At 42.5% G+C, this 144,179-nt stretch overlaps 5 protein-coding genes across 7 annotated transcripts; 2 read left to right on the top strand and 3 right to left on the bottom strand.

Annotated features, from left to right (window-relative positions):
* The first annotated feature begins 49,199 nt into the window (after positions 1–49,199).
* gzf1 (GDNF-inducible zinc finger protein 1) lies at positions 49,200–55,525 on the top strand. Its single transcript, XM_080791268.1, has 8 exons — positions 49,200–49,251; positions 50,602–51,627; positions 52,069–52,252; positions 52,417–52,586; positions 52,698–52,792; positions 53,543–53,710; positions 54,197–54,354; positions 54,474–55,525. Exons 2-8 carry the CDS (start codon positions 50,615–50,617, stop codon positions 55,215–55,217), a joined length of 2,532 nt encoding a protein of 843 aa, XP_080647394.1. The 5' UTR covers positions 49,200–49,251; positions 50,602–50,614; the 3' UTR covers positions 55,218–55,525.
* Positions 55,526–55,554: 29 nt separating this feature from the next.
* napbb (N-ethylmaleimide-sensitive factor attachment protein, beta b) lies at positions 55,555–68,404 on the bottom strand. Of its 2 annotated transcripts, XM_080791266.1 has the most exons (11): positions 68,210–68,404; positions 66,901–66,980; positions 65,406–65,522; positions 63,401–63,447; positions 62,964–63,041; positions 62,232–62,287; positions 60,951–61,035; positions 60,727–60,831; positions 59,686–59,754; positions 59,023–59,073; positions 55,555–57,270 (listed from the first exon to the last, which is right to left on the bottom strand). In XM_080791266.1, the coding sequence occupies exons 1-11, from the start codon at positions 68,308–68,310 to the stop codon at positions 57,169–57,171; spliced, it is 891 nt and encodes a 296-aa protein (XP_080647392.1). In that variant the 5' UTR covers positions 68,311–68,404; the 3' UTR covers positions 55,555–57,168. The 2 variants fall into 2 exon arrangements, with proteins under 2 accessions (XP_080647392.1, XP_080647393.1); XM_080791267.1 differs by lacking the exon at positions 63,401–63,447 and having other exon boundaries at positions 68,210–68,399.
* Positions 68,405–78,311: 9,907 nt separating this feature from the next.
* On the top strand, positions 78,312–82,980 carry LOC308333910 (uncharacterized protein). Its single transcript, XM_080790433.1, has 3 exons — positions 78,312–78,559; positions 79,661–79,744; positions 81,943–82,980. Exons 1-3 carry the CDS (start codon positions 78,316–78,318, stop codon positions 82,134–82,136), a joined length of 522 nt encoding a protein of 173 aa, XP_080646559.1. The 5' UTR covers positions 78,312–78,315; the 3' UTR covers positions 82,137–82,980.
* A 2,442-nt stretch (positions 82,981–85,422) lies between these two features.
* On the bottom strand, positions 85,423–110,425 carry gpcpd1 (glycerophosphocholine phosphodiesterase 1). 2 transcript variants are annotated; one of them, XM_080791255.1, is made up of 21 exons: positions 110,322–110,425; positions 109,572–109,703; positions 108,969–109,053; positions 108,472–108,562; positions 107,364–107,448; positions 104,341–104,416; positions 103,259–103,300; positions 102,841–102,964; positions 100,589–100,832; positions 99,871–100,033; positions 99,101–99,230; positions 98,910–98,964; positions 97,993–98,085; positions 97,241–97,318; positions 96,889–96,928; positions 96,036–96,094; positions 95,756–95,821; positions 94,886–95,022; positions 93,936–94,071; positions 93,398–93,558; positions 85,423–88,403 (listed from the first exon to the last, which is right to left on the bottom strand). In XM_080791255.1, the coding sequence occupies exons 3-21, from the start codon at positions 109,015–109,017 to the stop codon at positions 88,205–88,207; spliced, it is 2,028 nt and encodes a 675-aa protein (XP_080647381.1). In that variant the 5' UTR covers positions 109,018–109,053; positions 109,572–109,703; positions 110,322–110,425; the 3' UTR covers positions 85,423–88,204. The 2 variants fall into 2 exon arrangements, with proteins under 2 accessions (XP_080647381.1, XP_080647382.1); XM_080791256.1 differs by lacking the exon at positions 110,322–110,425 and adding an exon at positions 90,296–90,348 and having other exon boundaries at positions 88,263–88,403; positions 109,572–109,907.
* A 6,076-nt stretch (positions 110,426–116,501) lies between these two features.
* On the bottom strand, positions 116,502–140,301 carry LOC308334631 (solute carrier family 23 member 1-like; the record flags this gene model as incomplete). Its single annotated transcript, XM_080791435.1, has 15 exons — positions 116,502–116,752; positions 116,901–116,996; positions 117,399–117,507; positions 117,627–117,791; positions 120,532–120,785; positions 121,157–121,313; positions 123,014–123,134; positions 123,610–123,791; positions 124,877–125,036; positions 126,571–126,728; positions 127,230–127,361; positions 132,635–132,645; positions 134,479–134,722; positions 138,893–138,948; positions 140,178–140,301. The coding sequence occupies 15 exons, from the start codon at positions 140,299–140,301 to the stop codon at positions 116,502–116,504; spliced, it is 2,220 nt and encodes a 739-aa protein (XP_080647561.1).
* Positions 140,302–144,179: the final 3,878 nt, after the last annotated feature.

Raw genomic sequence — 144,179 nt, 5'->3', positions numbered from 1 at the left:
CAATGGATCGCAGATGTACGACATCAACCTAATATGACTTCCACTTTGTGTCGATTTACATGGATGAGATTATGAGATACCATCAGCGTCACAAGTACATAAATACAGTACAGCAGGGCACGCACGCACGCACGCACGCACGCACGCACACACACACACACACACACACACACACACACACACACACACACACACACACACACACACACACACACACACACACACACACACACACACACACACACACACACACACACACACACACACACACACACACACACACACACACACACACACACACACACACACACACACACACTCATTATAAATCCCAGACCCGGGCAATATCTACTCTCAAATCACGATATCGATATAATATCAATATATTGCCCAGCCAACACACAACTTTGTGCTCCACTGTAGTGTACATTATCTTTCTGGCTCTGAAATGGCCAGAGTTGACAAGTGTCAGCAGTTGTGGCAGGAAGGTAAGTTAACCAGCCTACATCCATACACACAACACAAACAGAAGATCACATGGACTTTCAGAATGAGTCGTCATCCTGAACTGATGCACTTACTATGCATCTGGCGTCCGTCACACCTCCATATATGGTTGCCAATCCATCACGCCTTGTGACATCGTGTGACATCATGGAGACCCTTAACGCCTCCATATGTGGTCACGCCTCGTGACATCACGCCTCTTGACACGTCACGCCACCATATATGGCCATCTCCATATATGAAGATCACAAGACTGTCCTCATCTAACCCTGGATATCTATACATGGAGAAGACCTATCATCACCTAGATCATGCATATATATGGAGCCAGCCAGCAACTCTACATCTGACCTCAAAGTTCAAACCCTTAGATCTCCATATATGAAGCTGACCTGTTCTGACATTCCATATGTTGATCCTACCCCACCCGTCCTTCCTGTTCTGACATTCCATATGTTGATCTGACCTCATCAAACCCTGTACACACAAGCCACGCTCTATATATGGCCAGTACAGAATTCATTCCATATGTTGATCTTACCCCCCATGCCAAAGCGCCATCGCTCGCCCAGCAGTCTGCCGTCACCCAGGCCGATGCGTGCACGCGAAGGTCGCTTCTCGCCCTCAGGGCGTCTTACTTACTGTACTACGTTGTACGATGAATAGTGAAAATAAGACCATTTACAAACTCCTTGCCACGCTACCCAGTTTTTAATCAAAAGTTTCCCTCTTTCCTTTTTCAAACACTACATAAATTAGGCTTTGGCAGAGTACAAATAAAGGCAACTCCTTGCAACATGCAACTATTTTCAACTACTTGCAACCATTATCCCCAATGACAGTTGCAAGGAGTTGCGTGGGTGTGGTCTGGCCTTTTAAGATGACTGAAGATGATTGATTGATTGATTGATTACAATGCTAAAAGGATTGAAACCAAGAAAGCACTATGGCCTGTTTCCATTGGGGTCCTGTGTATTCGATTCATTGAAACATTAACTGACATATATACAATACTAAGCAAAAACATCATATCAACAAGTACTAATCAAAAAAATAAAAATATGTACATGGGGGGGCGTGGAATTATGGTTATAGCCTTTTTACAGGGGACAGTTCCGAATTGCAGCCACCTCTAAGTGCTCTCTCTCTCTCTCTCTCTCTCTCCCCCCCCCCCCTCCCTCTCACTTTCTCTCTCTCGCATGCATGCTTCCACAGGAATGAATGGCTGCTTCCTTCTCACTCTGTGCTCCTCTCTCACATCATGGCTCACTGCCAGAGCGCTAATTTAAGCTCCGGGCCTTCTGCTGGGGCGAGGGGGAGTGTGGAAGAGGAAGCCCAGCCCAGGCTGAAGTGCTGTGGGTGGGGGAGAGCGCTGGGCCCCACTCCCTGGAGTGGAATTGATGGCTGTTAAGCTCATCAATGGAGATGAGTCATGTGAGGCAGCCAGCCGCTCCACTCCCCTTCGTTCAGCTCTCAGTCTGCCTGCCTGACGTGCCGGCCTGCGTGGACAGGTGCCAAGATGCTAGCTGTGACTGGCTGCTCTTACTGGTGGTTCCACATTCACAGACGCAAGGGATTATGCCTTATAGAGATAACAAAATATAAAGGAAAAAAGTGTGTGTGTGTGTGTGTGTGTGTGTGTGTTGTTGTGTGCACATGGAGGAGAAAATTAATTAATAATGAATTAAAATGTTTGTGTGCATAAAATGCATGTACACACACACACACACACACACACACACACACACACACACACACACACACACACACACACACACACACACACACACACACACACACACACACACACACACACACACACACACACACACAATACAACTAATACTAGATTATAGAAAGCAATTGCAAACACTATCTTCAGTGATCCAGTCAGCCACCAATACTTTAAGTTGCCCCAAAAGACACCAAGGTGTCTAGTTTCCTGATAATTGGTGGTGTGTATATACTTTAAAAGCAGTTCTTCCAATTCTGTTCTGAGTCATGATGTTTCCAATCTTGAGATCTTGTGCAATACATCGAGTTTCTCAAAGCTCAATGTCTGGTGAGATGAAAAGGAAGTTTTGCAAAGAATGCGAACAGGCCTGTGGCTGCGACACGATGCATATATAATGTATCTGTGTAGTCCAGAACTGGTAAGAGTTTGGCTTGCGCAATCCTTTAGCGGTTTGAAAAGAAAATCTATTTGTTCGATTTCTCAGTATTATTTTGGTATTGGTTTAAGGTTTGCCAGTGCATGCTGTAAGCATCCTGTAAACTGGGTAAGATTTGCTGAGGTTATGACTGAGGGACTCCATGCCTCTGCTTTTGAAATCCCTCCCTCTGGTCATTCCGTTTTATCGTTGGTGGGGATATGTTTTACTTTTTATCTCAAAATACCTGCATTTGGGAAATATAGACTGTCTACTATGTTTGATCATCAAAGTTAAATTGTATTTAAAAAAGGGAATCCCTATTTTGTGCATATTTTGATTTTAATAAAAAAATAGCAGATTTATATGTTACAACGCATCGTAGAGAACAATATGGGGCTTAAGCCATTAAGAATGTCCCAGTTGTAGGATATTGACAACACTGGCTCACTCCCCAAAAGGCATAAGAAGTCACATGTTTGACACAGACAGACTGATTGAGGGGGCAGAGCTAGAAGCATATCAGAGCCGTGTCATCAGCATAGAAATACACATTACAATTTGAGGGGGGGGGGGGGGGGGTACATTATGGTTCGGTTTAATGCAAAAATAGACAAACATATACAGAAAAAAATAAAAAATAGAACCTTGATAGATTTAAGTTTATTTTTAAATGGTAAGAATTGGGTCAGGACCAGATAAGCTTATCATACTCCTTTTCGAACAATTGTGCAATATCTGGTGTTTTGCTTATGTTTTGAAATGTTGTTGTGTTATTATTGTGTATTTAATAGTTAATATTCTTTTTTTCAAAATAAATATTCCTTCATTCATTCAATTAGCAATGTAATGCTAGTAATGCTCCAGGTATGGAGCCTTGCAGTACACCTTCATCTCTAGAGAGGCTGACTGTTCCTGTTTCGTCAGATAAGTAGTTAATAGTTATGCTAACAATTTTGTGCATTATTAATTTATTATCTATATTATCTATTCTAAGCAATGATTTCAAATCTATTCAGTAACAGTTGGTGGTCTACTGTGTCAAATGGCTTAGATAAATCAATAAATAATGCTACATCATTATTTTTCCCGCCAAGTGTCATTGATTACATACATACAACAAGAGAAGCAGCAGAGTCCACCGTTGACCTCTATAGTAGCTAAATGCCAAGTCTGCGGTGTGTGTGTGTGTGTGTGTGTGTGTGTGTGTGTGTGTGTGTGTGTGTGTGTGTGTGTGTGTGTGTGTGTGTGTGTGTGTGTGCGTGCGTGCGTGCGTGCGTGCGTGTGTGTGTCATTCTCAAGGGTCAAACACTGGTAGACAGTCAGTTGTAGGCAGAAAGCAGTTGGTTGAAAAAACATATATTCCATTTGCTCTGGTTTCAGTTTCAAAGCCTCCCACCTTCCTGTCTCATAATCACTCCCACAGCTTTTTTGATTAATTCCAGTTTTCGGTTTGGATGTATGTAGGCTACACAATCTTGACTTGCAGGCAATCTGGCGATGGTGAATCAAACACCAGAATCACTGTCTGTGTGATTATAGGAGCCAAGCTGGAGAACTGGAGCAATTCATTCACTTCAATCCACACAAACTCAGATGAATGCTCAAAATGGCCAGCGGAAAGCACAGAAAGCTGTTTTGGTCATAATGTTCCATTCCTCCAACATAGTTCAACATGCAGCTCTCCCTGCCAAACCAGGGAGCTGCAATATATCCGGGTGGTGACTGCTCTATAAATGCTATCTTTAAATCCTGTTGCAAGCGTGTTACCATGACGGCTAGCAGGCTGCCAAGCGCTGTGTGATAGCATCAGTAGGTGCCAAATCAAAGAGGATCGCAGCCAGGAGAGCAGGGGCACAATGTACAGTGGCTTATCGCGGACTGCTTTCACATGCATTTTTATGTAGGCATGCATCCTGCTTATCACGCCACTGAAACCACTAACACATCATAGCTCTCCCACAGGTCACTCTGCCCTCTGTGAACCCCGTTGTGTTTGTCTGTTTGTCTGTCTGTCTGTCTGTCTGTCTGTCTGTCCGTGCGTGCGTGTGCATGTGTGTGTGCGTAGTGGTACTACGTCAAAAGCCCTTGTTATCTAAATTTACATTTTAGGCATTTAGCTCTTATCAACAGTGACTTACAACGTGCAAGATCGGACTGAATGGCATGAACCTAGCCAACACACAACACAGGGAAAGTGGACAAGTAAAGAGTATAAAGACATCAAGTACTGGAAGTGCTGCAAAGTAACTAGGATCGGTAAACATCCATAAACTAGCATCTGTCTAAGCAACATGCACAATAGAATTCATAGAATTTCTGGGCAAGCAAATCATATATGCATCTAAATAACATAAGAACAAGTAGCCAACATGCAGTACAACGGAATAATAGCTATAGGCAACAATAAGTGATACAAGGAATCTCATAGTCAAGCCTGCAATGTGAACTCCAAGAGAAGAGTTCACAATAATCAGAGAAGATAGCAGTAAGGAGGATGAGACTAGCTGGCCACTGCCACCGACACCAAGAAAAAGCTTGTACTGTGGGAACCAACACACGGGCATCGATCGAGAGGACGTCCCACACCTACCTATGTGGACGTACTAAAGAAAGATACTGGTGCAGAAAGCACAAATGAGGAGAACCGAGATGACTGGAGACACCGATGGAGGGCTCGTCTGAGGACGACGTAGAGAGAGTTCACAATAAGATAAAGTTACTCCATTCATACATAGCATCTATGACTTATGAGACTTATGAGGCTATTGATATTGTGATATAAGGCTAGATATGATCTGGGGTTTTGGATATAATGTCATGATATTACAAGTATTCTCTTTTACTTAAGCCCTATATTATACTTTGAAAAAATAGTGAAAATAGAAGATCTACAGGGTCACGTGTCACATCGCGATTCATGTTGTCATCATATGTCGTCAGAATGTCGATAGATCATGTATTTGGTCAAAAATATTTTGATTTAGTTTGGTTTGTAATGCCCAGCCTTACTCCTTATACAGTATCACTGGTGTCTCCTCTCCTCTCCTCTCCTCTCCTCTCCTCTCCTCTCCTCTCCTCTCCTCTCCTCTCCTCTCCTCTCCTCTCCTCTCCTCTCCTCTCCTCTCCTCTCCTCTCCTCTCCTCTCCTCTCCTCTCCTCTAAACATCGCAACTGCAAAGACAGCAATTCCAACATGGCTGAAAGCAAAGACAGCGTTCTCTCTCTCTCACCGGGCTAGTGTCTATGTGCACACACTGTACTCAAAGGTGCATACTGAGTAAGCATGTAAACATATGTGCCAGTGCAAAACCAGCGGAGCGAGTGCATGCGCATACAACTGAATGGAAAATACCTGACACTGATGCTAAATCACACCACGGCATGTTCACATCCTCAAATATGCAAAGCCCTTTTGTGCACACGCACACGCAAAGCCCTTTTGTGCACACGCACACACACACACACACACACGCACACACACAGGAAGCCCTGTAGTGACTCAATGCTAAAGTGATTTAGGTTTAGAATGGCAGCGGAGAACACATGACTCAGAGTTTCCATTGTGGCCCCTCTTTCTTGTGTGTGCATGCTGCGCGCAAGAGAGTATTTTTCGGTCTAGCCATGCCTCCATGTTTTCGTGTGCAAGTGTAGAGTGTACATGTGTGCATGCATGTTTGAGGGTTTGTGGTAGTGTGTGTGTGGCATGCATGTGTGAACGTATGTTTGTGTGCATACATACATGTGTGTGTGTGTGTGTGTGTGTGTGTGTGTGTGTGTGTGTGTGTGTGTGTGTGTGTGTGTGTGTGTGTGTGTGTGTGTGTGTGTGTGTGTGTGTGTGTGTGTGCGTGCGTGCGTGCGTGCGTGCACTGCACACTAACCAGGTATAGGTTGTAGCTGCTCTCCTCGCTCTAGGGCTTTTCCAGGCCAAACGGATGAAAGCATGATCAATCTTTCTTCTCTTTCTTCCATTCTCTTTCCCTCCCTTTCTTTGTCTCTCTCTCTCCCCTCCCCTCTTCTCTCCATCTACTCTCTCTCTCTCCAACCCTCTCCACCAAAAGCACTGCTCTCTCCCTCTCTCTTTATGCACTGTGTGTACAGTATATGGAGATGGATGTGGCTGAGGGTGTCGTTTGATGCAGAGCCGACCAAAACATCACAGAGCATATAGCAGCAAGAAACACAAAGCTAGGAACCCTTCTGATCCTGCCTCATGAATGAAATCATCAGTGTTGATTTCACTCTGGGAGTCAAAATATATACATATAATATATCGACCCGTCACATGAGGCAGCAACCGATGATGTCATGGCACGCTGGAAAGGTGCAGGTTTGAGATGGGCACACCGCACCTGTTATATTAATTTAACCATTTTATACTCTGGCCATTTCACAATTAGGTGATCTACAAGCTTTGTACGTCAAGTCAAATATATGTCACAAAACATGTCCCAAAGGGCTGTACATACTATTTCTACGCATTTGATGTATTACCCTGTGTTGTCCTTTACTGTAAATCGCTCTAGATTATGACAACCACACGATGTAAGCAATTTAAAATAAAAATAAATTAGCTGGATGACTCTTTGACAAGTCTTGAAACATAGAGAAAAACCGGGTGCCAGACTTTTGCTTCCAATTTCAAGTGTGGTGCCATTGTGATGTTATTGCTGATGAAGCAATGAAGACTTTTCTCACTGAACATGTAATGAGAATGTCCCAATATAAAGCATTTGATATGGCTTGCTAGTAGATAGCCAAATGAGGAGGCAATAGGGAACATGCCGCAGCTTCCCATTACAGTCTTCATTTGTGTGTACAATATGCCAAGATGTTCACATGCCTTATATACAAGCTTCAATCAAAGACAGACACCGCTTACATCTTTATCGTCTCATTGCAACACTTGTAGCTTTGGGGTTTGAGCCAGGACAATGGCACAGCATGCTGTCAAGTTGCAGCAAGCCGTTTTACATCACTGTAATGTATGCTTGATGACTTTCATTCATTTTCCATGTTGAACTTGTTATGTTTAGAATTTAATTTGCAGAACGTCTAAATAACACAAAACATCCCTCAACTGTTGCTGTCAAAGTCGAAAATCAGTATTTAAGCTTCAAGTAATGCTGGGTCATAATAAAATTCAGCAATGTAGGGTGTAAGCCATTACTGAGTGGATGTTTCTGACAGCAGTAGAGTACATTACTGAAACTGTGGTCAGTTTCTATCGGTGTCTCTCTTTCTGCTTGTCTCTCTCCATCTCTGTCTTTCTATGTCTGTCTCTCTCCCTCGTTTTGTCTTTTTATCGAGATTGTTCTCTCACAGCAAACACGCAGCACCGATAAATCTCAACTTACTGACCGAGTAGTACACAAACACATGAATGCAGTCTGTAAATGGTCATCGTGCAATGTTCTGTAAAGCCAGATACCGCTCATAAAACATTGTCCTTCTGATAAAGCTTTGTGTGTGTGTGTGTGTGTTTGTGTGTGTGTGTGTGTGTGTGTGTGTGTGTGTGTGTGTACTCACACACCCCCTTCGCTCTGGTGGTCTGGACGTGTCACATGGCTTCCTTCTGGCCAGGTCACGGGGAATTGGACGCTTCTTACGGGAAGACAGGAAGTGTTGGGCTGTGGTGTTTCACATGCCTCACATGAAGATGCTGCAGGAATCATTCATAATGCATTAATGGACAGGAGAGTCCTGATGGAAGCAGTATACTGGAGCACTCCCATTCATCACAGGTTAACATACACAGACCCACGGCACACAGCGCTGGTCCGAGGAGGTTTGTCTCAGACCAAACCGCGATCGATATTCTCATAGGCCAAGGGTTCCCAAAAATATCTGTATTCACTGATTGCTCCGCCCCCAACCCTATTTCCAAATGGCTTTAAAAAAAAGAAGTAAAACTAAAATAGCAGCCAGGTTGAAAGGTGGTTATAGTGGCACAATATTTTATTTGAAATATATATGAATTCATAAAGCATTCATAAAACCAAAACCTAAAAAGTATATTTAGCATTAGTAGCCTATAGCATACAGTACATGCGACAACTCATGCAGTACATTCGGCTTAGAACGCTCTATTTTGAGACTTGTTCTTTGGGCTCTCTGGACCCAGACGTTCCTTTCAAGAAGTCCTGACGCAAAGTTTTGCAGATCTTTACCTCAGCCCCGACCACTGCAGCCTGCTGTCTCTCCACCATTTGCTGCTCAGTGTTGTGGCTGTAATCAGGCCATGATGCAAGGCAAGGCAGTGAGTGAGAAACATGTCGCTGGGTGGCTTGAGTTCGCCCGACGAGGGTGGGGTGGTTGGGTTGCGGGGGACTCACCTTGATTGCTGCTGATAAGGCTCGACTTCTCCCCTGCGGGCCACTGAGGCAACAAGCTGCGATTCAGCTCCAGTGAAGATGGACACACCTGATGAAATTTCTCTATTAAACCTCCATTTCTGAGGGAATGGAACAAGCTGGCAAAATGTCCACTGAACAGCAGGCCTGGCCTTGATTCAACTTAAATAAACAAGACAGTAAAATCTAAGTAGACGCCAAGATAGTAGCCCCACAATCGCAGAAAATATGGATTTGTAGACATCCTTTAGTAATGTGAACATTCACAGTGCTAGGCACTGCACTAACATTGCAATATAGTATTAATTTATTATCGTATTATTGTGTCTCGAGAAGACATGCAATTCCGATGCCACTTGCCTAAATCCGTGTGATAACTTGATTAGTATCAAATGTGGTTAGGATGTGTGCTCATGTGAGGAGACGTGTTCATTACCACTTTGTTTCCTTTCACAGTCCCTCTCTGTTAGAACAGGTCAACATTTGTGTCTGAATCAAACTTCCCTCTTCCAAACCTTAAATGGGTGAACTGGAATAGATGCCGTCTTTCAAGCCGTCATGATTCATTCAGAGAGGCACTGGCAGGATATGAAACGTTGCACTAGACTCTAGAGGCTAAATGGATTCCTCTTTGCTAATTCAATAGCAAGATACTGTGTGCGAGTGCATGTGCATATTTATATTATGGAAGTAACAGTATATGTGCATATACATACATGTGTGCGTGTGTGTGTGTGTTTGTATGTGTGTGCGTGTGTGTGTGTGTGTGTGTGTGTGTGTGTGTGTGTGTGTGTGTGTGTGTGTGTGTGTGCGTGCGTGTGTGCGTGTGACCGTGCATGCGTGTGTGTGTGTGTGTGTGTGTGTGCTGTGTGTAAGTTTTAGTGTGCAGCGTGGTTAGGGGGTGTGACCTTATCATATCAGCCGTGTACTTCTTCCCCCCTTCCCACCAGTGCAAATGCAGCCTCTTGTCTCCTCCACGAGACCAATTAACATCAAAACCGCAGTGCTTCCCGTCATAAAATGATTCACTCCCTTGATTTTATGTTCTACCAGGGTCAACCTCTGGGTCATTCTGAGAGGAAGAGGCCTGAGGAAAGAGGAACAACCAATCTAATTGCTTGTCTTCTTCGTCTTGCTGAATTGTTGACTCTCGCCATTTCGCGTTCATTTTTTTTTTTTTTACACACTTGCTCATTTGATTGCACATTTCTAAACTACTGTTGCAGATAACGGTAGTACTGTTACATTTAATAATAATGTATGTGGTGGTTGTTTATTTAGTAGGCTAAGTAGGAACTGTAAATATGTATTAAGGGCGCATATGCATGTGGTAGGGTTTTCAGGTAAATGTGTGTGCTGATAGGTGTGGGAATAGTGGGGAGGTACCTGGAGAATGGTATGGCCAGCCAGGTAATTGGAACTGACCAAGATATACTGTAAGAGAGTCAGTCGATGTATGTGAGATGAAATGAGGTTGCATGCACGCTGGGAAAGACCTGTCCTACGCTGTAGAGTGCTTAAACGGAAGTGTGGGATTTTGGCGGAAGTACAGCTCAAGCAAATGACGTTGAGGTTTTACAAATCTGTTTACATTCTCTGTGGATGAAATGTTGTGATTGGTCGGAAAATATCATATCCAGGGGATATACATCTGATGGATGTTCCGGTCCGACACTTCCGGCTATGCACTCTTTGCCTTAGATTGGGACCAGGCTTTAAAGGCTGGGACCAAGGCTAGTTTGCCTCTAGTCTTTTTAAAGTTTTTTTTCTTTTCTTTTTTTAAGTAATACAAATAAAACCTCATTATTGAAGGTCGCCACTGCACTGATTTACTGTCTAGTGTCTAGGCAGCTCGGGCATTCTTCCCGGTTAAAACAAAACTTGTATCAGATAGGCCTAGTTAATCATTGCTATAGAGTGTTTGTTAAGTAACAGCAGCCTCCACATCTTTCAGCTCTCTAATACACAGACAATTTCGGCGTGGGTATAGCCAGCCAATTTCCTTCAATCAGGAGAGTATACCCATTATCAGATTCAATTTGATAGTGTTCCAGTTTAAATTTGTCTGCTAATTCCTTTGTGACATCACTTCCAATTTGACTTGTTTATCCTGTATCCTATTATCAGTTGTTTCTCCTGTTTACTAAGAGCTGGGGAGCAGGAGAGGCCCATGTTACTGCACTTCACTATCATGTCTGTCTACCTCAAGGTCAATACTGTGTATTTCCCTAGTCTAGCCTGAGGTCCCAGTGATAGTTCTCCTCTTCAACGTCTGTTGCAATATTTCGAGACTAGTCTGTACATGCTCATCGTTTGCAGTCAATTCTGAATAGCCAGTCACTCTTCAGAGGAACATCTCTGACCAATTAGTTGTTGTTTATGAGTTTTAAATCTAATATGTGACACCTGGGGATTAATGCTTGGCAACGGCAAATTAGCCTGGGAGTGCACCATCGTGTGATGAGTACATTCAATGTGACATGATAAGTACTCACTAGCACGCACACAGCCTGGCAGGTAAACATACTGTACCTGCATAAATGCACATGTACCGTGCACACTCACACACACATGGACACAAGCGCACATGCACGCACACGCACACTGGTAGATTCTGACTGCATTTTAATGCAGTTTAAAGCATGGATAAATTGGAAAGTCTAGGCGAGGGACCAGGGGGTCCCTCTACTGTACTGTACCACCCCAAATCATCATATATACAGTTAATATGCGTGTGTTTTTTTAGGCTGCGCAACAGTTGGTTGTGAAAACTACCCAAACACTATTTCGTGCAGGGACAGACCCAGCCATCCAGCCAAAGACACACATAGCTGTCTATAGGAGTGATTGCACCACTAAAAAAATTAAAATAAATATATATACTGTATATATATATTTCAAATTATATTCAAAGATCTGTGATTTTAACAACACATTGGCTATTGTAAATGTTTAGCCAATGTTCACTCAATTGTTCAGGTAAGTTAGTTCTGCAACATATTAATGAATTTGGAGAAAATCTTAAAAGCGCAAAAACTAAAGTAAAGCCAATATACAGGAGGATGGTCTGTTTATTTACGATATATCCTCATGTATCCTCATGTATTAACTATGCAGGTAACTGTTAAATTAGTTCAGGAAGCATAGTTACTAGTGATAAAAGTCCTAACCATTGCTAGAATGACTAGTTTGCATCTGACCCCTCCATCCCCAGGGTTTCTTAAACTACGGCATTCATTATTCATAGTGAGAAGTTTTAATGTAGTCTTTGGATTATTCATCATCCATGTAAATTATCTTGTCTCAAGGTCAGTTCTCAGGGTAAGTGAATAAAATTTAGGGGGCTTGTAAATACAGTGTACAGGGCACAGATGCACTGAGCTATTAATAATAAAAAGACACATTTGTGTGGATATGAAATTCAAATTTCAACTGCTGATCTGCTTTGCATGTTTTAGAATAATTACAACACCTGTGAAAATGTCTAATTTGTACAGTTGAGAGAACAATTGCCAGAGAAAAGAACATTATTTCTGCAATGTCAAGGAGCTCTTGTTTACATACATTATGGGATGTAAAAAATGCAAAGAATCTTGAAAGAGAAAGAGATATCAACTTAGGGAGAAACAGAGCAGAAGAAACAACAACCAAGAAGTAAGAAGAGACAAAGGGTGTGAGATTATTACATGCCGTGTTGGTCTGATGACATCTACTCCAACTGAGCCCAACTACATAGATTGTGCTACCGGTTTTTACATCCCTTGAGCCTGGACGTCGTTCAATGGACAAAACTGATTAAACAATTCCACCATGGCTCCCTATTTTGGGCATGTCATTACAGTCAACAATTGGCAAAGAGTTTCAAACATAGTAAAAAATCACACAACTGTGAACTGAGTGGTGCAACTCCGCTCTCACCCCCCCCCCCTCCTCCTCCTCCTCCTCTCTCTCTCTCCCTCTCTTTAGCAGGCAACAGTACAGCACTATCTCTCTCTCTCTGTTTCTGGCACAACAGCACCCCTACTGGTACTAATAGTCATACTCATTAATGTCACATACATAGGTGAACAACACGGACATTGCTGTTCCTTGGAGTGGTTGCACCACTCAAAAAAAATAGGCCATCTACAAGCTCAGGTGTCGCATGAACTTGTGCCTTGTAGATAGGCTATACTTTCCCTGTGCGTGGTACAAAATAAGTATACAGGGATTAAGTGGTTAATAATAACACACCCAGGATGCCACTGTGGACGATTCACACGTCAAGCAGATGCCGATGCACTGCGGCGACGGCATCTTAAGATTTACCTAATCTCGGGGGCTCCACTTCAAAGATTTATAACACGTACGCCACGTTTAATGTTTGATACGTTGCAGAGGGGCGATTTACTGCAATGCAGGGAGGGACTGGCTGTGTGCACACAGCGAGTGACTGTACCGTAGAACTCATGCATCAAGTCATTTTCCTTCTCCCTCCTTTTTGTGTCAATTTCCGTGTCTCTCTTTGTCTCTGCATCTCTGTCTGCCAGTCTCTCTCTCTATCTCTCTCTCCCTCTCGCCCTCTCTCTCTCTTGTCGCTGCAAACTTGCCAAGCCTTATCTGAAGAAAAACAATGTGGAGTTATAACTGACGTGCACTGATTTCTCCCATTGCATCAGACACTGTACTACAGTGCTCCAGACAGAGGGCATTGGCGACTACAAGGCTCACAGGTGCTCTGGGCGTGCGTCACACCACCGGGATGAATTTGCACACCCTTTACATGCATTTACATCATTTGACATTGAGAGATGATGCACAAGGGCTGCTGCAGGGAGGAAGACTGACAGCTATGCAGACAGAACACCATATGGACAGTCCTTTCACTGTTTGGTTTTTGAGTGGTGCAACCACTCCAAGGAACAGCAATGTCCGTGTTCACCTATGTGTTGGTTCACCTACCTATGTGTTGGTTCACCTACCTATGTGTTGGTTCACCTACCTATGTGACGTTAATGAGCACCAGTATGACTATGAGTACCAGTAGGGGTGCTGTTGTGCCAGAAACAGAGAGACAGTGCACTGTTGCCTGCTAATGAGAGACAGAGAGAGAGAGAGAGAGAGGAGGGGGGGGGAGGGGAGAGGGGAGTTGCACCACTCAGTTCACACGGGTGTGATTTTCTCTATATGTGCGCGTGCTTGTCTGTATAGTGTTTGTAACTTTGGTGTGATGTGGTAAGTGAGGTAATGTGTTGAAATAATGTATCTGTGCACACTCACACACACACACGCACACACAGGTGAGTGCTTGCGTGTGCAGATTGTGCACTCTGTTATCACTGGCCAGATGTTAAAATGAGAGCCGTGGGTGGCTAATTGCTTTACCCAGGTTACCCAGGTTACCTTGACTGTGCACTGCAGCCCAGTGGAACAACATCATCGCTCGGTTGCTAAGAAAGCCGTTTCAAACTCACTGACTCACCTCAGCTCAAACCTATTGTTCTTTACCGTCTCTCTCTAGCTCTCTCTCTGTCACTCTTGTTCTACCTTTCTTCTCTTAGCGTCTGTCACCCCTCTACACCTCCCCAAACACCACCTTTTTCACTTTTTGCATTTCGCACCATTCGTCATCCTCCCGAGTACTTCACTTGATCATTATTTGCGTTGTTGTTGTTGTTACATGGAGGGGGGGGGGTGTTTGGGTCTGATCGCGGACAGAACAGAGTGTCACGGAACAGTCAGTCTGCCTATCAGCGTGGATGAGTCATCCGACTGCAATGGATATATAGAGAGAGACAGAGATGGAGGACAAGAGGGAAAGAGGGAGAACAACTTGAACAGGGAGGCATTGGAAAGGCAGTGGAAGACAGACAAAACGGCACACGGACCGACACGGACACGGACACGGACACGGACACACACACACACACACACACACACACAGAACAATGCTGAGACACCTTGTCACTGGGTTGGCGCAATGTTATAATAGCAGGCCAACAGATAACTATCCAAGCCCGCTAGCTGGTGATTTATGGGTGAATTATAAGAAGATTGAAATTACAAACCACGGCTTTCCTTCATCATCACCGTTGAGACACAACGGTTTTGCATAGACGGCCTGCAGCCTTTGCATGTCGACCATATTATTGTCACCTTGCTGAATTACATTATAGAAGAGAGAGTACAGGGACTCCAGAGAGAGAGAGAGCAAGTGAAGAAGACCAGAGAGAGAGAGAGAGAGAGAGAGAGAGAGAGAGAGAGAGAGATTGAGAGTCCTCTCCAGGCAGAAGTGAATTAAATTTGCTCTCACTAAAGGGTGACTTTTTGTTCATGCCTCCTGTGAATTAGCCTTCTGCCTTCCCTTCCCAACATGGCTGTGTGTGTGTCCTACAGCACGGATCATCAGCATGTGCAGCGCGGTGCACCATGGCACAGATTAATCATTGCCCAAATCAGAGTCTCAGTTAATAAAACCTTAGGGTGGAAATGCACCACTTCTTTAACTAATTAAGAGCAAAAGTTGCTGCCCCAGCCAAAAAAAATCAACAATTAAGATTCAGAGAAATCCACAGAGGACAGAGCGACATTGTGTGGTTTTCATTCACCTCAGATTTCTAAATTGGTGCTGGGATGGCCTAGTTGGGGCGAAAAGCTAGTCTGCCTCTCGTCCTCCACTTGCACAACCAGGTTATCGTCGGGATTCTTTTGCATACCATGCAGGCAAGTATGAATGTCTCTTCCGTCAGATCCACAGAACCGAGTCAAATCAGTGTGATTATGAATTCTCTGAATGTGCAGAAGCAGAGAACAGCTGACACATGTGAGTCAGACAGAAAGGCAGCATCAGCAGCTGTATCCATCCATCCAGCATCCGTCCATCTATCCATCCATCCATCCGGCCATCGATTTATCTATCTACACAGTTTAAAGCTGCTTCAGAAATCCTTCTTGCCTGTTCTTCACGGTTTGACAGGGAGAAAGAGACAGACACAGAGAGATAGAGAGCCACTGAGAGACACAGTGAGGCAGAGAGAGTCAGAGAGAGACAGAGAGAGACAGAGCACTGTAGGCAGTAAACAGACACAGAGAGATAGAGAGCCACTGAGAGACACAGTGAGGCAGAGAGACTCAGAGAGAGACAGAGAGAGACAGAGCACTGTAGGCAGAGAGGCAGTAAACAGACACAGAGAGATAGAGAGCCACTGAGAGACACAGTGAGGCAGAGATAGTCAGAGAGAGACAGAGCACTGTAGGCAGAGAGGCAGTAAACAGACACAGCTGGCGTTATTGATGTTTAATTGACGTTGGAACATCTGCGAGTCCATTTGGTCTTGTTAATTATACAGCACTAATTTAACTCAGAGACATTGGGTTGGATGCTTGGTGAACTGGCACGCGCGCGCACGCGCACACACACACACACACACACACACACACACACACACACACACACACACACACACACACACACACACACGCACGCACGCACACACACACACACACACACACACACACACACACACACACACACACACACACACACACACACACACACACGCACACTCTCTTTTTCTCCTTCAACCTATCCGACGGTGAGCCTGGGAAGTGTATTCCGTAATATAACCATGGTGACAGAACAGACTGAACTTGTTCCACTGTGAGAGCCTTGACATGTTATGTGTTATTCACTTTTCCTTTAGTTTCCCTCCATCGTATCCTCAACTTCAGTCAAAATGGCCTATTTCCCGCATGTTCCCCCATCCCTGTTGCTGCCAACCCACCAGCGAGTATAGAGCAGACAACGACGTGCCTCGCTCGATATCACATAACAGAGAACTTCCACTACACTACCTAGCCCTGCACAGGGAGAGGGAGAACTTCCACTACACTACCTAGCCCTGCACAGGGAGAGGGAGAACTTCCACTACACTACCTAGCCCTGCACAGGGAGAGGGAGAACTTCCACTACACTACCTAGCCCTGCACAGGGAGAGGGAGAACTTCCACTACACTACCTAGCCCTGCACAGGGAGAGGGAGGAGAATAGTTTGCATTTAGTTTTCGACAAACATTTTTCGTCATAGTATTAGTCGCCGAAATGAACACTGATCCCCTCCCCTCCCCGCAGCGACAAGGGCTTCCCACATGTTGGCGCGACTGATTGTGTGTTCGACGGAGCTCCCAGCCAAGCCGGAGGCCCTGCTGCCAGAATGGCACGGTTCACTGCAGTGGTGGCCGATTGTTTTACCTCCATGCCACCCGGATGTCCCCCAGTATGCAGCAAATAAAGGTTCTGGTGTTGACCTAGATAGATAGAAGAAGTGTTTTTTTTGTTGTAGGAGGTAATCAGAGAAAGACCTCGGACACTGGATTCACTAGAACGGGAATGGTAAATGGTGCATTTATATAGCGCCTTTATCCAAGGCGCTTTACAGAGAATGTAAGACATTATGCTGGACATTTTTACAAATTTAGATAATAAATCTTTTGTTATTACATAATTTGTGTTATTTGTTATTTTGTTGTTACGCTTCGTGACATCACGCCTAGTGACACAGCACTCATTGTGACATCACGCCTCATGACACATCACACCACCATATATGGCCGTCAGTCCATCACGCATCGTGACACGCTCCATATATGGCCATCTCCATATATGAAGATCACGACACTGACCTCATCAAACCCTGGATAGCCATACATGGAGAAGACTGGATCATCACCTACAGGCCCTACCTGGGCTCACATCAAATCCTGTACACTCAAGACACTGCCCCCGCTGTCACCCTTGGATCTCCATGGAGCTGACCTATTCTGACATTCCATATGTTGATCTGACCTCATCAAACCCTGTACACTCAAGACACGCTCCATATATGGCCAGACCTCATCAAACCCTGTACACTCAAGACACTGCCTTCACTGCCACCCTTAGATCTCTATATATGGAGCTGAGCTGTTCTAACATTCCATATGTTGATCTGACCTCATCAAACCCTGTACACTCAAGACACGCTCCATATATGGCCAGTACAGAATTCATTCCATATGTTGATCTGACTCCCCATGCCAAAGCGCCAGCGCTCGCCCAGCAGTCTGCCGTCACCCAGGCGGATGTGTGCACGCGACCTCACACTTTAAAGCGAGGTCGCTTCTCACCCTCAGTTTAGTCGGCAGAAACAGCACAACAGTGACATTTACAGATACATTAATCTGTCCCTTAGTCTCTACTGCATCCGCACACAGACACACAAACAGAGGAAACACAACCCATTCTTAATGTCAGTGCTGCTTAGCGTGATTACAATGTAGATTAACTGTAGCCCTGCAGTCACTAATCTGTAAATTGATTTAATTCATATTGCTTTTATATTCGTGTTTCTGACCACTGAAATGCACTTTTCAAATCACTGTTCTTCACATTCACCGATTCGCACTGGGAATAGCTCTGGTAGGCTACGCACTACACACTACATGTTGCCAGGCTGCACCAATGCAACTCCTTGCAAATACCTGCAACCATTATGGCAGTTGCAAGGTGTTGCAATGGTGTGGTGGACTTAAAACTGTTTTGTTGCAAGGAGTTGCGGCTAGGCCAGGACGAGCAAGGGATCAAACCGTGACTAGGGAACATTCTGGCTCCCAAATGGCCGGTCTACCCACGAACCACGGCCATCCCTGATATCAATGGATAGATGTTAGCCTAAAGTAATTATCTCCTTACACTCACTTGTCCTCAGACAGCGCTGCAACAGATAACTGAACTAATCATGAACAGATTATTAAAAACAGAGGGCCATGCACGTACTGTAGGCCCTGGTTCGATTCTTGGGCCAGCGTGGACCTTTGCTGCATTTCACTCAATTTCAATTCTCTCTCCCTGTTTCCTGTCTCTCTACAACTGTAACTATCAATAAAGGCAAGAAAAGCCAGAAAAAAAGATACTTCTGCACTTATTCTTTACAGTATAGCAAAAATACCAAACATCGCAGATGTACAAGCTCATAGACACAACATGACATGGGTTGTGGGCTTTTAGATTGCAATATTAGGAGCTTTTTGGCTCAAAACCAAAGTATAAAATAGGCGTTAAGTGGTTAATCAGACTAATACATTTAGTCAATTATAAAACAAAATCTGTTAAAAATGTTGATTTGTTAAAAATAAAAACGTCTTGCAGCAATAAAATGACTGCTGAGAAAATAATTGATAGTTGCAGCCCTACAGCTCAGATCATAACCTGCTCTGGCTAATACATGTATACTAACCGACATCTTTTCTTCTAACAGTAATATGTGGTATTAGACGCTTTCCACTGTTATGAAACAACTCACTTGCTGTGCGTCATTAACTCTGAGGGCCATTGTCTTATTGGAACACACTGCAGGAGAATCCAAGTGCTCTCATGTTACGCTGCTTGTTTCACTGGAGCTTTGCGGACACAAACTCCTAACACTGATTAGTACGTTTCTCGCCCTTCCTTTTTACCACAACAAAAGTCACTCCATAATGTAGCTTTAGTTTAAACACATAGGGTGGACATTTGGAGATCTACAAGATCACCGATTTTCGGCAAAGATATTTAGTGTGTAGCAAAAAACAGGAAGGGACCTAGCATAGACTCCTGTCAACTGAGTATACAGTATACTGTACAGTAGGGTTTAGGTGGATAATCAGATTAAAAATCATTATATGAGCTATTATGAGTACACAGTCAAAGTGTTAAATCACATGCAGGGAGTCCATTTGGTTACATTTGTGTTTAACTGAACACCAAGTATTTTTACCGTGTAACTCTCATCAACTATTTTCAAACGTAACGCTGTCTTTAAGCTATACTACCATGCATGTTATCAAAGATTGTATGGCATGACAGACACGTAAAAGGCTGCAGCGGACAGCACATCACGCACCTGTACGAACACACCTGAAACTGTGATGAATGATGAAACCTGAACCCATACGAAGCCACATCCATGTGTGGGCTGTGGGACATCCTGATTTGTTTTATAGAACGTACATATCGTCTCTCTAGTCTAGTGTACAAAACAGTTACTTCTCAGGATTCCATGTCAAAAACAGAAAAAGTAGCAGATCTGCTACTTTTGTGTAAACTGTAGTATGATAAAGTAGGGCATTCATTTCCAAAAAAAACACAAAAAGTTAAAATACGGAGATAAGAGGTATCTATCTGCCTGACACCAACAATATAATATGGAGCATGCAGGGAAAGCCAGCGCACAAACGCATGCACAATGCCACGCAGACAAACACGAGCACATACACAGACATGCACACACACACACACACACACACACACACACGTGCACACACACACACACACACACACACACACACACACACACACACACACACACACACACCCCCAGAGGCCTGTGTTTGCCTTTCCTGTAATCTGAGCTTCCGTTCTCTGAAGAGTGATGTAACTGAATGCCAGCTCTAAACCAAGAGGAGAGCCAGCCAGTCAGACACACAAATATGTGTGTGCGTGTGTGTGCGGGCACGCACGTGCGTCTCTGGGTATGCTCAAATCCTGTATATATTATGTGTGTATCTGCCAGTGTGCAATTTTGTCTGTGTTTTTGTGCATGTGTGTGTGTGTGTGTGTGTACGCGCGTCTGGGTATGCTTACATAGTACATACTGTATACAGTATGTGTGTGTCTGTGTGTATGCGTGCGCGCGCGTCTGGGTAATGGGTATGCTCACATACTGTATGTGTATGTGTGTGTCTGTGCGTATGCGTGCATGCATTACCAGCCCCTGCGCAGTCTTTACATGTCTTTACATCACTTATTACAGTTCACATGGCACTAATTGCTGCAGGGTTGTCAGGCGCTGGGAGTCCCCCCCCCCCCCTCACCGTCTCTCTCTCTCCTCTCCTCTCTCGCCCTGTCGTTTGTGACACCACAGATTTGTCTGCAGTAAACATGATCCCTCATTGCATCACGTTGGCCTGCAGATACTTTTACAAGGTCACAGGGACGTGGCACTAGACCAAGACACACACAGACGCGGCTGCTCTAAGCACTAAATCTCTGACTGCTTTGCGGAACGGACCATATACACAGATCAGGAGGTACGTACTACAGGACATATACTGATGGCTTGGGGCTGTCGTGTGCAGCAGGTATATGGGACATTAACATGACCGCAGCTCTCTCCCGTTTTGTCCTGATCACTTGCTTTGTGTCGCTTGACTTCACCTCTCTATATTTCCTTTCTTTATTCTGTTCTCTCTCCTCTCTGTGTGTGCCTGCCTGGGCAGGCAGTGAAACTACTCATGCACACGCTCGTGTTGGCGCTCGCGCACACTGCGCGCACACGCACACGCACACGCACACACACACACACACACACACACACACACACACACACACACACACACACAAACTCTGTCTCCCTCTCCTGTTGCCTGTGCAGTGGTTGTCTCCTGTGTGTATTCTCCTCTAGCCACTGATGAGTCACCAAAGCAGGGCTGCTCCGGAACAGGAGCGATAGGCGAGGGCCTGTGTCTCCCCTCCCTGACACTACCTCCCCCCCCATCCCCCACCTCCCCTCGCCATCTCCTCCTTCACTGCCGGCATCTGTCCATCTCGGGTGGAAGCGGGCAGTTGTTAATTTCGCTAAACGTTCTCCCAGATGATTCACTCTCATCCGCTTCACTGCAGACGGCTTTTCCATCCTCGGCCACGGTCATCAGCCCTCTTGACATGTCAATCATATGGATGTCTTAAGCGCAAAGCTCTTTGAGAGCTTGTAGCTTGTAGCTTGTAGCTATGTAAAAAGAAAAATGCTTAAAAGGTGGTTAAAGTGGTTTAAAGGAAGCTTAAAAATATGATAGTGTCACTGATTAAAAATAGAAGATCCATAGAGCTTCTACCTGCGAAAAACACAGCCGCATTACCAAGTATGAATCAAGCATCACGGACTTGACTTGAGATGATGAATTTAGCCAAAACAAAAGCATAATATGGTGTACAGTGCACCAACTACCGTGTGGCCAAGCCCAAACAGCTTAAACGCCATTGTTAAATGTGCCTACGAAGATGAAAGGGCTAATCTGGAGATACCAGTGGAGACTGTGGGCAGCTTCAAATGAATACCCTTTTACCAACTCGCACCATGGGCGTACAGCCGGCGGAACAGCTCAGCCTGGAATTACTAAAGTAACCTATAGGTAAATTGTGCTTAAACAGATAAACCTAACCTTATTCCTATATCTCAGTAAAACGGTGCCAAAACCTAACCCTATTCCTAAACTTAACCCCAGTAAAACTATGCATAACCTTAAACTTATTTCTAACCTTATTCTCAGTAAAACAAAATAAAGAATACAAGAACCGCCGTACTGAGCGGTCGTGTGAGGTCGGCGGGAAAAAAGTGGGCGATATGGATTATATAGGGTGACGGTACCTGTTACCCTTCAAGTACCTTCATGGGGTGCACATCAAAAAGAGGACCTGACTTTGAGAATGCACACAGAGACTGTGGCCCAAAATAGGCGAGGCAACGCCTCTTATCACCTCAGCCAGATGAGGAAATTCAAGGTCTCAGAGAAGGTCCTTTCTACTCGTCAACAACCCAGAACATCCTGTCAGGGGCCATCAAGGATTATATCTCTATATATCTCTGCTGTCAGGGAGAAACCACCATATATCTGCTGTCAGGGAGAAACCACCATATTAAACTCCAAAATGTTCATTTTTCAGGAAATAGAAAGATATCTTTTTTTCTGAAAATGAAGAAAAACGTATATATATTTTTTAAAGCAATGCAATACCGCCTCATCAAAGTTGTCATTATGATATATATTGTCAATTACTTGCTTGAGAGGGGAGAGGTGGTGGAGTTAGCTGTTTTACTTTAACAGACAGTTTTTTGATGGTCCAATGGAGTTAAGAGGTTTTACCATGAGAAGCACGTTTTAATACTTTTCATTGGTTCAATATATTTTAACCAACACACATAAAGGGTGTTGAATAGCATTGATTTATGAAAAATAATCCTCCAAAATGGAGTTAGGTGGTTTCCTATATGGCCATCTATATATGGCTATATGGTATGAAATGAGCTCTTCCCAGGTCCTACGCGTGCTGCGGAAGGTGGTGAGGTCGTCTGAGCACACCACAGGGAGCTCCCCTCTCTCCCTGCAGGACATACAGTATGACAGCAGGTGCTTGGGTAGGGCAAAGAGAACTAATATCAGTCCACACCAATGCAACTCCTTGCAACATGCAATATAATTGCAAGGAGTTGCGACTATGGTTGCATTGGTGCGGCCTGGCGGCCAGGGTGATTAACCTCCCTGAAGGTTAAACTCCCGGTGAATTATTTCCAGACAATGACCACCTAGCCAGATATTATCCCTTACTTAACTTATAAGTGGTTGTATTTTGTCTCCCTGCTCTTCTATTGAGACATTAAAGGTCATGTCTCACCTGGACAGTAGACACAGGATCTGACACAAATGTTGACCTGATGGTAAATGCCTAAATTGTAACACTTCCAGGGGTAACACTTGCTATGCATCCCATGTTCATAACGCATTATGAACACACTTATAAGACATTATAATCTTTTTTATTTATAATAAATTATAAATGTTAAAAGTTCATGATTATAAAAATAATCATGTATTACATATTATGTCTCAGTGCAGTGGAACAATATTTCACTGTATGACTAAGTGACGAATAAACCTCTCTTGATTCTGGAGGCTTCTACTCAGCTACTGTAGCTGAACTGTGGAGAATGCTGTAATATAAGCAATATGGAGCAGAATAATGAATCTCCTCTTTTCTCTGGTGGTGATTTGGGTCAGAAATGGGTAATTACTTTGTGGTGCTGCAGTCGACGCTCCAGGTTTTTGCCACTCACTGCTTCTGTCTGTGTACGTGGTTGATTGTGTGCATGTGCGCACGCATGTACGTGTGTGCGTTTGTGTGTGTTTGCTTCTCCATGTGACCCATTTGCTGATCGAACACAGTGTTCCCCGCTCTGCTGGGGTTTCCATGCCAACCAACGCAGGCAGTAGCAAGACAAAAGAGGAGAACTTACAGCGTCCCCATCAGAGAGAGAGACCACTGCTCGCACTGATCACTTGGACAGAAAATTGTGTTCGACATTTCTGTCTGTCACTTCATCTGGGTATGGGTATATCTATCTATAATATCTACAGTACATATATATTCAAACTGTATACAGTATTTACTGTCCATTATATGTAACACATTATATATCCTACATGTAACAATATCTGTGTGAATGTACATGCTCAAAGATTTATTTGTGCATGTGGACATTCGTGCATACATGTGAAACATATTCCATGCAATGCAAATTGCAAGCCACTACATCAATGAGAGTAAATTGACGTAATGTGTGTTGCAGAACATAATTGCCTGTGCTGCTTAAATGGTAGTATTTGATGTATCTTTCAGTTGATGAAGAGTGAAGACACTACCCCAAGTACATGGTTCATTTTATTACTATTCGATATAGCCGAAGATAAAATCACTAATTTAAATGAGTGAAGGCGACAGTGAGCAATAATGTTTAAAACAAAAAACGGTGCCATACATATAACTGCAGATTACAGATTGGTCAGAGAGGATCATAACGGGATTACGTTAGACTTTGTTCCTGCATACTTGTAACAAACTTAAAGGAATACTTTAACTACAAAATTACTTTTTCGATCAATTACTCACCCCCAGATGCATTGCATTCATGGATATATTTGATGAATTTAAGTGAAAGGCAGCCCAATATTACGAAAGCAAAACCATGTAAAAAATCTGTTCATAAACCTGCACTTGACTCTCACAGCCGTATCCGTGGTACATCCAAAATACTGTGTTTTCGCTCAAACCTTACCATTTAAAACACTTCTGGGATAAACAGTCTCTGTCCCCCAGGGCTCTATATACTAGGTCTACACCAAAGCTTTATTTTTGGAGAATGTTCGCCCCAGAATAGGGATGCTAGGGTTCATGTGGATAAAGAGCAGGGGAGGTGACATGGTGTTTCAACATAGAATGGAACCTGTGGACTTTGGGGGAGTACAAAGTCTTGAGGACCTTTCGGCCGTAGAGCGACAATTGAACAGGATCGCGCCCGCTTGCCACTACGCCCTTCAGATTGTCCACGCCTCTCAACTAGTCACCCACCACCTCTCATTGAAAATGAATTACCAGGCGCGTCAATAGCTCCCTGTCCGAAAAGCCCTTTAGGAGGAGCACACGATCGGTCAGGATAGATTTTGACAACTTCCCTTAATAAAAGGTGTTAAAAGACGTAGACTATAGTGCTGACAGTCAGATACACATGTTGGTTCAGCAGCCTTATGTGATGTCTCAATGAAACAGTCATAACAGAGTATATTTTCTAACCCGGCAATGATCAAAAGATGTCACACAATGCAGCTTCAAAAGGAAAATAAAATAAAATAAAAGAGAAACAGAACGTGTGACAAAAGTGTGAAGATAAAGGAGAAGAAGAGTCAGTAGTTTGGAGAGAGTCTAGAGGGAGAGGGGAGCTACACTGTCACTAATCTGCAGACACTGAGACAACAGCCTTTTAGGCCAAGGTGACCCTTGAGACTGCAAAGCTGCGTGCATGCTCCTCTTTTTCGCAAAGCCCTCATCAGCACCATTGTGATTCAGCTTGACAGTTCTAAACAAATAAATGTGTTGCATTCACTTATCAAGTAAATAAGGAGGAAACTAAAGCCACACACACACACACACAGGTGCGCGCACACACACACACACACACACACACACACACACACACACACACACACACACACACACACACACACACACACACACACACACACACACACACACACACACACACACACACACACTTTGCTGTCAGAACAGCAGACAACCTGACTGATCAATCACTAGCGACTACGGGTCTCTTCACACAGGCACATTTAGTTGCTCAGCCCTGAATACACCTTTGGTGACGATTTTACGTTGGCCATATTCCAGCGCATTAACCCACTGGTTCTCAAAGTGGGGTCCAGGACCCCCAGCGCTCTTCGAAGGGGGGGTCCCCAGAAAAATTAGACAACTAATTTCATTCTCTTCCCAAAGGACTCCTCCATAAGACAGGGCATTGACTCCGTAATAAAGAGGAACACAATAAATTCGAAAGCCAACCAGATTATCAATGTGTTCTCCTGTCTCTGTTACCAGATGCTAGTTAACCTCACGTCACCAGGCTTTCCACCTCGGAGGAAAGCCATCAGGCCGGAACCCTCAATCTGGACCTTCCAAACTGGAAGAATAAGAATAAAAGCGTGACTCATTCTCTCGTAGCCAGCAGATTTTATGGGACAAATCGGTTTGAGGGAAAGGAAGTTCCAGATTGAGGGTTCTGGCTATTTTCTAATACATTGGATGCTGGTTGCACGTAGATGCATGTGAGTTACTTTCACATTGTAATTTGGATAGACCTACTGTTATTTAGATAGCATGGACATAGACAGATGCTGATGTTTTCCTGGTATCCTAGTTACTTTATAGCCCTTAATTGTTTTCTTTGCACTCTATTTTCTTCTTCTTCTATCTACTTTCTTAGCTTACGCATGATTTCATGATAAATGTTTTTATGTGATGTATTCCCCATGCTTTTTGTTCTTGCTTAATGTAAGTCGCTCTGGATTAAGAGCGTCTGCTAAATGCCTAAATTGTAAATTGTATTTACATACTTGGCCATTTGCCCTGTCGTTTGTTGACATAATGGGTTCATGTCATTTACTCCGATCTTGAGCTTTAGTAAGTCGCTCTGGATAAGAGTGTCCGCCAAATGACCAAATTGTAACGGTAATTGTTGCAGAAAAAAGCCTCTCCATTGTACTCTGTCCTTTGAAGGTAAAGAGCTGGTTGACTGGGGAATAATGAGCCCTACAGTCACGGACGGTGGAGCAAAGTGATTGCAGCTGATTGTATCAGTTCTGTAGTCCGTCACTCAGTCATCATTGTCAAGGTTTGATTGGTGTCGGGTGGTGAGGGAGTAAAAACATGCCTCTGCTTTCGATATTGGTCATCGCTCAAGGTCATTCATTTTTGTTTAGTCCACTGCTTCTGGTCACACTAGTAAACTGCTGAAACACATGCATTTCCTTTTGGGAAACTATGTAGGACTTCCTCATATGTCTGATAACACAATTTATGTTAACCACATTAAAAGCCTGGTGTCCCCATTTTACAGTTTCAAAATGTATAATTGTATATGTCATACAATATGGTGTCTGAAAATAGACAATGTACACGGATGCGACGGGCGGTAAGCTTGTAGATAGGCTATTTACGCACGATGCCATAAATTAGGCTGATGCTGCTCGGCTTCCCTGCAGGAGTCCACTCACTATAGACACATTATGTATGCATACAGCACGCGTGCTCTCTCACACATGCATGCACGCACACACACACGCGCGCACACACACACACACACACACACACACACACACACACACACACACACACCATTACATTCATGTACATGTACACTCATTCATGTCCATACTCATTCATGAGAACACACACAGAGGAGGAGGATGCATACACACCCACACATTTTCGCAGGGTGAATCACCAGCCTTCACCAGTCTTCCTTCCTTAGGGTCTCTGACGGGATGAGTCATCCTCGTCAAACACTGGACCTCTAGGAAAGTTAACACACACACACACACACACACACACACACACGCACACATTTGTCTTGTGCATGCAAACACACGCAGAGACACCTTCTGGAGAGTTCATGCATGCACAGGTGCACTGCACATGCACACACATACTGTACTCACCAATACGACACGTGTAATACATTAAAAGAGCACAAACATGGCTTCCCTGTTCTGTATGCACGTCAGGGATATTCTTGTGCGTGATACTCCATTAGTGAGGGAAGCCCATGGTGCATGCGAGAGCGCACGCGCGCACGTGTGTGTGTCTGTGTGTGTGTGTGTGTGTGTGTGTGTGTGCGCGCGCATATAATAATAGAAGGATCACGTGGTGCGTAGGATGACTCACAGGCTGGTTGGACGGGGAACGTTGGTAGGAGCTCATCAGCCAAGCACCACCGAACACAACAATCCCAGGCGAGTCTCTTACTTTTTCTGTCTAACCCAGGTTCATTAAAATCGGTGCCCGCTCGGCCACAAAATGGCCGCCTCAGACATTCTATTCAGTGCTTTTAAAGTGCCCCCTTTTCTCCACACCTTGCTAGTTCATTGAATGCCTCCCAGATGGCATGGGGAAGTCACAGTGATGGAAATGTGCCCTAACTGTGCCCTTAACCACTTAAATTATACCCTATATATTTTTGTTGGACGCCAAATAGTGCAGACGATCTACAAGCTCACAACACAACTCTAGAAATGCGTATACTACGGGACGGACGCACAGACAGAGATTTTGTTCATTTATTAAGAAAGAGTTGCCCTTTAATGACACTAGAGTGGTGCCCGTTGGGCGCTACTTGGAACCTTAGCTTGGAACGATCGATGCAAGTTGGAAATGAATGCCCCACCCAGTTATTATGTCTGTGTCCCTTTTATGCCCAGTTCTTTGTCAGGCATGCCCAAATATGGAGTCTATGCAGATGTCAGAACAGGCCAGAAATGTCAGAACAGGCCAGCTCCATTATGGAGATCTAGGGTTGATGTCAGAACATCAGTGTGATGTCAGAACAGGCCAGCTCCATATATGGAGATCTAGGGGTGATCTGGATTTGGGCCCTGACCGGAGCCGGGGCAGAGGCCTTTTGTGCTGGTTCTGGACAACTATAGTGTGGAACTGTGCGTCAATCTGTCAAATTTGAAGTCGGTTGGGCGAACGGTTCTCGAGTCACGTGGATTACAGATTACAGAAATTCAGATACTGATAGACGCCCAAAATGGGGACGCGAGGTTGAAAGTGGTTAAAAAGATTGGTGTTCCATACCAAACGAAGCATTGGGCCATCATAAGGACCTTAGGACTGAAACATCTGGCGGCCTAGATAAGCAGGAACCGACAGCCGATCTGAGAGAGCAAAGGGCGACTTTGGAGCACGTAATCTACTTCACATCTAACGAGAGCAAACGGCACAGATTACAATGCTGGACAGATGCAAAGAATACACTGTACGTCTGCACTGATGTGAATCCGTCATCATCTGTCAGATTATTGAGGAGCGCTAGCCTCTCCTATAAACAGCTATAGTGTAGATTCTATCTTCACACACACACACACACACACACACACACACACACACACACACACACACACACACACACACACACACACACACACACACACACACACACACACACACACCAAATTAACACTTGATTAGGATTTTACTATGCATGTATTTGTATGTGTGTACACTACTGCACAGTAAGTCACCGTGCTCGTCTGCCTCTGGGGGCGCACCGTCCTTCCGTTCCTTATTCCAGGTAAATGATGTGCATGAGTCATCGGCCAGCGCTGCAGAGTATCACAGCGTTGCGAGTGTCCCCGCGCGGTGCGGCGCGGCGCGCTGCTGCGAGCACCCAGAGATCCAACGACACGACGCCACAACGAGAACAGGCTGCCACACAATGCCTCTTTGTTGCCATGACAACTCCGGCTCTCAGATAGGACTGCTGAGAAGTATGAGGGGGTTTTTTCTGCCCCTTAGACAAAATGTATATATTTTTATCTGTCTATACCTGCCAGTGGTGGAAAGTAACTAAGTAGATTTACTCAAGTCAAGTTTTAAGTACTTTTACTTTACTTGAGTATTTACATTTTTGAGAGGCGCCAGCTTTTAGTGTGTGTACTGTGCACAAACTTTGTTCTACACAAACATTAAAATCCCATTGACAATGAATGGAAAATGTCACGTCATAGTGTAAACACAAACATTGATATGTTGTATAGGAGGCTTTCTATACTCTCAACTGTCAGTAAGAAGTCGGCGATGATCATGCACGATGATAAGAGTGCCCCTCACTTCACACGGTGTGATCTTTTTATTTTCCGATCAACTTCTACTCCACTACAATTAGGCAACTTGAAAACGTACTTTGATTATTATTACAGAACTTACATTTAACCACTTATAGGGGCGGCAGTGGCTCAGGGGTAGAGTGGCCGGCAGAGCGGCCGAAACCTTGAGGACGACAGCCAGACGAATTTTACGGAAGTGCGTTATTTGTCAATGGGACCCGGCAACTACTGGCGATAGCAGGCGAACAGGCGATGGTCGAAAAGTGGGCGGAGGAACGTCTCCCGCTGTTAAAACGTACAGTGAGCCCGACGGCCTTTGCCGCGTGTCATTCCCCAGCTCTCTCCCCCTTTCCTGTTTGTCTATACTGTCACTATCAATAAAGGCATAGAAAGCCCCAAAACAAATCTTAAAAAAGAGCACATCATATGCACACAGTACTCTACAGTCTACACTACACGCACACAATGCAATACTCGCTCCAAGCCTAATGATGGCAATTTGACATCTGACTTCACTTAGATGACAAACTGTAACATACCGTGTTGTTCTTTGTTCTAACATGTAAAGGGCTGATAAGAATCAGCAGCACACTGACTTTATGGCAGCCAAGTGTGGATGATTGCACAAGGTCTTATGATATATAGTGGTCCGTCAGTCTGTCCATCTCCTGCTTTTAGCCAGACAACTCTTAGCTACATATATAGCCTGTAAATGCGGCTTGCGAAACCCACAACTGGAAGCAGTCATCCGTCACAAAAAATACATAATATCTTTAGTGGGACTTAATTATGCGACTGCAAAAGCAAAACAGAAGTGTGTGTGTGTGTGTGTGGGGGGGGGGGGACAGCCGCTTTATTTTCTTCTAATTCTTCAGAGCATTCTGACATACAGACTGTTAGGTGGAAACATTCCAAAATGGTGTGCCATCAGGAGTAAATAAGTGTTACAGTAAATAGCAAGAGCTATGTTCTCATAGTACTGGTACTCATTGCTCTAGAAAGTGTGTTCAGTAACAGCCAGGGGTATCCCCATATCTCCAGCAGAATATACACTTTAAGGCTGGGATACCAATTTCATTCAATCAGTAGAAAGAATTAAATTCACTTTAAGGTGAATTTTGCACAACTTGGGAAGAAAACGGTGGAGGTGGTGTGAGGTGCATAGGGGGCATATTGGGGCATATTGGGGCATATTGTGACAGGATAACGTGGCTCGGTGTGACATTTAGGCTTGGTGTACCAATGCTCGAATTGCATACCATTGTGGGGTGTATAATACAATGTCTCCTCCCAGTTAAAACCGATCATCACTGTACTGTCGCTGCGACCACCCTGACATCTATTTGACAACAGAGCCAACCTCCATATGTTGTGAACCCAACCTAAGTGGCGTGCAGGAATGCCCTTTCGCTGGGTCCATGCCCTCTTCAATGTCTCTGCATGCTTCGGCCATACTGTAATGCATCCTGACCAGCACCAAGAGCCCAGGTCTAATGAGGGGACATGATCTCACCACCATGCCCACGATGAATAACGGATTATTCAATTACAAGGGGAACACAATGAATCAGTCTTCTCTTGCCTGACAGTCTCCCCCACTCTCTCCACTCATCCGACACCGCCGGATCAGAGAAGATGGGCCCGTTATCTTCATAATGTGGATAAACAGTGACAGTTGCCTCGGCGAGGGGGCCTATTCGAAAGGCTCCGGATCAAACGAGAGAACTCGTTATGGAAAATGTGACACAACTGTGTCCACGGAGGGAGGCTTACCGGAATATAATATGCTCTTTATTTTATAAAGAGACAGCAGGCCCGGCAGGATGCCTGTGTCACTGCAGATTCCGGCCGGGCGATGAATGGAATGAAATTACTGAGGTGCAGCTTAAGTCCCGTGACTTCGCTCAGCAGACAGACACACGGTCTTGCTAACAAGTAGGCCCAGTACACGTGTGTCTGTGTGTCTGTGAAACACTCTCCTCTCTCTTTTCCTCATACATACCTTCTCGCTCTAACACACACACCACCACCACCAGTTGTCTTGTTTCCACAGAAAATGTGTCAATCACAGTTCTCACCGCAGGATCAGCCGGTGTGACCTCCACACCACCCTCTCTGCTCCATTTTTGGACATTTCTATAAAGTACATGTGGGGGGGGGGTTCACAAGACCAAAAAAAAGACGGAGAGAGAAAACGCTCAGACCTCTGAAAAACAAATCCTCGTTTCCCTGGATAATCAGGGCTTTGCAGTGATCCACAGAGTCATGAGGAATTCACCGAGGCTCAGTGTTCAGGTCTTTACCTCCTGCTTGGACAACCTGAAGCTGTGCAGCAAATAATGGCTTCCACTACAACCAGGTACAGTCAACCTGAAATCATTCACCGAAGGCTTTTGAAATACAGCACACAAGACAAACTAATTTCAAACACACACACACACACACACACACACACACACACACACACACACGCACGCACACACACAAACACACACTGCAAACGGAGTCAACAGAACTATAACAACATCATTTTGAACAAAATAATTAAATAGATAACACATCAATTATGTTTTCAGAGCCAGGCCAAAAATACCTGGCCAGGAGCACATATCTATCACATGCTTAAATGTTTTGCTGTCCTTGACTCCTGGGAGACTACCCAAGGAAAACAGATAAAATGGAAGTACCGAACAAAACAGATCCAGGGAAAGCAACACCAAAGCCCTTTCTGCAGTGTATATATTTGACAACCGGTGGAGTATTTGAAAAACAATCTGCCTTGAGCCGCTGTGTCAATAATCTGCAATGGAGCGCCGCGGTGTGGCATTTTCCACAGGACAATTTGTGGTTTGTTTAATCGCCTGGGCCTTTCTTCTATGTTGCTACAGACCCGATCAGTAATAACAATGTAGCTCTCCCAGTCAAAACAATCAATGCGACGCTACCGACTGACTGACCTCTGGACACAAGCACTGGCAGAAACGTACAATTCTTACAGCCATTGTACCATTGTATGGCAAAATTATGTTTTACTGTGTGACACAGGCATACATGTACAATTTAAGTAGGGCAGGTCTGGGCTATTTTTTTAATGGTACTTTTATATAGTGTCTTTTATCCAAAGCGCTTTACAATGTGCATTACATCCACCCATTCGTGCGCACGCACGCACGCACGCACGCACGCACGCACGCACGCGCACACACACACACACACACACACACACACACACACACACACACACACACACACACACACACACACACACACACACACACACACAAGGTACCAACCTACTCATCAGGAGCAGTTAGGGGTTCACTTCAGTGTCTTGCTCACACACACACACACAGGAAGAGCCCGGGATCCAACCGATTATTCCCAATGGGCCACTCTACCTCCTGAGCCACCGCCGCCACAATAGTAACGTGGTGTTAATCAACGCATTGTCAGTCATGATGCAATCTGACAGTTTCAAGTGAGCAGTGGTGGAGAAAGTACTGTTACTCAATGTTACTCAAATACTGCACTATAGAAATACTCTGTTACAAGTAAAAGTCTAGAATTAAAAAAGTACAAAAGTATTGGCATAAAAATTTACTTAAAGTAGCAAAAGTAAAAGCAGAATGTCTCATTTCAAGTTCTCAAATGTATAAATTGAAAATAAATTGAAAATATTGGAGATTGGAAATACTCAATACAAATACCGGTACCTCAAAATTGTACTTAAGTACAGTAAATGTACTTCCACCCACTGGAGCAAGCATAGCAGTGGTGCTCTCTGACCTCGTCTCCCTGCTGTCTCCTCAGTAGAATAATCTCCTGGCTCTTATCGGGACAGCAGAGTCACTTCCTGTGTACTAGCATAACCTGAAAACTAATTTCCTAGAGGGATAACCCTCCTCCTGTCCAATATGCAATTTGGTTAAATCCTTGACCTTTGTTCTACCTTCTCCACCCAGCAGCTTTAAGCAATGCATACCATATAATCGCTTTCTAGTAAATGACAGTATCTCTATCGTCCTATACTTGACCATTGTCCAGATGATGTTATCCTCTCACTCCACATAACTGTTTGCTTATAATGTTGCTCGTACAGAAATGTCAGCTTACTCCATTCTACTCCATTCTACTTCACTCGTCGCCAGTGGATAATGACACCAGTTAAATGCCAGCAATGTAAAACAAAAAGTGACCTTTGAACATTTTACGTACAAACCCATAACTGATCAATACACTCAAGATCATTTCCAGACTGGACCTGTAATTGGACCATCTTTTCCTCCATTAACTTGGGGGGCGGGGGCGGAGGGTTGCAAGGATGACCGAGAGGAGCTGGCATGCAGTCAGCCAAGAGCCTCTACCCCCCCCCCCCCCCCCCATTGTTACACAAGTGCTGGAGTCCTGCCATGTTACACAACTCCGGCAACGGGTGAACCAAAGGAGCCAGGGTTAACCACTGAAGGACTATTTTATGCTTCGTCGTACAATGGTGTCAAACAAGCGTTAAACAATCTCAATAATTGCAAATAATCAATCTACAAGCTCACGGTACATCGGTTGTGTTTGCTATTTAAAAAGAAAATCTATGATTACATGGCCAAAATAGGGACACCAGGTTGAAACGGGTTAACTTGGCCACCCTCGCCATGAAATAAATAAACCCCAACATTGCCTGTGGATCATCTGTGGGAAGAAGTTCCCACATCCGGATCAGTGTCGGCCCGGGTATATATTGTTACTGAGTACGTTGGATTTGAGAGAGATAAAGGTGTTCTAAGGTGCCCACGGGCCAAGTTCTACAGTACGGAGGAAGGTTTTATTTTTCTCGCTCCAGGAGACCACTACTGTACATGTACAGACGACCCGCTGAACCCTGCATGGGTAGGAGGGGGAGTGTGTGTGTGCGTGTGCGTAGTAGTAGTGCCAGACAGCCCCGCCTCGCCAATCCCAGCATGTGTTTCCTGTACGGGAAGGCTCAGGGCAGTATAGTTAAAGTGTGTGTGTGTGTGTGTGTGTGTGTGTGTGTGTGTGTGTGTGTGTGTGTGTGTGTGTGTGTGTGTGTGTGTGTGTGTGTGTGTGTGTGTGAGAGAGTGAGAGAGAGAGAGAGAGAGAGAGAGCGAGAGAGAGAAAGAAAGAAAGCAAACAGCTAGAGAAGATCAGAGTAACAAAGAGGGGGTCAAACAAGAGAGAGGGAGAGAGAGAGAGAAACAGAGAGCGAGAGGAGAGCGGGAGATGCAGACGTATATATATATATCTATTTATACAAGTGAGAAGTCGTACCCATACAGAAGAAAAAAACCCAAAGCCACAACCGCTACGTCGCTATTGCAACACCCACAACACCATCTTACACACTACACCCACACACACTCACACGCCAGTGACGTCACACACTTACCCTTCGTAGGCCTTCGCAGTGGTCCTGGCCTATCTCCTCAAAAACCGTCGTTCGACAAAACTCAGCACCAGCCCACAAAGAATAATCTCGGCATTGGCACTAATAATGCCTCACTTCCACACTCACGCCGCCAATGCATTTCTTTAATACACACATTCTCGGGACAAACACCCAAACACCCACATCCCCGAGCCTTTCCTACACGCAACACGGAATCAATGCTGCCTATGCTGTTGCCAAACACAGGGACACAAACAAGCCCAACACGCCCAGAAAACAACCACGCCACTTACATACATTACAACTCGCTTACAATCACACAGGATTGGGTCTTATATCACCCTGGGATTTTACAATAGCCTATACATTGCATTCCACATTTATTTCTGTCTCATGAAAAGCGTACATCACCTGAAAATTAACAACCATTTATTTTACTTCAATTGACGTTTGCTTTGGACCAATGCAATTACACACACTACAACTCGCTTACAATTCGCTAACCTGGCAACCTGGAGCCAGGCTTCCCTCTCTTCCCAGGCCCGCCCCCACAGAGAAACACATCTCGCGCAGCACAGAATCTGATCTCGCGCAGGACATTGATGAGAGAAAGAAGGAAGAGGACAGATTATACGATCGCTATTTTGCTTCTTCCATCTAAATCTCTTTATTTACAAAATAAATGACTCGACGATTCCCTTAGTTACATCAACATTGTTCTTTGCCATTCATTGGATTGGGCCGAAATATCCCCATTACACCGAGCACTTTGCCTATTTTCGCCAGACAGCCAACTGCCCAGACCCAGTACACATGTATACATACGCCTGCACGCACACGCACGCCTGACGTGCACACACACACACACACACACACACACACACACACACACACACCAACATGCGACTCATTAAATAACTCCATTTCTCCGCACGCGCGCACACAACATTATTCACGTGAAATGCGTCACGCCAATATTGAGATAGCCTACCAATATGTGGGTATAGCCTACAGGGAATTACCGACGGAGTGTATATATACACACACACACACACACACAGTCCCGGCTCCCCAAGAAACTGCTGTTTGCCACACAGGGACACAAACAAGCCCAACACGCCCAGAAAAAACCACGCCACTTACATACATTGCAACTCGCTTACAATCACACAGGACTGGGTATTATATCACCCTGGCATTTTACAATAGCCTATACATTGCATTTCACATTTATTTCTGTCTCATGAAAAGCGTACATGACCTGAAAATTAAAAACCTTTTATTTTACTTCAATTGACGTTTGCTTTGGACCAATGCAATTACACACACTACAACTCGCTTAGATTTCGCTAACCTGGCAACACCCTGCCTCTTACGTCACCAGCTCTGTTCTGTCCGTCGAGCTCACACTCTGTCGCATCTTTTTGATGGGCGAGTGGACATTTAATGCAAATAAATTAATTATAGGTCCAGCAAGCAAATCATGATGGTCTGTTTGTGCTCAATAGGTCACAATAACATTCCGAAATTAGGTGTTGTGTTTTGAATGACATTTTCCCCAGTAGTAGTTTCATATCTATCTCAGCTTTTGCCTGATAGCACACATGCTAACGTTAGCAGCATTTGATGACAGGCTGCCACTTGCCGTAGCAACGTACAGTGTGCATGGGAGAGTGGACATTTAATGCAAATAAATTAATTATAGGTCCAGCAAGCAAATCATGATGGTCTGTTTGTGCTCAATAGCTCACAATAACATTCCAAATTTAGGTGTTGCGTTTTGTATGACATTTTCCCCAGTAGTAGTTTCACATCTCTCAGCTTTTGCCTGATAGCACACATGCTAACGTTAGCACCATTTGATGACAGGCAGCCACTTGCCATAGCAACGTACAGTGTGCGCAGACCTAACATTCGTTGCTTACCACAGAAACACACGGCCTTTTAACCACGCGACTTACACACAACAGGTCGGGAGTTATTAAACCGAACGTGGACGCTGTTTCAGTGTTACATTTGCTGCGCATATCGGATTAATTGTAACGGCATGCATGATAAATGTAACAACGCTACAAAACACCATTAAACATATCGTTTTCAGCTTAAAGCAATTATATTTCATTGAAGCAACTCCTTAGCATTGTTTTCATACCATGGATGTGACAAGAAAATGTATCAAACATAAGGGAAATATTAAATAGTATCGGGTGTACCAGTTGGGCCATTTCTTTTTCTTCAATGGGGCAATACATTGATTAAACAAACGTTTGATTGATTGAGTTGTACCATGTTATACAACCCTAAACTAATTTTAGAATACACTACACAATACAATACAAATTTAGAACATATTTTGCACGTTTCATTTTTTTACTCAGAGATCCGTTTAGCTACACATGTAATATTTTCAGGCAACGGACCTACACATGTCAGCTACCATAAACCACTTCAAGTTATTAGGATGAAATAACTGACAGGAGTGACGGTGCTGTGCTGTGAGTAAACTAATAGGGGAGAGCCGCCAAGGATGTAACATTTTGCACATTTAATTTTTTAACTCAGAGATCCGTTTAGCTACACATGTGATATTTTCAGGCAACGGACCTACACATGTCAGCTACCATAAACCACTTCAAGTTATTTTTTTGATAAAACAGGTCGGGAGTTATTAAACCGAACGTGGACGCTGTTTCAGTGTTACATTTGCAATAGATAAACAAGTCCAAAGTAGCTTATAATGATCAGACTTGGCAACACTGTCTCTAGGTTGAACGTTCTACTTTACAAGCTCACACATATGAAATATGTTTTTTTGAATCTTCAAACTGAGACATATTTTATCATAATACTGTTAGCACAGTCATCATACTCCAAGAGCATACAAATGGAACCAAATGGACCCTGATTTTCCCAGAGAGCAAATGGTATCAAATGGGGGTCTGTGGCCTAATGCATTTCAAACTGGGGGTTCTTGGTATTATATTCTCTGCATATCTTATCAACTTGGGGTGAATATTTCACCACAATACTTTACTGAATATTTCACAAGAATATAACACAAGAGTCAAATGTACGGTCAAATGTAATCACAATATAGGCTACAGATGTAAATATTTATGACACAGTAAAATGTCGAAAATTAGTGCTATCCCCCCCCCCCCCCCCCCCCCCCCCCCCCCACACACACACACACGACAGGCAAGGCTGTTGTTTGCATCGTTAGCAGGCAGCAGCTACCTTGGCACTGCTCTCTGTGACTGTAGTTGTTTCACCATGTTTGCGTATTCATGAGAAATAAAAAACACTTTCTGTTATTATAATAATTTATAACCCATCCGTTACTACATGTGCAGGGCACACTACTGAGTTTAAAAACACAGCTGAAACATGAAGTGGACTCTGTCAACTCCCGCAGTTTCCTTCTTCCCATATTGCGCTGCAATGTAACTAGGATTCGCCGGCCGAAGGCCGGTGAAATTCTAGTATATATATATAGAGTGAATTTGCACTAACCCGTTACCTATCCTGAACGATAGCACATATCAGACCTTAGAACAGCGAGTTGGGGTGCAGGAGGACGTTGGAAAGGAGGGAGAAAACAAAGACAAATTAAGAATGAAAACTAGATAGCATGTCATGTAGCCAGATGCAAGGTTTCTTTGTAGAACTGTTTTCTTTGCACTCATATTTACTCGACCATGCGACAAAGGTTCATGCCACTTAATCCCATCTCCCACTTTGTACGTCACTCTGGATAAGAGTGTCTGCTAAATGACACTTTGTACGTCACTCTGGATAAGAGTGTCTGCTAAATGCCTAAATTGTAAATTGTAGAGAGAGAGGAAAAGAGAGGAGTGCAGTATTTAGAGGGTGGCTGGAAGGCCTCCAGAATCCTGTGCTCAAACCAACCATAAAATTCCAACTGAAGCCACAAATCCAGTATGAGCACTCGATTGGGAGCTGCTTGCCCACAATGGGGGAGGGTGTGTGTGTGTGTGTATGTTTATGCACGTGTGTGTGTGTGTGTGTGTGTGTGTGTGTGTGTGTGTGTGTGTGTGTGCAGTATCTGAGTGCGTTTTGATTGATAGATTATTTTATTCACAGTATGTAGAATGGATGCATTTCAAACGAAAGCACAAGTCAATACAAAAAATGCTACGAGGATGAAAACCGATAAGCACTAAGACTTGTTTACACCATACGTGCATGTGCATATGAATGTGTATTTTAGATGGGTGCATATTTGTGCACATACAGTAGGTGTGCATATGGGTGTAATGTGTATGTATACAGTATGCCTGTGTGTATGCATGTATGTATGTGTATGTGTGTGTGTGTGTGTGTGTGTGTGTGTGTGTGTGTGTGTGTGTGTGTGTGTGTGTGTGAGACGTCTGATTAAAGGGTCCAAGCAGAGGAGGCGAGTGATGCAACCAGCGGAAGCGTACAGCAGAGAGGACACGCAGGCGGGCAGGAAGGAAGGGTGGGATGAGAGGGAAGGAGGAATTGTTGCTTCTGGGGGATCCAGCTCTCCAGGAATGTGCTGACGGTCCAGGCCCACGCAGTCTGTCGGGGGATCGCAATGCATTCTGGGAAATGTGCGGAGGTGACACCACCTGTTTTTTTGAGGTGCAGTGTGTGATGAACATCGCTTTTCTGGCCCGATTCAGGTCAGGGTTTGAATATTCTCAAAGAAAGTAGCTAGATGATCAGATGGATATCTGAACATCTGGGGTATAACTATTGAAAAGTTGTTAAGAACCATCCCGACAGGGCCGACACACAAGAAATGTGTAACAGACGAACCATGGACTACTATAACAGCTCAGCCAGTCAAAGGTTTACCTGAGTTTTTCTCTTAAAAATATGTTTTTCTCTTTGGTTTGAATGTCTTGTGAGACCAAACAACAGTTTGAGTCATCCTGTTTCTCCAACAAGCACATTTAGTCTTTCTGGCTTGCTGTAGGCTGGAGTCCACCCTCACATGGTAGCAGTATACAGTACAGTCTATTTTGGTGCAAGCCACACAGTGTCCACAAGCTCTCCCACACGCGCTCGGTGGGTAAGGTTATTGGTAAGCCCGGACAAATAGTCTATTTATGAGCATCGCTAGAACGGGCAGTTGCCCTTGAGCTGGTTTTGTCTGCCGTCTGAAGTGCTAAGTGCTGTATACAGTTACAATAGGCAGAACATGCACAAGGACAGCTGAAGGTGGGGAAGGCAATGGAGGCAGTGGGAGGGAGAGTGATGGAGCACTGGGAATAGAGATGGTGAGTCAGAGGCCATTTGGAAAGTAATTTCATCTGTGAATGCTGTATATCTTTTCATCAATGAATGGGAAAATATTTTCCGAGCCAGGCAGGCCAAAGGAGAAAAACATCTCTGTTTGATGAAATTGAGTTTGCAGGAGGGAGAAGAGAAAAAAAAGACAGATCATTGGCTGATTATTTTTGTACTCTCTTGTAATCTCTAATAGGTAACGGTGTTTCAATGCACTTCAGGGAACTAAGGCCGAATCTGGAAGAATCGTGGCCCTAAGGCCTAGACAATCTCGGTCAGGCCCCCTCTCTCCAGACACTTACACCCCCTTTAAGTCGCACCATGGACAGGGCTGAACTGATGTGTGTGTACCCTGGCGCTGGCTTATCAGCACGTTTGAGCCTTGGCCTTGACGGTAACACACACACACACACACACACACACACACACACACACACACACACTGTGACTCATGTCATGTTTTCATTGTATAAATATGGGTGGATATAGTCTCGTCTATTACCAAAAAAACAAACCCAGTTACTCAACATTTGCACAAAATCAATAAAGAATATTCTAGTATCATGGAAAGGCAGGGTAGCAAACAGTGAGTAACGTAACCATTGGAGGACATGCACAAATGCTCAAAGCTGAAACCCCACATGACTCCTGTATCATTATCTCCAAATATGTTTTCCTTTAACGGAGTTCGCTCAATGAGAGAGACGGAAGCCACCATTGGCTAGAGAGAACCGCAGGATACTGAGCTGGACTGGTTTCGGAGGGGCCTGGCAGCAGTCGTGTGGTTGTATATGGGCCAGCATAAAGAAAATGCTGTGGTTTTATAGTTGCACCGCAATCCGCCTCGCTTCCATGTAATGTTCTTCTGCTGACCATCACTGGTTCAGTTCAATCTGAGTGGATTATGAGTCGACCGTGCTAAAGAACTGTGTGGAGAGAGGTTGTGCGAGGACACAGACACAGCCCTCACTGCATCCAAATCTACTGGGTTTGTGTGGCTGCAGTTCAGTCCCCGTGCAGTCAGAACACCCACCAGCCCCCATGACCAAGCTTCTGAATCCTCCACTGTTTGTGTGCATGTCTTCACAAACCTCAAAAAAGGAAAAAAAATGAATAAAAAAAGAATTCAGGGTAGTTGGCGTTTTTGTTTTTTTGGCCGTGCACACAGCAAACATTGTGTTGTTTGTGTACCGTGGTACGTCAGCGATGATATTTTAAGCGCTGTGGAGGAGTCTACCCGTCGTTTTGAGCAAACACGACCCGGTGTCGGAAGAATGTTGTGTTTGCTGAGCCCATCACCTTTCATCAAGTGCCTTCACCACATCCTCCAAAGAAACAACAGATTTGTCATGAATCTCTGAAATGGCATTTGCATGTGGGCGTCCCAGGGGGCAGAATAGGCTGAACATGCCTTAAACTGGATTTAAATAGAGCCCAACAGTGCTGCCGGAAGTAAAATGTATTAATTTTTTGCCATAGAATTTAACGTAATCTAACGTAGACTTACCATAAGCAGTGTGGTAAAACAATGCTACAGTATATGGTCCTGTAGAACTTAAGCCACACCTCTTTGTGCACCATTAAGAAATAGGTTTTCCATTGTCTCCACCAGGCCGAAGGCACGGGGAGAGAATATGTTTTGCACGCCGTCCGTGTGTGTGTCCGTCCATCCGTCCGTCCTTCTGTCTGTACGTTACCGGCAGATAATCATTGTTTTGCACTATGTGTGTGTGTGTGTGTGTGTCCGTGTCCGTCTGTTACCAGCTAATCTCCGGCAACGTGTTGGCCCGATCCATGCCAAACTGTGCACACACACATCCCTGGATGCCAACGACGAACCTCTGCCCCAAATATTCCACAACGGCCTGTTATAGCGCTATTTCTGCAGATTATGCGTACACATTTTATCCATACATCACACAATTTGGTATACACTATCTCCATAGTCATGTGATCATCACAGATCTGCACCATTTCCCATCTTCCATCCTGGTTGGCTAAGATTGGCTTCCAAAGCTCACATGATTGGTCCGTTTCGAACAAAATGCCACAAATCACAAACACAGTGTGCAATAGCAGCACAACTTAGTTGTGTTGGTCGTGGAGTGGATGGCAGAATAGTCAGATACTATACTGGACACAAAACAACGCTCTGTATCTAAAATAAATGTGTTCCAAGGCAGCACGCGTTGCTCTTCCATAAGGCAATGAATTATAATGAATTATGGATAATAAATCTCTAAAAGGGAATGGTACCTAGCACACTGATTGGTTTAAGTTGCGTAACTCCCAAACCACACCTATGCATAATGTAATGCAGGGTAGCGGAGGTGTTTTAAGGATTTAGGTGGTGGCACAAGATAGCATTTATTACAGGGGAACGCCTCTTACACAATACTAAATCCCCAAATTAAGGAAAAAGGGCCCCTGCTGCAAGATGGAGCCCATGATCTCTGTCATGTGATCAAGACGTGTCTGTTGGATTTCTCAGATTCTACACTGATTGGCTAAGATTGCCTTCCAAAGTTTTCAGGAGTGGCCTGGTTCGTACACAATGCTGCAAATGTCCTGCTCATCCAGAATTATATCCTCAGAGATGCTATGAGTGATCTGGCTCTGCATTTCCTCAACAAAATGAAGAAAATTGTTGCAAAACAAATGTTTATATTACATTTTGCCAAACATCACACACACTCCTATCCTTCTGGTGAAGACCTGTGCCCAGAAGGGCACTTTTTCTAGTTCACGATGTCATGGAGAAATACTTCACTACAAACAATCCTAAGTGTAGCACAAACGTGTCCGATTACTGGACCTTACGCTGCCATGGAAATGTTGCATGTGACACATGAGTTTATGTTACCCTAGTCAAAAGTCAAAAATAAACCTCACAAAGGTCTTAACATATGTACAGTACATAGTCGTGTACCTTTTACTTTTATTTGCTTTTAAAATTATTTTTATGAACATAATCAAATATTTTATGGTGATTCATCATGATCATCATGATGGCGTGATTCTAGGCTTAAAACTCAATGTCAGGATTTTCTGAAATGTCTATGCTGTCTAATTCACGAGAAATACTCTTCCCGTGCCAATCCAAAGCCATTCAAAAAGTGGGAGGTCACTGTTGAGCTCTGTCAGCTGAGACTTTAGATCAATTAAGTTCCCTGTAGAATAGAAAATAACCAGCACTTGGGGTTTATGATTGACATAACTTGTCACAGGTGGATGATTATATAGCCATCCACTTACAGGGCCCCTCAACATTTCATTCCAATTCGGAAATCAAATCACATTTTTGTAAGAGATAGGCCTCGCACACTACATTTCTAAAGGCAATTAAAGGCGACTGTATGAGATATCAAAGCCCAGTGACACTAATTGTCACATGACTCACAAGACCACAAGGCCTAATTTGGTCTGGGGGGAAATCCTGTATCTTCAACTGTGACATTTGTAGGCTTTGTGGCGCTCCCTATATGTGTATGACTGCTTCTAGCTCTACGTTGTTTAAAGAGCCCTAATAAAAGTGTGATTCAATTTTGTATGAGTGCGTGCAAAGTCCTGATCTCTCCTGTGGTGTCTATGTACCGGAACACATTGTATAACAATAATGCTAGGTTACACTAGCTATTTTCTTTTATTACACTTTTGGATAACTTTTTAAGTGAATCCTTCTGCTAATCTTGCAACCATGTTATACAAGAAATAATGCACTTTTAAGGTCGTGATTGGAGTAGCCTTCTTCCACGGATGGGGCAGTTCCAGAAGAGAACGCCAGACTTCCCTATCCCAGCCTGCATAGTGCATGGTCACATTAGGCATGGTCACATTAGCTCTGGCTGGAGGATTCCGATATCCGAGATATCATCTCCCACCTGGTCCTCAGTCTCTACCCCAGGGGTTCTCAACGTTTTTGGCTGGGGACCACCGGAAATGCTTTGGCCATGTCTCGCGACCCCCGCCCTGTTCCCCTTCCCCACCCCCAATACAAAAATAACTGACTGCTAAAATAACTGACTGCAAGAATAACCTTAATGATAGAGAAAATATATCATAAATTAATACTGAAACCAGATCTAATCATTAAGGAAAGTTTATGCTATCTATGTTAAACTCTTAATTTCCATGTCTTGAAAACCCCCTGAGTGGTCGCAACCCACGGGTTGAGAACCCCTGTTCTACCCCATAGCCTAGCTGGGATGTGACTCGAAATCTTCACTAGATCTCATAGACACAGATCACTAAATTTCTCACCCTATCGACAAAAGGGAGATAGATGCCAGTTACCCCCCCTGAGAAAAGGTTGATACCACTTGTATCAACGATCTTGTTCTTTCGGCCATGGCCCACATTTCATAGGTGGGTGATGAAGATTTACCGGTAGGCTACAATACATTGTAAGCTTTGCCTTCCGGCTCAGCTCTCTTTTCATCCCAATGATACAGCCAACAGAATAGCACTCATGCTGTTCAGATTCTCTGGCTCTCCTCACCTCACCTCACTTGAGAACTACACCCTAAGATCCTTGAACTCTTTGAAGAATGAAATTTTGCTCTTGCTCACCTTCTATGTGAAGAAATTAGGGACGTCCCCTGCTGCAAGTCCTACATCTTCTCCACCCTGGTGATGCGATGTTAGGGAATCCAATATGCAGATACGCATGGTTTGAAGTCCTATAATGCAAGACAAAGGCACTTAGATTTACAAGTGTTGGTATTATACTTTGGATTCGAATACTGATTGGTTTGTCACAAAGAAGAACTGAAACAACACAAAGATAACAGTGTGCCCATCGCAAACAAATGGAAACCATCAACAGCAAGCATTCCCCGGTATCCCAAATTGCTTTGTTTCCGTAGCAGCTGTTCAGTCAATCACTCTCTCTGTGTGGAGCCAGTAATCGTTCTTCCTCTACTCTACTTGTTGTCACTCATCATTTCTGCATTGAACCTTTTAACCCCTATATTTTTCTTAGGGGTCTATAATAGGTGGTCCTCTCCCATTCTTCATGAAACCTTCATCATGCCACTTTCACGTATCCACACTGCAAGGGGAAACTTATTTCTGTGTTTTTTGTTTGAGACATCAGTTTAAACAGAAAATAATTATAATTTTAGCAGTGGACACTGGGCTCACGTACCTCCTGGACCTCCCCCTATCCGCAAGGAGGAGCAGTGCACCAAAAGCATTATGGGAATTGTAGTACAGGTCAGGAAGGAAGTGAGACCATTGTCCATGACATCATGGACACTGAGGAAATCTAAAATATCTAAAACCACCTATTACAGTTACACGCATAAAGACCCCAGGAAAGTGTTCTAAATCTTCTAAACGTCATTAACATGTATTTTCCCCTTGTGTCCCTTTAACCACTTAAATGACCATGCTTGATCGGTTCATTATAATTTCTCTTCCCTTTGCCAAAAAAGATTGCCGATCTACAAGCTCAAACATTGCAAACGTAAAAGAGACGAATGTCCACTCTGCTCCAAGAGAATGACAAGATACCAGTGGATGTTTGGCCTACGGGTGGCGCTTGCTACAGGAAAGGCCAAAATCACCAAAATCACCCCTTCTTCTAATTTCTTTCTTCTAATTTCAGCCTTTGATTATGGTTCATACTGTAGGCATTCATGCTAACTGTATTTCCTTCCCTGGTCGCGTTGACATTAGCTATTAGTCACAAGACTTTTTAACAAGCAGCTGCGGATGTGCTGGCCTGTCCTTTCCTGTCCATATAATATCTATGCAAATACTCTTCATTCCCACGAGCAGATATGGTACTGTATACCTTAAGACAGACATTTAATATATGGTAGACATTTAATGGAAATTAATTAATTGCAGTTGCTGCATCAAATTAATGTCTGGCACCAGTGTGTGATGTGTGTGTGTGTGTGTGTGTGTGTGTGTGTGTGTGTGTGTATATGCAGGTGTGTACTGTTACTGTACTGTAGAGGTGCTTGAAGAGAGAATGTATGTGTGTGTTGTGTTACATGCAGGTGTGTACTGTCTGTACTACAATTTAGGCATTTATATGTGCATGAAGATAGAATGTGTGTGTGAGTGTGTGTGTGAGTGTGTGTGTGTGTGTGTGTGTGTGTGTGTGGGGGGGGGGGGACATGGGGGTGGGGGTCATGTGAACACAGTGTTCCAGGTCAATGCTGTAAAAAAGGCACAGCCTCCAGACCAGAGAGAGAGGTATGAGTCACCGGAACAGAGCAGATTGCTAGCTTGCAGAATTAATTAAGACACGTGTAAGGTATATGGATTTCCTCTGTCAAAAAAAAAGAAAAAAAGAAAACTGAATGAAAAAGAAACCTTGGCCGTTGTTGTACCACACAGCTCCCAGGTGAATCGTCAAGTAGCTTTCCATACATCCTTAGAATGACAGAGCACATTCTAGTGTGGCTGATTTATGTGGGCCTGGAATGGATATACAGGAGGAAGTTAACCTAAGGCACCTTGGCCCGACGTCTTTTCAAAAGCAGTCCTACTACAGCACCGGCGTTTATAAAAAATATATAGGTCCCAAAACTGGCGCGCGCACACACACACACACACACACACACACACACACACACACACACACACACACACACACACACACACACACACACACACACGCACACACACACACACACACACACACACACTTTTTGATCTCCTATTCATATAGAGGCTGAAGGTCGTGTTGCCTTGTTTTTCCCAATCTGACAATAATCAGGTCAAAAGAACTCAAAGGAGAAGAAGAAAATATATATTCTTCTTACAGTACTATGGGTTAATTCACCATGTAGGTGTTAGCAGTGCAAGTTTAAGCATAATTAAAAAATATATATAGATGTTTTAAATGTGAGCCAAATGTTTCACTTTCAGTCAGCATCTTCCTGTGGCTTTTATCAGTGTAGCCTCTTTATAGTGGTGCCACCCAGTGGACATGAGATAATAATACACACTTTATAGCTAATCAGGAAAGGAACTTATAAGAGGTAGCCTACTACCTTAGGGTACTACCTAAAGTTGTAAATATTAAAAAAGGCATTAAAGCAAAAGCATCTTGCGACTGCATTGCCGCTATATGTTGCTAAAAGAAAAATGTATCAGATATGCTGCATGGTTTCATCATATCGAAACACAACGTTGTTTATAAACGCCAGAATTTTGTCTTTATTTTATATTAAATATAAACTGATCCAGGGTAATTTTGTTACGGGGTCCCTCTCTAAGGGGTCCCTGCTGCGCGTGTAAAACCCAACCTTGAAACCGTGAACTGATCTGAGACCATAAAGTATTAAAAGGCGTAAGACGAAGCAAATCATATTAAATACCTTCCCCTGTCAAATCTGAATCCCCCCCACTGTATGTATCTTTTCCCTTTTTGCTTCCCTTATGATGAATTCCTGTTCTGTTCTTTGACTTTAAGTATATAGAAGTGTCTATTTGTATGTCTCTAAATGTTTTGATGAATTGAACAATGTGGACCCTGTTGTAAACAAGTGTAATGCTTAATTGGGTCGTCCACTCACAGTTAACAGTCTCTGTATTGAGTTTGTGCTTGAAATGTACTGTAATTCTACAAACTGTTAATAAATATTTCAATCAATCAATCCGCTGTAAAGAACGCACTAGGCGCAGTTGTGATGAGGCCACATCATCCCATAGCCCGGATGGACAGTCGGTAGCGCCGCTATTGGTTGTCAAGCAAGCAGACAACGTTGTCGAATTTGAAGTTGACATCAATTTCAACAAATTAATAATGATGACAGTTTTGTTGTTGTTCCATTTTATATGCTTAATTTATACACATTGTAGAGGTTGTCTCTTGTGGAGGATTAAAATTCTGCCTAGACCATGTGGGTTTTTGATTGATTGATTGATTGAAATATGTATTAACAGTTTGCAGAATTACAGTAGGCCTACATTTCAAGCACAAACTCAATACAAAGACTTCAACGACGTCAAGGACCCCGCGGCAGGAGGCAGAGGCTCAGAGAGCAGACCCCCATTTGAAAATAATACTAGCAGAAGCAGTGCTTCTCAATTTCAACTATTTAATTTCAAGCATCCCCGGGCAGGCCGGGCACCCGTTTGACATGCATTGCATAAGGCTACAGACAGTACAGACAGACGGTCCCCATTTAATGACATTTCTATCTCTGAGACCCCAATTTAAATGGTAATTTAACTCAGAGTGTACAAAAATACAAAATGTTACTATTTTGTACACACCCATATCATTTAGCTGGGGAACCCCTGGACTGCATACCTGTCAGGCCGAGGCCGCAGAACAGCTTCCAAGCAAGCAGAGCAGATATCTTCCTCTTCCATGAGTTTGTTTGTACAAAAGCTGGATTAATGTTATTATAGAAAATTAGAAATTCTAGAATTTCTTTGGACAAAAAAAATCACAAACGTTTCTCAACAGCCAACAGTGGTCAACAGCTGACCACTTTTCCAGACAACCACCCGACCAATCACAGAGCGCTCGTTCCCCCGGGCTATGGGATGTAGACTCTACCTTTGTGGGGGGCCTCCATTTTAGCGAGCTTACGGTAAGAAAGGTTGTTTCATGACTTTGTAACGTTATCAAACCGTGGACGTTCACCGTGTGTTGTTGTCCGTTAAAGCTGGATTTACTTAAAAGTGACCAATTCTTTTCACAGAATAGATCATTTTAACAGGTCACTATTGTTGTGTCTGCAGGGGCTAACGTTAGCTAATCTTAGGGCTAGCAGATAGCATTGTTTATATAAAATCCAAGTGAACGTCTGTGTTTGTAATGGCAGGGACGGGTATCTATGATTAAAGTCGATGTACAGATCATCATTATTATTACAACAACTCATTACTAGGAGAGGGTGGGTAATTAAAAATGCTAATGATTTAGTAGAGCATTAGCCTATATAATAAATGTAGCCTACTGTGCCTTTGAGCAGGGCAGTGAATATTGAGGCGTTTTACCAGTGCAACATTCCCATTGTGTCTTTGTGTGCACCAATTGTGACAACAGGATAAAATAATGATACAATTGAGAATGTTCCAATTGTTGTTCCAATGTTACATGTATTCATAAACACAGCCAACAATTGGGACATTTCCGTGGATGGATACATGATAGCCTACATCTCGGCGGAATTCTTAGTGTGTAGTGTACTCACCACCAATACATTGCTGCGACTTGTCATCTATAGTTGAAATAGTTCCATATCCATTTGAACGTTTTGGAAGAAAATGTGTCAGTCAAATGAAATATCTCTACTTTTCTACGAGATAATTTCCACATTTCTCTGTACAACATGACAGGAGGAGGACATTCACACCAATCTGAACACGTACATTTCCTTTCAAGAGCACGTGTGTACCGTAATTGACGTGTGTTGCTGTTGGTGCACAGGTGCAGGGAAATTGTAATCTGTCAATTAGTGTCCCCCCACATAGATACATACATGCATACCAGTGCAACAGAGCATGCTTTTGCCTTTTTAAAACCTTACCCATTTTAACCAAATACATACATATTGATGCTGTTGAGTGCTGCTGTTCATGTCATCCTGCCATATAGATTATAGAGATTAGAGAATGTGGTCTGCATGGATCTGGCGGAAAAGTGGTGATATTTAACCAATTACACCTTTTCTGCCAGATGTATTATGAAATTCTCTGCAGTTAATTATTGGACTACACACAGCACTTCAAATTACAGTAGAATGCCATTGAGATTGATCCTTCCACGACAATGTGTTCTGTGTATAACATACCGGTATGCAATACATGCACTCACTGTAGGGAATATCAGACATAATATTCTAGGGCTACAGGAGGATCAAGGATCAATAGGCCTTCGTTCACAATTCAGCTAGACACTAATTAAGTTCATGCCCTTTGTTTTTTTTCCTCTGTAGCTCTGATAAAAGCATGGATGACGAAGTAGTAAGGCTGTCTTCTAAGAGTCATCATGAGAACATCCTGGGCTCCCTTCATCAGCTGAGGCTGCAAGGGAAGCTGAGTGATGTAACTGTGCTGGTAGATTACCAGGGACAGACGGAGGAGTTTCCGGCACACCAAGTGATGCTCGCTGCATCCAGTGGCTACTTCAAGAGGATTCTCCTCTCCCAAGATGCTGCCCCTAGCAAGCTATTCCTCTCAAACATGCACACTGCAGACTTTTCCACGTTTTTGGAGTTTGTGTATACAGGCAAAGTGGAGGTGGCCAGAGACAAGATCGGCGACGTCCGAGAAGTGGCGGCGATGTTGGACTGCACTGATCTTTCGGAGGTTTGCAGCGAGGCCCTGGACGCCGGACAATTGGAGCCCGCAGCAGAAACCTTATCTATGGATGAGGACAAATCTGAGCTGGAGGGTACAGACTCTGAGGCGACACAGAAGACTAGGACAAAGAGACCACCTAGACAGGCCACCCGGAAGCGGTACCTCTCACCGAAGAGCTCGAAGAGAGGGGAGGGCACTTCTAAAAGGTCTAAGGTGAAAAACACGGTCAAGGGTAAAGATGAATCCACACGTGGCGAGGAGGGAGGAGGACCGCGGCTCAGCAGCAGACTGGCTGGTCGTAAGGTCCTTGTGAAGGTCTTAAAGCGTGAAAGAGACAAGGCAGCCAAAGAGGGTTTGGAGAAGAATGCCGACATGGACACTGCTGTTGAAAATACAGCTGAGGTCGAGGACAAAGCTCCACTCCAGGAGAATGACGAGGTTTCACAGGACGTTGTGCATGCCTCTGACGATGAAGATGATGAGCCAGAGGAGATGCCAGAGGAAGACCCTGGAGATCCTCAAGACCCTCTGTACCTGACCTTGAAGGAAGAGGAAGGGGACGCACAGAGGATGCTCAAAAGAGTTTCCAAGGCCCAGTTTGAGTGTGAGAAATGCCAGCGGACATTCCACTACGAGAGAAGCTACCTGAAACACATCAGGTGCGACATACTCATCGGTTGCTGAAGAGTTTTATTCTGAATGTTTAAGTCATTGTCCTAACAGTTTGAGACTGCTATTGAGACTGACATAACATACAGTAGCAGCATATACTGTACATTCTATATGGCATGTTTACCCTTTTATAATGCTCAACATCAAATATATATTTTCATTTATAATTATATAAAGCATGGAATCATGTTCCAAGTCCAATTTCATCCCAATGAATCTATAGATGGTTAAATAATTATTTATCTTAAGCATACAATCATGTCAAATAAACTGTGTCTATAAAGCACATTTTCACATACTTAAAGCACATTTCACTTTGAGTCACATTCTATGTAATAGAGCACAATTATACAATACATAATTTCTATCGCTATGTGACACATTCAGATGACTGACAGCTGTTTCCCTGTCACTGTGGTTCCCACCAGCACGTACCATGGAGTGAAAGCAGAAGTTGTATATCGCTGCGAGACCTGCCAGCAGACCTTTCGCAACCGCGGCAATCTGAAGATCCACGAGAAACACGTGCACAGTGACGAGCGGCTGTTCAACTGCCAAGTCTGCACCAAGACCTTCAAACGCAAGAAGGACGTCATCCGCCATCAGCGGCAGGTGAGGAGGATTATGCTGCGATTGGCCAAAATCAGTCCAGTAACAGTTTTTCCTTATACACTTGATTGACAATCAGTGTTCTGTGACTTCTTCATGAGACCAGTTTCTACCCGCACGCTTTTCACTTTTTCCTGGTTCTTCTTTGTGTCATTTGGAACGAACAGGTGCACGAAGGGGGCAGTCAGCGTCACATGTGTCCTCTCTGTGGGAAGGCGCTCAGCTCAAAAACTGCCCTGCTGTTGCACGAGAGAACGCACACCGGCGCCAAACCCTTTGAGTGCGCCCTGTGCAATGCCAAATTCACACAGAGCTCTGCCCTCAAAATGCACCACAGGTAAGAGCTACTGGCCAGTTCTGCACTTGGTGATGAATGATGAGCCACTCAGGACTGAAATTCACTCTCTTCCCCACCTTTCTTTTTGTTTTGTCTTTTTTTTATATTCAGGACTCACACAGGAGAGAAGCCATTTGCCTGTGACCAATGTAACTCCAGGTTTACCCAGAAGCACATGCTGTCTTATCATAAGAGATCCCACACTGGTGAGAGATGTCGCAATAACTTTCTGTTTGTGTAGTACCTCTGGCCAGTTGTGAAGTAAATGTGGGCTGCTGACATTTTTAATCTTAAGGGTTTTTTATATTGATTTACAAACCTGACTTAACTGGTAACACAAGCACAGCTATTGAGTGTTTACATTGGTTTCATCTTTCATCAGCTTCAAATTTATAATGTCGCCATATTGGCACAGTATTTATTTTCTTTTACAATAAATCTGGGCTTACACTACAGGATAATCGGGGAAACGTCCACAGGGCATCACAGGGGCGTTCCCTGTTTGAGGCTGGTCGGAACCGATTATCTGCATCTTAAGCCTTCCAATTTGCTCACAAACCCATCAGGGCCACTCTGATAATTATAAAATATGTTTGATATTTATCTTGGAGGGGAGAGCTGCTTCTGGGATGTGTTTTAAACACATCTGGTGGAATCACAAGCATTGTCTAGAGCAGACCATATGAGTGGAGTGTGAGTAAATACCATTGCACGCTGTTTTCCTCCAGTCCACCACACAGCATAACCGATTACCGGTACACTGGATTAGTCAAAGTATACAGATGTCAAATATCCCCACCACACCTCTGATGGGGAGGAGTCCTCTTTTGAACTGGTCCTTATCAACAGACAACTGGCCCCATGGGTGCTCATGAAGACAAAGCTATCTTACGCACACAGCACCATACTAGACGTCATCGCATTGTTCTTGTTTGTGTTTTTGTCTGGTGTCCTAGGAGAGAAGCCCTTCATGTGTGAGGCCTGTGGGAAAAGCTTTGCGTCCAAGGAGTACCTGAGGCACCACTCCAACATCCACACTGGCTCCAGGCCATACAAGTGTGAACAGTGTGGTCGAGGCTTTGCTCAGAGAAACTCTCTCCATCAGCATCTAAAGATACACACAGGTAATAACCGTGGCTCTGCAAGAGGCTAGCTGTCTATGATGGTCTGTGTGTGTGTCTCTGTCCGGAGCTAATCTCGTGAATCGCTGATTGATTAGACCACATTTGTGTAGATACTGCCAGTAGGCTACAGAAGCACCTCCACTAATCTTTTTCACAAATGTTTTATACTGTGAAATATTTCACTTTAAATGTATGATAGAAAAAGGGTCTGGGATCGTGCAGCATTCAAAATAATTGAATCATGTCATAGATAAGTCTTGTTACTGATGAACACACAAAGTCCAAGATACACATTTTTGTGTGGATCTCAAGACATACTGTAAATACAGACAAACCATGTCCTAAAACCATCTGCACATGCAAAAACAATTAGTATACATGTTGTAATTTGCACTGAGGCATGTCTGTTTCCTGACTGGGAAATCAGGATTTATTTTGTCATTAGTTTCTTCACTGTTGTCTCTATATCTCATCTGGCATTGGTAGGCGAGCGTCCATACAGCTGTAAGGAATGTGACAAGCAGTTCACCCAACTCAATGCCCTCCAGAGGCACCAGCGCATCCATACAGGGGAGAAACCCTACATGTGTGGCCTTTGTAACCGCACCTTCACAGACAAGTCCACAGTTCGCAGGCACACCATGGTGAGATACTGTATATTCTTTCTATATTTTGGGGCCATTATTGCCCTTTAAGAAACGAGCAGTTCTCCATTGATAATGTTTGACAAGATAAAATATAACATCAGTGCATTCAAATCCAGACGCATGACACAGACGCCCCCTGGAAGAATTACCTGGTGGTGCTGGATGGAAATATCGAGGACAGGAAACCCCAAGATTCCGCCAAGGTGAAAGCAGAAAACACAGCAGCAGGGGAGAATGTGAGCAGTGCTGGAAGCGATGGCGCCGGAGGCAGCAGCGTCAGTGGTGGTGGCGTTAGTGGTGCGTCTTCGGCCCAGAACACTGTGATGCCAGCTGAGCCGCTAGAGCCGGTCACTTTGTCAGCCAACTGGGCCAGTCACGGTGGCCTGGGTGGCATCATTGTCATCCACGGCGAGGTCCCACCAGGGACACAGTTCCAGCCCATCATGACCACCGACGGCACAGGGGCTAGTGTCATTTCCATAGACGGTTCGACCATCTCCGTCCCTTTCTCTATACCCGTCTGCATGGCCCACCCTCTCCCTGTGTCCTCTGCTGCCGTCATGTCTTCTTCCTCTCCCTGTGTACCCGTCTCAGAATCCATGCTGGCCTCGGTTTCAGTGCTCCCAGCTGTGTCGAGCACTTCGGTCCTGGAAGCCGTTGTCTCGCAGACCATTTTGGCCCCGGCTCCCGAGGCGGACGTTTTGAACGACATTCAGACTTTGATCATCGGCGAGGAGGAGTGTGATGTGGAACAGCCAGCCACCACAGACGAGCAACAAAGGACAGTAGAGCAAATTAATTCTGAGAAAATACCAGAGGAAGTCCCCACTGACAATACTGAGATTTGTGTAAAATCTTAAATCGGGGTGTCAAACTAAATCCACTTCACCTTATCAGTAACTTTAATGTATTTTGTACCTGGTTGATTGTGACTGAAGCAATGCTTGAAGGTATCATTTCAGTGCAATGTTCTGACAACGGGCAGAAATGCACCTACTTTGTTTTAATCAGCCTTGAGTGAAACTCATATTTAATTTATGTCTCAGACTGTGGCCACACAATCTAGAGTCTAGACTGCCAGGAGTAGTCTCTATGTACTGCACTTACTATGAAATATCTGAGCTGCACATGGCATGGAATTGCCGTTTGATGTACAATAAAAGTTATTTAAAGCAAATCGATATCCAGTAGATGTCATAATTGCCTTTGTAATGAGCCGTAATGAACAGCAAAAAGACAAGGGGTTGTTTGGGAGATAAATGTCTTTAATTTTGTCCATTCGAACAAGCATACAGCTCAAGTCATAACAAGTACACTGTTATTCTTTCTGGAAGAAGCTTGATAAGTAGGATGACTGACTCTTTAGTAAAAACTTTGGTGCGGCTCACTAGTACACAAAGTACAACACTAAACTATACACAATGGCATGCTTAGTAACTGGCCATTTGGAAGGTGCACTACATTAGCAAACCTTCAATGATACAGCTAAGTTCACAATACAATACAGCACAATGAGTGGTGGGTGATGGTGTATTTTCTTTTTCTTACGTAAAAGAGTAGGGGGAGAATTCTTCATTCAAAAATACAGCTTTTCCACAGAAACTATAAATCATGGCTTATAGATTCACACATTCAAAATTAATATTACACTGGTCGATCCACTCACAAATAAGGAATGGTACGTTCAGAAAAAGCATTGGTGTGAGATACTTGAGTAATGGGTGTTCTAACAGTCTACATTACTTTGCATTAACCTTTTGTGAAGTCAAGTCTCTTCCTGTTGGAAAGAGTATTCTATTTTTATGACTGAAATAACTTTAGTTAAAAGAACAATTCTGATATTAAGGATGTCATTTAGTTAAAGAACAATTATGATATTAAGGATGTCATTCTGTCTACCTTGGACCTCAAAAATACACTTACTGATAATACTTTTGTCAAATGGAAGCCATGCACAATAGGCATTGGATTGACAATTAAACAATAGCTTGTAAAGAAAATATTTTTTTTAACAAAAACTACATAGAAAATTATATTTGACTAACAAAGAACTGATTGTACAAATCATGTCAATACTAACATCAGATGCGCCTCTCCAATGCCACATGAGGTAAGCCCCTGGGGTCACTCCTTATTAACGAAGGGGAAATGCAGCTAACCTTTAACCACTTAAACCCTGATATTATGCTTTGTTTGGGATTCCCCAGGGGTCTATGCTGTACTTGGTCCCCTTTTTTTCTCGCTCTACAAATCACTACAACAGAAATAGCAGATCTACAAGCTCAAAACGCATCACAAGTTCACAACACGTGAGCTTGTAGATCTCCTATTTTCACCGAACGTTTGTGTAATTTTGAAGAATGTTCAACTATTATGATAAACAACAACTGAGGGTTTGTGTCCAGACTGGCTTTCAAGGCGTTGCAATAGGGAGCCCTCACAGAATCAAAATACATGTGTAAATGAACAGAAAATACTTCTCCTGAAATTATATATGGATTGCAGCAGTTAATAATTCTGATGTACTCTGTAAGAGGGGGACCTGGGTTGGCTAGTTCACAAAAAAAAGAAAATGTAATGAGTGAAGGGGTGAGTGAGGGTTATGCCTGATTCATACTTTGATGCACATTGTGTCGCACACTGCAAATAGCCAATTTACATGCTTGTAGATCTGCTTTTGTAGGTGCGTGACACCAGTATGCAAAGAAATATAACTCAGACTTTAGTGTTAGTGTGTAGGTGATGGGGTAGCATGCCGTTATGGAGTCCACCCTCCATGCTGCGTTTGCACCCTGTGGTGTCTCTCCCTCGTCACTTGAGGTCCCCTTCGTCACCCTGGATGGACTTTTTGATGCGCAACAGCAGGGTGGTGTGCCACTGGTCCAGACGAGAGATGGAGTCATACTCCTTCACCTACACACAGATGGAGAAGGGCTCGATATACAGGGCCATCTCAATGAATTAGAATATTTTGTAAAAGTTCATTTTCTTCCGTAATATAATTTAAAAAGTGAAACTTTCATATAACAGTACATGTAGTGCTGTGTCGCACACCAATGCACATATTAACATATTCATGTAAACTGTCAAGACATGTTTGATGGATTTTTGCTTTAAGATGACATGAAATTAATACAATTAATTATATATAATTCTGGCTAGGCGTATTAATTTAAATTCTTGAATGTATCTCCATTTTATAAACCGTATATATTATCATATTCTTGTTAATCCATGACACAGCAGAATCCAACTATATCACGATGCGGTGAGCTTTTAGCCTGGTAGAACCACTCCCCTTGCTGGACAACATTTGCATTCTGCCAGCTGGGTGAGTCTGGGATCTCTCAGGCAGAGACGATGTACTCCGGTTGAATTCTGGCCGGAGCGATATGCAGCTGTATGAGGCCGCTAGAGGCGGGATCAACGCGAGACTTATGACATATTGAAGCGCTGCCACAGCGCAATGTAAACACAAGTTACACAACCTAACAAGACTACAACTCGAAATTGGGAACTTGTGAACTCAGTACTGCCGCAATCTGGCGGAGTCAGGTTAGTGAGCTTTACCAGATCCATCCATATATCCAGTTTGGTACTAGGGTGGAATCAATATGTTGATGATTTGGGGGCCCTGTCATGTTTTAATACGGTAAGACAGCAGTAAGAGTGATGAGATTTGATCACTCACTAGAAGACAAATACACAATGGCTACGTTTACATGAAGGGTGATCATTCCGAATAAATACTTCCGAATAAAATACATCCGATGTAATGTTTTTTGCCGCGAGTTTACATGGGAAATGGTCATTCCGAATGAGTGTTTATATGGAGAAGTGATAGAAGACATGATACATGTTAATTCACGTGAAACTACGCCATCTGTTGGACACATAAAATATAGGCAGTTCATTCATTGTGACTGTCTCAACAATACGTTACCTGTCTCAAGGTGATCATCTCGTTTTTATTTGTAGGCCTACTACTATACTTTGTATCTACAGCACGGCCAGGGCACGCAACGCAACACTGATGATTATTATTGTATCGGGTCGCTCGTTATTTTTGAGAGAGAGAGAGAGAGACCGTTGAACACACACACACACACACACACACACACACACACACACACACACACACACTGTGACACACACACACACACACACACACACACACACACACACAGATCACACACACACACAGATCAGGGGTATCTCATCTGCTGCTGCTCCACGTTTTTTTTTGTGGATTTCGGATCTGAAAAAAGGAACGAAATAACGCGCTCTATGTGCAAACTCCTCGGCGCCGACGGCGCGCCTTGGATATGAGCGCCTTAGCATGCTCAGAAAGACCAGAATGAATTTACATCCGAAGCAGTGTATACATGAGTCAAATTTCTTTCAATCGCATTGAAAATCGGAGTAATCCAGCCAGTGACATCGGAATGGTTTTTAGATCGCATCGAGCGTTTTCATTCGGATGTAAGTTTTTGTAGGTGTTTACATAACAACGTTTAATAGGATTGAACTTCTATTCAGAATGAAAAGGGGATTTAACTGCTCATGTAAACGTAGCCAATGACTCATGGTCAGGAGTGTTATTATGAGTGATGTAAACGAGACCTAGTTTTAGGTTGGAAAACTGCACAACTCTCACAGACTTACCGCGTCCGTGAATGCCTCCGCATTCTGTTCCTCATGGGCATCCAGGAGTTTCTGCAAAACAGGAAATGTAGATTAGCCGACCAACCTGCTCTCATTAGTAGGGCTAAAAATAAATGTGTTATGTTGTTGTGTGTATGTTTGTGTACATTGTGTACACTTGAAATGTAATACCATAGTTTAAAAGCATGAGTGTTCATGAAATGTGCCAGAACAACGCTGGCAGTTTTATTTCAGGACAATACATTGTGGGTTCAGATCATTCATGTCTGGATAGCTCAGTCAGTAGAGTTCTCGTCTTTGGACCGCAAGTTCATGGGTTCGATACTGGTCACCGCCAACTCAGTGTATGAGTAGTAGCACAGCTTGGGTGCAACATGTTGTGCGGGAAGTACTGGCAGCTGATGGCAGGTGCGGCCCTCCACCACCTCAGCAATCCACCTCCCAGAGGTCTAGCGCATTGTTACGGGGACAGACTCCTGTGTGTTACCGGCTGATACCTACAATAAGCCACTCCCAACCCACCTACCTCAGATGATTCCACTATATGGTATAATAATTATAACTATTAATTCGGACACCACTACAAACAGACGAACAGACATCGTCATAGAGTTAAAGTACAAAACAAACACACCCTTATGTTAAGTATGAACAGCTAGGTACCTTCAACAGCTTGCATTCCCTCGAGTCTGAGAAGGCTGGAAACATCTCCTCATACTTCTCAACGGCGATCTGTGGAGACAGAGATTTCTTTATGGAGTGTTTCCTGTGTTACTGGAACAGGACATCGAAGAGTGACGGGAAAGATAGACACGACAGCAAACACAGGAATCATATCCTTGCCGCAACGTGGTCGAATAACGGAAATATCTACAACCTCATAACATGTCTCAATGTGAAATGTTGTGAATCTGGTATTTTTGAAGAATGCTTAAAGCAGTGTCAGAGAATTTGGATTATAGATTTTTTAGTAGTAACCATTGAGTTACATCATGGCAAGACAACTACACAAACCAAAATTCTTCTTTTATTCTTTACTCAGAGCTCCATTAGCTGCCATAAAAGCAAGCAGCTACTCTTCCTGGGGTCCACAACAAATGAATAAAAAAATCTTCACTCACATATAACAAAACATATTAAAACATGAAACAGTCTTAATAAAAACAGTAAGTACCGTAAAAAGAAAACTAAGCATCACAACCCATCAAATAAATAACATTTACTTCGAAGCTTGATTGTTTACTATGAAAAGAATACCTAAAGAAACACTAATTGTATGCCAACCTCTCCTCTACTGAGCCATGAGAGACTGACATGCAATTCCTCAGTATTCTGCCTCGCTCACACCCAATGGACAGTGCAGTCAAGGGCAAGCTTGCAGCTTTATTCTGAGCTAATTGAAGCTTACACAGATGTTTTTTGTCTGCACTCGGCCATACTGCAGAGCAGTAATCAAAGTGCACTGTCAAGGCTGGGGTAAAAAAAAAGATAAACACAATGTATGCATGATAATGCATGATATTCCTCTACCTATTTCTTGGTCACTTCTCATCATACTGGGAGTGAGTTACGTACTCTAATTCCGTTCTGTTTCACATGGGTTCTGCCCTCTATCACTCAATCGCTCTATGGTTGCTTAACTATGTCCACAATTTAATAAATCACAGAATCATTTAACAAGTCATACTGGTGGCAAGAACTTGCCTTAGCGTTCAGTTCGTCCACAATAAAATGACACAGGGAGGCTTTGAAGAAGTACTCTTTTGCGCTGTATTTCAGTAGTGGGTTGTCCATAGTGTTGGCTCCGACCTGCACAAACGCAAAACAAAGACGTCACGCAAGCAGAAAGAATACGCATTATTAGCTCTTGCAAGCTGTGCCGATCGGCTCACAAAGTACAAAAATAATACTAGAGTGGTCAGACCTACCTGCTCATAAATCTCAATGGCCTTCTGGTACTGTTCCAACTGAGCGCTGTAGGCACCCACCTTCAGCAGACACTTGTTGGCAGAGCTAAGACAAAAGACAGGGCACATTGAGAAACTGGACTCAAAGCATATAGTTGCCGTCAGGCAGAAACCTTGTATGCCCATATTTAATCTATTTACGGTATGTATATTTCTCGATTGACAGTGTCACAGGAAAAAAATCTACAAGCTCACGAGGCACTGCATCACAATGTGTTGTGAATTTGTGGATTGGCTGTTTTACTCTTTAAAATAATCGATGTTGAAAATGTTTTCAAGATAATTGCAAGACCAAAATAGGGAGATCAGGTTGAAAGTTGAATGTCTGACTGTGGGCTTTTATAAATATTTAACCAATGAAAAGTATTAACAAGAGCTTGTGACTAAATAATAACTACATTGGATCCATTGGAACACAGGTTCTTTTTTCCATTTCCTGAAATGTTTTGGACAAACAAGGTTATGTGACCTGCTGTGTTGCAAACAAAAGAAAGTCATGTCTTGGTATCATCAATGCATCACATTGTTCAGCTGAAAGTCACATTATTCCTGACCACATGATCCTAGGATTAAGTAAACATTAGGCATGACTCCTCTGTCCTCCATCGTGTTTTCAGGTTTAGTATAAAGACTGTACAACAACTTCTACTACAGCATGCCTCGTCCCAGGACTCCTTGGTACCTCGCTCCGTTTTTGACGTGAAGACAACAGCCCAATTTGCGCATAAATCGCTGTTGCTGTATGTTCATCTGTGTCATAACGCTACAGTACAAGCACATTATGCCTAATTTATACTCCGTTGTAGGACACAGTATGAATCAGGCTTTAGAGTGGCTGGCAGAGGAATAATGAGTGCTGACACTAATGACATAAAGAGGAAGCTCAATGATACTGTAGTGACAACTGGAAAAGATCCTTAAGATAGCCAGTCCCATGCCTCGCCACTTAGTACGAAACCTATTCAACATTCATCTGGACAGGACAGAGGAGCGCACAGCGAGCAGTCAGAGAATGAGAAGCATCGCTTATGTTTCAGTGCAATTCTATATTTAGACTTTAGAATTGTATGCATTTAATACAATATTGAAAACATGTAAAGAGATCAATATAATTTGTCTATTCTGTATATCCATCCCTTATTGTACATTATTATTATTATTATTGTAGTACAATATGTAGTACAGTATTTCCTATTGCTTTAACGCTATAATGATTTCTGTGGTGTGGAGCAGAAATGGTACCTGTTTGACTCCTCTCCTTTGTAATAATCTGCTGCCTGCTCATAATGTGCAATGGCCTGTAAAAAAAAAAAGGAAGATGAACTTTAAAGAGATCCTTCAGATTAACAAGTTTAACCACTCCCATATTAATCACTCACCATGACTGATTAAGACTAATTTCATGATTACAGTACAAACACCATACTGTGCATGTGCAGTAAGCATGACACAGGGTGGCATCATGCATACAAACAACTCGTGCATTTGATTGTCAATGTACACCAGTGGTTCTCAACCAGTGGTCTGGGGACCACCAGTGGTCCTTGAGGGGGTTCCAGGTGGTGCCGAAATGATGGTAAGTTGGTAAACAAATGGGCCCTTATAGATCTTTAACTCTTGAGTGTAAAATTAAACCAAATTGGTTACATTTCATCTGCATTACTTAAATTACAAGAAGTCTACACAATTAGAGAATGTAAAATAATTGTTATTTTGATCAACGTTTGCCTGTTATCTCTCCTATGGTACCACATCAACACAGCATGGAATTGTGGAGAAAATCATATCAAAAGATGACAAAATTCTTTAGTCTTGGGTCTATGAGGCTAAATCTCATCAAATGGTGGTCTGTGGCTCAAATGCAGAATAAATAATGGGCATTGATATGAAAATGGTTGAAAACCACTGTTGTACACGCGCAGTCACATAAAGGAGGTACACTCCTACGTAACACATCCACCCACAAACACCCACCTTTTCGATATCCACCAGTTCGGACTCGTAGATCTCTGCGATGCTGATGTGGTGCTTGGCTGCGATGGTGAACCTTCCCTGGAGATGGAGGGAAAAATCTTTACTAACCCAGAGGCGCCACGCAACCCTCAAGTAGTACTGCTGCTGCAGTGTGACTGACAGGTGACATAATGGCATGCTACACTACACACATCTCTAGAGATGACTCAAATCTGTAAAACATGTTCACAATAATGCAGGTGGCCTAATATTGACATTTCTTTATTAGAATATTTAGATTTTGCGAGAGGATTCTGGTCATAGGGAAAGGTATCTTGTCAGCACAACAATAAACAGATGTGCACACCATTCAAGAAAAGCGAAGGCTAAATGAACAAGAATGAAGATATGCAACATAGGCAGAATGGCTAGTTTGTGTCTGTCTGCATGCATCTTACCATGTCTGTGTATATATCGATGGCTGCATTTAAACACTTGATTGCCTCTATTGGCCGCATTAAGAGAAGAGGAGGGCACAGTTAAAGACATGCTGCATTGGTTAGCTTTGTTCAAATCAGACCCATTGGACCGATTGGTTAACCCAGTGAGGCGTATGTACGGACCGACAAGAGTTTTGTATGGGGTTTACCTATAATGACATGCCCAAAATAGGGACGTCGGGTGCAGCACAGCACTTAATGCCACGCTGAAAGTGTGACTTAAAACACAGAAATGGAACTATAATTTTAAACCAAAGGACTGTTCATCTCTTCACTGGACATAAAGGCAGAATATACTGGATAAACTTGTAATACAGTGTTACGAAAGAGCCCTGTGATCTAGTAGGGACAAACAGAGGTTATAGAATAAAAGCCCCACAGCATCTTCCTTCAATCTCCTATGACAAAACTTGATCTGCTGCCGATGGAGGTGGGGGGTGGGTATTAAAGGCCACATATGCATTCTGCATAGCAGACGCACACTTCAGAGACAGAGCAATAAACAAAGCAGCACAGGGGACAAACAGTACAGGGATCAATTGAAAACAAGATCCAAATGAAGAGCAACATCTTCAACACATTCATCACTTGCTCTCCACCAGTAAGGTGAGATGGACTGAAAAACGGAAGACAACGTTTTTGCCTGATAACGAGGTCACAGGCTGGTATCTGCAGTCTGTGGCTGAATGTCCTAATTTAACAATTATGTTACGTTGCTGCAATATGCTCAGACCACCAGGGGACCTCCTCTGAATCTCTGAGCTCCTCTCACCTACTCTCTCCCTCTCCATTTGTCCACAATCACAATTCTTTTGTGTTTTCTCGCACCATCCCTTGCCTACAGTTTCCATAGACAATGGCTTATTATTAGTCATTGTTTGGTTTGCGAGAGGGAGGACGGGACACAAAGATGCTAGTAAGCAATCTGTCAGGGAAGAGGGAAGATGACCGCCCACAGAGACAGGTTCTGTTTGAGATTTCCTCCCATTGAAGGGGAGTTTTTCCTTGCTCATGGGGGAATTGTTGGGTTTTTGTAAATTTGCTTCTCTTCAGCAGTGCCACTGTCATTGTCCTCCCTGTCAAGTGACAGAGGGCCCAAGCCAACGGTGGAGGTTAGCAGTGACAAGAACCATAGTACACATGGGGGGAATTGAGAATAGTTTGAAGTTGGGAGAAAATGAAAACCATCCGAAATTGTTTCAGGAGAGAGAAAGAGTAATGTCAAAAAGATATCTAAAAAAATCAAACCTGTGTTGTTTGCACCGTTTGTTTTACATCACCATTACATCACCTAATCAACATGAGTTAGACTTTAATATATTAGCGCCCCTCACTTCACACGGGTGTGATTTTTAATGTTTGTCTATGGAAAGATAAACCTGTATATAGGTCCAGGCACTCTGGGTGGACAGAGATTCTGCCAATGTAGCTGAGAAAGGTGAGCAAGGCTGTCCTTGTGACCTGGCATTTTCTTAAACTTGTTTTGGCCACATCATGTGTTTACATAGACCGAGTAACAGCCAATAATAACTATCCCCTTTATGAAATGATCATTATGACACGTCTAGCACTTTATTTGAACATTACAATGCTGATTTTATAATGATTTAAGGCTGTATTATGTTGTAACTTATTTTATTTTATTTCTCTCTACTATGTATGTTTTATACGCTGTTGGTCATGTTATGTTTAACCCAACAATGATTTTATTGCACTGAAATGCACTACTTTCTAATGCCTATGAATGAACACAAACCATGTACAACAAAAGTAACTGCAGCACAACTGAAAAATGTCCTACTCTATATATTTTTGTATTCTAGGATTTATACGACATATATATACTGTACAACAAATACATTTTAGAATGTCAGTATCGTACACAAATCTATTCAATTAAAAACCTATGTGATGTGAGGAGGTGGTCTAGACATAAATGTAATGAGGAAACTTCTCATCTCACCATTGGGGTCTGCCTTTTTGAAAGCGTTTCCTGCATCGATGTAACTGACGGCACAGTCATGTTTGTTCTGGAGTTGCAAGTGCAGGCGAGCCGCCTTGCAAAAAGCATTTCCAGCACCTGGACACAGAACACACAGAAGAGGTTATGAAGCTGGTGATAAAAACAAAACAAATGATTCCTTGTAAATCATGTAAATGTAATAAGATGATAATGATCCCACAGAACAGTTTACTGCTGTACACATCGACCGATTACTTTTTGACGGTTTGTCAAACAGCATTTTCAAGGTTACAAGGGACCAAAGTGTAAAAGTAAAACCATAATGTGAAAGTTGTATAGTAGCTACACATAGTAGATTACAATCTATAAGCATAATAATAATAGTGATAATAATAATGCTGCAAAGTAGTTTGTTTTGCACTTAAAGTTTAAGAATTTCTTTTTCATTTCCAGTATTTCCATTTGGCCAAAAAATGCTAGTCGACATGACAGAAGCCAGTTTGCTGATGCAGGGTATTTTACCTGTATAGTCGGTACTATTCACCACTGATCACCAAACTGTGATTTATGCAGCATTGTTCACAAACTGCTAACTTTCCATTAATACGATTTGAATTCCACTTACTGCTGGTCAGAAATTGCTTATCGCAGCTTCATACGATATGTACATGCATGTACGGAGATAGCTTACATTGGACATAATGCATGTCCAATGCCTTGTGTGCCTTGAGGAAGTTGAGGCATGTTCAAAATTGCTCAAACAGTGACAGTACATTTTAACAGCGGGAGACCAACGGCGAGCGTCGCTTGAATTTCATTGGCTATCGCCCAATCGCCCACTATCGCCGGGCGACGTCGCCCAAAAGATGAATTATTTTTATCTTTTCGGCTGACATCCCTCCACCCACTTTTCAACCATCGCCTGTTCGCCTGCTATCGCCTCTATCACCAGTAGTTGCCGGGTCCCATTGACAAATAATGCACTTCCGGAAATTCGTCTGGCTGTCGCCGTATTGTAACTCTTCCCATGAAATGAACTACTGCAACTAGGGATGCACCGAAAGGGAAATTCTTGGCCGAAACCGAATATCCGAATATGATTAATATTATACATCTTTTTTCCTACCATTGCTGTCATGGCCGTACCTTAAAGCTACCTGATTTATGGCAAAATAAATGGTTGTGGCAAAACTTAACTTAAATAATAATCACTATTATGGGTCCATAAAACATTTATTCAGCTCTTTTGAATGCATTAATTGCATACACTATTCGGTGATATATTTTCTGCCTATTCGGGCCGAAACCGAATAGGCCGAAAATGCGTTTTTAGCCATTTTCTGCCGAATATTTTCTGCGGTCGAATATTCGGTGCATCACTAACTGCAACGATCTCTCTGGTACTGTATTTTGGAACTTACTATTTTGATTAAATGTACTGATAATTACAACTTGATGTGTTTGTGACAACAATACAGGCGTCATCATATCATACCGGTCCAGTTCTTGGCCATCTTGAACATGTTGGCTGCTCTGCAGTACATCTCACAGGCCTCTTCGACTTTGTGCGGTCCGCTACTCAAAAAGAAAACAGAGAAAGGAAACACACTCAAACACATATTTTAACAATAGCTTATTTCTCGGCCCACAACAATTCACACTAACGTCAAGCTTGTTTGCCTGTCAATATTCATCACTGTAAATCTCACTGTGGCTTTATCATCAAACAGGGAACCCCCTGGGAGCCCTCTGAAGCTGTCATCCAATCAGGATAGTAGACATCACTGCTGCAGCTGCCTGGCCACTGTGCACAGTCTGTCTAAAGGTCCTCCAGAGTCCAGAGTGAATAAGCACAATACCCCATGACAACAGCATCATCTGGGTCACCTACCACTGAGGGTTGGAAAACTAAACACTGAGTCACGGAGCCACTGGCTGTTTTAGGTTTTGTCCTTGGATGCATCTTACTCACTGCGGTTCAATTCTTGCATGCATTCATTATTTTACCTTTACTCTTCATGAATACAGTCATTATTAATACTGTATCTATATTATTATTATTATTATAAATTGCATGTTATCATGAAATGTTTGCAAATCAAATAAAACCTGGATATATTGGGGTATTTACCTACAATTTTGAAAGGGAACCATGTAGGTTAACATCAGATCATGTATTTGCTACTTCACCAAAAATTACTTACTGACTTCAACACGTAAAACCATGCAAATAGTGATTAAAGGCTCAATCTAAAGATTGCTTTAAACATTCTTAAAGGGTTTGATTTGTAGATAGAACATATGGGATTTCTTAACCCAGTCATAAATCAATGTAGTAGGTCTGTTTTACGCATGTGTTTACAAACCTTACACACATAAACAAAGCCATTGCACCCCCATTTGTATTAGTCCTTCAAGAGATGTGTCAAGCCTGTTTTTCCACTGCCATTTTATAATTGTGGCGGTGCAGGCTACTAATGTAGGTTCGCATCAGTTACAGCTTCATAGTCATCTCAAATATGGCCGAGTCTGACATGCATAAACCATTTTGTTTACATGACCATGATGCAGCTGCTGCCTACCCAGGCTCATTCATTGATCTCATAAAACGTCTCCCTGTAATCATATAATGCAATATACAGCTCAGCCACCTATTTGTACATACACCTATTTGTCAAATCTCACAAGTGCACAGAAAACAACACTGAAAATTTGTCTGTGTAGCTTGTCATGATCGAGCGTATTATGCTAACATTTGACCAGAGAGCTACAGTAGCTGCTTGTTTGGTGCAATGATCCCTTACCCTCCAAACATCCCTCCCATGAGAGAGCCAGATGACTTGATTTTCTTATCGGCATCAGCCATTAGTTGAATCGCTTCCTTTTCCTTCCCGGAGTTGTCCATTTTTGCTGTATTCAATGCAAAACACCAGCTAACAAACAGTAAGGTTTAAACGGCACAGGATTCAGCTTTAGCTACTAGTGCGGATTACAGTCAGTCACTCGATGGATGGGTTTATGATGCGTAGGCGTGCACCCATAGAGGGCGTGCACCCACCTGGCTTTGGAGATCGCGAAGCATTATGGGATTTGACGTTTAGCATTGCAAATAAATAAACCAGGTTTTAATTTAAATAACATAAATTATCCTTAGTATTTCACATGAACTGAAAGTGTGTTTTCTGCAAGACGGATAATGTTTAACTGACTTTATGTTTATTACGTTTGGTTTGTTTTCACACCTCCACATTACAGCAAATTAGTACCAACCAAGCCGCATAAGGAAAGGAAAGTAGACCCACATCCATTTATTGGACAGCAGATGGCAGTAAAATTCCAGTTTCCCATTCAGTGTGCGGGCGCGTTCGGAAATAGCGCACTGAGCGCACTGTGCAATGCAAACTAGGCGAGTGCGCTCCCGGTGCGCATTTCCGCACCCGTAATGTACACAGATGGCTGTCACTCAAACAAACAAACAAACAAAAACTAAAAGGCATTCACCTAGTTCTCTCTAAAATGAAATGAAATGAAATAGTCAGACTCAATAAAATACATAGCAACTGGCCAACTGCCCTACCCCAGAACGTGCTCGGCTATGGCATTGATGACGCACGTCTGTTCCGAGAAAACGAAACTTATTTTATAGACGAAATGAAAGCCTGAGTATCGAGGCTAGTGTGAGTACACAGAGTGATGTGATTAGTAAATCAAAATGGCGCAACAACAGCAAGGAGTTACTCTGGACCGAGATCAGTTCTGCTGTTCTATTTGCCTAGACCTTTTAAAGGAACCAGTGACTCTACCTTGTGGTCACAGCTACTGTAGAAGTTGTGTTGAGGGTTACTGGGACCAGAACAGAGACTGCATCTGTCCTGAGTGCAGGGAGAGTTTCAGCCCCAGGCCTAATCTGAAGAAGAACAATATGATGGCTGAGGTGAGGGAATTAAAATGAGCAAATATTTTGGTGGTGGTGAAGGGTAATTGCAGTAAGTGGTGGTATTGTGTGTGTGTGTGTGTGTGTGTGTGTGTGTGTGTGTGTGTGTGTGTGTGTGTGTGTGTGTGTGTGTATTTGTATTTTGCTCACCACGACCAGATTGTTGACCTAGTGTCTGATGCATATAGACCACTGTCTATAATGACCTAATTCTGGATTTGAAAATGTACTAGTCTGTAAGATTGAGGTTAGCCTCGGAAACCCAGACGTTTTAATTCCAGGGAGGAAAAAAAAGGTTGAGGTAGTCCTAGTCGTTCAGGGCCCGGCCTTAGGAATCTGGAGGCCCGTTTCAAGACCAAATATGAGGCCCCCCCACCTATGACATAATTATTCTGTTGATAGATACAGGCCTATTGATTATACAAATAGTTTTGTGTAACTTAACATCATGGGAGAGAGAGAGAGAGAGTAGCCTCGGTCCGAGGCTTACTTATCTGCGAAAAGAAAAGCCTGGTCACAACACTTCCTGCAACATCCGCCCAAACAAATTATAGTCTTTTCAGCGTAGGTCTTGCCCAGGGTGGAGAGAGAGAGGGGGGGGGCCCGTTTCAATTGAAACTGGTGAGCAAGTAAGTTTTCAGTGTGAATCATTAATCTCAAGCTGCCTGTTATGTCTTTGTCATCGTCAGTGAGTCCAATACTTTTGACTTCCAGATTGTGGAAAAAGTGAGGAATCCTCCAGAAGGTCAGAAGTGTTCTCCCTCTGCTGCTCTGGTCCACGCCGACCCAGCAGATGTGGCCTGTGATTTCTGCTCTGGAACCACATGCCACAAAGCCCTTATGTCTTGTCTGGTGTGTCTGGTTTCTTACTGTGAGACTCACATCCAGCCTCACTACAATGTTCCTGCTCTGAAGAAGCACAAGCTGGTCCCAGCCACGGCCCGACTGCAGGAGAAAATGTGCTCCAGTCATGACAGGCTGCTGGAGGTGTACTGTCGCACAGACCAGCAGTCTATCTGCTATCTGTGCATCATGGATGAACATAAGGGTCACGACACCGTGTCAGCTGCAGCAGAGATGACTGAGAAACAGGTAGGACCGCAATCACTTGTTCGACAAGATATTAGTTAATGTTTCAAAGATTATTATCATGAGGAAGCATTAATTCAAAGCAGAAATCAGGTTGTCTTTTATTGGGGTTAATTCATTATTTGATTGCCTTCTGTATAAACCCAAATAAATAAATCTGAACCTGACTTAGGCATTGATCTACAACAAGTAATAAAAAGTACCACAGAAGTACAGGCATTTTGGACCCAATGAAAAACAAAGAAGAATGATGTGACATTTCACTAATTATATTTCTTGTCATATTTTGGAGTTCTAGTTGACACTGTTGACTTCATATTATTTGTGGAAACTCTTCCAATTCAAACTTCTCACAGAAACAGCTGGTGTTGAGTCAGCAAAATGTCCACCTGAAGATACAGGAGAGAAATAAAGAACTTATAGACGTGAGACAGGCCATAGAGATCCTGAAGGTGAGCTTATAGTTCCTGATATTGTGTTATTCACTGTGGATAGAGATAAGGTGGTGATGCTATATTAATATTAATGAGACTACCAATTATTGGGTATTTATTGACAGAATTTTGTCCCTGCAAACTTCTGCACGTAAACTAATAATACAGAGACATTCATAATACTATTATTATTATTACCACCAGTAAGACGCCATACTGGCCATATATGGAGAGTGTCTTGAGTGTACAGGGTTTGATGAGGTCAGATCAACATAATGGAATGTCAGAACAGGAAGGATGGGTGTGGTAGGATCAACATATGGAATGTCAGAACAGGTCAGCTCCATATATGGAGATCTACGGGTTTGAGGTTTGAGGTCAGATGTAGATTTGCTGGCCGAATTATGCAGATCTAGGTGATGATCCAGTCGTCTCCATGTATGGTTATCCATGGTTATTCCTACACAAAGGTTAAATTCCCATTGACAATGAATGGATAATTTACGTCATATGTGTTCCTAGCAAATTTGTATTTTTGTTAAATTCCCATTGACAATGAATGGATAATTTACGTCATATGTGTTTCTAGCAAATTTGTATTTTTGTTAAATTCCCATTGACAATGAATGGAGAATGTACGTCATATGTGTCTGAGCAAATCGACATGTTACGTCATGATGATGTACGATGATAAGAGCGCCCCTCACTTCACTTTAAAATATTTGTAAAATATAATTAACAGTGTGTGTGTGTGTGTGTGTGTGTGTGTGTGTGTGTGTGTGTGTGTGTGTGTGTGTGTGTGTCATTGTGTCTCGTTGTGTTAACTAGACTTCTGCAAGAGAAGCCGTGGAGGCCAGTGACAATATCTTCTCTGAGATGATTGTCTCCATTATGAGGAGTCGCAGTGAGGTTAAAAAACTGATTTGGAACCAGGAGAAGAGTACTGTGGCTCAGGCTGAGGAACTCCTGAAGCAGCTGGAGGAGGAGATAGCTAAGCTGGAGAGGAGACATGCTGAGCTGGAGGAGCTGTCCAACACAGATGACATGATCTATTTCATTCAGGTTCCACAGACAACTTTCACTTTTCCAACATCATCAAATTTTATGATAAATTGAAACTAATTATGAAGGTTTGTTTTGAAAAATGTATGAGATAGATTATTATTGTTAGAATTATTATTGTTATTAGTGCTGGGTTTAGTAACTTTTCAACCTACCTTCATAAAACTGGTCCTCACTAATGTTCATTATTGAATACCACGATTTCTTTCTACTCAGTCTGTGTCTCATAGGAGGGCTGTGGGCAGTTCAGAAACCTGTCCACCAGTGACATCATCGAATGGGGATCCAAGCTAATAGAAACTGCAGGCTTTCTATTCCTGAAAAGTTGCAATGCGAAAATGGATACAAATCTAAATATCTTTCCGATTTCTTTTTGCCTATATGATGATGTCACGATGTCATGAACATTAGTGAGGACCAATATGAAGATAGGTTGAAAAGTGGTGAAGTGGTCCAATGAAACAAAAGGTCATAAGACACATTCAGACCCATATTATTGACATTCAACACGCACACATTTTAATCATTTATTTATGTCCACATAAGAGATACAAATACAAGGACACAAATATTTACAAGGTGCCGTACAGAATGCAATCAGCAAATCCCGAACAAATACCCACACACCCTTCAGGGGTACAAATAACAGCGTCTTCGCCATATTTGGCGGCTACCGATAGTGAAAGATATTGCACAGAATTTCGCAAGCACACACACACACACAGAAGGCGTTTTTAGAATCGGCCTCGGCTTGAAATGTGTTAACTAGCTGAGAAAACAAGAATACCAGTTTTAATCAAAGTACTAATCTATTGATTTGGATTTTGTTCTTCCATCCCTGTCTACTGGTCTGTGTCTCTGCTTTTCTTTGTCCAGAGTTACCAGTCTCTCAACAATTCCAGTGGGTCTCCAGTCTTACCCAGTGTTGTTGTACATCCGCCACGTTCCTTCACGTATGTGCAGGGTGCTGTGTCTGGTCTGAGAGACAAACTAGACAACATCCTGAAGACAACTTGCCAAGAGATAGAGAGAGGTGAGATTAATATTTTCCATGTATGTTTGGTCAACGAGCCATCGTAGTAAACAGTAGATTGGGAAAGTCAGAAGACAATTTCTTTGCTGCCAAAGCGATATTTGAAATAGAGTAGATTAATGGAACACACATGGGCACGTTGGTGGTTAAACCAAATGTTTTTAACACTTTGACTTCTATTCAGGAGTTGCTCGAGTTAATTAATTATAGAACACTTTCCCTGCGATTAGCGAGTTGCCCGAGTTATGTTTTCATTGTTTAATCCACGTTTTAATCAGTTTTAAGTCATACGGGCAATCCACCGGACAGAATGGGATATGAGATGACGTCAATGTTCTCCGCCCTATCATTTAGGTGATTTTAGCTGACGAGATTGAAAATCTTAAAACGTGAATAACTCTTGGTCTAAATCATTCCATCCAATTCAGCCACATCCGGGATAACATCCGGTCCGTCGCTAAAAGTGCTCCACTGCTATAAATCGCTGGGCGCTATGATTTAATGGATTAAATAACCCCAGGCGTTTGGGGTGTTAACCAAACTACCTTAGCGTAAACTCTAAATGTCATTTCACATATGGATGAGTGGACAATAAGCTGTAGGAGAAATATGTATTATTTATGCTGTTCGTGAACTACAGCTCAGCATTCAACACCGTTGTCCCAGCAACGCTTGACACAAAGCTCTGAGATATAGCTACACCCACGCATGTGCGACTGGATACAATACTCAATGTCAAACCGTCAGGTGGTGGGACAAGAGAAAGCGATCGATTAGGTTGTGTTATGGCCTGATACGGAAACTGTGCTGCCAGAGAAAAGAAAAACCTACATTGAGTGGTGCGGTTGGTGGCAGGGCACATAATGGGAGGCAAGCTCCCCATGGTCCATGAACTATACAGTACAAGAAGTGGTGTGTAGTCAAAGCCCAGTGCATCATCAAGGACAGGCACCACCCCAGCCACAAACTGTTCAAACCCCTACAACGACCACGGCTGGGAAAGGAATCCTACCGCTGCAGTATCAAGGCCAACACCACCAGGTTCATGAACATCTTCCACCCGGCTACCGTCAGGCTGCTGAACAAGGCATGATCACGGCCTGTCATCACAGGCTGGTCTTGGACTTTTTCTCTTTCTCTTAGACCCACCTGTAGATTATACCATGCAGGGACAGTGACTTTTTTTGTTCTCCCTAAATGTACCTGCATCTTAATCCCATGTAAACGTGCTGATTTTTTTCTCGCACCTTAACTAACGTCCATAGCATAACATGTAGGCTACAGCTACAGTAGATATCTGCTCTCACCCTCTATCCCCCCTTCTTCTTCATACCATGTAAATGTAATGTAAATAACAAAAATGATGGAGCTTACACAGAAACTTAATTTCACTCACTGTTTTACGTAATGTGACAAAGTGCCAGTGGTTACTGTGCACCAGTTGTGTAGTATTGTGTACTATTACGGGCAGCATTGGCTCAGGGTAGAGTAGCCGGTAGAACAGCAGGATGGGAAAACCGTGAGGTTCCCAGGCTCCCTCAAAGTTATTGTCAAAGTGTCCTTGAGCAAGACAGCAGGTTGGTGCCTCGCATGTTTTCCACCGCCATCGGTGTGTGAATTGGTGAATGTAATGCACAATCTATGCACCATTTAACATTTTACATACCAGTAGTGTAATATTATGTGTTATTGTATATTTTCAGTCTTTGGTACCAATGCCAGAAGTGGAGGTCTGTTTGGAAACACCAACACCACCTCCAGCCTGTTTGGTGGAACCTGCATTTCTCTTTTTAGCGTGTCTGGTTTATCCTCCACCCAACAACCTGGCACCACCCTCAAATTCAACGTAAGTAGCCCCTCCACTCTCACCCTTCATGTATTGTATATGTGATTGTGTAGTTTTTGACCTAGCTGTGGCCGTGATATTAGATGGGGTTGCTATTTTTTCATTCGAAAGTATTTTATCTTGTATGGGAATGCTGTAATTGACAAAGCAGAGGAAGCCTGTGCTTCCTAAAGCATATTGTTTGTATTTTATTTGTAAATGGCAGATTGTGAGAGATTATGTTTTTGCCCCTATTTGAGGAGAGCACATTTCAGAGATTTAGGTATGGTTTTAGGTGGTGTACCTGGTCACTGACTGACTGACTATAGCATTATATAGATATTATTGAAGGACTCCCATCTTAACAAAAAGTATTTGTGATGAGACAAGCTATTTGTAAAAGTCACAGGGTTACATTATATGGACATGCACCCCTCTAGCCTCCTACAGCTAGTCAAATGTATCTGTTATGTTAACAAATGATCTATTTCAGTAAAATAAGCAATTTTGAGGTACAAAATTACACAATGAGTAAATTAGATTGAATTACTTTCCAATTCCAAACAAAATGTAATTTGTATGATCAATAATTAAAGCCTCTCTTGGCTGCTCTAACAATACATGCCTAGGCTGTGTCAGGAGTCAGGACGTCTTGATTATGCTATTTTTAACAAACACATCACAAACACGCATTTACGTTTGTTTAAACACTGCCAAAACATATTGAATCTGGTCAAAATATAAGATTACATACAAGATTTATTTTATTAATTAGCTGATAATGATGCAATCTGCACGATGCCGCACTTATTCTGCCTACGGTATATTATGGAATTGCCATGCCAATGCCACAGAAAATACCCATCTAATCTAATTTATCTATCAAGGAGTTGCGTCTTGATGACTACCAGGCTGGCAGAAAAGGCCTGTCAAAACCTCCTGGTAAGTCTGTTTTTGTTTGTACTGTATGTCCAGACATGTTTTTCCATGTACATGACTACACACTTTGCAGAAATGTACTGGACAGTGACGTCAGAGTCAGAGTCCCAAATATATTATTGTGTTGTTCAAAATATAACAACATGAAAACACTTCTATTGTGTCAGGTTGTGGTTCACATCAACTACTTGAAGTTAGGTTTATATTTATATACATGTGATATGTAGATAAGTTACAAACTGAACCCCCCTTCTTCTTCATACCTTTCTCTTATGTAAATAATAAAAACGATGGGGCTTAATTTCACTCACTGTTTTACACCTGTAAACCTGTAATGTGACAATAAATTGCCAGTGGTGTATTACTTTTGTTACTGTGCACCAGTTGTATAGTATTGTGTACCAGTAGTGTAATATTATGTATTATTGTATATTTTCAGTCTTTGGTACCAACGCCAGTAGTGGAAGTCTGTTTGGAAACACCACCACCCCCAGTAGTGGAAGTCTGTTTGGAAACACCACCACCATCAGTAGTGGAAGTCTGTTTGGATTTGGAAACACCACCACCACCAGTAGTGGAAGTCTATTTGGAAACACCACCACCACCAGTAGTGGAGGTCTGTTTGGAAACACCACCACCACCAGTAGTGGAGGTCTGTTTGGAAACACCACCACCACCAGTAGTGGAGGTCTGTTTGGAAACACCACCACCACCAGTAGTGGAAGTCTGTTTGGAAACACCACCACCCCCAGTAGTGGAGGTCTGTTTGGAAACACTACCACCCCCAGTAGTGGAAGTCTGTTTGGAAACACCACCACCCCCAGTAGTGGAAGTCTGTTTGGAAACACCACCACCACCAGTAGTGGAAGTCTGTTTGGAAACACCACCACCCCCAATAGTGGAAGTCTGTTTGGAAACACCACCACCCCCAATAGTGGAAGTCTGTTTGGAAACACCACCACCACCAGTAGTGGAGGTCTGTTTGGAAACACCACCACCACCAGTAGTGGAAGTCTGTTTGGAAACACCACCACCACCACCAGTAGTGGAAGTCTGTTTGGAAACACCACCACCCCCAGTAGTGGAAGTCTGTTTGGAAACACCACCACCCCCAGTAGTGGAAGTCTGTTTGGAAACACCACCACCCCCAGTAGTGGAAGTCTGTTTGGAAACACCACCACCCCCAATAGTGGAAGTCTGTTTGGAAACACCACCACCACCACCAGTAGTGGAAGTCTGTTTGGAAACACCACCACCCCCAATAGTGGAAGTCTGTTTGGAAACACCACCACCCCCAGTAGTGGAAGTCTGTTTGGAATCACCACCACCACCCCCAGTAGTGGAAGTCTGTTTGGAAACACCACCACCCCCAATAGTGGAAGTCTGTTTGGAAACACCACCACCCCCAATAGTGGAAGTCTGTTTGGAAACACCACCACCCCCAGTAGTGGAAGTCTGTTTGGATTTGGAAACACCACCACCACCAGTAGTGGAAGTCTGTTTGGAAACACCACCACCACCACCAGTAGTGGAAGTCTGTTTGGAAACACCACCACCACCACCAGTAGTGGAAGTCTGTTTGGAAACACCACCACCCCCAGTAGTGGAAGTCTGTTTGGATTTGGAAACACCACCACCACCAGTAGTGGAAGTCTGTTTGGAAACACCACCACCACCACCAGTAGTGGAAGTCTGTTTGGAAACACCACCACCACCACCAGTAGTGGAAGTCTGTTTGGAAACACCAACACCACCACCAGTAGTGGAAGTCTGTTTGGATTTGGAAACACCACCACCACCAGTAGTGGAAGTCTGTTTGGAAACACCACCACCCCCAGTAGTGGAAGTCTGTTTGGAAACACCAACACCACCAGTAGTGGAAGTCTGTTTGGAAACACCAACACCACCACCCCCAGTAGTGGAAGTCTGTTTGGAAACACCAACACCACCACCAGTAGTGGAGGTCTGTTTGGAAACACCACCAGCAGTAGTGGAGGTCTGTTTGGTCTGTTTGAGTGGAAGGAGGTGGGGAACCTCAAATTCCTGAAAAAAATAAAACTAAAAACTAATGTGGACACTGAAGATAGATCTCACGAGCTTGCGTTTGGCACAAATAGCCACCAGAAGATATTTGGATCACCTAAATCTTCCTTTGAGACAGAGGCATCTTCCAAATCCAAAGACTACGGGAATATTACCCATGCTTCGCAAGCAACACCTGCATTCAGAACCTCAGAGAAAGGTATCACTATCTATTCATGTTTGCCATGTTTTTTTGTTTTGCTTCTGAAGGTTGTTTACTTCTTGATTTGTGGGGGTATGTATTTGTACATCAAGTCACCTCACTACAGAAACAGGAGAAGAGGAGATAGACTCTACTTATGGAGAGCTCGTAGTGCAGAAGACATAAGACATCACTCTCCCCTCATGATTGAAATAATAATAAAATATTTTTGTATGCTTTGCTCAATAGTTTGACAGTAGGACAAAATTAGAGAGTTTCTATAACTAACTAACACTTGGTCCTGGATATACACAGAGAGTTGTTACACAACATGGTACTAGCACCTTAATTTATCCTATGTTATGGCCTAATGGCCCCTCCTACAGGCTCATCCCAAAGTTTGTTTTGCCCTTCATGTTTTTGTTGTTGTGTAGTGCCCCTACAGACCGAAGGAGGTAATGCTGGCTGTGAGTCAGACAGAGATGTGGAGGTGGTGTATGTAAAGAGCCCCACTGCTGAGCAGGCTTCCTTGGCCAGGAAGCTGCTGTTGCCCCACACCTTCTTCTGCTACAAGAACCAACCAGGCTACACCAGTGACTCCTGGACAGATGACGGTGAGACTGCAGCTACAAGTGAAACCTGCCACCTCTCTTTTTCCTTTTGGGGTTCTGGTTGCCATCTACAGTATAATCATACTATAATTCAGTCAATGTCTGTGTGTGTGTCTGTCTGTGTGTGTGTCAGAAACAGCGCGTTCTCTCATCATTGCCTGCACCAATCACTCCCACTTTTCACACAGGCATTGACCATATGAATATGGAGGTCTTAACAGAGCCCTTTTTTCGATTTGACACATTGATTAATAATGAAACGTATTAGTGAATTAAAACGCACCCGGGCGCAGTACCCCCCGTGACCACAAGAGGGGGGCAAATATCTCACAAAGGGTAAGGGCTAGTATACTAAATTTAGGACTGAGGCCGATTTTTGATATATTATATTAAAAAAAAATCGGCCTCAGTCCTAAATTTAAGCTGGGCTCACACTACAGTTTTTAAATATTAAATTATTTATGAAATCTGGTTGCATCACACACTACAGGATAATCTTATAAGATATCAATTATTATTGGAATATCTTAAACACGCAACATCGCTTCACGCCGTGTTTTGAACTTGTAGATCGGCTATTTTCACTACTTCACTGTAAATTAGATTTTTATTTTATTTATTCAAGACATTTCTTGGGAAAATCATTTCATTTGGTATTAATTAATGCAAACTTTTTGGGAATGTTTTTGGAAAATGTTTTCAATTAATAATTAAAAACAAAATGTAGGAAACAAAAAGATAAAGGGACCCATATAAATGTGTCCGTGACCCACAAATGGGTCCTGACAGTGTTTGTGAACCAGCTGTGCACTCCAGGCTTTCATTAAGATCATCATCTAATCTCACGTGATCAAATACAGAAGCAGTAGCAGACTGTCACATAACTCATAAAAGTTTATGATATACCAACAGGATATTCGAAAGGGTTCTCTGAGTCCTAGCAACAATAGAATTTAAATGTGCCTTTAAGCGGCCTAGTACCAAATGTCTCTAGAGAGAGGAGTTTGTTGATTGATACATTATTGATCCTCGAGGGGAAATTAAGCAAGGAAAACATTGTTTTCTGCACACAGAAGGGAAGCAGAACTTGTTGTGTATTTTCAGATGACTATGAGTCAGCAGTGACAGCCTTGAATGGAAAACTCTATGCTGATCCAACAGAGAAAAGGCCTGCAGCCTCTCAGAATGGTACTGTACATTATATCCTACTTTATCATCATGTATATTATTAGTGTTACTAATAGATATTGTATATCTGCTGTATTAATAGATAATAGATATTGTATATCTGCTGTATTTCTCAGATACAAGTGTCTCTATGACAAGGAATTTATATTCCAGAGCCTCCGCCAACATAGTGGGGGACATGGGGAGAGCAACGGACTTGAACTCATGCTTCCTTCATGCCCAAGTTGCTCCTTTACACCTGACAGGGGGGAGTTTCCCTGGTTGGACGTAGCGCGTGGAAGCATAAACATTTTCAGGTTTATGATCCGTTCGGGAGCGACTGATACCCAAGTCATGTTGTAGTCAAGTTTGTAGTATAGGCACCAGAGTGGGGGTCATTTGGGTCTGAATGTCCCCACACTATTGGGGGATGACTGGTCTAGTTATTTATTTGAGTGCCTGGTTTGTAGTCACTGGGCCGGAAACATCAAATCAGAATCTGAATTACCGCAAATTTCACCAAATTACCAGCGATAATTTTAGGGTGTATGAATCCAAGTACTTCTTGGGTATATCCATCTTTTATTCCAACTCATAGTGACTGACGAGACTAAAAACAAACAGGGGGTTTTGTGGTATGGTTAGGGTGACCAGATGTCCCCCTTTGCGTGGGACAGTCTCTCATTGCCAGGACTTTTCAGGCGTCTCACAAATTGAGACCATGTCCCACATTGTGACTAGCAGTGTTCAAATGCCCTATAGTCCCCTAATAGTTGGCTTTCTGTTGTAAAGCTCTCATTGCCCTTTTCCTGCAAAATGTAGCCCATTATTAAGTCTGTTAAAATAACATGAGAAATATCCCCTAGACTACGGTACCAAGTCAGCCATACTACCCATGACCAAAATTTGCATTTAAAACCAAATGTGAGATCAGAGGGGTTTAATAATAAAATGATAGGCATCATTAAGTCTATGGTCGAATATGATATCAACGCATTTGAGTAATAAGTTGCTAACGCCGCCCCGTCCCCCTGGTTCCACACAAATACTTCTGTCCCTCAAATTAACAGTTTGGATTTGATTCTGGTCATCCTAAAAGGGCATCAGCAGCTACAGAACAACAACAGGAAAGTGCTTGTCTTTGAAGTCTATGTAATAGTGGCTCTGCATTTGAGCTTGAAACAGAACCTGTATTCTCAGTTGAGATTCTGGTTGGTTTACATTACTGGTCAGTAGTCAGGCTGCATTCAGGTGTTAATGGAAATACCAAAATAAGTAAAGTCCAACAGGAAAGTGCTTGTCTTTGAAGTCTATGTAATAGTGGCTCTGCATTTGAGCTTGAAACAGAACCTGTATTCTCAGTTGAGATTCTGGTTGGTTTACATTACTGGTCAGTAGTCAGGCTGCATTCAGGTGTTAATGGAAATACCAAAATAAGTAAAGTCCATGAGCCAGAGCTCAAAAATTGGGCTCGTAATCTGAGCATTATATGAAAATATGCCAGAATCAAAAGTTTACATCAAAGGTTTTAAGTAATAAGTTGCTACTCCGCCCCTGTACGGTGTACCGTCCCGTCCCACACAAGTGATACTTCTGTCCCTCAAATGAACACTTTGGATCTAGTCACCCTAGGTATGGTGTAAGGGGCTAGTAAAAGAGTTGTCATTCTGCGGCAGTAGGCATAGTAGATATGTTTCGCAACTGTGTGTAATTGGGTTGAGTCTGCGCCATTTCTAATGATTTTTGTCTTCTGATATAACAATGTCCGGGGCCATTTCACATTTTCACTGCAACATAACGATCGGCTCTCCACCAAACAGACTACTTCAGACTAATACACACTGGCATTTGAATGAAGCCGGAACGACTCAGATCAGATCAGTCGGTTGGAAGGTGTAGAATAGAAGTAGCTTTCTGTGCACCAGAGAGCGGACGCCAACAGACGGCTACTATGGTGCTAAAAACAGCCCATGGCTAAGCTGATGTATTTTTCAACAACAAACATATGAACACATAGATGCTTAAATCATATGTAAGAAATTATAAACATAACTACTGCACTGCATGGTGCTTAGCACAAGGTTCTCTGTATTTAGACTATTTTGGTGTAGTATATATTTAGTGTTTAATGTTAATTAAAACAATAAACAATCCAGCTGATGATGGACAGTGAAACTGGACAATCTAAAGGATATGGCTTCATATCGTTTCGTTTGCAGACACAGAGTGTGCGAAGAAGGCCCTGGAACAGCTGAACGGCTTCGAGCTGGCCGGGCGGCCCATGAAGGTGGGCAACGTGACGGAGCATAGTGACGCCTCCACCGCCAGCTCCTTCCTGGACAACGACGAGCTGGAGAGGACTGGCACCACGGGCCCGGCTGACAGAGCAGAGGGAAGTAGGGAACAGGATTGAAGGTCCCCGCAGCGGCCCAACAGGCCTATCAGATGAGTGGCTCCATGCCATTTGGAGCCATGCCAGCTCAAGCAGCTGCTCCAAACTATGTCCAAGCCATGAATCTGCCAGCCTCTGGCCACGCACTGTCTGCAGCTGTTCAGCCTACAGTCAGAGGATCTACCTGGCTGGGATACTGACATCAAAGATGATTTATGTGGACAGGAACTCTGCCCAAGGGAATGTATATGTGAAATGTCCTTCAATACCAACAGCGATGGCCACTGTAAATGCACTTCATGGCCGCTGGTTTGCAGGGAAAATGATTACTGCTGCCTAAGTTCCCCTTACCACAACCTTTTCCGACTCTTAACGGCAAAGCAGCATTTAATGCCGTCAAGCCGATAAGTCATACTGTACTTACCTGTGCCAGGTATACCAGATCTAGTAGATTAATGTACATACATTTGTTTTCATACATTGAACTCTTTGAACAGTGGCTGTTGATCCTGTTGATCCTGTTGTGCTACAGAGACTTTAGGCAGGTTCTAAATTATATTTCAGTTTCAGTTTCATTTTTGGGGGATTTTGCAAGGCAGTTGCATTGAGTGAAAAGGAAGGCCCTGAAATGTGCCAAAAGCATTTGTTTTTTAATGGAATCTGTTCATAAAAAAGATCAAGATGCAAATAAAGCAAAAATATAAAATATTGTTCAATAAAGAACACTTTAAAACAAACTCCTGCCATCTGTTCTCTCCTATGAAACCTTGTACAGTATCCTACATCTCCACATGGTGTCACGGTAGCAGAATGACTAAACCCAAAATGCAGAGCTACAAGCAAAGTAGTGTCAAAAACTGTTATATTCAGGCAGAAGGCAGCTTAGCTTACAATCAAAAGCAAGCATTAACTCAGGGAAGCCCAAACTTTTCAAAAGTACAAATCCAAAAGGCAAAACTAAATCCAAAACTAAACTAAACTAAACACCAGGCAAAACACAGGAAGTCCAGAAAATGCAAAACCTTACAGAAACGAGAACGAGGATTTCCAGGTACAGCGGAACACCAAGATGAGCACCGGACAATGATTTATGTACTGACAGTTTGTGTGTGCAATGAGTCCAGTATTTATAGGAAGCAGGTTAATGGCAAAGGGTTCACACTCACAGGTGTGTAACGGGAAGCACTGCAGGGCTGATGAGAGAGTTGGAGACAGGTGTGCAGTGTGATGGAATGGAATGAGGGAATGTCCAGGGAGGAGACATGGTCTGTGGAGTGACAGACCATGACACATGGTCCATTGCAATTAGACATCAGCAACATTACAGAAAATATAATTGTCCTGGTGAAATTCACCTGTGTTTAGTGTCAGGGTTAAATTTAATCTGCTATGTAGGTTCAGTAGTAGATCATCAATACAGCATGGATTTGTGGACAAAATCGTATCCAATGACAACAAAATATTCTTTAGTTTTGGGTCTAAGATGCTAAATGTCATCAAATGGTGGTCCGTGGCTCAAATGCACAATACATAGCCTGTACAGTTAATGGATTGTCATGCTTTTATTGTATTAATTTCTTTGTTTTTTATTGTCCTGAAATGTTTTAGCAAGATTGTACATGTTTGTATAGTGTTATATGTGATATTTATTGTGGGCCCCAGGAGGAGTAGCTAGCTACGTGGTGGCAGCAAAGGGGGGGATCTGAATGAATAAAGACAAAGCTGGAGGCCAGATGGTGGCCAGACCTTATTGTAAGGCTGCAAGGTATTTAAAGTCGCTGACCTGCTCTACTTCCTGACCCCTCATGATGACAGGCACCTGGTCAAGAAAGGTCCTTAGGTCAAGAAAGGTCAAGAAAGCTGCCATCAAGCAAGCTGCTGAGAGCAGCAGGCTAGTCATGATGCACTCTCAGAATGTCTGATAGGCAGGTGCTGCAATGCAACATAACGAGTAAGACGCGCAAACGCGGGAAGCGAACGCAGCTCGTACATATTTGGCCCAGCAGTCTGCCGTCACCCAGGCAGATGCGTGTGGCTTCTCTTATTAGTAAGCCAAAAATGTAATATGAAATGTGAATCTAATCTGGCTTTTTAATAACTGTAAGCCTATCTAGAGCAATTTTGTACCTTTACACTTTACAGTGATAGTGAATAAACAGTTCAGGGTTCACTCTGATATGGTTTAGATCAGGGATACTCAAATAGATTTACCTGTGGGCCACATTACAAAAATGGCAAGGGGCCAGGGGCCAGTAGATAAAATTACGACATTAATGATACTTGATAGCTGTCTGCCTGCCTGCCAGCCAGCAAGTTGGTTAACAGAAAATAAATTGTTATGGCTGAGTAAAATAAAATACAATAAACACAATTTGCCTGAAAATAGATTAGATATGTCTTTCATTTGCATTGCATCTCCCCCCCCCCCCCCCCAAGCTTTTATTTTCGTTCGAGTAATAGTACAACTCTAATAGTATTACTTATAATAATGTAATTAAAGATAACTTCATTCAGATTTATTTATTTTTATTTCATTTTCCAGATTTTATTTTCTTCTTTTTTTTAGATTTTCATTGGTGGGCCAGTCATAATGGTCCCGCGGGCCTGATGTGGCCCGCGGGCCTGAGGTTGAGTATCACTGGTTTAGATGAGCACTTAGAGATAACAGTGAGAGACCCATTGTTACGAATTGGGCTATTATCTTTATCTGCATGACGTGGTGAATCACTCATCTACGTGGATGATCTATGTAAGCATAATTGATAGGCTACCCTTGATACCATGACCATCAACTACTTTATCAGATGCACAGTGCACAATGATGGTACAAATTTCATTGTACCAAAGTGCTGTACAGAAAATATCAACACGACAAATACAGACAGTAGGAGCGCAAAATAACTAACAACTTAGAAAACCACAAGCTCCATCAGTGGTTTCCCACCTTTTCTGGATCAGACCCCACTTAAAAACCTTTAAAAGCATTGGCGCCCCAGTGGTCCCTAGATGGGTGCGCTGCATTTCCAGAGCATTGTTTATTTTAATAATTTATTTGGTTCCGACTTCCGACTTGGATCAATGGAATTAACGTATTATGGTAGGTTATAAGGTTTTAAATAAAATACCACAAACTTTTTATATTAATGTTATCGATTATTTGAGAGCCCACTTGCAATAACCTCACAGCTTACAGGTTGGGGATCACAATAGATAGTACTGTAGTTAATAACCACACAAAATCTAGCATCCCTATTTTAGGGGAAACATTCATCAAAATAATCTACAAATCTACAAAAAAAGAAACCCATTTATTTTTTTGTAAAGGTGTTTATTTTCGTTTATTTAATTTCTTGTGTTCAGAACAGTAATATTACTGATACACTGGTTTTATACATTCTCGCTATTCATCCATATCTGAGAAGCATGCATACAAATGTTTTTACAGCTCTCAAGTGGAACACAGGCAGTATACATACATCTACAGATGTCTTTGTATGATCTACAGATGCACCATTGTAATATATATATCATGTATATGTGCATATTCCCAGATGTATATTTGACCAAAATATGATTTTGACGTACAGCAAATGGAAGTCAAATGATGGGTGTGGTGATTCTGAAAGTGCAAAGCGAGCAAAGGGTTTGTTTCAGAGAAAAGAAAACTTTTGGTCTGGTGAAATAAATTGATCGAGGTATTGTTGAAGAATAAAGCAGCAGCAGCAAGAGAAATAAATGGAAAGAGTACATATAGTTCCTCATTTAAGGCTGTGAGGTACCCCATTTACCAACCCTGTTGCAGAGAAAACATTCTTCACCCACTCGCACCCACCCGTCAGATAAATGTACACGATAACAATTATTATAAAGGATTGAGTGAGTTTCTCAATGTAGGACACATTCAATCATCTGAATGACCTAATTATACATTCCCAGTGTGGTGCATGAGCATGCATTTATAGGCTGTTTTGAACAGTCCATTTGAGTCAAGTCAAGCGGTGAGACAGAATCCCTGCCTCAGATTGTAGGTCAGGTGCCTTAGAAGTGCTGTATATCAAGCCACTGAAAGGTGAGCTTTCATTAATGGCAAAATACGATGTGTCATTGTACTGGGAATCATATGATCAAGTCCCTTAAATCCATGCTATTAAGCAGGATATTGTCATGAACGGTTTAGTGACTTTAGTCAATTTGTTTTGCCATTAGCCGATGCTATTCGAATACAATAAATATTACTCTTAAAAGTATTGGTTATATGCAGGAAGGAAATTACAATCCTGATGGAAACAGAAAGCAAAAATAATATTGCAGCATTAGACATCATGACATCAAGGGTCAATTAACATTAACATAAAATAAAATGGCTAAATGATTATCTTTATTATGAATTCCTTGAGTAGATTTTTTTGTATGTATGATAATATGATGTGTGATCCTGATTCCTGAAACAGGCCCTCTGTTGGTCAAACTGACACATGAAAAATAAATAAAACAAATGGCACAAATATTCATGTGGCTGCCACGATGTTGACTTGGTAATTAAATTACTTGTAACAGACTACTTGTGAGAACTGAAGCTGTAGATACGTTTTGCTGCAGTGGACAATACCGGCTTATACAGAAAACACAAGTAAGTCACGGTTCAAAATATACAAAAATAAAATTGATATTTGAGAGACGATACATTATGAATGGTCAAAATACATCTATAAAAATTACAAACTTTCCCCAATTTGGGGGAGTGGAGTGAACGCCGGCTCAAGTTAAGAGTCCTTGCTCTTTGGCCATGCACGGTAGAATAGGAAAAAGTCGAAATATTTACTAGCTCCAGCCTTAACCCATGTACTGTACACACAGTTACACACTGGCATTCCGAAGCCCGCTGTTCTGATGCATCGCCATTCTGACTCGCTGCATTACTAACCCAATCCCTAACCGCCTAAGCCACGTAGTCGGAATGGCGTGCGTCGGAATGCCACTCTGTCCCCTGTACACACACATATTCGTCCTGAATTGCTTATCTTTTCACCTGAACCTCAGTGCCCTGGCCTCCAGCATGGACGTGAGGCAGTAGTTGAGTAATTAACTGAAAAAGTGTAGCTCTACAGATTATTTTTCCAGGCAGTTCTTGCGCTTGGTTAGTTGAGCTGTGCAGTGATTGCAAAATTGTAACGACACTGTCCGTGTGTACTGTACAGTGTACAGTACGTACATGCAAATGTCACTACACTACTCGCATCCTCAAATCACAACAGGAGGCCATGGAACTTTCTATGACTCAATATTTTTCATAATGTTTCAATTTGGTGGTGAATAACACATTGCTATACGGAACTTCTGAACTAAACTATTCATCGTAGACGGATGAGACTGATTGCATTCGAAAGCTTGTCTCAAGCCATTTCACTTCCCTGCATAATACATTTCGCAGATGCCACGAGAAAATTATGTAAATCAGAAGTTTGGCTGAATGAACGGGCACCAGTAGGTTGCCCGTGTTTAAACTGTAGAGAAACAGAATGCTGATGGTACATAGGGAACAACATGCAACACAGCTACGCTGCTGGAATCATATCCCAGGGACCCTGCAATTATGTGGGCGTTGCTAGAGATGTTCCAATACCGCTAGCCGTTCTGATGTCAGTGTGTGTGTGTGTATGTGTGTGTGTGTAACCCTGCATGGTCGTGATTTGAATTACAAATCATGGTTGTACTGTATGGCTTGGCTCAGGTACATTTGTACAACATGAACCCTTTGTACAACATGCAATAATACATACAGAGAAGGAATGCCTGTGACATTACACTCTCTGCTAGCACCACATGTGTTGTTTGCCTGTGTAGTATAATAAGCTATCATCCCGTTAAATGACGTGACGTCTGACCGGTGCATAGACTTGCGTACTCCTGATCCGGCATTTTATGCCGCATCATTTCTGGCATCGGCATCGGAGCAACTCTATTCAACGCCAACATCCAGTCTACCATCTACTGCTATGCGCATAAAATAATAAAAATACACAAAATAATGCATTGTCAACTGGAAAAAAAAAGTGAGCGTGAAAAGGTGATGGCAGTGAGCAGAAGATTTAAGAGGAGCTGAGGCCGGAATCGGACTCTGCGCTGCCCGCGCGAGCCTTGGAGGTAGGGCAGGGGGTGGAGGAGCAGGGGATGGTGTAGCAGGAGCAGGTGCAAAGCTTCATGGTCTCCTCTGTTATCACCTCCCGTAGAGAGTGCTGCTCCTCTACTTTGAAGATGTTGGGCTGCTCTCCCAGGTCTTCACAAATCCTTGAATAACAGGAGAGACAGAGTCAAACTTTTGTCATGGCTTTCAATCATTCTCCCTTTCCGACTGTGTCAAAGCATAGAACGTTAACTGATCCCTCCTATTGCAGGGATATCGCCTTTGGTACAGTACAAAAATAAGCAAACACAACTAAGCTGACAAAATGAAGTTTAGGCTAGAAAAATGACAATAACCATAATTCAGTATCGATGCAAGATGCAGCAGTACAACATCCGATAATGAATGAGTAGGCAGAAAAATGTTATGTCATCCAACTGGTTAAATTGGTTTTGTTCCAACCGATTAAGAATCTTATCACTCGGATAAGATCCCCAATACAAATAGATAATCTACATTATCATTAGGCTGCTCAAACATGAACACTACTCCAAACGATCACAGAGGCTACAGTTGAAAAGGGCACAAACCACATTCCTTCATGCACCCAAGGTTTATTAAAGAGACACTATCACACGTCTGATGTGCATTTCATGTAATGATTGAAGCTTATATTTAATAGAAACCACAGTATTTATGTACTGTGTATATACAACGCATTTTGAAAATGCCTTTGTTGTCTGTCTATTTCAGTAGTTCTTAGTCTTCCTACATTTCTCCTGATGCATTTGCATGCCCATACACTACAGTCTATGACCGCATTACACTAAAGTGATTTATATTTTCTTACATGAAAATCGTCATTTTACCATAAACACAATGAACAAAGTCAATGTCACAGGTCAGCCACCAAGGCTAAAGCAGTTAAAAGCCTGGAATTATTAGTTTCTGTAGTTTTCATATTCATGGATTTTTACTCTTGCTACAATAATGGAGTAAACCTTCCAGCTCAACCAGAAACAACCAGAAGACTGCTCCGTGTTATGATTGCTAATGGAACATTATCACTATAAGAACGAAGAACAAATAGAGATAATGCAGAAAATTATGATAGTGTCCCTTTAACAACTGCAGTATGTCCAATAGCTGCAACTAGCTTTCACATTACACTAAAATAAATTCAAATGGGAGATGAGACCAATCAGATCCTCCCCAAACAAACAAAAAAGAGAAAAAAGATAAAGAACAAGTAGAACAGGTACGTGGCATGTTGGCATCCTGTTCCGAGATGCAGACAAATAGCTAGAAATATGAGGCCAAAATGCAGCTTTCTATAAGATACGGGGGGTTATTCGAGACCATCCACCCACTTAAATTAAGCAGTTAAAAGATTACACGTCGTGGTTAAGTGTCACCTCGTTGGTTAAACCACGGTGTCACACTATCCAGTTTCCTCACTAAAACAAAAGAGGTGCTACTGCTAGCCTTCAGGGAAAGTGCTTCAACCCTGAGGTCAACAGGCGACCTTTTAAAAAGCAGGTCTAGTCTGACCTGTTTCCTGTTCTACTCAAGCCATTCACTCTGTACTTCTGCAAGCAGTCATCATCGCATGCATAACAAGCAGGGATAAAGAGCTTAACACATCAGTCATAGGCATGATGGCATCAACCAGCAGGAGGGGAGGGGACATGTATCGTCTTAAGAGTGTCCAAAATGATAGACAGGGCAGTTGACCAATCAAATCGCTGTTTGACATCCAACCACTGTGAGAATCTCATCAAAGAACCAACAGGGAAGCAAGCCGTCTTGACAGCAGAGTCAAAGTTTGAGACCAGCGAGAAGTCAACCATTGTGCATCATTGTCAAGGAACACTTCTCTGTTCCAGCTGAATGTTAAGCGCTGAGCTGTGGTGCTTTCAGGCAGTGGTTTTGCAGAAGGCATCAAAAGCAAAAACAAACAACCAAACAAAACACAGAAAAACAACAAAATCAACCGTAAGGCGGTGGTGAGTAAGCAAATCAATAAAGACACAACCAGGAACCAGAGAGACATTACAGGCATCTGGAGTTGAGTCAAAATATGGCAGTGGCACCACGCACTCACAAATTCTGAAAGAAAGAGGCACAGTTATAACAGCGTGAGGACGGTGCAACAACCTCATCTGAGACGTAGAATGTAGGTCAAACGGACAATCGGTGGCCTGACTCCCTAATCCCCATGGCCAATTTTCTGTGAGAGGGGTAGAAAAATGTAGGTCGCAGCTCACACATAAACACCGTCTCATGGTATGGGGAAGAGAGAGAGCTGAGGTGGCTGAATGAACAGCTCCGGTCACACGGTCAGAGAGCAGACAAACGGCTCCTTTGAGGAAGCATCCGTTTTGCTGAGCTAGCTATAGAACTTTACCCATCGTCCAGTGACATGCTCGGACATTAGGTAATGAATAACCCAGCTATGGACCAACTGCGGTGGCCCATGCCAAACGCCTGTCAGTTCAGAGTTATGTAACATTACAGTTTCATTATCTACCCTCCCTGACAAGAACAGTGTTGTCGCTGTGAAACACCATTGTTGGTATAGAGAGAAGTATTTATGGAGACCTCTATTTTAGCTAAATGAGGTGTTAACTGTATACTGCCATGACACCAGTCCACATGTCAGCCTGTGTAGCGCGGCTTCACGGTGGCTTGTGTGGCTTCATTCACAAACTGCACACACAGTAACTCTGGCTATTGTTGTTTCAAGGTCGGATATGGAGGCCACATCATTGTACAGGGAGGCCACATCATTATGTTGCGTTCACACTGACAGATGGAAAAGATACAAAGATACAAAGCTACACAGCGTATTTGTAAGAAAATGAATGGTAGACTGTATCTTTGCATCTGCCCGTGTGAACGCAGCATAATAGACTACAAGGGCTCTAGTTTGAGGGTGGTGAACTGAAGCCAGTTGCACCACCAGTTCAAACTTAGCCTAGTTATAGCTTAAAATGGCTTTTAGTAATGCACAAAAAACATTTAAGGCATTTAAGGCATAACTAGGCTAAGTTTGAATTTAGTGTGAGGTAGAACAAACCTGAGATGAACTAACAAAATTTCCAGTCAAGCAAGATTCCTATATTTTGTAAAACACCTCTACAGATTGCACACATGATGTGCGCAGTGCTTGCGGCTTGGCACAGTGGTAGCTTGAGACATTTAAGACATTTATGGCATTTAAGGCATAACTAGGCTAAGTTTGAACTTAGTGTGAGGTAGAACAAACCTGAGATGAACTAACAAAATTTCCAGTCAAGCAAGATTCCTATATTTTGTAAAACACCTCTACAGATTGCACACATTGGGCTGTATTTTGCGTGTCTTAAGTACCAGGTCTTATTCCCTAACTTGAGTAAACTAAAGACCTGGAGGTGTGATCAATGCCATTTGGCTATTCTGAGTGGCCAAAGAGCATTGATCACGCCTCCAGGTCTTTAGTTTACTCAAGTTAGGGAATAAGACCTGGTACTTAAGACACGCAAAATACAGCCCATGATGTGCGCAGTGCTTGTGGCATGGCATTTAAGGCATAACTAGGTCAAGGACATTCTGGGTATGCTGCTAGGCAACCAAAATAAACAGGGTCTTCTGTAACCGCCGAAGTAGCATATTATACAAACAATGGCCGACAAGTTTCCAAGTAAGAAATATGTCAAAATGCTTAAATTGTAAGTAGAGTAGGGGACGACGACATCAACTTCTATAGGTTGTATGTTTCCCTCATATAATATTTATTGGATAAATAAAGTAGCCATTTTAATCACATCACTAACCTCTACAGAAAACAACTGAACTGGTATCCTCACAGCCTGTTTACACACTTCACCATAGAGCACCATGCAACAGTTCAACCATGGCGAGCTGACATCCCAGGTGTGGTGTTATGCTGAGCTTCGCATGACTAAACAGCCTGAACACATAATGTGTGCCGCCAATAAACATTAAAATACTGCTAGCGCTGTCACGATCATGAAATTGTAATTGACGATTAATTGTAATTTGAATAATTAAGATTAACAATTCAATTGTTCTTGGCACATTGAACATTGGAACGAACATTTCTGTATGCCACAGCCCTGTGTCAAACGTCTGACCACGTAATGTGTACTGCAAATAAACATTAACATACCGCCTTCAAACTAGTGCATTATCACACCTTGCTATCTATCTATACATCTAGCTGACCTGACACTGGCAATGGTGTTGGCAAGATATGGAATGTCTTTTTTGGCAGGCAGACAGTCCTAACAGCACACTGTGTTACTTAGGTTACTGCTTTTTGTTGTCCTAACAGGTGCGGCTTTACATACAACCAAAAGGGAGAATGCACAAATGGCTTTGTTCCAACAAACGATATTCGGTTACTGTTAAAACAGCAGTTAAGCACAATGCTTCACCTTTGACTGTCTATAACTCTAACACAATCTAACAAATAGCATTCATCTGACCTCCAAACCTCAGCTGTAAAGGGCACCTAATAATATAAGGTTACATAATAAGGCGACCAGCTCAGTGGCCTTGTGGTTAGAGTGTCTGCCCAGAGACTGGGAAGTCGGGGTTCAATCCCCGGCCGGGTCATACCAAAGACTCTGAAAAATGGGACCCAGTGCCTCCTTGTTTAGCATCAAGGGTTGGATTGGGGGTAAGTCCCTGTCCTTGATGTACTTGTACATCAAGCTGCCTCACGCTACAGAAACAGGAGATAGGCTCCTGCCCTATGGCCCTCATGGCTACAGAAACAGGAGATAGGCTCCTGCCCTATGGCCCTCATGGCTACAGAAACAGGAGATAGGCTCCTGCCCTATAGGCCTCATGGCTACAGAAACAGGAGATAGGTTCCTGCCCTATGGGCCTCATGGCTACAGAAACAGGAGATAGGCTCATGCCCCTATGGGTCTCGTGGCTCTACAGAAACAGGAGATAGGCTCCTGCCCCTATGGGCCTCATGGATCGGCAAGGCTACTTACATAATAAAATCCATAATAAGGCACCATAACTAAGGCACTAATAACACTGTGCTCATGTCTCCGTTAGAAATCCGTCTAATCCGACGACTTAAGGTCTTACAGGCCTTGTACAAAATGTACTCGTTTCTGCTTGACCTGCTTTGACCCACCTGTCATAGATCAGCCCGTCAATCCCCTGCTCTCTCAGCATGGTCCTGGTGTCGTGGTCGTTGTTGTGCTCCCCCCAGCTGAACACCACCAGTCCTTTGGACTGGGCCTCGCGGATGTAGCTCAGGTTCTGCAAAAGCTCATCGGAGTGTGCGCTGATGCCCTGGAGGGACAGGAAAAGAAGAAGAATGAATCATAAATAATACAGCATGATGGATGAGTAGCAGCAATTTGGGCGGATGGGAGAGGAGCAGAGCAGCGGAATGATCAATAAGGACAGATGGGCAGCACCCATCCAATCTATATCCTGATTGATTGTGCTTCGATACGTCATGGATAAACTGCAGGTCAGGAGTCCGTTTGCTTTATCTGTGAACTCTCTGTCACCCCCATAGAATCAATACAAACGGGTTGGAATTCTAAACTGGTGGTATTCGCTTGTCAGGCAGCAGATTTCAGTATGCTGCCAATGGGTGTAAAATTGCACACGGACTGTCAAAAAGAGAGACAAATTGCTCCGTTAGCACCAGTACCGCTTACCAAGATGTCCTCGCTCTGTGCAAAGCTCATGGCGATCTGGGTAGTTTGGCAGCGGATGTCCATCATCTCGGGATAGAGGTCTGTGATACCCTGGGTCAGGAAGAGGATGGGGTATTTGTTCTGCTTCTGACGCACCCTAAGGGAGAAGAGGACAGGACCTCAATTATCATAACAGAGTTGACCCAAGGCTGGGCACACAGTCAAATGACTAAATTAATTATCATAACAGAGTTGACCCAAGGCTGGGCACACAGTCAAATGACTGAATGAACGTACAAAGGACAACAACAAAACATCTTAGATGTTCATTGGTTCTTAGATTTGGAGAAGCCATGCCAACCGGTAACCAACAGGAAGGTGTATCTCAGCTGTGTGCTGGGGACTGGAGAGTTGTTAACACCTAAGGTGGTCACCAAATACTAAACCCTAAAGTGCACTACAGGTTTTTCTCTCCCACAAAGGGTCTGCAGAGTCAGCAAAACCTTCCTTCTGGGAAGTGATGATCACAGTGAGCAGCAGCACCGTGAAAAAGAACATCCGTGTAAACTGAACTGAGCATGAACATGCTCTGTTCTAGGCATGTAACGATATATCGTATACAAATCCTCATATCGTGACACGCATTGTACCTACGCATCGTAGCGTGAGGTTTTGTAAGGTTTTGCTGACTCTGCAGACCCTTTGTGGCAGATATCATCATATCATCATATAATCTTACATGGTGCAGATATCATCATCATATCATATCATCTTACATGGTGCAGATATCATTATCATATCATCTTACATGGTGCAGATATCACATTCATATCATCATATCATCTTACATGGTGCAGATATCAAATTCATATCATCATATCATCTTACATGGTGCAGATATCACATTCATATCATCATATCATCTTACATGGTACAGATATCATCATCATCATATCATCATATCATCTTACATGGTGCAGATGTCCGGGTCGAAGCAAGAGAAAACAATGCGTCTCTTGCCCGCTTTCTGCAGGACGCATGACAAGATGACATCCAGGAAACTGTTCATGTTGAAGTAGGATGACAGATTGCCGTCCCACGACTCATCCTGTCAATAAACAAAAAGGTAACACCTAGTAAGGACAATGCAGAGTAAGCATAGCTTAAATTTGAGGACCCCTTGAAAACGAGATGATGCATCTGGAGGAGTTCATCCTCTAATTACATTTTGAAATAAAAATGAAAGGACACAAGTAAAAATAATATATATTATATAGTATATAGTGGGTTTTGTAATGGGAATTTTAGAATGCTAACTACAGTGCCAGATATATGCATTATTGTGTATTTATCTTCCTTCCATTAAGTCTCTTTGCTCACCAATGTGCTCAGTCTAATTCATGCAGCTGTCAATCTAACAGCTGACTTGACTCCTCCACGCTGTCAGCAAAGGTATACTTATTTATGTGTCGCCCTTATGTTTAGCGCAGATCCGTATATGGACAGTTAGTATTTGCATCTCTGTTAAGACAAGACTGTCTGAGAATGGGGTTGGGGGGGCTTGCGCCCGGAGGGGCTGGTGGAACAGGCAAGGAGGCCTGTTCCTCACTCTCTGTATGTTGTTACTCTGCTCAATCTTCTTAATAAATTCTCAATACTCCACCCTGAAGAACTTTGTCATTCCTTTATCTTTGGAAGATTATTTAATCTACAACAGTTTCTAGATAATGCAGTACTGGGACTATCAAATACTTGATCGCAACACATTTAAATCCATTCTACAATAGTGAAATAGTGGTAAAACACACTAATCGTCATTGAATTGACTCTCAAGAACTGACCTTCAGTTGGCAGATCCACTTGAGTTCAATGTTGAAGCCAACATGCTCAGGAACAGCTTCGAAGATCTAGAGAACAGAAATGTAATAATAATACGGTGTTTATTACCGGGAATAGAACCAGTCTGCAGCCTCAATGACCAGCTGAGGAATTATTACATTATGAATGTACACGTCTCTCAGATCATTTAATGGTCGTTGTGAGAGCAAAAGCAAAGCGTGATGCATAACTAATTTACTTAAGTAGCGTGCAGCCACCTGTCGCCATGAAGCAGTTATTTACCTGAGAGAGCGAGGGGAAGGGCTGATGTTCATCAACTTCTTCTTCGTCATCCATCAAATCTGAAGGACAAACAGTTGGTTCCCAGAGACTTTAAGTCAGGGGTGCCCGCTCTTTTTTATACATGAGAGCTACTTTCAAAATGAACAGCTCAACAAGATCTACTCACTGAAAACATTATAATACAATTATTACAATACAATACAATTGCTGAAAATGGCTTTGGAATAGCGCGGCGCTGGCATTATATTTAAGACAAAAGCACTTGGAATGGGAAAGGGGAGAAATGGAATAGGTCGAGTTTTTTTTGCATTTCATTTGTAATATAGGCCTACCGACATCTGTGCGCAGCAACACTCTTGAAAACAAAGTATTGCATTATGGGTTTGAGCTGTCAGTCAATCAATCAAGTCAACTTAATTCAAATTTAAATACATTTAAATAAATGTAATATTCTTTAGGGGCATGTCATGTGATCTACCTGCACAGCCTTTGTGATCTACTGGTAGATCACGATCTACCTTTTGGGCACCCCTGCTTTAAGTCAACACACGTGATGAATTCCATGCTGCTTTATTGTGATGTAAGCAATGGCTGAAGATTGCCATCTTTCATCAGAACAAAAGGCCTGGATTCGAGCCATTCTTTTGATCCTACACGGCTCCTACACGGCTCGAAAGCATATGCATCAAGCCCAGAGGTAAATCAAAGACCCTGCTGCAACAGCGGTGCAATGGCTTATTACAATGCTTAATTCATACTCCGTTGTATGACGGTGGCGATCAGAAAAGTGCCACAGTCATACAATTATGTATAAATCAGAAATGAGAATCTAATCTAATTAACAGTTGTGTACCTTTGGGATCGTTCACTTTGATGGCAGTGGCATGGACCAGCTGGAAAACAAATCAACAAATCATCAATCAATACCGTAGAGCTAATGTTTTGTACACATTTATTTTCTTAAGCCGAAAGGTAAATCATCAATCAATACCTTGGAGCTAATGTTTTGTATACATTTATTTTCTTAAGCCGAAAGGTGTGCCCTGCCTGGAATTCGAACCCAGGTCTCAAATGCATAAAACAACATTTCTACCAGTGAAGTACTAGATAGAGGATCTAGACTAGATTGGGTAGAGAATATATTTCTCCTTAATGTATGTTAAGTAGAAAACGTGTTATCACAATACAATTATTCATTCAATCACCTTCAAAAGTTGCAGCTGGTCAAAGGTCAGGTCTCTCACTGGCACCTCAATCAGCTCCAGAGAAGTCTTGGAGTTTTTCTGTCACATAAATGGAAACAATAACGCTGGGGTTTGCCACAAGTTACACAACACAAGTAAAACAAGTAATACTATCTTGTGGTTTCATGGGAAATATTTCTAGCTCTTTATCCAGACATCAGTCATGTCAAAACTTGACTATTGTAACTCCCTCCTTGAGCCATGTAAGCCTCTCCAATTGATCCAAAATGCCTCAGCTCGCTTGGTCTTCAACCAGCCAAACTCCATTTTAATGTTTATCTTAGAGCCTGGCAGATGGAGAGCTGGGATGTACATGGTTCTGGATAAATTAAATTGTGTGTACTGGTGCAGAGTCAAGGGTGGTGTCATCGATAAACCTCTCGATGCCTTGACATTCAATTAATCTTCTTAGGGGAGACTGTTCCCAGGCCCATTTCTGAGGCTATGTTCCTAGAGGCAGCCCAAATCTGATTTCTGGTGTGACATTACCCCTGCCAATGTTTATGCTGTTAACACGGCAACCAATGTAGACAGGTCTACGACATCCGATTGCACAAATGTAATCTGATCGCTTGAAAATAACAGTGTGCACAGTCTATCTGTTAAGGATGACGTAACGTTGAACTAACCATTACGTCCCTTCTTTATGGTGCGTACAAAAAAAGATCAGATTTCAGATTTGCAGTACTCTGAACAAAGTCCATGAATGTTACCTTTCTGGTGGAGATACAGCAGGTCAGATCATGGTAAACGATGGGGACGGAATCCTTGGAGAGGTGAACGTCAAACTCCACATAGGCAGCACCCTGCAGGAACACAAATACAACATCACAACCACAGAAACAAAGGAATGGCACGGGGTGGGTTGATTGATTGATTGATTGATGACCATGTGGGCACAGATTAAAGTAAAACTTGGACCCATTCTTCACAAGCCACATATTGTGTTCCGAGCATGGTATGTTTCAGACAGACATATTGTCTTTGTTCGAGACCTGGCTGTGTGACCGTACCCACTTGGGCGATTTGGTACGATTGATAAGGCAAAGCATCCAAGACCACATTCAACCTGGTGTCCCTATTTTAGGCAAATATCCTTAAATTATTACTTTTTCTCTTTTAACTGGTGGACACAAGAGCCAACTGCCGACCCGGATCTACTTCGTATTAGTGTGTTGCACGCTGGGCGCCCATCTTATACTTGCTCTAGAAAATGCCAATGTTCCAATCGAGATCACCGGATAATGAGAAAGGACCTCCAAACATCGCACGCTTTGAAAATAATAATAATAATCAGCGATCCGTTTTGATATCCATAATAAAGCTTATGTGACGTAACGTTCCACCAATAGCGGTTGCCAGTTGGATTCTAATTGGCGGAACGTTCCGTCACGAGCAGTTAATTTGTTAAGGGCGGCTAGCCCCTCCAACGTCTGGCTTTCACATTGCCAACATGTGGCAGCCAAGTCTATGGACTTTTAATATTTGTCTTATTCATGCCCCCTGTGACGTCATGTGGCAGCCACAGTGAGTGCCCCTCACTTCACACAAGCCGATTTACAAGCTTGCTATGTGCATAGATCGGCTATTTTCACTGCGCGACAAAATCATCCACAAGCGGTTAACTTACATGGTTGGCAGCGCTTTGGAATGAGGATATGGTGTTCTCCCTGACTTTGTGGTGCCTGTAAAAAACAGAAATCGAACAATACACGTACATGAATATAACAACATACTGTATATCAGGTAATAAGCACGGTGTGTGTGTGTGTGTGTGTGTGTGTGTGTGTGTGTGTGTGCCTTTGTGTGTTCATGCTTTACTTGGCTGCGTGTGTGCTGCCAGCTCCTCTGTGGCCAACATCCAGGGCACTCCTCTTTTTCCAGTATTTAGTGAAGGAGGCACTCATGTCACACTGAAGGCGCTGGATGGGCCTTATCACCAGATAGTCCACTGGAAGGAAAACAAGAAGTGAGCACGTTATCCCCCGCTTTGAATGCTATCAACCCATAATCACCAGTAGGTTACTCATCAAGAACATGCAATGGAGCAAGTAGGCTCTACTGGAGTTTATGGATGTGATTAAGACTCATGGAAGTGAAATTGCTGCCGCCGAAGCGAAAACATTAAGTTAGAGGTTAGGGTACTTATGTAGACGGTTAAGACAGAGGTTAGCTTTAGGGTTAGATTTAGGGTTAGTAATAGTCGGACAATGGCTGACAACAACAACAACAACGTCTCTGCTCCAGTAGAGCCTACTGGCTCCTTTAAATGAGCTTGATAAGTAACCTTAATGGTTGATATGGGTTGATAACACTCAAATCCGCTAATGTTATTCGATTGATTGCTTCATACAAAGGCATCCTTTTAATACAAGCTGGGTGGGTCACTTTTTTTTCACCTGCAGCCAGATAATAGCAGTCAATGTGTCTGAACTGTACCTCACCAATTGTTAGTGGTGATCACTGGTCAGTATTAAATCATGTCTCTAAACTGTCCAACATTGATAGTTAGTGATCAATACACCTGAACTGTCCTACTGTACATTGATCGTTAGTGATCAATGCATCTGAACTGTCCTGCAAAACGTCACCTCTGACTTTCCCGATGGTCTGTCTGGAATTTCGGCCCATGATGGGAAGCGTGGCTACTCCAATGTCCTTGCCACTCTCTAGGAAGGTGGAGGAGAGGAGAATGGCTATACCCACATGACCTGGGTGGGTGTCCCCCTGGACGACATGTTCACCCATGTCCTCCTGAAGACAGACATCAGATTAGCGCAATGTTGAACATACATCTGCCCAGATAAATTAGATGAAGTCTTATAATTGGTCTAGGATGCATGTATTTGGGGCTCTTCAGCATTAGACTGGAAACTGTAGACAATTTAACCCATTCTGACCTGAGATCAGATTCTAAAAATGTCTTCTACATCCTGACAGTTTTCTGAAAAAGCTATGTTTCTATGTCAGTCGTTCCTCGATCTTTCAAAAATAGCAGACCTACAAGCTCGTAGTGCGCCACTCGGTGGCGCGCTATGAGCTTGTAGATCTGCTATTTTAAAATAGCTAAAGCATAACATAATGCTAACACCAAAAGGGGTTCACGCTTAAAATGGGTTAAGAGAGAGATACAACATAGATCTCCAGCTGGAATTGAACCGGGGGCATTGTTATGTTTTTGGGGGCAAGCTACCAGCTTGCCCACAAAATCATTTTTAACCATTTCAATGATCCCTGACTTCAACCCAGTTCTATTGATTCAGGTTGTAGGTTAATTACGGACACTTGTAAATCAGATAAAGTCATTACCTCAAAGAACTCGAAAGTGAGCTCCAGGTTGTCTGGGTTCATGGTGTGAATGCTGTACTCCATCCACTGGAAAGGCTCTAGGGCATATCCGCACTCAGGCTGGAAGTGCCGCGACTTGTAGCCATCCTTACTGATCATGCTGGTCTGTAGAGTGGTGGACATTTTGTGCCAGGACGGAGGGTGGATCAGCTCCTCTTCATCATCTTCCCCTTCCTCCTCGAAGCCCTCCCACTGTAGCCTAATCCTGGGAAGGAAAAGCAAATAAAAACAACTTTAAGGTCACTCCACACCAAGAAGACTAGTCAAAGATTGCTAAAACTGTCAGATTGCAACAGACTGGCATTTTTTTATCAGCACAAAAAAGTCTGCCGACAAAACATTATTTTCCCCGATGCAAATTGCAGAAAGCAGCCACCAGCACTGGTTTTCACTGATGCCAGTTCTGTTAATTATAAGCGACTTTGGGCTAGTTTTCCTGTAACATAGCTTAATATTCATAGTTGCCCGTTGCATTATAGTTTGAGCTTATTTCTGAAGTGTAGTTGCTTATTTTGGCTTGCTTTCATGATTTGCTCAAGTAGTGAAACTAGTTGCTTCTTTTGGATTTGTTATCATAGACCTAGTCGCTTGTTTCACTCACAGATTCTGGCAACACGGAGCAAAGACATGTTTGAGCGCACTCCACACACAGGCACAGGCTTGCGCAGCTGCGTGCAGCACCTCTCTCTCTCTGTCCGTGACACAATATAAATATAATATAATATATAGCATAATAGGCCTACCTATAATATATGACCAGTCGCTTCCCATCTATCTGTGACTGTGTGCAACTCTTGTGCACGCCTGCTCAATCTCAGCAGCTGGTTGGGTGAATGTCTTATTTTTGTGATCTCAATGCAAATATTGCTGGTTTAGCGGGACTAAACGAGAAAATTGCGGGATGGTGCGGGACTAAATTACTCTTATTTATTAGATTGGTGACTACACCATTAGTCAGCCCTGAACATGACTTGCAGACTAGAAGTCCACTCTATTACTGTGGCTTGATACAATTTGTTGCTAGTATCGTGCAATGAATGAAATCAAGCCCTTAACAGTCATGATTTCATTTTTTTTAATTAGCTATCAATTCAAATATTGTCTTACATTTGATGTTTAATTTAAATCTTTTTATTAGCTATCGATTCAAATATTTTCTTACATTTGATGGACTTTTGAAATACTGTATTATTTAAAAATATTTTAATACATCTAACAAAGACATTTTATTTACATTTTAAAACACTTCCCATGGACCACCTGCAGGCCTATTATGCCATGGACCACTAGTAGTCCGTGGAACATCTGTTAAGAAATGCATAGCATTAGCAAGTGTTATGAAAGCACTAAGCTTAGCCCATATACCCTGGGTTAAGAAATGCATAGCATTAGCAAGTGTTATGAAAGCACTAAGCTTAGCCCATATACCCTCCCAACACAACAGTGGACCCTAGCTTGATTCTTAGTCAGGGTGGTGGTCCCTGGTTCACAATCAGTTGAAAACCCCTGATCTAGATTAACGTATGAGTAAACTAAGGCACCAGTACTTGTTTCAGATGTTAGGGAACGGAACTGAACGAAAAGGGACCTCACAATATGGCCTAAATTGTAAATTGTAAGATGTTTCAAGATCAGATATTTCAACTTCTTCCACTAGAGAAACTGACCTTTGAAAAGCATAACCGTGGGACTGATATTCCACAACCTTTGGTCTCCGCCGTTTTCTCAATTGGACAATAGACCTACTGAATTCAGTAATTAGTATACTATTTTCAGACTACAGTAACAGTTTTATTTTTGTCTATAGCTTTGAGTGTTCGTGTAAACACAAACATTGTGTAAACACAAACATTGAAGACAAAAGTGTGTATACACAAACATTGAAGACAAAAGTGTGTATACACAAACATTGAAGACAAAAGTGTGTATACACAAACATTGAAGACAAAAGTGAGGACGCAAATTGTGATTGACCAGAAGGAGATTTTGTATGATGATAAGAGCGCCCCTCCCTTCACACGGGAGTGATTTGTTTTTTTCTTACTATTTTTTTCTCATGGAGTGCAACACCATTTAGGCTGTTCATTACCGAAGTTGTCCGGGAGCATTTAAGTCAAAAGGAACTGCAGTTATGCTCCATTACAACAGTCTCATGTCCCTTTTCAGCGGGGACCTTCAGAGAGTGGTGGTGTTGAATTCCATCCCCAGCTTACCTGAATCGAGACTTCTTGAATTTCTTCTTGGTGATGGATACTGGAGACTTCTTGGAATTGTGCAGCCGTAGACGAATCTCTGTCTGGCATGTCAGCCACCCAGAGTCTATACACTCTACACCATCTGCAGGGAGGGCGGAGTACAGGGAGGGAAGGCTTGGTGAGAACTAAAACACCAAATAGCTCCCATGAGCTCTACCCATCTATCTGGCCACACTGACGAGAATAAGAAAGGACAGGCTAGAACATCGACCATGAAACCTCATGGTCAAGCTTAAAAAGGTCATTGGTATGATATTCAAGCTCCTAGACCTAGAGCACGTAATGTGCTGCTTAGAATTGATAACTTATGGAGCATTAGTCAAGCCAGTGTTTGTTCAATGACTCATACTATAAATTAGTGTATTCTTCAACTTACTGTGAACACCAAACTGGCCATCATCAACATACAAGAGTGCATCTGCAAGGAGGAAAAAATATATTAGAATACTTTTAGTAGACACTTAAACAACCACTAAAACTTGTGGGTCTGAATTAGTTGCCATCAGTTTTAGTGGTTGATGGCATTTCTTTAAGCTTCACTCATTGAATTCTGAACGATCAACCTACTACAACACTCTGGTGAAGTTACTTAAGGAGTGGTTAATAACACTATTCAGACTCAAAAGCAAGCTCCTTTCCATAGAGCTCATTAACGAGTCTACTAATTGCAACAGGTTTGAATTCTCAAAGAAAAGAAAAGCATCTGCTGGCAGATGACAACTATAATACAAGTCGTAAGACACAAGAATTTGCTAGAAGGGGGTAAAAACTAAAGAAAAAAGGGGATGGGGTGACAGGGTCCAGGGTGAGAGGGGACAACACACAGGGTAGGGGACATGTCTACACAGTACACACAGCATGAGATTTTTTCCTATCAAGCTGTGTTTCTAAAAAACCTTTGTCAGAGGGAGTCCTAAACACAATAGTGTTCACCAGAGGAATCCGCCTGTATTTACAATAGTGTTTCCTCTATGACTCTAGATTGTTCCAGCTTTAACAACAAAGCCAACCCCACCACCCCGAGCAAAAGCACACCTCGCCAAAGCTTCCATTTCCATGAAACGCGGCAGTAGGATGTACAATGTAGAGTACGCCCTAAACAAAGAAGTTGCCCTTAAGCCGGATTTATGCTGAGCTGCATAGCCGATCTACAAGCTCAAAACGCGTTGTGAGCTTGTAGATCAGTTATGTTCGGTGTGCGACACCATGCTCAATGAAGTATATATCAAGCACTTTAAAGAAGTAAAAGAACTGATGTAAGCTCAGATGTGCCTATTCCCCAAAAATAAACTTTGCCATCAGGGGGGGGCGCGGTGAGCAAAATCTGACCCTGAATCAGTGGTTTATGAGCAACATCGATGCACAGCTGCTGAGAGAGAATGAGTGCTCTACAAGGGAAGGCGGTATCTGCAACGTTATCAAACCCAACAATATCATTGTCTTTTTCGTGTGCTGTACCTGTGGGGCGCAGAGTGCGCGGTTGCTGATGGGTCTCCCACTTATTGACTATCACTTGACAGGGACCACCAGTACTCTGCAATTCCAATATTTATATATTCATATATATTCATTATACATGTATTCATTCATTATAGACATGTGACAAATTAAAGGAAAAACCTGATTAAATGAGTGGAGAAACATAACAAATGGAGATGCTTCCATCCACACGTGTACTGCATGATACACAGCCCATCTGTGGCATATTATGTATACAAATTCTGATCAAGATGTTAAGAGGAACGGATCTAAGTGACTGAAAGAGGGTTTATTATTGTAGCAGATGGCAGGAGCTTCAGTCACAAAGACTGCGCAACTGGCTAGTATTTCCATAGTAACAGCGACTAAAGTTACATCTGCATTTCGATCTACGGGAGAAAGACATCAGTCAATGCAGGATGTGATCAGTCAGATTGTGTCAGCAGGAACAGTTTGTCGACGGAGAGGGATGTTACAGTTGGGTTGCAGTACACAAAGCCTGTTACAAAGAGACAAACATAAATGTGTATGTTCATCAGTGGTGCAAACCCCATAGGCACTGGTCTACAGAGATGTGTAAAGAAAAGTCATATGGACAGATCGGTCATCCGTCACCTTATTCTCCAATCTCCACAGGTGGGTGAGTGCCTGTGTTGTGTACAAGCTACACAGGCATGAACGCTTGAGCCCAATGGTGAGGGCTCGATATGCTGGGGTCATGACGGGGGGGGGGGGGGGGCAATTTGCGTGGAATGACAAAGTCATTCTGAGTGATCACCCTTATCTTATGATTAAACATTTAATATCCTGATGATTCCCATCAGGGACATGATGACTGAGTGAATGATTTTACAAATGATTATGAAAATGATCTGAATCATATGCTATAGCTATGGCCTTCACAGTCACCAGATCTCAACCCAATTGATCGAGGTGTTCAATACATTCCCAAATTTGGTGTTTTGATGATGGTGTCTGACTGGTGTCTATCCTTCCAGTTAAGAAACTGTGCCACGGTACAATGAAGCTGATCTGGCGGGTTTGTGGTCGCCCACACTTTGTTGGTTTTTCCTTTAATTTGTCACCCATCTGTATTAATTGTTGATAGACTGTACAAGTATATTCATTCATATACTCAGGGTTCATAGACTGTTAATAGACAGTGAAAATATCCACCATTATACTCATTGTTGGTAAACTGTACATATCATATTCATTGGTGAATATATATATTGCGATAGATGTATTCATTGTATCTGGAGTCAGGGTGAGAAATGAATTAAGAATGAACAAGTGGTATTGGCAACAATCCCCCACCTCAGCTAGGCTTATAACCACAGGTTGAAACCTGGAAAGCGAATTTGTTAGTGACAATCACAGATAAAATTGGAATCATAGCTTCAATTACATTCTATGTTGCCCTTTATACAAGGTGTGACTGTGAACACATTGATTAACAAACTTTATAAATTTTTCATCCAACATATACCGTAGGTCTGTGGTTCAACAACCTCAGGGCCTGGACTATATGACTGTGAACCACTGAGTATCTTTTGAGTGAATGAATAATGGGTTTGGCACTTTGGCCTTTATCATTGCTACTAAGCCCTTACACCCCCCAAAAAAAGAAGAAAAAAATCCCCAAAAGCACAAATGCCTGATTTATATTTTGACGTGTCGCATGAGGAAAGTAGCCAATCTACAACTTCACATCTTGTAGATCGGATATTTTCAGCACATTTTCAGCACCGACAGAGTATGGATTAAGCTTTAGCTAGCGTCCGTTCAGCTTTTAAAAGTAGGCCCGTGCGATGATATGGGAACAGTACAGGCTTTAGACTTTAGGCTTAAAGTGGTTATTCTCAGAAAAGGGAGAAAAAAAGAAACTGGTTCAAACATGTGCATGGAAGCAAAAAGTACTGCTTCCTTATCTGTCAGCTCCACCCATGGATGAGAGAAAACGAACCAAGAACCAGACGTAAGCAATGTCACCATGTCCTCGAGGTAACAACAACATTCGAGGAAAACGGTAGCTGTTACCGGTCTGCCTGCCAAGTTTCCTCTTATCACTCTCGCTTTTACGTCGTATCTCTCTACCCCACGCTCTTTATTTCCCCAAGAAGACATTCTACCCCTGGCATATTGGTTATGCAAGTGAGTATTCTTGCTGTAGCCTTCTCTCTGGTACACATGGGAGAAGCTCACGTGCTATGATTGAGCAGGCCAGCTGGCAGCCAGCCCAGGGTAAATGGGTAATGCATTCTATAGAATGACATAGGTTCACTTCCAGGAAGGACAAACACAAATGTGGGGAACGCGACGCAAAGACCATGTGAACTAGGGCTGGGCAACTTATTATAATATCAATATCCTCCCGATACGAGAATAGATGTCGTCTGGGATTTTGGATATTGTAATATCACGGTAATATCATATGGCAAAGTCGTTTCCTGTTTTTAAAGGATTTATTACAGTAGTAATGTACGGTAATTTTATGAACTTACTGTATGTTCTAGCTGTTCAATTATTTGCCTTTATTGCCCACTTAGTTATTATATTGGCATTATTGATGATGATTTATCAAAAAAGCTCATTGTGTAAGTATTTTGTGAAAGCACCAATAGTTTTCCCCCCAATATCAATAGAAGATATTTGGTCAAAATGTTGTGATATTTGATTTTGTACATATCGCCCAGCCCTAATAGGAGAGCAAAGCGACCTAAAAACGACCTAAAACTTTTCTTTAATACAGTATAATATGCAAATCTTCCATGGCAATAAAATAACCATAACAACAGTGTACAAAACCAACAGTAGAGTAACACCTGCTCATCCTCTTGTTGCTAATGAGCTGAAAAGGAACAATCACAATCGACACACAAAGTACAGTACAAATGAGGGAGTGACTTCAACAGCTCCATAAAATACCATTAGATAATGATATTAACTTGGGGGGAGGGGTTGTGTGAGCTAGGTTGTGTGACACTACACATTTTGCTCACCTTTGATGCCAGGAAGAAACCTTTGAAATAACGGTAATTTGACCCGGCTCCCCTGGGAACAGTGATAGTTTTACTCCACGTGGCGCTGTTAGAGGAAACAACCAACATTTTGTAAATGAGAGCCAGAATGGGTCACTGATCTTGTCCTGTATGGATTTCATTCTGAACAAATACCAACAGTACAGAACACACACAGATTACTAAAAATAGTTTTTAGTTTGGGGAAAGAATTTAAAACTCATATCGGAGGCATGACATTTATATTCAAGATAACTGTTTTGTGTGTTACAACAGATTTCTTTCTTTCTTTGACAAACACTTTCGTAACCAGACAAATTTTGACTTCAAGCCATAAACCGAGATAAGAAAGAATCTCAAAAAATAAGCTATGGTCAACGCTGGCAACTATGTGGCCAATGTTGACACACATACTTTATGTGCAGTAATAACACTGGCATGCAGTCCTTTGAGTAAAAAAGTATTGATTGATTGATTGATTGATTGAAATATGTATTAACAGTTTTCAGAATTACAGTACATTTCAAGCACAACTCAATGGTAAACATGGTAGTACTAGTATCTCAAAATTGGTAATTGTATCCGAGAGGTTCACTTAAACACTCTAATCGCCCGGCGTTATTTAATCCATTAAATCAGAGCGCCCAGCGATTTATAGCAGCGGAGCACATTTAGCGACGGACGAGGTGCTATCCCGGATGTAGCTTGATGTAGCCAAAACACTCCTGAGGCGAACAACAACAATGGGAGGTATGATTAATTCTAACACGACTAGCGACGGGACCGCGATGGGCCGTCTAACACATAATCTTTGCTTAGAATTGGACGGAATGATTTAGATCAAGAGTTATTCACGTTTTAAGATTTCCGGTCTCGTCGGCTAAAATGGGGGGGAACATTTTCGATGACGTCCCACCGGGAAATAACATCGAATGTTGCGCAACAGCCTGTGGAACGATGCGATCGGTTTTGATATCAATAATCTCTGTCCTTTTTATCAATCTCCGTCCTGAGCGCTGGGCGTTACTAATTAATTGAACGGAGAACTCCGTCCTTGCCACTCGGGGTGTTTGTTGTATGTTTCACTTACCCTGTATCACCAACAGGCTGCAAAGGCACAGCTCTCGCATGGCACCAGCTACCAAGGGCTTCAGAGCTACCCACCACAGCTATCACCTCACCTACAAAAGTCCACACCATTTTACTTGTTACCTTAGTTGTAACAATAAACTGCTCAAAAGTAAATCATATTACTTGCATTACTACAATGCAATTTCAAAAGCAGCATGAAAATGTCCCTTGGACGCACAAAGTTGCATTTCCCAAGAAATTATATAGATGCACTTTACACCTTTGTACTTTCCTTGTGTATGTATGTTTTTAAATGCTTTGTTTCCTAATGAAAGGTATACTGTTTGCTTGTTTTGTTTTATGTTTTTTATGTGGGGACTGCGGATGAAAATTTGCATTTTTGCTAAATCTGGTGTATTTACATTGCATTTATGTAATGGCCATTAATATGCATTGTCCCGTCTAGATAAAAGTAAAGTTGCTTGCGGCAAAGTAAACGGTTTAAAATGTTCATACCTGGTGAAGTGTCTCCTCTCACAACTAGAGTCACTTGACAGGTTTCCATAATGATGTTTTCAGGCAAATTTATGGTTCAAACCAGCTGTGGGAGGAAAGCATTCCAATGTCAACTCTCATGAACTCAATACCCTATTGCAATAATGACTTGGAATTGCATCAACATGCAGCAGCTGTATAGTTGTGTGTGGCAAAAGGTTATTGTCAACAACTTTGTTTAAATGTTCATTTACGTTAGAACTGCTTTTACTAGGACCAAATGGTGATGATGCGCAAAAACACCAAACTTTATATCTGTCTGTGTGGTAATAATACAGTAGAATACTATAAACTCACAAAAGTGTTTGCCATTGATTTACAACATAATCAGGCATGACATTTACATGATTATAGGCAATATGTAATCAAGTCCAAGATAACGTTTTTGTCTGTCACAATTAACTAATATCCTTTTTAGGCCTACATTTATTTGGAATAGGCTTGCTAAAGCATTGGCGGATGGTGTAGACATTATTTTTTCACGTTTAGATTACATATAAAACGTGATAGATATTACACATGTATAGCTTTATATTTCTCGAGTTGAGATGAACATTTATTTACCTCTGTATCTTTCGGAGGTGGCTGAGGCTCTGCTGGCTCAGTCTTTATGATCCTGCTGGCAGGCAACAACAGTCGGAGTGGAAACAACGCTCACTGGTCGCTCCCCCAACAACACCACCAGCCATTGTTGTCCTGCGGTTAGTTAAAGAGTCATTTTCATTACTGAAGTTGTTATTACGACGATAATAATAACGTCACGTTTTAACATCAACGTCTAGCCGATGCGGACCCTCCGAAATAATTCTCCCCGACAACAGAGTAGCGACGACGGCCCTCGACGATGCGATGGCCGTTATTATGCTGTAGTTCGACGTGTGGTTCATACCGCCCTGTGCCGGATCGGATAAAGGCGTGCTAACGTTACACCGAAAGCGTTGACCTCTATATTACTGTTACTTCAGGGGGGAGGGTATCGCTGTTACATGCGATGACTGTTGACATTATAGTTGGACTTGGTTCCAGTGCGGCGGCACGACAGCAGTAACAATAAACGCCCCGGGAACACCATCTTATCAGATTGGTGCTAAATTGCTAATGCAATAACATTTATTTGGTGTTTTGAGAAATAAGTATGAAAAATAACACTGGAGTAACATAATTCAATAGGCCACCCATTTCAGTCTAACACCTTGTGTTTAGCTGGCGAACTGCTGCAGTCTTCAGAGAGAAATTATGTACATGTCTGCGGAATGATAATACAACATATAAATGATATAAGTGATAAACAGAAAGTGGACAGATAAACGTTACCTCAATGGTCCTTCGGTGTCGGCTGATTGAGCTGAAGAAATATTCATATTTTGTTTTGACATTCGCAGGCTTGCTTGAAGTGAACCCCCACAGTGGGAGGAGCGTGGGAGGGAGTGTGTTGTTGACATCGGACGTCATGATGGTGGTTGGTTCTCCCAGAATTTAGAACGAAAATAGCCGTTTATTACAATACTAGGAATTCATCATCTCCTGAGTCCTGACCATTGGATCTTGTGCACTTTTAATTCATTGCTGTTGAAAAAGTCGTGAGAATGAGAAATGGATGGTAGGGGATGTTGTATTCTTCAATATAATACATATGTTTGTGTGTTTGTTTGTTTGTTTGTTTGTTTATTTATTTAAGGGAAATAAACATCAAGTGGTTAAACAAGAAAACCTACAGAATTTATAGATTTAAATTCAAAATAGAGAATTCATAAAAAAGAACACTTTTTAAGAATGTCCCAGTGACCTACAAATGTGCGTTTTGTTTTACAGTTATGATGTTACATAAGTCCATTTCAGTGTAACATGTGTTGGTCCCATGGTTCTGCCACGTGTCAGCAGATTATGTTCTGTCTCATCAGTGAAAGCAGAAAGAGCCGCCACGTCATGTGCCTTTGGGCCAGGCTCAAATGACCTCTCCAGTGTCCCCTAGCCCAGACACTAAACTAAAGCTTGACTAAAGCTTGATTTAATGATGACATGATCAGTCAAAAAACTACAAAGTGAGATTAATTTTCTTCAGCAGACTGTCACTGTCTATTGACTAACAACTAACAATAATCCTCTCACGTGGGCTTGTTCGTTTGACCACATTGTTGTGAGGCAATTTAGCTGATGCCTTCATCTGGGCTGGGTTTAATTTATACTTTGTCGTATTTCATTTTTCATCAGAGGCCCTCTGGGTTTTGTAATGATAGTAGGCACTGGGCAGGGTAATGGCCTTTGTGTATTGGTAAACACCCAGAATGTGTGTAGTAGCCGTAGGAGATGGAGATATAGGGGTCAAAGAAAGACGACGTAAACACTGTGCGCGCGCGTGTGTGTGTGTGTGTGTGTGTGTGTCAGTGTGTGTGTGACTAGCGTGTGTGTTACGCTCGTGCGTGCGGCTGGTGTATAGGTTGCTGGGTTACATCAACCACATTTTAGCCTATAGCTCCCTCCAGTGTTCATATTAAAAAGTGCACATTTGTAATTGTGGAAGAAAGTGGTGTATGGAAAAGAGACTACCTGGGTTACTGTCTACTACTACTACTACAAGTTATTACTTGTATCATATGTGCAGTAGTGTATGTGTAGGAATGTAATATATACAAATATCACAAATATACAAGTAATTATTATTGATAGAAATTGACTAGCTTGTTGTTGATATTTAGGCTATTATTGATGCCGGAGGAGTGCTCACTCCTTTTTGAATATGCATTTTTTTGTTTACAGGTATTCCGAATTATTTTCTTACAATTTTTATATTGTTTATTTTTTAAATGGCCATAATATAAACTTAATAAACAAATCAAATCAATATCAAGATAATATACACAAGAAAATAATATACTGTCACAACATTTTCTTTTCCATATTATTCACAATGTCACACAATCACACTCTCTGGAACGCTGCTATGATTCTAATGCAAAACCACCGCATTTATGACCAAATAAATTGCATATAACACAAGAAGTTCAATAGTAGCCTATATAGACCTTGGATCAGAGAGAACGCCTCTGCTCTGTGGGCTGTTTGTTGAGACTGAAGCTACAGAACATTAAGTACTCCTCTGGGCACCGTTCATCTTTGCCTTTATCTTATGAACCTTCCCTAATGAACAATACACTTCGTAACTCTACTGGGGGACAAATGGCACATTTGTGTCCCCCACCGTCCACCAGTTCCAGTTTGCCTTTCGGGAAAACAGGAGCACAGAGGATGCCATTCTTCATATATGGAGACGGCCATATATGGAGCGTATCACGAGGCGTGATGGACTGGCGGCAATATATGGTGGTGTGATGTGTCACGAGGCGTGATGTCACGAGGCGTAATGGACTGACAACCATACAGTATAATATATGGAGGTGTGTGATGTCACAAGGCGTAATGGACTGACAACCATATATGGAGGTGTGTGATGTCACGAGGCGTAATGGACTGACAACCATATATGGAGGTGTGTGATGTCACGAGGCGTAATGGACTGACTACCATATATGGAGGTGTGTGATGTCACGACTCGAGGCGTATTGGACTGACAACCATATATGGAGGTGCGTGATGTCACGAGGCGTAATGGACTGACTACCATATATGGAGGCGTGACCTGACTGACGGACGGACGGACAGGTTTTGCAAGTTTTCATAGTAATCTGCGACCATACGGTCGCGAATAATATCTGCTATTTCCACTATTTTTGTATGCCACCAGTGTACAACAAATACAGGCGTAAGTGCTCAATCAGACTATTGATTGAATTAACTGAAATCTATCTGTTTTTTGTGTTGATTCTCTGATATAGGACATTTAAAAAATATATATTTAAACATTTTAAAAACGTAATAATTGCCCAGCCCTACCTCACTGCATGCAGGGTCTTGCTGCAGGATGCTGGGACGAGATGGGGTGGGATGGATGGGTGGTGGTGAGAGAGGGAGGAGATGAAGTGAAGTGGAAGGACTGCAGTGTTATGAATATTTAAGGCCGTCTCTCACAGCTGAGAAGTGTTTATTTTCTTCAGCATTGACATTTGTCTCCTATCGCAGCAGGATAACTTGCAGCATGGCTCGTTGCATAATAAAGGCTTTTTAGAAAATATAATGTGCACATGCAAATGTGGATTTGTGCATGTTTGATTGCTTGCAGCCATAACATACGTACAATCTACATTTCGCTACTGAATGTACAGCCAGTGACCTACAGTCATTGCACGATATAGTCAGTTCTTTCAGATTTGTATATAGCGGATCTACAAACTCTGCATTGTGAGCTTGTGGATTGATTCTTTTTTAATTGGCTATTTTTGAAATACATTAGAATTGATTTCTGCATCAGCAATCAGTAAGCTATGACTCCATAGGACTACAAAATCTGGTTTCAGTCGGGGTCTGCGCCATGGTATGAATGAGAGCCTCCAACATTAGCCACTATAGGCCTACACAACAAACACAGAAAAAAGAAGATCTTTTTTTAAATATATTTTGGGGGCTTTTTGCCTTAATTGATAGAGTAGCTTTACAGGAAACGGGGAGAGAGATGAGGGGAAGACACGCAGAAATTGGGTCGTCCGGGATCGGGACTCGAACCTGCGACATGCTGTCAGGCTGGATTACCAGCCTAGGTAGCTTGTATTCTTGGTGTGCGACACCACGTAACTAAATATAAGTCAGGTTTAAAAAAAGGGAAAAGTTAGGATCACTTTCTAGAAGTGAGAATCTATCACTGTCACAGACTTATGTGAGGGCATTATGACTCCATTATGACAGTACAGCAATTCTGTATTCAATTTCTCCATTATCCTGCACTAGTTAGAATCTACTTGACAATATTTGGCAAATTTACCATACAGTCTTTCAATCAATATGTTGATTACCTTCTTGGTCACTGAATGTGCCCTGTAATGATTAATCTGTTCTTGATTCACAGTGATTGCCTTCAGGGCTATTGTTACATTTCAGTTAAGTTCCCCAGACCTAATTCCTCTGTGGCCCTTGAAATAAATGTGCTGAGAGTACAAATCAGCTCCTACCAGTGGAAATCCTGCCTGCAAGGCAAGGAAGTCATTATAAACGACTATACAATTTATCGGCATTTCACATGGAGATGAATTGCGATGTGATTCAGTTAAAACATTGTTCTTCTGAATTAAAGTAGAAGGTTCACTGTGGACGATGATGTGTATCTATCTATCTATCTATCTATCTATCTATCTATCCATCTATTTAATTAGCCTTAGCTACACTGAGTGAAACAAGTGAATCACGCTAAAAGATTATTAATCTTTCTAAGGCAGTTTAGGAACCTTGGAGTATATCAAGGGTTGAAATGTTAAAGTCCTACTGTAACAGAAAATGTAGGCCTACATATCTTCTCTGTATGTTATTGCAAATCTACAGCCCCCAAGAAAAATACTGCTCAGCAGAATTATGTGCAGAGCTTCAAAAATTGTTGGCTACTGCCTCTACTATTTCTGAAGTATACCATATCCAGCCAACCCCCTATTCAATTATTTGTATTTCCCTTCAGGTAAAAGACTGCAGTATTAAGACCAGAACATCTTGCTTCCACAACAGCAATCTGAAGCAATCTGCATCCTGAACGCTTCACTGGTTATAAACTTATATGAACTCCTTAAAGGACCACTTCACCACTTTTCAACCTTTCTTCATATAAGTCCTCACTAATAATCATGATAAAATGGCACGATTTTTTCTACTCAATCTGTGTCTAATAGTAGGGCTGTGGGAAGTTTAGAAACCGTCTTCCAGTGACATCATCATTAGGCAGATTTATTTTTAAACAAGATTTCTTTTTACAAAACGAGAACGATGGCTTCCATTTTCAGGACTAGAAAGCCTGCAGTTTCTATTCGCTTGTATTCCCAAGCACTTAAGCCACTTAAGGGACATACAGTATTGATTACATTGTAATATATAATTCTTGCATGTATTCTGGTTTATATGTTTTATTGTTGTCATCTCTGAGTACACCAAAACATTCCAATTCAACTGTAAACTTCTTAACCTTGAATGCTTTGGGGAAATTTGGTTGATCGCAGTGCAAAGGATGCCTGAAGCTCTTCTACACTCTGCGCGCACGCGCACGCGCGCGCACGCGCACACGCACACGCACACGCACACGCACGCGCACGCGCACACGCACGCGCACGCGCACGCGCACGCGCACGCGCACGCGCACACACACACACACACACACACACACACACACACACACACACACACACACACACACACACACACACACACACACACACACACACACACACACACACACACACACACACACACACACACACACACACACAGAGCTTGGGGCCTGTTGCTCAATGCTTTGGGTCTGTGAGCAGATGTCAGTCTCACTCATTTGGGAGACAGTTGTTGTGCTGCGTGATGATAAATTGACAGCCGCGGGCTGTGTTTAATTCCTCTGAAAGTGGGGAGAAGATTAGAGATGCTTTAACCAATTCTGTTTCTCCATCTCTGTCTGCGACCTGCTGTGACTCAAAATAACAATTTTGAAATGTTATTTTTCTGAGCAACAGCTGAGCCGTGGCACACCGTGGACAGAATTCGATACGTTTCAAATAAACTTGCATGTGTCACGGTTCAAGTCAGGCGAGCTTGTAGGACCCAAATGCAGGAGGAGGCAGAGGCAGAGCAGGTCATTTCAAAAAGTTTAAGAACTAAAAAAAACTAGAAAACTAGACTGGAAGCACAAAGGTGTCAACACAAGACACACGCAACATACCACAATGAACTAGCAAGGAAACACTGGGATAGGCTGGCGAACTAACAGGACAAGGTGGAAACACTAGGCTAATCACAGTACAGGTTGACAAGGCAGGCAAACAGTAACAAGGCAGACTGGAAACACTAGGAACAATTCTACAAAATAAAAGCACACGAGGGTAAAGAAAAACTCAACTAGGAACTAGGAAACCAAGAACAAAATACTTCAAAAATCAGAGGAACACAACAGAAAAGTAAAACACCAACCATTACTGGAAAACATGAAAACCAGCACGTCACGGATCGTGACAGCATGCCCACATCATTAAGAGGTTTGATTACACTGCATGAAGATGGGACATTCAATTAACTTTACATGCATCAAAATCAAGCCTGCAAAACATGATTGTTGTATTTCTGTGATCTTAACTTCTTCATCATATTTTATGTAGCCTATGTAAAAGAGATGTTTAATCTCATGTGAGGGTTTGGCTAACATAGAGGTTAAACAAATAATATTACATTTTAACTGACCTTTTCAGCTCCACTCCATTCTTAAAGCATATCTACATAAAAATATATTTTAGACCCTGGAAATACATTCGGGCACTTCCAAAAATATATTTTCTCTCATACAGTAGTATCCAAAATGTAGTTTCTGACTAAATGTTTGCAATATGAAATATAACAGCACATACTGTAGTAGTCCAAATCTCACAGAGACTGTTGATGGATGACCTCTGAGGTGTTTCTGTTGTCTGGATATGTCCCATCATCTTTAGGTGTGTGCAGAGAGCTGGGTCCTTCCCAGCGGCAGAATGGAACATAGCGGACGCAAGAGTAGGAGGCCAGGCGAGTACTTAAGCCAAAGGGAAGGTCATAAACCTCGTCCGTTTCCAAGTTGCTGCTTGAGTCTCCCAGGTGGGCTGTGTTCCAGGACAGCAGGCCTCGTTCACGCTTGCTTCCTACAGCCAGATTTATATTTAGTGGCGTGCCGGTGTTGTTGCACCAAAAATAACCAATCGACTTCAATACGTAAATATATGCTGATAAATATATATTGATTCAATAGTAGCACATTTGCCAAAAAGTTATTCCTTTGATGAGGTTTACCTGGAACTGTGTTGTCGAGAATGAAGCCAAGGAATCCTCCCACAAACATGCCAGTGGTCAGTAACACCTTCAACACCTGGTCCAGCTCCACCACACCTGACACAAGGCACAGCAGTATTTATTATGCATAGCAGCAACGTTTTTGTACGATGATTGACCAGGAAAGAAAAACAACAAAAAGTCCATATATGGACACCTACGAGGGACAGGTGTGTCGGATAAATTAATAATAATTAATTAATAATTGCACACTCTTCACAATGTTATTTAAGCAGCAACGTTTCGGTCGGATATAAACCTACTGAAAAATTGCTGCTTAAATAAATTAGTTTCCTTTTGGAAAACATAAAAAAATATTTGAGTGTGTTATCAAACAACTTGTTGCTTGTCACACGTTATTTTGTGTCGAGTCTTCATTGACTTCTAAAGCTTGAGTTGTTGCAGTGGAACATGTGGTGACTGGTGACTGGTGAGGGAGCAGATCATCTGCCATTATACCAGTAGTGACGAATTCAGGATGTTTGTTGATCCAGTTTGGAATGACAAGTGCAGAGAACAGGGAGAAACCAAAGATGAAGAGGTTCCTGGAGGTGTTCATGTCTGCAAACTGTAAAGTGAGGCTTTTTAGCAACAAAAACAAACCAAAACAAAGCATTAAAAATGTGAGGAAAATTCGCTGATCGAATTCATACATAACAAACATTTAAAATGTACAGAACGGTTTACCTGCAGATTAGAGATACCAGCAGCAGTGATGACCCCAAACATGATAAAGAGCATCCCGCCGACCACAGGGGTAGGGATAGTGGTGAAGATGGCTCCTATTTTACCCAGCACCCCCATGAAAATCATCAAGACTCCGCTGACAATGATAACTGCTCGACTGCCTACCTGTAACCACACAGCCAGAATGCTCAATCAACTCAAACTTTATTTATAAAGCATATATTACAATGACCAAAGGTTGACTAAAGTGCTGTTTAAAATAAAGAAGACTGACATAAAGAGGCATAAACACTAATACAATTACAAAGAGAAATAAAATGGGATAAGTTCAGCTCAAAAATACAACGTAGGCTACAGCTGGTATAGAAATGTAGTCTGTGATTCCTGTTCCCAAAATACTTTGTCTTTTTCAGTTCACAGAGTCTAGTTTAGACAGAAAACTTTATTAAGGTCCATCGTTAACATAAGTCTAGGAGAGTTTCATGTTCTACAACATAATTTATAGCCTCTATGTAGTCTTCGATTCCTGTTACCAAAAGACTACAGGCCAGTTGCCCTGAAAACCTTGATCATAAAGTCCTTTGAAAAATGGAACATCTGGACAAAACCCAGTACCATGCTGATCCGTTTCAATTTGCATATAAGGATGGGCTTTACTTTATTTACATGCAGTATAACATTTGCAAAGGTGTTTGTGGATTTCTCATCCACCAGTTTAGTTTATCCACCGCCAGTGGATAAACTACTTCTTTAGTTTTCTTGTCTACTAGTTTGGCTGTTTGGATCCTTCATTTCCTCTCCAACTGAACCCACAGGGTGAGGTTGAACGAGTGCATGTCAGGGGAGCTCGTACTCTCTCTCTCTCTCCATGATGTACACCCTGTGCATGTAAGTGGAGGAGCCGGACAGTTATAGCCCTGCAGAGGGGTCTGCTGACCTATTGACCCTCATGAATGTTCAGTATGGTACCTTCTGACTGAGACAGCATCAAGTGATACACACACACACTGTCAATGCTGGCAGAATTGAGATTCTCTGTTACTGCATGGGCACTGTCCAATTCCAGGCACCACTGGCCTTCATGTTCATATACAAGGAAGTACCCATTCAAATGACTTGTTTCCCTACAGACTCAGAGACTCAGTCCCATGGGATAGCCTTGTACCATATACTTGTTTCCATTCAGATTAGGTGTCATCGCCACAGATCACACCCTGCTTTGGATATGTCATAATGTTTGAATGTTCCACTCAGTCATAAAAGCATTCATTCACAATTCCTTGATCATTGATTGGAAATATGACAATCGCTGTACAATAAATGTAATTATTGCAGATTGTGTGTTATGTGAAATCTAAAGCCATGATAAGTGCATGCGTACACCTTTCCCAAAATGAACTCAACAACCTTTCCCAAAATGAACACAACAACAACTTCTGGGAATGCAGCTTGCGTCACAAGACATCTCAATGTCTGCAACTCGCAACGAGAGTGACCACCATATGGTAACTGAGCCATGCATTGCACAACGAAGAGAGCTATATAATGAGGAGGAAGATGAAGCCCGGATAGGATAGGAACTAGGAGGATCCGGAGGGATTCAGAGGAAAAGACGGATGACAGATGGAGGGAGAGGAGCGGAACCAGAAGGAACCAGAGAGAAGGATGTCTGATGAGAGGGTCTTGGCCACATCGCTACACAGACCAACCCCGCTGCTCTGACCCGAGCGTCCCAGGCGATCCCAGGCAATCCAAGGCACTACGACGAGAGGCTCAGGGGTTATCCAGACGATCCAACCCCCTGCCGCCTGCCTGCCACGCGACCTCTCTCCCTTAGAAGACAGACGACCCCAGTCTGCCTCTCTCTCAAAGCTCTCAACAAACACTCAGGAAAGTGATGCATTACATCAAGTTTCTAAGTTCATGGCAAAGGTCATTATCTATCATATAATTTCATTATCATTTGATTCTTAAATTCTATTTGAACCTGCATTAACTCTTGTTTAAGAATTCATTTGATTATTGTGATCCATTCTACTATGCCTATAGCTTAGGTGTGGAAATAAATTGATTAATTTTGTTGTTGTCTATTATTTGTCTATTATTTGCTCAATAGTTGAACTTATAATTCAGATCTTTGAATAATTATTTCATAATTATGAATTCCACTGATATAAAATCTACAGGATTAAATATATAACTACTACAGAGGAGATGATCTTATTGAACTGACTGAACTATAACTATTTTGGCCATGTTTTAAATATATCAGATCTAAGTTCGCAATGCATCACATAGTATAGATCAGCTACAGAATTTTCTAAATAAGTGGTTGAAAATCTGTGGTGGTGAGAACCTATGGAGGTGTCAGGGTGAGTTCAGAGTTCAAATGCCGACAAAATGGGCAAGGATCTCAATTCTGGAGGTTTAAACAAACTGAGAGACCCAAATAATAGGGTAGACAAAGCTAGAACAAAACCTGAGGGTAATGCAGATGGCTTGGCCTAAACTGACCAGACTCACACATATGAGTTTAGCCTTAAACACTGATAAGGAGCTTAACAAACAGGTCAAATCACAAGGTTAGACAAGGAAGCCAGGTATACAACTACAGGGGCAGGCATGTAGAACAAGACACACAAAGGAAAACAACAGGAACAGAAGTCCAAAACCTAATAAGGACAGTCAGAGGAGCGTGACAGGTGGGCCTAAACAAAGATATATGTATCCTCTGTGTGTGTGTGTGTGTGTGTGTGTGTGTGTGTGTGTGTGTGTGTGTGTGTGTGTGTGTGTGTGTGTGTGTGTGTGTGTGTGTGTGTGTGTGTGTGTGTGTGTGTGTGCGTGTGCGTGTGTGTGCGTGTGTGTGTGTGTGTGTGTGTGTGTGTGTGTGTGTGTGTGTGTGTACCTTGGTGATGCCCAGGACTCCCACATTCTCACTGAAGGAGGTGGTGCCATTCCCTGTGCCCCATGCTCCTGCCAACAGACCGCCAATGCCCTCCATTGTAATCCCTCTGTTGATGGCATGCTTTGGGGGAGGTGGGGCCCCCGAAAGCCTGGCACAGGAATAGTAGTCTCCCACAGACTCTATCATGGAGGATATGATGCCAGCCATGATGCCCATCACCCCTGCCACATTTACAGTTGGTACGCCCCACTGACCTGAAGGAGTGACCAAAATGTTTGTTCTGAACCTCCACGATGGAAATACAGTAGCAATCTACATATTTCCGCTATTACCATTACAGTACTCCATCTACTACTAGTCTACAGCATGCTACTAATACTGCCAAAAGGTTTAAAGGTAATAATAAACAATAAAATCCTATATAGAACAGTGATTCCCACTGGTGGGGTGATAATATTTCAGTATTCTTTTGCCAAATAATTGACATTTGGCAAACAGACTTTATTGATAATATAACATAATACACAGACATGTTTGAGATTTTCAGGAGGTTGGAAACCACCACTGAGAAAAATGAAACCAATGTATGGACATGAAAGTGATAGGGATGCCATGACTTTATTACCGGGATATGGAAAGGTGAACCAGGAGGCGGAGCCCACCACGTCTCCCTTCACGTCGGTACGCGCCAGGTAGCCGTACTGGTCTGGGTCTGAGGGCAGGACGTCATAGATGGTCAGGAGGTAGCAGGCCAGCCACGACACAGCCATGGCTAGCAGAACCTGAGCACAGTGGTTGAAGAATACTCCCATGTTTAACTTGGTAAGAACCAAGATTCAAGATTCAAGATGTTTATTAATTGTCACACAGATGTACAATGCAAGTACATGCATTGTGTAAAACCTAGGTTGGGGGTGCTCCACAATACACAATAAAAACATAAATAACAGTGCAAATCCCATGTAAGGGTTATTTAAAAGGTTTAAAACAACTCAGACAAAACCCATGTAAAAGGTTTTAAAAGGTTTTTAAAGGAACACAGACAGCACAAGGCTTTAATACGTGAAAAAGTGCATTGTTCATTTGTTTAGCAGTCTTACAGCCTGGGGAAGAAAACTGCTCTTGAGCCTGGTTGTGCTGGCTTTGATGCTTCGGTAACGCTTCCCTGAGGGCAGCAATATGAAGAGTCTGTTATGGGGGTGTGTGGAGTCTTAGCTATATAAAATTGCATTTATATAGCGCCTTACCGCCTATATAAAAGTGCTCTACAATGTGCATTACTTTCACACAGACATTCACACACTGACGGTGGGGGGAGCAGGGGGTTCAGTGTCTTGCTCAAGACTTAGTACCAGTACCAGCTACTCCAATCTGCACCAAACCTGACACAAACACTGTTCCTGGGCCTACCATGCATGACAATAATCACACCAGGGGTCACGTTAGGGACCCCCGGGGGCCAAAGGCACACTATTTTCCCAATGCGCGACTGTGGCTCAGTCTTGCCCAAGTGTCCTTGGGCAAGACACTGAACCCCAAATTGCTCCCGAAGTGCTGGTTTGTACCTTGCATGGCTTCAGCCGCAATCGGTGTATGAATGGGTGAATGTAATGCACAATCTATGTAAAGCGCCTTGGATAAAGGCGCTATATAAATGCACCATTTATATATAAATGCACCATTTACCAGGGGCAACATCACGGTCCCCCGGGGGCCACAGGCACACCGTTGATTCAATCCTCACCAAACATGGCACAAATGCTGTTCAGTGATCTGCCATGACAATAGTGACAAAACTAAATTGCACAGATGGGGCACTACAGCAGTCATTCTGGATTTGAACATGAAGCAGCCTGAACATAAAGCATGTTAAATATGATTTGCAATGGCAAATACAGCTTTGTATTGATATTCATTAAATGTATTAGTGCTGGTTACACAGCCTCACAGATGCTATAAGAGTGTTGTCCAGTCTGAGGGATGCTCACAAGCACTCAACCAGGGCGAGTTAATTTAATCTTGTTCCCCTCAGGTTCAGGGTGTTTAAGGGTAAGCATTTGTTTTATTACGCAGCCACTACTCAGTGGAATGCACTCTAAAATGCATGAATTCCCTTGCACTTCCCTAAAACTGGTCTTAAATCGTCAAATCGTGGATTCATTTAAACTCTGGTCATAGTTAAACCTTTACCCAGGATGGACTGCTCCTATGGCTGCTCTACTAGTGTACCTCTCAAAACTGTAAAGATTCAGATCTTTTAGTATTTTATGGTATTGATATCATCTGTCGGGTGTTGTCTTATATGTGTATGTACCACAATGGAAACAAGCTTGAAGGTATTTCTCCTTCTTATTCGTTTTAATTGCCAATCCAAATCCAAATCCAAAGTATTCCATCCATCCATCCATCCATCCATCCATCCATCCATCCATCCATCCATCCAATCTCCCCAAGAAGTAGAAATACTGTCTCATGTACATACTGGTATTATCTGGAAGATGTACATCTTTGAGGTGTGCAGTTTCTTGGTCTTGTTGTATGCAGGGATAGGGACTGGTATGCTGCAGAGGAACTGGGAGAACAGGACGATCAGCGCTATGGTCCTGCATGCATAAGAAGAACCATTTCAGCAGGATTGTACCTAATTGAGCACATTTATTACTGTATATATCAGGGTAATCAAAACCTAATTAAGAGTAGACAGCTGTATTTACGTACAACCCTTTGCTTTATTAAGGCATAACCACTTTGTCAAATTTCTTATGGGTTGCTTAAATTGTACATGTTTGATGTATGTGGCTGTACTGTAAGATGCAATAATTTCAGTGTCTTTCCCAAGGACACTTCGAGGTGTAGACAGGAGGAGCCACCATGGATCATTGGACGACCTGCTCTACCTCCTGAGCCACATCTGAGTGGAACATATTGATTGCAACTAAACATGGCATGTCATAATCCCACTGCATGGTGCTAATTATGCATACAAATGCTATAAAATTGAATTATCGCCGTAACCTGATTATTCCCAGTAATCTGGGAATTAGTGTTCATGTAAATTCACTAACTACTACTACTCACAAAGCAGAGATGGCCCAGTGGCTGCCGGCTTTGGTTCCAATCATATCGTACTGGGCCAGGGCAATCAGAGAGATGGTGGGGGCAATGGTAAGGGGGCCAATGAAGCGCATGAGGAAGCCAATGAGACCCGTGCAACCCACCAGTATCTGGAAGACGGAACCCACCATGATGCAGCCCTGAAGCTGTGGAACGGGACATACAGTGCAGTTACACACGGTTCATTACAGCATCATCAGCATGGCCACAGAATAGAAGAAATGGGGGTGCATGCTTAGTTTAGACTATAGTCATTGGTTAGACATGGGTTAGGGTTAGGTTTAGGTGTGCTGCCCCGTGGGAGGTTAGGTTTAGGGTGAGGGTTTGAGATAGGTTCTGGTTGTAGGACTAATGACTGGTCTAACCAATGACTATAGTCTAAACCAAATACTGTCTAAACAAAGTACTGCACCCGAAGAAATGAGCCAACGTCATTATTGTCATGGACAACTGCATAGCTCACCATGAATTATCCCTTGGCTTATATTACAGCGCCATGTCGAATTCGAAATCATAATTGTTCTGATCACTTACATATATTACGTGCAGCACCTTGTTGAATTCTCAATTCTGTCACAGTATTATGTCTTTCTGTTATTTCTTGTAGACCTCTAATCTCAATAACAGGACGTTGTTCTTTCTCTGATTAAGCAGACTGAAAAGTGTAAGATAATAAAAAAAACGTAATCGGTTTTGGTTTTTCTCTTACATACTCATAGCAGTATAAGAAGAGGCATAATGTTCAGTGAGGTGGGCATTCATCTCTGGAAAATAAACCCCTTCAGGGTGTACATTATCTATTAACATCAGTGGTTCTCGAAGTGGGGCTCGGTGACCCCCAGGAGTCCTTGAGGGGATTATAGGGGGTCCCCATCCGGCAAGAGGAGGACCAGTATAACCACATAAGCACTATTTAAAAAATAGTCGATCTACAGTACATGCTCACAAGGTCATGGGCATGTAGATATTTTTTAATTTGAATTCTGTTTTCTTTTCTATATATTTTTTCTCAATATGTTTCTTTCTTTTTCAGGGGTCCTTGGCTTAATGTATAAATGTGGGGGTCCTTGGCATCACATTTAAGCAATTCATTGCTACTAAATGGGTTGGATGATGACTTCCTCAAATAACATGGGTTCAGTCATTGAATTAATAACAAGTTCAATTGAAGTGCTGTTTTTGCGAGCATCCTGTTGTTTTGAGTGGTGTTTGTGCTGGCTGGCTGACTCACAGATCTCAGACGTGTCTGCCACACGTCTATGAAAACAGGGGAGGAAGTGTTCACCAAGCTAGCGTTCTGTGTCCAGGCTGGACACTGGAACTCTGGCATGGACAACATGGACATAGAGGGGGCCAGCAGAGCGAATGTCCCACCCTGGAGGATGGGCAATCTGGAAGAGAAGACAAAACTCTCGAGACGGATTTATACTTAGTTGGACGCTGCTGGTGTCCCACACCAAAAATAGCAGATCTACAAGCTCCAAAAGCGTTGCAGTTTTCCTTTTAAATCGTATTGCTTCAACTCTCAATGTTTATGATTGTCTATGTCTATTTATGATCTAACTCATTTTAGCAAGACCACCATCTTCGTCTTGGAAAACACCTCTGAAGCACTTTTATTTTGCAAATGATTGCATGATCTTAACTTAACGGACACATAGTAAAACATGTTGAAAACATGTTTTATGAGAGTCATACTCTCATAAAGGGAATTCTAATTACCCACCACGACCCCATAGAGAATTCTGTTTGTTTCAGCAGAACAGGCACATGGCTGAATGGATGACACAAACAGATACATTCCTGCAGACATCTCTTCCCATGGTTGTAATGTCTCATCCCAAAGCGCACACGCCTACTTCTGCTAGTAAAGAGGAAGATAAGGTGGTTAAGTATAAACTTATATGAAGAATGGTATCTGTCAGACCTGTTCAGACCTTCACACCTTACCTTATACTGCAGGCTATTACACCCTCTATCAGTATAATAAAAAAATACTTGACTTGCCACACATAGTTGTGCAGACGGAAGTCATGTTTAATAAGACAACATCTGCACAGTCGGTTGAATAAAACCTTATGATCTCACATGTGCATTAAGTTGAAAAATCTGCACAGTAAATATTACTTTTGAGAGCACTGCTAGCAAATTCATCTTCATCTTGTTACAGTTTTATCTTTCCTTCCATGAGTCCTTCTTGAAACTCAGCCAAGTGATAAAATACTGCACTGTTCCCATAGCCATACTCAAATACACTGCAATTATTTTCTAAAGATAGGCCTACTGTATGTCTGTGGTGCAATGAAACAGTGTGTTATGTAATAACACTATGCATTGCACTTGAACACAGTTAGAACACAAAACTGTGGCACTCGCTTATTAGCAACACATTACATTATGTTAACGATACCTGCTCTCTGCAGATGGTACTCTGATTTAGCTCCAATTTTGCACATAATGTAATCTCCTAATCTAAAATGGCACTGCAGTTGAAATGTGAACTGGAACCTTGTTAGAATTTTGTAGCTAGTATACATTGAAAACTAATACTGTAGTTTCAGTTAACCATAGGGTTGTTTTTTTGTTAGATAGGCTGTACTTACTGGCTAACTGCATGGTTTACTGACCACAATTACTTCCTTCGGCATTGCTAAATTAGAAACATTGTACTAAATACAGGGCAATACCCGACATGCCAACTACCGGTATCAAGATTATGTAAATTCCACCTTAGTTATGATTTATGAGTGAGGAATTTGGTAATTTGGCTTTGTCCTTTGATTTATTTGAACCAAGACAAACTCTGCATAACTGATACTTGGGTACAATACTATGTTTCTGATCTTATTCATCAGGTTGTTCTGCCCTGGCAATAAAAAAAAGATCATCAAAATTGTTGGATGATCGATTGAATGAATGACCCACCTGACACCAAAGGTGACCTGCAGTAAGGTGCAGAGGCCAGAAACAAAGAAGATGGTGCTGATGAGCTGACTCTGCGTCAGACCATCATGTTGCAGACAAAGGCCCTCAGAGAGGATCAGAGGAATGGAGAGGATGCCACCAAATGCTGTCAGGTAATGCTAGATAGGAGGAGAGGAGAGTGATTATGTTTGTTTATATTAAAGTAATAATAAACAACAAATACACAGGTACTTGACTTGACAATTATTCAAGAGTATATGACTGAATGGACAATGAGCACTGTAAATTCAACATGCACACAAGGACATCAAGGGGACATTTTGTGTAGATTTTGTCTGAAACATCCACTGTGGCCACTTGAAGCAATATGACATTCATTCACACGAGACATTCAAGGAGATCCCGTATAAAGAGTCAAATCCAGTTGTTAAATAGTAACCTTCCACATTTCAATCTGATTCACGTTCTACTGTGAGTAAGACGAGAGAAAATCTGACATATATTTACTGTACTGTACTGTACTGTACTGTACTGTACTGGCTTCGAAAAATCTCACAATATAACGACAGGATTCAGGCTAAAACTTAAAGGTTGGGAAAGCTTCCCCTTCAAAAGCAACAGGGACCCATGAACAGCCACACAGGAAGAGAGATACCTACTTGAACGGCCAGGAGGATACACAGATACCAGGGAGGTGTGTCAGTCACACAGTACGCCAGTTTGTTTCTCTCATCCTTTGCTGAACAGCTGCTCCCACAATCCTCTCTGTCACTGACATGCTCTTCATCTGTCTGTGGTGCCATATGTCAGCGCCACACAGATGGAGTGTTACAAACAGACAGAGACAACGAGAGGTCGCATCCAGTATAGATGTTGTAATGCAGGCAGTCAAGTGAAATTTTTAGTGAAGTCAAATTGATTCATAAAGCACCTTTAAAAACAACACTCCTTTCCTTGACCAAAGTGCTAAGGGGTAGCTAAATCCTAAATAAAGAAAGCATTGACATAAACAAAATATAGAGCTCAAAGGCACAAATAAACAATCTGCAATAAACAGATTAAGAGCATGTTCAGTGCTTTATTGACGGACGAGGCTACTTTCATGTCCTCCTAGTTCAACCTTTGAACACAATTATATGAGTTGAAGGTCATTAGGTTTCAGATTTCAACTTGGTGAAAATATGACATATGTCTTTTTAATAGTTACAGTCTCTGGATGAATGAGGATTTTGTACTCACATGAAAAGCATAATTGTTGAGGCCTCTGCTCTTCTTGCCCATTGTCATCTGAAGTGAAAGCTCGTTTTTTGATCTTTCAGGCAGAGTTGACCTATGAAAGGAAACACATGGAGACTGGAGAGAGAGAATGAAATACTAAGAATGATATAGTGAAAGAGAAGTCCCTCCCATTTAGATAAGCACACCTGCCAACTCTCCAACAATTTATTGTCTTCACCAGGCCGAAGGCATGGGGAGAGTATGTATTCCCCCCTCCCCCGTCTGGTCTGATAGGTCTGAGGTTGGCAGGTATGTTTAAAGCAACAATAAAGACACAGGGTGCAAAGTGGCAAATTTGGCCTTGCATAAAATTCTGGGTGCAGTGGTGGTCTTAAAACACAATGATGTGTCCAGAGATATATCACAGATTAACAGCCCCACTGACTGCACCATAACAATCTCTTGTTAGTCTTCTTTTCTTACTGTGTGTGTGATTTCATCATTTCAGTCGAGGCACTGATGCAGACAGACAGTACATTTGCGCTTGAATGTACACCACCATCATGGCCCAAAGTCCATGTGGGAAATTTGCACATGATATTGCACAGTGGAACATTGTGTTTCTGACTCACTGGCATAAGGAAAGATGATGCAGAGATGTCTCCACTAGAACTTGAGTATGTCGGTCAGCGTCCGGGTGCTGCAGGCAGGCGTAACGTTTCTGGACACTGAAGTGGACTGGAGACTGGGGTTTGATTCCTCGCTGCATGGTGGTGGTGGTGGTGATGATGATGATGATGATGATGATAAAATAGAGGAAACAAATAACTAAATGAATTAAAATGAACAGAGTGGACATCCACCATCCCACATCTGTACAGTGTAAAGGACAGTTTGTCAGTTAGACAGCTTCTTCATTGAAACACCTTATAGCAGCAGTGGGGAAAATAAATGTGTAAAATGCTTAATTTTACATCACTAAAAGTGCTTCTCTGGTTATTAAAAGACATATGTAGAGGATGACTATCATACTGCAGTATGGTGCAGTCTATTTTCTTTGTAGCCTACGTTGTGACAGTTTCCAAAGAATTGGGGGATACCAATAATGGAACGAGTCTTTTTTAATTACCTTATTATTCAGCCTGTTCCCATCTTCTGCTGCAAAGCTGGCACCCCAGTGAACCACTGCAGAAAATGCTCTGACAATAAACACAGAGAACTTTTCCATGGTACTAAAAGCTCTGCGTTTCCATAGAAACAAATGTCTAATTTCACAAGAATGTAATTGGTAAGCCTCTTATCATCAGGCTTAGAGTGCCATTAGCAAAAAAGAAGGGTTACAAAAGACTTCATTATTTTGTGCGAACTGCAATGGACATTTTAGATAAGAAAATAGTTAAATAGCTCTACCACCTAATCCCTACAACCCATAATCACTGTTGCTGGGAATGCATTTTAGTATTTGAATGCCCTATTCTATTTAATTAGCCTATGTTTTTATTGCGACCACAGGTCGCATTTACTATGAAAACGTGCATTTCCCATCAGTTAGTTAGTTAGTTAAAGAGTAATTAGTTAGTCTGAAAAAGTAACTAATTACTTTACTAGTTACTAAATTATGAAAGTAACTAGTTACTAGTTATTTTACTTTACAAAAAAAATAAAGGTTTTAAAAATATATATAAGATTTTCCAATTGTTTTGTTTTCAATGAAAAATTATTCCCTAATGTCACTGATCCAATTGTGGGCTCTACTCTAAAAAATCACACCCGTGTGAACTGAGTAGTGCAACTCCCCTCTCCCCTACCCCTCTAGAACACTTATACCAATAGTACAATCCAAAATCACAGACAATATCCAGTCTAATGATATGGATATAATACTGGTGCCCTGCCCATGCACAGACATGCCTAAAGTAATTACCCTATGTTGACCAGTCATCATAATTATGATGACGACGTTATGCCCTGTGGAAGCCACTTTCTCACATGGAATGTGTTTCACTCTGGGAGCAGACTCAGCGCACAATGTCAGTTTACATGAGACGTTTTTATTTATTACGTAACATGGGTAACTATACTAACTCACCCATTGCAAACACAGTAACTTTAATGGCGGTACTGAATGGGAAAATGTAGAGAGTTACAGCAAAAAGTACTTTCTTTATGTAAAGTATTTAATGTAAGGGCTTTAGTTCCAAGGTTAGTTAGTTAGTAATTAGTCACCCCTGCAGGCATGACCATAGGCCTATATGGTCATGCCTTGTGACATTGACAGGGAATTTCCATATATACTGTCGTTTCATATAGCACCCACAGGGCCACTTGAGATCAAGTCATGTTGACCCCAGAATGTCTGTCTACTTTGTGTTGGTTCTGTGCATGCAGTCTTCAACCAATTATAATCACTAAGATTTAGAATTTCTTTCATATTAAGGTTGATCATAATTCTGTGCAATTATATTTTAGTTTTCTCTCTGACTCGATCTGGGAAACGTATCAATTGTGGTCATGGCTGACCAGCGGTTCATGGTTTGCCTGGTTGACGAGTCTGCTAATCCCATTAGGCACCGTTTTGTTTGTTCTGATGATTTTGGTGTGTTGCATTGTCCCCTTAATGAGCAAGTGTATGGGTGACCATGTCCATGGTCAGCTGGTTAAATACTGCTTAATTCAAACAGTTGAACCTGAGAACCCAGTGCTTTCATTTTGAAAAAACAGCATGCTATGTATTTTCTTGAATGTGATGTACGATGTATTATTTTGCAACCCATGTGGACGGAATGATACTGATGGGAATTCACATTTGTTGTTTAATTAAGTTGTTTTAATTAAGAGGAAGGATTTGACGGGGAATTTCCACATACTGTTGTTTATAGCACCCACAGCCACTTGAGATTAAGTCATGTTGACCCCAGAATGTCTGTCTACTTTTTGTTGGTTCTGTGCCTGTTTTCAACCAATTATAATCACTACGATTTGGAAATTCTTTCATATAAAAGGTTGATAATTATTCTGTGCAATTATATTCATGTTTTCTCTTTGACTCAATCTGAGAAATTTATCAAGGTCTTAATTTGCGCACAGATAGCGTTGGGTCCTCCCTGCATTCTTCTTCCTCTTCTCCCCTCACCTCTTTGCCCATCTCCTTCTCTCTCTCCCTCCGTCATGCACTCTCTCTCTCTCTCTCTCTCTCTCTCTGTCACGGTATGAGACGGGTGTTGGACCGAAGTGCAGAACCACACAGGAAAGCAGGCAGATGAAGTTTAAATGAAGATTTATTTACCAACACAGGACATACATGGGCTGGACACACCATAACATAAACTATACACTAGCAGGGAACAAAAGGAACTGAGGGTTTAAGTAGACACAGGGATAACAATACACAGGTGAACAGAACTAACAATCAACACTGGGATAGGCTGGGAGACTAACAGGACACAGGTGGAGAAAACTAGTAATCACAGGGAGGTGAGACAACACAGGAAACAGTAACTAGGGAAAACAGGAAACACTAGGACATGACAACATAATAAAAGTATACAACAGACAGATATCGTGACAGTACCTCCCCCAAGGGATGGGTTCCAAACATCCCAAAAAACATTGTCAGAACTCAGAACAACAAGCAGGGTGGGTGGCAGGGGGTTGGAAAGGAGGGAAACAGGGGCACAAAACTAACACAGGACTGGCAGGACAAAAACATTAAAAAGACAGAAACCCTTAGATCTCCATATATGGAGCTGACCTGTTCTGACATTCCATATGTTGATCCTTCCCCATCCATCCTTCCTCTTCGATGTCTCCCTTTTTCTTTTCTTTTTTTAAAGATATTTTTGGGGGCTTTTCCTGTATACAGCATTGTTGTCCTGAACTCTTGTTCAGTGTGACATTGTCCTGAATGTCACATTTGCCATTGACAATGAAAGGAAAATTTATGTCATGCATATTGGTTATTTTATTGGATGATTCAAGAGTGCCCCTCACTTCACATGGGTGTGATTTCTTTGCCTTTATTTGATAGATGATAGTAGGTAGACAGGAAAGGGGGAGAGAGATGGGGGGAGGACACACAGCAAAGTTAGTTGGGATCGGGACTCGAACCTGTGACACACTGTAAAACCGGCAGAGTTCTCAACAGGCCCGAAAATTAAGGCCCGACCCTACCTGGGCCCTCATACGCTCTGTACACTCAATACACTGCTCCCGCCAGTGTGCCAAAGGCAAATTTCCATTTTATGTGAAATTTAATGGACAATAAAGCTTTCATTATCTTTATCTTTGTTCGACCTCACAGCCTCAGGCAGCTCAGTGAAGTCTTTGTTCTGTTGACCTGCAGTCCCATTCAACCCTATATCCTCAGATGCTTCTCAAGCCTAATTCACTATGTACGTACTTCGTTGGACACCATGTTAATTGTGGAAAAGAATGTGGAATCACAATGTTTTTTCAGTTTTTGAAAAAAAGAAAAAAAAAATTCAAAGGTAGCCTACTATTGTGGTAAATGGACATTAGTTAATGCCCCCAAATTGCAGACACTGGCAATATTAACAATCATATCTACAGCTGTACAACTAATTTAGCACCGTCTAAGATTTCAGTCAGTAACTGTAGTGAAACATTTGCTTTTTCATTCATGGTCAAAGGCCACCTTTCAAATCAACAGGTCAGATGTAATGTCAGTGCTCAGTGGTGCCTGGGATGCCCTTGAGGCCCGATATAAGGCCACTCTCTGACCCACTAAAAGCAGAGTGAACTTTGTAGTTAGTGACATCCTATCAAACTTGGAGCCCATGGGGAGAATCTAAACAAAATAATCAAATCTCTCCTTTTCTCCTCTCACCTCAACCACCTCTGTGAACAACACATCACAATCAGCGTCAGTTAAACAGAGTGCTGAAAGGTCATCCCAGGAAAGTCTGTCTGCTCTAAGGACACATCAGTTATCTTGTGTCCACACAGATAGAATAATCATATTATATACGCACACAGCCTATCAGCCTATCATCCTATTTGGACATGTTATACTTACATTACTTACATTATTAAAATAACCAGGCAATGGTGAATGGTCCCAAACCTTTCAGAAACAGTAACGTTAACCGGTAACAGTTTGCTACTGGGCTTAAATGTGTTGTGAGATTGGACTTCTCAGAATCTACGTTTGTGTTGCCACTAATGTACGTCATATTTCAGACACATATGACCTAATTTCTCCTTTCATTGTCAATGGAAAATATGAGATGTGTGTGGACAAAAGCTGTAGACAGGAAAAAAAATGTTTTTGTTGTAATGACATTGAACCAGTAACTGTTTTCCTCCCCACGGCGACACAGTGCAGCTCCTCCTTCTGAGACTGTGTAAGTGTAACTACTGCATCCATATAAATCTAGATAACAATTACCTGCAAACTGCAACTCTACAGTACACTCTCTCAGGTGTAACCAGCAATTACTGGATCAATGGTATGCAACATCGTTGGTAATTTGCTATTCAGAGAACACTTGTCTCAAAATATGAATGGGAAAAAGTGTTGATAAATATGATAGAAGAGAGGAAAGAAGGAAGGAAGATAAGGAAGGAAGGAAGGAAGTATGTAGAGACAAGGGAGGAAAGGAATGAAGAACTGAGACAGTAAATATTCCCATCGTTTAAATATTTTTTCAGGGTTTGACTGTGACTCTCTGCAGGGTATTGAAGGCACTATTAGCCTACTACTATTGTGTGTCAGACAATGGAGTGGGCTTTTGGCAAATCATAATAATTTCAGATCTGCTGCTGGTATTTGTAAATGCCCCTATAGGCCTAAAAGTTTGAAGAATGCAGTCTCAACAATGTACTGTAGCAGCATTTGCATTCAGTTCTCTCTGATCTTGACGTGAACTGCATGTGAAAGAGTGATGACACGGAGCCTGCATGTTTTCATGAGCAAATTAACCTTTACAAAAATGTAAATTCAATTATATTCTATTCCAGGAAGAGACACTAAATTCAAAACGAATGGTTGTTGTTGTTGTTGTAGTTGCTGCTGCTGATCATTATTATTCTCCCAGAGGTTCTATGCTGCACATTAATGTATATATATGGTTGCTTCCCTGTTGACCATGCATATTTCATTACAAATATCACACCACCATCATAGATAGATAGATAGATAGATCTTTATTGTCATTGCTTGCACGAAACAACACAATTCAGTTTAGAGCTTCACCACTGACATACAAATAAATAACCATACTGTGTACAATAACCCAAAGTGCAATAGTGCTGGTACAATGTAATAGTGCAAAGTCCAAAGTTCAGTGCAACGACCAAGTCCATTTTCAGTACCCTTTTAATACTATAGAGGAGGCTCGGGGATGTGGGGGCAGGTTGTTCATTCAGCATGCCACCATGCCACTAATCCCTCAACCTCCCTCCTGTATAAGGTCTCATCATTTCCTGTGATGAGGCCAAGTACTGTTGTGTCATCTGCAAATTTGACTATGAGGTTAGATGGAGAGGAGGAGCAACAGTCGTGTGTGAAGAGTGTGTACTGTGTATAGAAGTGGGCTAAGCACGCAACCTGGGGGCCCCCGGTGCTAATGGGCAGGGTGGGGGAGATGAGCTTGCCAATTTTGACATGTTGTGTACGGTTAGTTCGAAAGTCCAAGACCCAATTACATAGTGTAGTGTAAGTTTGTGTACCGTAGTTTGCTGTGGAGTCCTTGAGCACCCGTCCCTGGATTTCGTCTGGACCCGCCGCTTTCCTGGAGTTGATGTTGCGTAAGCCAAGTCTGAACACTTGTGTGCTCAGGACTAAGGTGGAGCCATCAGAGGGGGGAGGGGGCGACACCGGGTCCTTATTGTCCCTGTCAAAACGTGCATAGAAGGTGTTTAACTCCACCGCTAGGGGTGCGCTGCCATTGACAGGGGGGCTGCCATATTGGGGCTATTCACAACACTGTAGTCGGGAATGGTGTTCAACTTTAATGTGAGCAGTAGTATTGCTGAATATGCTCTCCTTCTCTCGGCTTTCATCATGTGTATTGATTTAAATGCATTAATACAATGCTAGCTTAGACATAATACTATGTCTGGCCAGTCAAATGACTGTCCACATGGGATCAATAAAGACGTAGCCTAAGTGTCATTCAACCATTTATTAAAGTGAGAGATAGCTAGGTGGACAGCCAGATTGTAAACGGGCAATAATTAAATTAATTGGTACTGTCATATCTTCTTCATGTGTCTTCCAGACTGACTTTAACACTTTCAACCATGTGCATGGACTTGGACATATACAATATTACACAGAACATGACTGCACAGTCAGACTAAATTAGACACCTGAGATAGGATTTGATATTTAGGCAGTAAGCCGGTGACATTAATTATGCTAACTGCAGTGGTAAAGGTAATAGTGCCATGGGTATTCCTTACAAATGTTACACGTATATCAGACAGATAAGATAACAATGTGCGTTTGTGTGACTGTGGGATACAATGGCCACCACTAAAGAACAACTCAATGTGATAACCTTAATTATGCTAATTATTCTGTCAGAAGTACACAATTCAAGTCAAAATTCATTATTTATTTAAGAACACTGCTGCATTGCTCTGCTCTGCTCATTTATCCTCCCTCTTTTTTAAGTCCTGGTTCTCTTTCCTCCACAGACCTCATTACTTACATCTTTCCCCAGCTTTACAGATTTTCAGTTTGTGCTCAAATTAAACGTTTCAACTAAAATACTCCTCAGAGGATCGGAAAGAGCAAAAAAACAAAACAAAAAACAACACACACACACACACACGCACACGCACACGCACACGCACACACACACACACACACACACACACACACACACACACACACACACACACACACACACACACACACACACACACACACACACACACACACACACACAAAGACAGAATGTGGGGGTGGTGATCCATACATGATTTCCAACAAAGCGAGAAAGAGAGAGACTGAGAGAAATCCATATAGAATTAGCCTTTTTGTCCAGGTTCAATGCGTCTGAATTGCGCCTTCAGATTCAATGCGTCTGAATTTTGACAATCTCTCCCGGTACTAATTTTCAACTAAAATAAGTCGTAGTTGCTGGACGGCTTTCAAATAGAGGATATTATAATCACCCTTTATGTACTGTGGCTAGTCCATAAAGACGATTCAAATGTTCTGCAATTAATAAACATCTAATCCTTTCTGCATGGGCTGCTACAGTCCTGTTGAGTCACAGGACGCCTGCTGGGTGCTGGTGCACTGAGAAAGCCCCCTGTTAGTACAATAACTGTAAGCGAGGCCTGTCTGAGAAACAGCATCATAAAAACACAGGTCCTCCAACACGATGAATCAGTTTCATGAATGCATAAGCAAGCAACTGGCCCCACGTACGTCACACTGTGCCTCTGTACACGTACTCTCCCATTGTCCAACGATCGTTAATGATGCACCAAACCGATGTCTATCAAATTTGATATGCACAAATGATAAAGATGTTGAGTTAAAAAAACAGTACTGTGTGGATGTACTGTATCTTACAAGCAACTTGGGGCAGGTGTGCCCTAAAGGTTAGAGGACCGGGTTTTGTAATCAAAAGGCCCCTGTTAGATTCCCCTGCCCTGAGCGTCAGAAAAAAGTGAAGCTGCTCAGTGGTGAACAGTACTGTATAAGACTGTGGTTGTACTGGTCAGCTCCCATGCAGACTGTGGTTGTACTGGTCAGCGACAGCTCCCATGCAGACTGTGGTTGTACTGGTCAGCTCCCATGCAGACTGTGGTTGTACTGGTCAGCTCCCATGCAGACTGTGGTTGTACTGGTCAGCTCCCATGCATGTTTCAATCTGCATGTGATGCAGCGCGTTCCTGAAAAAAAGATTATTTATTCTCAGCGAACCTCCCCTGGGTAATTAAAGGTGAAAAGAAAAACGAAGTTAACCAATTTATCCACAGACGGTACGTTTGAAATATAGTACAGAAGGATGTTACATAAGGATTAAAGGACTAAAGAAATCTCAGCATGATTTGGGGAAAAAAACTATTTATCGTCAGTTCAGCTGACTCAACTAAAACCAAGAAAGTGTATTTATACTTCCAGTTTTCTGATCTTTACACTTCCTTTCTGTGAAAGAATTGATCAAGCACCATTCCATGCTTTGTAAAGCCCCACACACACACACACACACACACACACACACACACACACACACACACACACACACACACACACGATGAGGAGACAGTCAGTTTTCATACTTTATCGGTTCAGTGCTTTCAAAATCTGTTTATAATATACATGTACATTATTGCCACAGTCATGCCTTCCTCATGCATTAGGAGGACCAAGGACGGGGCTGTCAGAGGGACGGTGAGGAGGATGCTACTGGACATCATATAAGGCCCCTGTTATTGCTGCATGCATGGTGCAAAACATGCCAAATTGGAAAATTGGCCTATATGCTACTTTTTGATTCATTGGAGAGGTGACGGCTTTGGATCAATAAGTAATGTTCTCCCATGTTGGATCATCTGACATAACTGTGGTATGGTCTGATGAGAAATAATTACAGTGGCCACACACTGTAGACTGTCTTCATTCACAAGTCTTCAATCCTAAGGAAGACAGTAAGAAAAGCAGTAAGCCAGTCAGCCAGACAGACATGCACAGCACAGGCTCAACTGCATAATAGTAGCCTATAGACCATTATCCTCAAGGCAGTTGAAATTCATGGTTTTATGGTTTCAAAGACATGATTAAATTAGGTAGTAGTAGCCTACACAACTCCAATATAAAGGTCATGCCTTGATGTGTGGAGACAAAAATGCAAAAATAAATAAATAACGTTCATGAATAGGTATGGAGTCTCTGAAGGGGCTAATATAGAATTATTTATCTGGATCTGATATATATTTTTCTGTTTCTTATTAACATGGTTGTCTGAGTTACGTTGTTCTCGTTCAGGTTTTGCTCCAAATGGATGACATGATCTGTGCTGTGCTGTGAGCCGTCTTAATCTGTGATAGTCTGTCTTCTCCATGTCTACGCGAGGAACACAGAAGAAAAACTTGTTTATTGTTTTACTGTTTGCTGGGTGTTCAACGTTGTTGTTTCAAATGTGCTCTATAAATAAAGTTGATTGGATTGGATAAGTATAAATTAACACGACATTTGAAGTTGTGTATAGGCTATACATAAGACTGCCGTGACACTTCCATGACATGGCACCTGCCTAAACACGAACGCTTATAATCGTCGTCATTTAATGTTATTGAGTCAATCATGTCACTTTCAAATCACCATGACATTGTTTGGGATGTATTGGTTGTGACATCATGACATGACACAACGTGACATAGCAGGCCTACTTGGCGAACTTAAGCCCTATTTGTCAGTGTTGTTTTCACAACTATGGGCTATCAGCCCTGCTATCAGCCCTGGAACCAATCTTGGAAATGGACTCAGATACCGGTTTGGCACTTGGATCTGACTCAATGTCGGTGACTCAGACTTGAACACTGGGGCATCGTGACTTGACCTCAAGATATAGAGACTAATACTCTACTTGGTGTTTCATTAATACTATACACTATTTAATGGTTATATGTGGTAGATTGTTTTGGCATCTGTGGAAATGGTCTGAGCTGGGGCTCCGTCAGCTCAATCCTTAGAGTGCCAGGTAATGCTAACATGGGCCTAGCTAGTAGTTTCGTTAAAATGTGATCTTCAACGAGGGAAAGCCTTTGCTAAGTAAGAATAAACCTTTATTGATCATATCAGCAACAGGATAGGAGCCAATCCAAGATAGATAAGAATAAGAAATAGGTTAAAAAAAAGAAAGAAAAAACTTAACTAAACATTTGCACTGGGTCAGAGTCTCAATGAGTTGTAGTGTACAGTCTATATCAACAGCAGTGTTGGGCAAGTTATTCAGAAAGTGTACGTTACTCTTTATGTTTCTTATGCCGAGGGGGAGAGAGAGAGAGAGAGAGAGAGAGAGAGAGAGAGAGAGAGAGAGTGTGTGTAAAGCTTTGAATGGTCAATGTTGTAAAGATTTGATTGGTCAATGTTAATAACCTTGAGATTCATTCAGATTGCCTGTAGGGAGTATGTTCCAAGTCGCCCCCTCAGGTCGTTGGTGCTGGACTGCTGTGCTGAGGATGCCACCCACAAACAGCAAGAGATTTATAGTTTGGATAGTTTTAAGAGAGGTAGCTAAAACACACACCAAAGGAGTCCTGCAGCTTCTGAATCTATTGAAAGGATAGCCCCTCAAAAAATAGATTTATACTTAGTGTCCCAAAAAGAACAGCTCTACCATGTGGCGATTCAACACATTTGTTGTAGATCTGATCTTTTTGGCAAGCCACAGCATTGCACGATGAAGTGAACTACAAATTCTGCTTAACATTATACAGCAAATGCAATCAATTAATTAGGCCTAATAATGATATAAACGGACGGACGGACGGCATAGGACTCCTATGATAGGAGTGAAAATAATTTAGTCTCGTTTGTGCCGAATCTGGGTTGCACATGGTTTGTTGAGCTCCCTCTGGTGTTATGGGTGTGGACTTCGTTGACATTAAGGAAGTATTTAGACAGGTACATGGTTATATTGGTGCTGTGCTGTATTGAATCTTGTGGACCAGATCCATTGCAAGATGCTGTACTCTGTGGTCAACCCTATTAAGCCATTCCAGTCTGTCAAAATGGGCAGACAGACAGACATACAGAAATCTCTATGGGGAGATACTGTCAATCCTATCAAGGCCTATCAATCACGAAAAGCCAATAACCAGAAAGTCATCAGTATAAAGATTTAAACATTAACTCTAATTCCAAGGTCATAATTCTGTAGCCTACGCTTATTCCCACTTGAGAATCTGTTATCTTCGATGAGTCATAGAATACATCTTAGACTTCACATTCCTTTTGAGGCAAGAGTAAGAGACCAGCAGCACCGTACATCTGCAACTAATTACATGGTCTAATGAACAGGAAACACAAACACAGAGGGGTGGGGACATGATGAATTATAAAATAAATATGTGGGGGGAATAAAACCTATTCTCCAGCTGGAGTTAATGTAGCAGAAAAATTACATAACTTCACAAGCGAAAACAAGTTTTTATCAGTTTTAAACTGTTGTGTATTAACCTCTAACCACTAGCCTACGTCTTGGGTTGTCATTGCCATTGTTTACTTGTGGCACGAATCTAATTAGCATCATGCTTTCACATGAAGGAGCCTATCTTCCCTGAGCAAGCCCTTCGCTGTCTGTTCGACGCGGTCCTATTTTATTTCCTTCATTGAAAGTATAATAAGTCGTGACATAACAGAGCCCGGGGCGCACTCGTGCAACCCCGTTCCTCCCACGCACCTCGCTCCTTCCCCCGCTCTCTAATAAAGGGGAGCTCCCCTCCTCCTCCGCACTCCACACAGCAGATGCACTCTGCAAGTGTGTCAGGCTCCAACTGCAGAGGAGCTCCATGGTGGGAGTGCATGTCCTCCGCTTAAATCTTCTGGGGATGTATTCTGCCTCGACCAAGATGAATCGTGTGGTGGTGGTCGCGGTGGTCTTATCTCTCTTCACAGGTAGGTGTTAAGTGCATGCATATATGAATGCAGAGTGCAGTGTGGCTGCTCTCTCGCAGGCTGCGTAAACTTCAGTTCAGCACCACGGACAGAGGCAGAGAGAGTGAATGGAACGCACTGTGGACAGTGCATTGTTTCTTTCGGTTCATGTTCATGTGTGTATTTCTCATGATTTTGTCAACACTTGTATGCTTACCCGGTATAATAGTAATTAGTTTGACGTATCCAAGGATATTTGTTTTCCTTCTAAATGCCACACTTGACACATACTTTCCTTACCGTGCGCAGAAAATCTAGCGTTTCCAGTTGGAAAAGAGGGGCAGAGAGAAGATGTGGTAGGTTTTGTTTTAAATTGTTGATTGGACGTAGATCATTCTCAATTAAGCACGCAGACGACTATAAGGTGTGCAGCAGCGCAGACGCTCATTTTCACCTATAAAGTCAGAGTTGCTGTTGTTATTATTGCAGGTAAAACGGTGTTTGGTTGAAGTCTTGTCCAAAGCTCTCTCCAAGCCCGACTCTCATCCACTGGATCAGGAATGCAAAGATATTCTTCAAGCAGGTTTGTAGCACAGGGAAACAAGCTACTTTAAAGCATAGAATTCCGGTTATTAACGATCGAGCCAAATATTAAGCCTTTAGGTTATTTACAATAAACGCTGTACCAACTGAACATAGGAATTGATCTTCTAAACTGCATGCCTCAGGATCAGGAATAGTCTATATAGACTATACTCACATAAACCAAATGACTGTAATGATGTGCGGAACAGGAGCAAAACACACACATTGTAGGCTAATACAGAGGTGAGTTGCATTGTGATGCAACATTTTCTCCTGTGGGGTCACTGGGGAGCTCATGTATTCAGAATATGAAATTTCTTTGTATACAGTTTTTAAAGTATGTGGCCCATGGTGACATCGATCAATTCTGGATTAAAAGCGTCTAATATATTATTTATGCCCCAAAATCTATAAATCTCACACAGTATTAAGGCAGCCGGGCCCCACAACTCACACAAGGTGCCCTTTTTCACTGCTATTAAAAAACAAATTAATTGGTTTGTGGAGAATAAATCTTGAATCAACGTTATTTTTTATTCAGGGTTCTATATTCCACTGTAACCCTCAGCTTTCACGCTCTGTTCCAGGGGTCAGAAATGCTCCTCTCGACAAGAAGAATGCGGTCGAGGCTCTCACAAACGAGGAGGAGGTCAAAGCGCCTGGACCGGAGACGGAGACCAAGAGAGCGGACGTGAAAGACATCGAGACGCTCCTAAAGTCTGTGGACGCAAAGAGAGAGACGCCCGAGGATGAGCGCAGCCAAGAGTCATGGGACCTGGATGGCGATGATCGAGACAAGCGGTCCAATTGGAGACCTGGACGATTCCACCAGCAGCGGAAACACAAGCGCGACGAAGAGGCCTCAGAGGAGGATGGAGACTACGAACGCAGCCAAGAATCATGGGGGGGTTTGGAGAAGAGGAGTTTCAGACCCGGAAGGCGCCATCAAACACGACACAAGCGTGACGAAGAGCTCACGGAGGATGTGAGGGAAGAGCCCGATGAGGAACGCAGTCAAGAGTCGTGGGGTCTTGACGACGAGAGGGACAAGAGGGGTTGGAGGGCTGGTCCAAAACATCAATCACGACACAAGCGCAATGAGGAGGACGAGGATCGCAGTCAGGAGTCTTGGGATTTTGGCGACGAACGGGAGAAGAGGGGTTGGAGAGCTGGCAGAAAACATCAATCACGACACAAGCGCGACGAGGAGATTTCGGAAGATCCAGATGAGGATCGCAGTCAAGAGTCGTGGGGTCTTGACGACGAACGGGAGAAGAGGGGTTGGAGAGCTGGTCCAAAACATCAATCACGACACAAGCGCGATGAGGAGATTTCGGAAGATCCAGATGAGGATCGCAGTCAAGAGTCGTGGGGTCTTGACGACGAGAGGGACAAGAGGGGTTGGAGGCCTGGTAGAAAACATCAATCACGACACAAGCGCAATGAGGAGGACGAGGAACGCAGTCAGGAGTCTTGGGATTTTGGCGACGAACGGGAGAAGAGGGGTTGGAGAGCTGGCAGAAAACATCAATCACGACACAAGCGCGACGAGGAGATTTCGGAAGATCCAGATGAGAATCGCAGTCAAGAGTCGTGGGGTCTTGAGGACCAACGGGACAAGAGGGGTTGGAGGGCTGGTCCAAAACATCAATCACGACACAAACGCGACGAGGAGATTTCGGAAGATCCAGATGAGGATCGCAGTCAAGAGTCGTGGGGTCTTACTCTTGACGACGAACGGGACAAGAGGGGTTGGAGAGCTGGCAGAAAACATCAATCACGACACAAGCGTGACGAGGAGCTGTCAGAGGATGTGAGGGAGGAGCCCGACGAGGAACGCAGTCAGGAGTCTTGGGGTCTTGACGACGAGAGGGACAAGCGAGGTTGGAGGCCCGGCAGAAAACATCAGTCACGACACAGGCGTGATGAAGAGCTGTCAGAGGATGTACGAGAAGATCCAGATGAGGAACGCAGTCAAGAGTCTTGGGGTCTTGGTGACGAACGGGAGAAGAGGGGTTGGAGGGCAGGGAGGAAACATCAATCACGACACAAGCGCGACGAGGAGGTCTCAGAAGATCCAGATGAGGATCGCAGTCAAGAGTCGTGGGGTCTTGACGACGAACGGGAGAAGAGGGGTTGGAGAGCTGGTCCAAAACATCAATCACGACACAAGCGCGATGAGGAGCTGTCAGAGGATGAACGCAGTCAAGAGTCGTGGGATCTTGACGATGAGCGAGACAAGAGGGGCTGGAGGCCCGGTAGGAAACATCAATCACGACACAAGCGCGACGAGGAGCTGTCAGAGGATGTGCGAGAAGATCCAGACGAGGATCGGAGTCAGGAGTCTTGGGGTCTTGACGACGAGCGGGACAAGAGGGGTTGGAGACCCGGCAGGAAACATCAATCACGACACAAGCGCAATGAGGAGGACGAGGAGCGCAGTCAGGAGTCTTGGGATTTCGACAAGAGAAATGCAGGAGGTGCTGAGGAGGAAGCCAGGGTGGAAGCTCTGAGGTATTTATTCCATTATATTCTGCTGACGCCTTCCATCTATTATGATGCTACGACAATCATCTATTGATCCATGAAATATCTATGCGAATCAGGGTTCATATTGTAAATTACCCATGACAGTTTTAAGAGGCTTACACGTACAATTTACAGTTGACAATTTAGCAGACACTCTCATTCATGTGACCTACAAAAAGTGCAAAATCAGAATACGTGCCATGAATCCTATAGTCAACAAACGATAGGGGAAATGTAAATAGAATGCAAATAAAATGTATTGTTGCTGTCGGGTGGAAACTATTGGTATTATATTAAACCCATTTTAAAATATTGAAAATAGCAGATGTACAAGCTCACTACATGTGAGCTTGTAGATCTGCTATTTTCACTACATTTGTGCGACAAAAGAAGAAGTAGGGCATTAACAAAAAAATCACACCCGTGTGAACTGAGTGGTGCAACTCCCCTCTCCCACCCACTCTCTCATTCTCTCATTAGCAGGCAACAGTGCAGCACTATCTCTCTCTGTTTCTGGCACAACAGCGCCCCTACTAATATTCATAGTCATACTGGTGCTCATAGTCACATAGGTTAACACGGACATAGTCACATAGGTGAACACGGACATTGCTGTTCCTTGGAGTGGTTGCACCACTCAAAAGTAGAAGATGTGGCGGTTTCTGCCTGACATGCTAGTATCTAGTAGAATGCC

The sequence above is a fragment of the Protomyctophum bolini genome, assembly GCF_963924005.1.
Source record: "Protomyctophum bolini genome assembly, chromosome: 19".
Lineage (NCBI taxonomy): Eukaryota > Metazoa > Chordata > Actinopteri > Myctophiformes > Myctophidae > Protomyctophum > Protomyctophum bolini.
This window is presented reverse-complemented; position numbering and strand designations above follow the sequence as displayed.

Coding starts and splice junctions, on each gene's coding strand:
- gzf1 (XM_080791268.1), top strand. CDS start 50,615: ATGGATGACGAAGTAGTAAGGCTGTCTTCTAAGAGTCATCATGAGAAC. Junction 51,628..52,068: donor AGCTACCTGAAACACATCAG/GTGCGACATACT, acceptor GGTTCCCACCAG/CACGTACCATGGAGTGAAAG. Junction 52,793..53,542: donor TCATAAGAGATCCCACACTG/GTGAGAGATGTC, acceptor CTGGTGTCCTAG/GAGAGAAGCCCTTCATGTGT.
- napbb (XM_080791266.1), bottom strand. CDS start 68,310: ATGGACAACTCCGGGAAGGAAAAGGAAGCGATTCAACTAATGGCTGAT. Junction 62,288..62,963: donor AACTGGTGGATATCGAAAAG/GTGGGTGTTTGT, acceptor TTTTTTTTACAG/GCCATTGCACATTATGAGCA. Junction 59,755..60,726: donor TGGACGAACTGAACGCTAAG/GCAAGTTCTTGC, acceptor CTGTCTCCACAG/ATCGCCGTTGAGAAGTATGA.
- LOC308333910 (XM_080790433.1), top strand. CDS start 78,316: ATGGCCCCTCCTACAGGCTCATCCCAAAGTTTGTTTTGCCCTTCATGT. Junction 78,560..79,660: donor TGACTCCTGGACAGATGACG/GTGAGACTGCAG, acceptor GTGTATTTTCAG/ATGACTATGAGTCAGCAGTG. Junction 79,745..81,942: donor GCCTGCAGCCTCTCAGAATG/GTACTGTACATT, acceptor TTTCGTTTGCAG/ACACAGAGTGTGCGAAGAAG.
- gpcpd1 (XM_080791255.1), bottom strand. CDS start 109,017: ATGGAAACCTGTCAAGTGACTCTAGTTGTGAGAGGAGACACTTCACCA. Junction 96,095..96,888: donor CAAAGTGAACGATCCCAAAG/GTACACAACTGT, acceptor TTTGTCCTTCAG/ATTTGATGGATGACGAAGAA. Junction 94,072..94,885: donor GACCCGGACATCTGCACCAT/GTAAGATGATAT, acceptor CTTCTCCCTTAG/GGTGCGTCAGAAGCAGAACA.